General features: G+C 62.9%; 7 protein-coding genes across 7 annotated transcripts; 3 read left to right on the top strand and 4 right to left on the bottom strand.

Moving 5' to 3' along the window:
- Window positions 1-19,151: 19,151 nt before the first annotated feature.
- KIF18B (kinesin family member 18B) lies at window positions 19,152-26,418 on the bottom strand. Its single transcript, XM_054176630.1, is given in 9 exon segments — window positions 19,152-19,159; window positions 21,657-21,748; window positions 21,896-22,062; window positions 22,184-22,381; window positions 22,539-22,649; window positions 22,955-23,059; window positions 23,486-23,646; window positions 26,110-26,343; window positions 26,346-26,418. Coding segments are annotated over 9 exon segments (1,149 nt in total).
- Window positions 26,419-27,918: 1,500 nt separating this feature from the next.
- Window positions 27,919-35,868, bottom strand: C1QL1 (complement C1q like 1). The gene is made up of 2 exons (XM_054176999.1): window positions 35,079-35,868; window positions 27,919-28,727 (listed from the first exon to the last, which is right to left on the bottom strand). Exons 1-2 carry the CDS (start codon window positions 35,646-35,648, stop codon window positions 28,548-28,550), a joined length of 750 nt encoding a protein of 249 aa, XP_054032974.1. The 5' UTR covers window positions 35,649-35,868; the 3' UTR covers window positions 27,919-28,547.
- Window positions 35,869-45,962: 10,094 nt separating this feature from the next.
- DCAKD (dephospho-CoA kinase domain containing) lies at window positions 45,963-54,651 on the bottom strand. The gene is made up of 4 exons (XM_054176889.1): window positions 54,540-54,651; window positions 51,456-51,659; window positions 49,370-49,457; window positions 45,963-46,559 (listed from the first exon to the last, which is right to left on the bottom strand). The coding sequence occupies exons 1-4, from the start codon at window positions 54,649-54,651 to the stop codon at window positions 46,274-46,276; spliced, it is 690 nt and encodes a 229-aa protein (XP_054032864.1). The 3' UTR covers window positions 45,963-46,273.
- A 4,751-nt stretch (window positions 54,652-59,402) lies between these two features.
- On the top strand, window positions 59,403-90,365 carry NMT1 (N-myristoyltransferase 1). Its single transcript, XM_054176997.1, has 12 exons — window positions 59,403-59,625; window positions 70,718-70,829; window positions 72,104-72,248; window positions 75,202-75,320; window positions 76,098-76,189; window positions 76,814-76,930; window positions 78,021-78,191; window positions 81,550-81,658; window positions 83,404-83,574; window positions 84,226-84,393; window positions 87,537-87,674; window positions 90,065-90,365. The coding sequence occupies exons 1-12, from the start codon at window positions 59,498-59,500 to the stop codon at window positions 90,083-90,085; spliced, it is 1,491 nt and encodes a 496-aa protein (XP_054032972.1). The 5' UTR covers window positions 59,403-59,497; the 3' UTR covers window positions 90,086-90,365.
- A 1,313-nt stretch (window positions 90,366-91,678) lies between these two features.
- PLCD3 (phospholipase C delta 3) lies at window positions 91,679-110,091 on the bottom strand. Its single transcript, XM_054176972.1, is given in 18 exon segments — window positions 91,679-92,518; window positions 92,603-92,752; window positions 93,953-94,088; window positions 95,214-95,362; window positions 95,448-95,564; window positions 96,326-96,485; window positions 97,540-97,575; window positions 98,897-99,049; window positions 99,125-99,277; window positions 99,363-99,507; window positions 101,554-101,755; window positions 102,465-102,690; window positions 103,182-103,311; window positions 103,871-104,099; window positions 105,460-105,621; window positions 109,660-109,770; window positions 109,847-110,027; window positions 110,029-110,091. Coding segments are annotated over 18 exon segments (2,592 nt in total). The 3' UTR covers window positions 91,679-92,429.
- Window positions 110,092-118,051: 7,960 nt separating this feature from the next.
- On the top strand, window positions 118,052-126,379 carry ACBD4 (acyl-CoA binding domain containing 4). The gene is made up of 10 exons (XM_054176628.1): window positions 118,052-118,153; window positions 118,276-118,396; window positions 118,484-118,568; window positions 118,640-118,760; window positions 121,431-121,544; window positions 122,614-122,723; window positions 123,394-123,538; window positions 124,560-124,931; window positions 125,347-125,510; window positions 125,843-126,379. The coding sequence occupies exons 1-10, from the start codon at window positions 118,078-118,080 to the stop codon at window positions 125,960-125,962; spliced, it is 1,428 nt and encodes a 475-aa protein (XP_054032603.1). The 5' UTR covers window positions 118,052-118,077; the 3' UTR covers window positions 125,963-126,379.
- A 1,902-nt stretch (window positions 126,380-128,281) lies between these two features.
- On the top strand, window positions 128,282-129,423 carry HEXIM1 (HEXIM P-TEFb complex subunit 1). The gene has a single exon (XM_054176866.1). It carries the CDS (start codon window positions 128,495-128,497, stop codon window positions 129,407-129,409), a length of 915 nt encoding a protein of 304 aa, XP_054032841.1. The 5' UTR covers window positions 128,282-128,494; the 3' UTR covers window positions 129,410-129,423.
- The last annotated feature ends 3,986 nt before the right edge of the window (window positions 129,424-133,409 follow it).

Here is a 133,409-nt window from a genome sequence, read left to right as displayed (position 1 = left end):
TGAGCTCTCCTGAGACATCAGCTGCTCACAGCCCCTGCCATGCCCTGGTCTACCAGAGCTGCTGCCAGGGCCTGACCAGCCCTGGGAAGAACCTGCTGGGTGCCAGGACAAGAGAAACTCTCCCTGCCCTGTGTCCACAGATGGCAACTGCCCCCTCCCCGCCCCCAGCCCCCAGGCTTGCATCAGACACTAAGACAGAGAGAGCACAAACCTGCACCCTCAGCAGCACAGCCCTGCTGGCTCCTCTGGGCTGGGCTGGCCCTGCTGACCTCTGCAGCCCTGCCTGGGGATGAGGCCTGCTCCTGCCTTGCAGCAGCCTCCTGAGGGGCCAGGGGCTCCAGTTGCTCACAGGCCAGGTCAGGAGTGAGGAGGCTGCCAGCCTTGTGCAGGGACTACTGGGAGCCCTGCCAGGGCAGGACCTGGGGGAGCTGAGGCAGGAGGAAAGACTTTCTGGAGGCCATTTGAGTACAAAGGAGAAGACAAGACAAAAATTTGAGTTATATTTTTTCCTCTCCACAGGATTGGAGCAAGGGAGGAGCCCTGAGACCAGCAGTCATTAACGGAGCAGGGAACAGCCCCGGGCAGGGGAGAGCTTCCTGCAGCCAGCCCAGGGCCAGGGTCCCTGCCAGGCTGTGCAGAGAAGGCAGAGCTCATTCCCCTCCCTGCTTCACCATCCTTCAGCCCAAGTTGTTTTCTCCTCCCAGCCTCTCTAATTTAGCAGGGGCAGGAGCAGTGCCCAAGCCCTCCCCTGCTCTCGGGGTCCCCTTCCCCCTGAACAAGCCCAGCAGCCCTGTGCCCCCAGCTCTCACCAGGAGCTGTTTCCTCTTCCTTTTTCATCTCATTTCCCTGCCCCCATCTTTCAGCAGCCTCTCTGAAGTGTCACCCCCGGAGCAGGAGTCTCATTCCCTGCCCCCATGAGCAGCCCTCGCTGCTCCCTGCCCCTCACTGGCGTCTCCTGGAGCTGTTGGGTGCCGATGCCGACAGGAGCCCTGCCTGCCAGGTGGGCACAGGGACAGCGGCAGCCTCCAGCCGCTGGCCGAGGGCGCCGGAGAGCCAGGAGGAGCCTCCCGCGGTGCCAGCGCCCGGCCCGGAGCAGGGCGAGACAGGAGCACAGCTGCTGCCCGCTCGGAGCTGCCTGGCAGCAGGGAGGGATCCTGCAGCTGCTCCTCTGAAGCCTCTGCCGTGAGGCCAGGCTGGGAGCTGGGCTTGAGCAGCCTGGGGAAGCTCTTTAGAAGGCTTCTGGAGTCAACCCCCAGCTCTGCTGAGCCCACCCAGAGCAGGGGCAGAGGGGGCAGGAGCTCCTGCAGGGACCAGAGCAGGCTGCCAGGGCTCAGCAGAGCAGTTGTAGCCCTCGAGGAGAGTGTCGACCAGCTGAGGGGCGGTGTGCTGGAACCCCTCCTCCTGGGTGGGCTGCTCAGCACAAACCCGGTCCAAGAGGAACTTCTGAGGTTTCCCTGGGTTCCTGCTGCGGCCAGCAGGCAGCGCCCCGCCGGAGGCACCGGCAGAGCCCTCAGGGTCGAACAGGAGGGTGTGATGGTCGACCACCCTCAGCACCGGGTGCCGCCTGGCTCCTCGCCGGGGGCCGGGGGTCGCACTCGCACCGACGGCCACGGTGCCCTCCTGGCGGGGAGGGACCAGCGCCATGGGGAACCAGGCTGAGGGCACAGCACTGGGCTGAGGCACAAAGCTTGCTGGAGGCACAGCACAAGTTCCAGAGTGTGCTGGAACACCTCCTGCATGCCCTGACCCAGCTGAAGAAGGCCTTGGGGTCTTTGCCCTGCTGCTTGGCCCTGTGAGTGGGCAGCACACTGCTGGAGGGACCACCAGACTCCTCCACGTGGAAGATGAGGAGGTTCTGGTTGGCAGCTTTCAGCACTGGGTGCTGTGTGCCCAGCTGATGCTCGCCGGGGGCAGGAGGCTGCACTCACACCGTGACAGCCACGGTGCCCTCCTGAGGGGGGGGACCAGCACCATGGGGACAGGGGAGCTGGGCTGAGGGCACTGTGCTGGCTGCAGACACAGCACTGGTTCCAGGATGGTGCTGGTCGGAGGCACAGCAGTGGGTGGAGGCACTGCAGTGGATGGAGGCACAGCACTGGATGGAGGCACTGCACTGGATGGAGGCACAGCAGTGGTTGGAGGCACAGCACTGGATGGAGGCACTGCACTGGATGGAGGCACAGCAGTGTTTGGAGGCACTGCATTGGATAAGGCACAGCACTGGATGGAGGCACAGCAGTGGTTGGAGGCACAGCAGCGGATAGAGGCACAGCACTGGATGGAGGCACAGCAGTGGTTGGAGGCACAGCAGCGGATAGAGGCACAGCACTGGATGGAGGCACAGCAGTGGTTGGAGGCACAGCAGTGGTTGGAGGCACAGCAGTGGATGGAGGCACTGCACTGAATAAGGCACAGCACTGGATGGAGGCACAGCAGTGGTTGGAGGCACAGCAGCGGATAGAGGCACAGCACTGGATGGAGGCACAGCAGTGGTTGGAGGCACAGCAGTGGTTGGAGGCACAGCAGTGGATGGAGGCACTGCACTGAATAAGGCACAGCACTGGATGGAGGCACAGCAGTGGTTGGAGGCACAGCAGCGGATAGAGGCACAGCACTGGATGGAGGCACAGCAGTGGTTGGAGGCACAGCAGTGGTTGGAGGCACAGCAGCGGATAGAGGCACAGCACTGGATGGAGGCACAGCACTGGTTCCAGGATGGTGCTGGTTGGAGGCACAGCAGTGGATGGAGGCACAGCACTGCTTTAGGGACAGCACTGGCTGATGAACACCTGAGGACACAACTCTGGGCTAGAAAGTCCTGAGCCCTCTGAGAGGAGAAAAAGGTCAGCCAGGGAGGGGAAGCAATGGAGGAGGCCGCCCCCCGCCCCCCGCTCTGGAGCCAGCTGGGGGATTGGACCTGATGATCTTCTGAGGCTCCTTGCAAGCCCTCACATTCTGTGACTCTCTGAACCCTTTGCTTTCAGCTCTGGGTTGAAGATGTTTTTACTTCTGAAGGAAAAAATCAATTCCAGTGAGTGCTGCTTCCCTGCAGGAGTTTCTCTGGGCTTTGGTTGTTTTTTTCAGCCCAGCCCAGAACTGTGAGCCAATGTTTGTGCCTGCCAGAGCTGTGGTGCTTGCCCTGCACAGAGGATGGCATCTCTGCAGTCTGTAGGTGGCCACCTGCTTGGTGCTCAGCACAGAGCAGGACTTGCCCAGGGGGCTCAGCCCCACTCCTTTTCCCAAGGATGAGGGTTGGGGGTTTCAGCTTTCCCAAGAGGAATCCTGCTGGCCAGGGAGGCTGCCCCGAGGCTCCCAGTGCTGCTCAGCACCTTGAGCCCTGCCAGAGATGTTGCCCAGGGCTCAGGGCTGGTCCAGTCCTGTTCAACATCTTCCTCAGCGAGCTGCACCCTCAGGCAGTTTGCTGATGACACCCAGCTGGAGGAGTGGCTGAGCCCTGCCAGGCTGTGCTGGCACTCAGGGAGCCCTGGAGAGCTGGGCAGAGGCAACCTCAGGAAGTTCAGCAAGGGCAAGGGCAGGGTCCTGCCGCTGGGGAGGAGCAACCCCTGAGGGGGCTGCTGAGCTGCTGGAGAGCAGCTCCATGGAGAAGGGGCTGGGAGTGCTGGGGGACAAGCTCCCCCTGAGCCAGCAGTGTGCTCTTGTGGCCAGAACAAATGCAGTGTGGTCAGCAGGTCAAGGGAGGTTCTCCTCTCCCTCTGCTCTGCCCTGGTGAGGCCACATCTTGGAGTCCTGGGTCCAGTTCTGGGCTCCCCAGTTCAAGAGGCACAGGGAACTGCTGGAGAGTGTCCAGGGGAGGCTCTGAAGCTGCTGAGGGGCCTGGAGCAGCTCTGTGAGGAGCAAAGGCTGAGAGGGCTGGGGCTGAGAGGCTGGAGAAGAGCAGCCCCAGAGGGGAGCTGAGCAATGCTCAGCAAGAGCTAAAGGAGCTGTGGGGGGCAAGAGGCTGGAGCCAGACTCTGCTCAGTGGTGCCCAGGTACAGGCCAAGGAGCAATGGACACAAACTGGAGCCCAGGAGGCTCCTGGACTTTGAGGCTGCTGGAGGCCTGGAGCAGGCTGCCCAGAGAGGTTGTGGAGTCTCCTTCTCTGCATAGCTTCCAACCCCCCCATGGCATTGTGCTGCTGGGCAAGCTGCTGTGGGTGCCCTGCTGGAACAGGGGGTTGGGCTGGATGGTCTCCAGAGGTCCCTCCCAACCCCTCCCTGGCATTCAGGGATTCTGTGGTGATGGGTGACAGAGCCTTGACAGGCTGCAGAGCTGAGCCAATGTCAGGCTTAAGGAAGTCCTACAAAGCTAAGTTCAACCCCTGATACCAGTCCAGGCTGGGGATGAAGGGCTGGAGAGCAGCCCTGTGGAAAAGGGCTTAGGGGGATCTGGGGGGGGGGGGTGTGAAAAGCTGGACAGGAGCCTGCACTGTGCACTGCCAGCCCAGCCCCAGCCCTCTCCTGGGCTGATCCCCAGCAGTGAGGGCAGCAGGGGCAGGGAGGGGATTCTGCCCTCTGCTGTGCTCTGCTCAGACCTCCCCTGCAGTGCTGGGGCAGCTCTGGAGCCCTCAGCACTAGGGGGACCTGGAACTGTTAGGGCAGGGCCAGAGAAGGGCTTTGCCTTAGGGCATGGCACTGAGCTCCTGTCCCCTGCTGACTGAGCTGGCTTTGGGCTCCCAAGGGACCTCAGCACCTTGGCTAACCCCCAACAACCCAGGGCCTGGCAGCAGGGCACATCCTGGGCACGTGGTGGGCACATCACAGGCACATCAGCAGAAGCAGGGCACTGCTGCTCTCTGCATTGCTCCTCTGGTGCCCCTTAGTGCATTGGCCCAGTGCAACGTGGGCTGCAAAGCTCCAGCCAGAGGCTGCCCATGAGGGATTGCCCCCCCCGGCCACCACCATCCCAGATGCCAGCTGTGGGCAGCACCCAGGTTAACAGCTCCTGCCCCGGGCCTGCCCCCTCGGGAGCAGGTGACCGCAGGGCCTGCTCAGCACCTGAGCCAGGGGGCGAGCAGGGCAGAGGGGAGAAGGGATGGCAGCCGGGCGGCGTCCAAGAGCCAGCCCAGAGGGCTCCCGGGGCACGAGCAGGGCTGCCGGTGGTGCTCCGGGGTCAGCAGCGAAACCAGAGCAGGGGCTGGGGGTGAGCCAGGTACGGGCGTGCACACACACACACATACACACACACACACACACACACACACACACACACACACAGAGGTGCACACACACACAGAGGTGCACACACACACACACACACACACACACACAGGTGCACACACACACACACACAGAGGTGCACACACACACACACACACACAGAGGTGCACACACACACACACACACACACACACACACACACACACACACACACACACACACACAGAGGTGCACACACACACAGAGGTGCACACACACACACACACACACACACACACAGGTGCACACACACACACACACAGAGGTGCACACACACACACACACACACAGAGGTGCACACACACACACACACACACAGAGGTGCACACACACACACAGAGGTGTACACACACACACAGAGGTGTACACACACGTGCACACACACATGTGCACACACACACACACACAGGTGCACACACACACACACACAGACACACAGGTGCACACACACACATGTGCACACACACACACAGGTGCACACACACACACACACAGACACACAGGTGCACACACACACAGGTGCACACACACACATGCACACACACACACAGAGGTGCACACACACAGGTGCACACACACACATGCACACACACACACAGAGGTACACACACACATGTGCACACACACACAGGTGCACACACACATGTGTGCACACACACACACATGTGTGCACACACACACACAGAGGTGCACACACATACACACAGATGCACACACACACGTGCACACACACACAGAGGTGCACACACATACACACAGATGCACACACACAGGTGCACACACACACAGAGGTGCACACACATACACACAGATGCACACACACACGTGCACACACACACAGAGGTGCACACACATACACACAGATGCACACACACAGGTGCACACACACACAGAGGTGCACACACACACAGGTGCACACACACACGTGCACACACACACACAGGTGCACACACACACGTGCACACACACACAGAGGTGCACACACACACACACACACGTGCACACACACACACACAGGTGCACACACAGACGTGCACACACACACAGAGGTGCACACACACACACACAGGTGCACACACACGTGTGCACACATACACACACACACAGACAGAGGTGCACACACACATGTGCACACACACATGTGCACACACACGTGCACACACGTGCACACACACACATGTGCACACACACACAGAGGTGCACACACACAGATGCACACACACATACAGAGGTGCACACAGGTGCACACACACACACAGAGGTGCACACACACATGCACACACACGTGCACACACACACACACAGGTGCACACAGGTACACACACACACAGAGGTGCACACACACACACACAGGTGCACACACACGTGTGCACACATACACACACACACAGACAGAGGTGCACACACACATGTGCACACACACATGTGCACACACACGTGCACACACGTGCACACACACACATGTGCACACACACACAGAGGTGCACACACACAGATGCACACACACATACAGAGGTGCACACAGGTGCACACACACACACAGAGGTGCACACACACATGCACACACACGTGCACACACACACATGTGCACACACACACAGAGGTGCACACACACATGTGCACACACACATGTGCACACACACATATGCGCACACACACAGGTTCACACACGTGCACACACACGTGCACACACACACATGTACACACAGACAGAGGTGCACACACACGTGCGCACACACGTGCACACACACATGTACACACACAGGTGCACACACACATGTGCACACACACATGTGCACACACACATATGCGCACACACACAGGTTCACACACGTGCACACACACGTGCACACACACACATGTACACACAGACAGAGGTGCACACACACGTGCGCACACACGTGCACACACACATGTACACACACAGAGGTGCACACACACGTGCACACACACGTGCACACACACACATAGGTGCACACACACAGATGCACACACACATGTGCACACACACACAGAGGTGCACACACACACAGAGGTGCACACACACATGTGCACACACACACAGAGGTGCACACACACACAGAGGTGCACACACACACAGAGGTGCACACACACGTGCACACACACACAGAGTTGCACACACAAGTGCACACACACATGTACACACACATGTGCACACACACACAGAGGTGCACACACACATGTGCACACACACACAGAGGTGCACACACACACAGGTGCACACACACGTGCACACACACACAGAGTTGCACACACAAGTGCACACACACATGTACACACACATGTGCACACACACACAGAGGTGCACACACACGTGCACACACACGTGCACACACACACAGAGGTGCACACACACATGTGCACACACACAGAGAGGTGCACACACACGTGCACACACAAGTGCACACACACACACGTGCACACACACAGAGGTTCACACACACGTGCACACACACATGTACACACATGTGCACACATACACAGAGGTGCACACACACGTGCACACACACACGTGCACACACACGTGCACACACACGTGCACACACACATGTGCGCACACACAGAGGTGCACACACACAGATGCACACACACAGGCGCACCCACATGTGCAGAATCACACACCTGCACACTCACACGTGCATATGCACACACATGTGCACACTCACGTGCACATAGTCACATGTATGCACACACGTGTGCACACTCACACTCACATGTGTACGCACACATTCACACTCACGTCCACTCACACCTCTGCACACTCACACATGTGCACACTCACAGTCTCACGTGTGCACACACACATGTGCACGCTCTCACACGCATTCACTTTCAAATGTGCACGCTCTCACTCTCACACGTGTGCACATTCCCCTCCTCCCCACGGCCTGCTCCCCACACCAAGCCCTGGCACAAGCAGTTCAGCACCAGCCTCTGAGCCCTGTGTGCCTGGCAGCCTGGGCACTGTGTGGGCAGGCTGGCAGTGCAGTGTGGGGCAGCTTGGGCAGGCTGGCAGTGTGAACAGGCTGGCAGTGTGAGCAGACTGGCAGTGCAGGCAGCATGGGGCAGCTCAGGCAGGCTGGCAGTGTGGGCAGGCTGGCAGTGCAGGCAGCGTGGGGCAGCTCAGGAAGGCTGGCAGTGTGAACAGGCTGGCAGTGTGGGCAGGCTGGCAGTGCAGGCAGTGTGGGGCAGCTCGGGCAGGCTGGCAGTGTGAACAGGCTGGCAGTGTGGGCAGGCTGGCAGTGTGGGCAGTGTGGGGCAGCTCGGGCAGGCTGGCAGTGTGAACAGGCTGGCAGTGTGGGCAGGCTGGCAGTGCAGGCAGCGTGGGGCAGCTCAGGCAGGCTGGCAGTGTGAGCAGACTGGCAGTGCAGGCAGCATGGGGCAGCTCAGACAGGCTGGCAGTGTGAGCAGGCTGGCAGTGCAGGCAGTGTGGGGCAGCTCAGACAGGCTGGCAGTGTGGGCAGGCTGGCAGTGCAGGCAGCATGGGGAAGCTCAGACAGGCTGGCAGTGTGAGCAGGCTGGCAGTGCAGGCAGCATGGGGAAGCTCAGACAGGCTGGCAGTGTGAGCAGACTGGCAGTGCAGGCAGCATGGGGCAGCTCAGGCAGGCTGGCAGTGTGGGCAGGCTGGCAGTGTGGGCAGTGTGGGGCAGCTTGGGCAGGCTGGCAGTGTGAACAGGCTGGCAGTGTGAGCAGACTGGCAGTGCAGGCAGCATGGGGCAGCTCAGGCAGGCTGGCAGTGTGAGCAGGCTGGCAGTGTGGGCAGTGTGGGGCAGCTCGGGCAGGCTGGCAGTGTGAACAGGCTGGCAGTGTGAACAGGCTGGCAGTGTGAGCAGACTGGCAGTGCAGGCAGCATGGGGCAGCTCAGACAGGCTGGCAGTGTGGGCAGGCTGGCAGTGCAGGCAGCGTGGGGCAGCTCGGGCAGGCTGGCAGTGTGAACAGGCTGGCAGTGTGGGCAGGCTGGCAGTGCAGGCAGCGTGGGGCAGCTCGGGCAGGCTGGCAGTGTGGGCAGGCTGGCAGTGCAGGCAGTATGGGGCAGCTCAGGCAGGCTGGCAGTGTGGGCAGACTGGCAGTGCAGGCAGCGTGGGGAAGCTCAGACAGGCTGGCAGTGTGGGCAGGCTGGCAGTGCAGGCAGTGTGGGGCAGCTCAGGCAGGCTGGCAGTGTGAGCAGGCTGGCAGTGCAGGCAGTGTGGGGCAGCTCGGGCAGGCTGGCAGTGTGGGCAGGCTGGCAGTGCAGGCAGTGTGGGGCAGCTCGGGCAGGCTGGCAGTGTGGGCAGGCTGGCAGTGCAGGCAGTGTGGGGCAGCTCGGGCAGGCTGGCAGTGTGGGCAGGCTGGCAGTGCAGGCAGTGTGGGCAGACTGCTCATTAAGACAAGCTGCTCATTAAGTAGCTGAAGCCTCCCAAGCCCTTCGCACCCCCAGGTCTGTACAAGCGCTGCAGGTCACCGCCGCAGGTCCCCGCCGCAGGTCCCCGCCGCAGGTCCCCGCTGCAGGTCACCGCCGCAGGTCCCCGCCGCAGGTCACCGCCGCAGGTCCCCGCCGCAGGTCCCCGCCGCAGGTCACTGCCGCAGGTCCCCGCCGCAGGTCCCCGCCGCAGGTCACCGCTGCAGGTCCCCGCTGCAGGTCCCCGCCGCAGGTCCCCGCCGCAGGTCACCGCCGCAGGTCACTGCCGCAGGTCACCGCTGCAGGTCCCCGCCGCAGGTCCCCGCCGCAGGTCACTGCCGCAGGTCACCGCTGCAGGTCCCCGCCGCAGGTCCCCGCCGCAGGTCCCCGCCGCAGGTCCCCGCCGCAGGTCACCGCCGCAGGTCACCGCTGCAGGTCCCCGCCGCAGGTCACCGCTGCAGGTCCCCGCCGCAGGTCCCCGCCGCAGGTCACTGCCGCAGGTCACCGCTGCAGGTCCCCGCCGCAGGTCCCCGCCGCAGGTCACCGCCGCAGGTCACCGCCGCAGGTCCCCGCCGCAGGTCCCCGCTGCAGGTCCCCGCCGCAGGTCCCCGCCGCAGGTCCCCGCCGCAGGTCCCCGCCGCAGCTGAGGACTCTGTGTCCTCTCTTCATAAGCACCGGAGGGGTCTGATCCTGAGGGGTGCGGGCACGGCCCCGCCCCCACAGGCACTGAGTTTCGGCGGTATTTCCCCCTCCCCCCACCTCGTTTGCCCTGCGGAGCCCTCCCCGGGCAGGGGCTGGGTGCCAGGTGCTTTCCCTGGGCACCTGGAAGGGGCTCAGCCGTGGGCGGCTTTGTGCCAGGCACCACTGCTGGCAAACGCAGAGGATGGACCCAGGGCAGAGATGGGCACTGAGACAGTGCCAACCCTTACCCTGTGAACCACAAACGGGGGCATGGCCAGAGCCTAAGCATAAAGCAGGCAGGGATGTCTGGGGGACATGAGGACATAAGGGACACAAGGTGAGTGCCACAAGAAGCAGCTGGGAGACAGGGCTGGGGCAGATCCTAGGAGCTGGCAGGGAGAGGGCAGCCCGGGGCTGGGAAGGGCTCCTGGCACAGGAATATGCAGCCAGGCCCTGCTCAACCACAGCCACCAGTGCTGTGCCACAGCCTCCACCACCGGGCATGACCAGCAGCCAGGCTGAGCTGGCTGGGATAAGAGAAAGTGCCCATGGGCCATGGGCACAACCTCCAGTGACCCAGGCTGGCACTGAGGTTGCTGGATTCCCCTTTCATGCCCAGCCAGCTCTGTGCCCTTGGGGCTGTCCTAGGATGGTGGCAGCAGTGCCCACAGAGGCACCTGGCCTGGGGCACCAAGGTACCCCACTTGGCATCCCCAACCTGCCACCCCAGGGACGCTGGCTGTGCCAGCCCTTGGGGACAGGGCACCTCCAGCCCCACAGACTTGCTGAAGGCCCCCAGGGGGCACAGCCCTCACAGGGGAGGGGACAGTGGGGGGGCTTCGGGCTGCCCCCTGAGCTCCCCAGCAGCTCCCCAGGGATTTCTCTCTGCCCAGCTCCTCCCCAGCCAGGATCCAAGCACAGAAAGGGGCACTGGTGGGGGCTGCAGGCAGAGCTGGGCTCTGCCCCTCCTCAGCCCCCTCTGGAGGAGGCAAACCAAGGGGGAGGGGGCTGGAAGTGTTGATGAGAAGCTGGCAGTTTGTGAGTGAAGGATGCTTATGGTCAGGATTGTGCCCCAAACATTTCTGAACATACTCCTCTGGGTGTTAACCCTCCTTTGTTCCCCCTCCTTTGTTCCCCCTCCTTTCTGGGGGCAGCAGGGGGGATCCTGGCGCCACTGAGTCCAGGTAACAGCCTGCCTGGGCGCGGTGTCACCCCTGCGGTACGCCAGGCCCAGGCTGTTTGTTTCCCTGGGTGTAGCATGTACTTACGCCGTGTTCGGTAGGTGTTAGTCCATTGGTTAATCCTGCGTTAGCAACAGATGCTCATTGGAACAGTATTCCCTGGGGCAAATGGTAAATGGGGGTCGTTTGGTAAATGAGCCCCCCCACACCGTGTTGGAGCTGTGAGTGTGTGCGTGCCAGTGCTGCCGTGGTTCACCTTGCCCGGGACTCAAGCCAGTGCCCCAAGAGACCTCACGCTCCTTTGCCACCGTCACCCAGCTGCGTGCGGTGCCGTGGACAGTACCCCGTGGGATCAAGCACTGCGCGATCCCTTGCTGCAGGAGGAACGCCAGCAGCCCGTGTGAGCCAGCGTCGCTGCCCTGCCACAGCCCCCTCTCGAGTGGGAGCCCTTTGTGTCCTGGGAGGAGCAGCACCCACGCGGTGCAGCCATGCGGCCGGCGCCGCTTCCTGTCTCCGTCTCACGGCACATCCGTGCCACGTTTCTGGACTATAAACATTATCAAGGGGAGACCTCACGAAGTTCTCAGCTTGTAAGTCAAGCCTTTCTTTAGAGAGGTTCCAGTTAGGGTAGCGTTTGGATCGCTCCGGGTGGAGGGTTGCCGGTCACTGACCAACCCCTCCCCCGCCGCTTCCTGAGTCCGTTTCGATTCAAAGTTCTGTGAATTGTTTGATTCAATCGCCCATACACAAACATTCTGTAAAGACAGCTTCACTAACCGAATATCGACACCTGTGAAGGGTGGCTGTAAATACCCCGTGACAGAGTTTGCACATATATATATGAAATACATTTAACATGCATTTTCATTGATATCTCTGCCGCTCATTTCTGAGGGCATATTCACAACAGTGAGCAGAGATCTGCTGCTGCCAGGCAGGGAAGTAGGGCAGGAGCTGAGCCTGGGGCCATGGCACAGCAGCATGCCCAGAGCTGTGTCCAGCCTGCCCCTCCTGCTCCGGCCATGCTTGGGCACCTGTGAGGGTGGCTCTGAGGAGCTGGTGCAGGCAGGCAGCTGTGTCAGTGCCCAGCTGTGCCCTGCCCTGGCAGGAAAAGGGAGGCACAGGGGTGAGAGGGGACAGGAGTGGCCCCAGGGTAGGGATGCTCAGAACTCTCTGCCCCAGCACTGGAGTACCACAGGCGGCTGGGGCAAAGGGGCACAAGGAGCCAGGGGGCACAGATGGGGCTAGAGGCAGGGGCAAAGGGCAGATTTGCAGGAGCTGGGGGGCAGGCAGCCTCCAGCAGCCCTCAGCAGCACTGTGTCACAGCAGGCAGCAAGCCAGAGCCCCTCAGGCAGAGCAGAGGGGGCAGGAGGCAGCCCCAGGGGCCCTGCGATGATGGCAGAGGAGGGGAAGCCAGAGTGGAGCCCAGCCCAGGCAGAAGGGCCTGAGGCAGCCCCTCCCAGAGGGAGCCCCAGGCCCAGGGTCCCCCAAGGGGAGGCAAGAAGCAGGCAGAGCAGCTCTGAAGAGGCAAAGAATCAAAGCTTTACTGAACAACACGACCTGGGTGGGGGGGGAACCGCGACGCAGGGAGGGAGGGGACAGGGATGGGAAGGCAAAGTGGAGGGGAGGATCCCCAAACCCACAGGCAAGGCCATCCCTTGGCCTACCAAGTTTTGGGATGGAGCCAAAGGAAACTTTGGCCTTTGTCCCCCAGCTGTGGGGGCTGGGGGCAGCCGGGCTCCTAACTGCAGCTGAGCAGTGGAGAGGCTGTGGCACAGCAGCAGAGCAGCTCAGCTGCGTCCTGGCAGCCACTTGGGCTGCAGCCAGCAGCCAAACTCTGCAAGCTCCTTGCCATAGGGGACCCCAAGATGCCAGCCCAGGCTCCAGCCCTCCTGCCACAGCCTCACCTGGGCAGCTGCAACAGGCTGGAGCTGAGGGCAGGCAGCAGCACTGGCACCTGGCTCTGTGCCCTGCGGGCAGCACCCTCATAGGCACGGAGCTTGGCCTGCAGCTCTGCCAGCTGGGAGCAAGGGGCAGCCCTGGCTCAGAGCATGCCATGAGCCCCAGCAGCTCAGCAGGCTGGGTGCCAGGCAAAGCAGAGGTGCAGACAGAGCCCAGCCCTGCCCCCAGCAGCTCAGCTGCGCTCTCAGCGGCTCACACATCACAACATACCGACAGAGGTGGGAGTCCAGCCCGGCAGGGGCCGGAGGGGCTGGCCACAGGCTGTGTGCAGCTTCAGCAGCTGCTCTCTGGGAAGGGCTCTGGGGCAGCCCAGCTGCAGCAGGGAGGCAGCAGCAGCCCGCAGCAGCCTGCCCCAGGCTCCTTCCCAGCCAGCCCCAGCAGCTGCCGGCCGTGGGGCGAGGTCCTCACCGAGACCTGGATCTCTAAGCCCTGCTGGCATACTTGAGGGTGTTGAGGGTGTCCTGGCAGCAGAGCGGCGAGGGGCTGAGGGCAGCCAGCATCAGGGTGCCGCCGATGGAGCCCTTCAGCAGCCGCGTCAGCTTGCTGTCCCGGTACGGGATGCGGCTCTGCTTGCCCTGCCCGGCACACCGAGGCTCTGCTCAGCTGCTGGCCCTCGGCTCCCAGCCCTGGCCAGGCCCAGCCCAGGGCAGCTCTGCCGTGGGGACGGCGCTCAGGGCCCCTCGGCGGCAGCCTTACCTTGGCCCCAGCCAGCGCCTGGATGACGCTGAGCAGGGCCAGCAGCGAGCGGTTGATGCTGGCTCCCTCCCGCAGCCGCTCGCCCCTGCTCTTGGCCACCGCGGCTCGCTCCGAGCCGGCCAGGTCGACCAAGCTCATCTTGGCCACCCGCACAGCCCCACCGAGGGCCCCGGCGCGGTCCTGCTGCTTCACGTAGACCTGGCAGGGCACAGCCAGGGCAGGCTGCAGCTCCGCAGGGCGCTTGGGCTCGGCGCTCGCAGCCTGGCAGCCCTGGGCCGCCGGCCCTGGCACAGCATCGCCGCCTGCCCCCTTCCGGGCAGCGCTGCCAAGGGCTGCCCCGAGCACCAGCCCTCACCTGCAGGACAGCGTGGGAGCGGGAGGAGGAGGCGTTGGCAGCGGTGGGATGCTGCGTGCGGCTCCTGCTGCCCCTCAGCAGCGTCTGCAGGAGCTGCTCTGCCGAGCTGGGCTGGCAGGGAGCAGGCAGAGGGCAGGGGCTCCACGCTCATCTGCAGGTTGTCTCTGCTCTCTGCTCCCGCAGCCCTCAGATGACATCTCCAGGTCAGCACTGGCCCTCTCCCCAGCTTGGTGCCACCAACAAGTTCAAGGCTTTCTCTTTGTGCAGAGCTGCTGTGTCCCCACTACTGCCACAACTGCTCAGGGCTTCTGGAGTCAACCCCCAGCTCTGCTGAGCCCACCCAGAGCAGGGGCAGAGGGGGCAGGAGCTCCTGCAGGGACCAGAGCAGGCTGCCAGGGCTCAGCAGAGCAGTTGTAGCCCTCGAGGAGAGTGTCGACCAGCTGAGGGGCGGTGTGCTGGAACCCCTCCTCCTGGGTGGCCTGCTCAGCACAAACCCGGTCCAAGAGGAACTTCTGAGGTTTCCCTGGGTTCCTGCTGCGGCCAGCAGGCAGCGCCCCGCCGGAGGCACCGGCAGAGCCCTCGGGGTCGAACAGGAGGGTGTGATGGTCGACCACCCTCAGCACCGGGTGCCGCCTGGCTCCTCGCCGGGGGCCGGGGGTCGCACTCGCACCGTGACGGCCACGGTGCCCTCCTGGCGGGGAGGGACCAGCGCCATGGCGGCGGCGACACAGGGCGAAGGGCACTGCCCTTAGGCTCCGCACAGCACCGCTCCGAGGAAAGCACTGGCTGAAGACACCGAGGAACACAGCTCGGGGCTCCAAAGTCCTGAGGGTGCCCTCTGAGAAGGGAAAAACAGGGTCAGGCAGGGAGGGGAAGCGGCGGAGGGGGAGCCTGAGGCTGGAGAAAGCCTTTACCTCTCGAGCCCGGAGCCTGCTCCCAAGCGCCGCCGGTGCCCCCGGAGCTGCCGTTACAAACCCCGCAGCCCTGCGCGTTCTCACCGTCTGCAAGGACCCAGCAGGACCTTCGGGTCCCCACAACCACCCCAAGGCTCCCACCCCCACCGCGGGTCCCCAGAGCCCCTCCACAACCCGATGTCTGATCCACAACTCACCTCCATCCCCCGGCCCCGTAACGCTGCCCGGGACCCTAACCCAGCATTGCCCAGGACGCTTCCACCGTCGCCTCCCGCACGCTGCCGCTGCCCCCGGTCCCCGCAGCCGCCCCCATCCCCGTCCCTTTGGGCTCCGGAGCGGCGCTCACCGCGGCGCGCTCAAACAGTCCCGCCGACCGCGCCCTCAATCAAGCGTCGAGCGAAGCCTCCCATTGGCTGTTGTGCAGCGCGAGGCCCGCCCGCTCCCTCCCGCCCGCTGCCGTCCACGAGCCGCGGCCGTTGCCGCTCGCTCCCAGCCACGAGCCGCGACCGTTGCCTCCCCCCCCAGGCTCGAGCCGCGGCCGTTGCCTCCCCCCCCGCCCCGAGCCGCGGCCGTTGCCTCCCCCCCCAGGCTCGAGCCGCGGCCGTTGCCTCCCCCCCCAGGCTCGAGCCGCGGCCGTTCCGCGCAGGGCCCCACGGCAGCCGCAGGCCGCCGGGGCCTGGCCGCCATCCGTGCGCTGACGAACCAGCACCAGGCTCCCATCAGGGCCTGGAAGGGGTCCCCTGCCCCAGCCCTGTGCCCAGGGCTGCCCACACATCGCCAAGGGCTCTGCTCTCTGACCCGGGGCTGGCAGCACTTTGGTGATCCAGAGGCGCTGGGGAGCAGAGGGCTGGCGCTGGTGGCACCGAGGCTCTGGATTGCCTTTCGTGCCCAGCCAGCTCTGTGCCCTTGGGGCTGCCCTGGGCAGGTGGCAGCAGTGCCCACAGAGGCACCTGGCCTGGGGCATCAAGGTACCCCACTTGGCATCCCCAAGCTGCCACCCCGGGGACAGCCCCAGGGACACTGGCTGTGCCAGCCCTTGGGGACAGGGCACCTCCAGCCCCACAGACTTGCTGAAGGCCCCCAGGGGGCACAGCCCTCACAGGGGAGGGGACAGTGGGGGGGCTTCGGGCTGCCCCCTGAGCTCCCCAGCGGCTCCCCAGGGATTTCTCTCTGCCCAGCTCCTCCCCAGCCAGGATCCAAGCACAGAAAGGGGCACTGGTGGGGGCTGCAGGCAGAGCTGGGCTCTGCCCCTCCTCAGCCCCCTCTGGAGGAGGCAAACCAAGGGGGAGGGGGCTGGAAGTGTTGATGAGAAGCTGGCAGCTTGTGAGCAGACAGAGATCTGCTGCTGCCAGGCAGGGAAGTAGGGCAGGAGCTGAGCCTGGGGCCATGGGACAGCAGCATGCCCAGAGCGGTGTCCAGCCTGCCCCTCCTGCTCCGGCCATGCTTGGGCACCTGTGAGGGTGGCTCTGAGGAGCTGGTGCAGGCAGGCAGCTGTGTCAGTGCCCAGCTGTGCCCTGCCCTGGCAGGAAAAGGGAGGCACAGGGGTGAGAGGGGACAGGGGTGGCAGAGGAGGGGAAGCCAGACTGGAGCCCTGTGAGGGTGGCTCTGAGGAGCTGGTGCAGGCAGGCAGCTGTGTCAGTGCCCAGCTGTGCCCTGGCCTGGCAGGAAAAGGGAGGCACAGGGGTGAGAGGGGACAGGGGTGGCAGAGGAGGGGAAGCCAGACTGGACCCCAGCCCAGGAGGAAGGGCCTGACGCAGGCCCACACAGAGGGAGGCCCAGTGCCAGGGTCCCCCAAGGGGAGGCAAGAAGCAGGCAGAGCAGCTCTGCAGAGCCCAAGAACCAAACCTTTACTGAAGAACACGACCTGGGTGGGGAACTGCGACGCAGAGGGTGGGGATCGATAGGGACAGGAACTGAGCCACAAACAGAAAGGGGAAGGAGGAGGAGCTGTGCCGTGAACTTGGAGGGGGGAAGGAACACAATGGACACAAAGCAGGGGATGAAGAAGGGCTTGAGAGGCTGCAGCAAGGAAGGGGCAGAGCTCCCAAACCAAGGGAGAAGGTTGGAGCAGGGCTGGGAGCTTGGGGTGGGGTCCTGGCTGGTGAAGCCTTTGCAGTCAGAGCTTCACTGGATGGGGGCTGGAAGCAGGGAGGCTGCTGCCAAGGGCTGGCAGCACCTAGGGGCTCCTCTGGCTGCACTGCTGCTCAGCGGCCTGAAAGATGCTCTGGGGCTGCAAAGAGAGAAGGGCAGGAGGCAGCTCTGGGGCACGAGCAGCAAAGGCAGATCCCCTCCTGAGGCACATCCAGGCACTGGCAGCTCCCTGCTCTCTTGCCCTTCCCCCAGCTGGGGCTGCAGCCACCCCACCCAGCACCAACCATCCCCATGCCAGGGGCTGGCACAGCAGCAGGACTCACTCCTGGCAGAGTGGTTCCCAGGGCAGCCTCACCTGGGGTGCAGAGGCCTTGGCAGCTCTGTGCCTGCTGTGCAGCTGGGGGATGTGGCTCCGGTGCCCACCCCCGGGGGGGCAAAGGGCTCTGAGAAAGGCAAAGAGGCCATTGGCACCCAGCCAGGCTCAGGGCAGAGGCCTCACTGCAGCCCAGAGGCCGCAGGCAAGGTGCAGCTGCAGCCATGGGGCTGGGCCCACAGTGGGGAGCACAGGCAGCTGCTGGCAGCTCTCTCACCTCTCAGCTGCCTTCTGCTTCAGGGCAGAGGCTCTGGAGCCCACAGAGAGCCTGGGCACAGAGGGTGCCTGTGTGGCACATGCCAGCTTGCAGGTCCTGCAGACAGGGCAGAGATGGTTAGTGCCAGGGTGGATCCTGACTGCCCACTGTCATGGGGCTGGGAGGCACCTGGACCAGGGCAGCACTCACTTGGGCACTGAGAGGGCATCCTGCTGGTTCACAAGGCCCTGGCTGTGCTGCCAGTTGGGGGGCTCCAGGCCCCTGCAGCCCAAGGGCCCAGGGCTGCTGGCTGAGGCTGGCAGCCTGCACTCCTGGTAGGTGCCACTGATGTCAGGGCCTGGGGGCCAGGGCAGGGCACAGCTGTTCAGAGCTGCCAGCAGCGCCAGGGGCAGGCGGCTCCGGGAGAGCCTCCCCGGGCACAGCCTGGAGCTGCAGGGCCAGGCTGGCAGGGACACAGGGGGTGCTGGGGCTGCAGCTGGGGGGCAGGGGCTGGAGGGGCTCTGTGCCGCCCTGGCAGCCTCTGCTGGCTTCCCAGTTCTCCGCTGGCGTTTCAGCCGCGGGGAGAGGCTGCAGGCAGATGCCAGCTGGGGAGGAGTTGGCATCTCAGGGGACCTCCTCCTCCTCTGGATGGGGCTGAGGGCCAGCAGCGTGGCACTGCTGAGTGCAGCCAGGTGCTGGCAGCCTGGGAGGGGAGAGCTCATCACAGGGGCACCAGGCACAGCCACAGAGCTCTTGGCTAAAAGAGCAGAGAAGAGACCAAGTCAGCTCCCTGGCTGCAGCTCCCAGGCACCCCCAAGCCCCAGGGCATCCCCCTCTGCCCCCCACCACCCCCCACTCCTGCAGCAGACCCCAGGACAGAGGAGAGAGCACAAACCTGCACCCTCACCAGCACAACCCTGCTGGCTCCTCTGGGCTGGGCTAGCCCTGCTGGCCTCTGCAGCCCTCCCTGGGGATGAGGCCTGCTCCTGGCTTGCAGCAGCCTCCTGAGGGGCCAGGGGCTGCAGTTCCTCAGAGGCCACAGCAGCAGCAAGGAAGCTGCCAGCCTGGGCCAGGGGCTGCAGCTTTGGGGAGGAGCTCCTGGCAGCAGCTACAGCCCTGGGACACAGAGAGACAGAGGCAAGAACCAGTGAGGTGCTGAACCTCAGCCACTGGCACCAAACACAGGCTCAGCACCACCAGCAGCACCTCGGAGCTGCCTCCTCAGCTGGGGCACAGCCTGGGGGGGGAGCTCTGGGCCAGGCAAGCTTTGAGGCTGAGGGATCCCCAGGCTGGGACTGCAGAACCTGAGCTGGGAGGTCACCTGTTGGCTGCAGGGCACCAAACAGCAGCCACAGAGCTGTGCTGGGCCTCAGGCACACAGCACAGGCAGCCTCCCTCAGGAGACCTTCCACAAGAGCTTCCTTCTGCCAGGACATTGGGGCAGAGACAGCAGCAGATGCTGCCAGGGCAGCCCTGCCAGGGCAGCACCTCGGGGAGCAGAGGCAGCAGCAAAGACCTGGTGGAGGCAGCTTCAGGCCTGACAAGAGGCACTTAAGGCTCTCAGTTGCTGTGCCTGGAAACCTTCCCTGCTGCCATTTCCAGGAGAGATGATCCCATGGGATTGGATCTCTAGGAACCAAATCCCACTTGAGAGGGCAGGCACTCCTCTGCAAGCCAAGCCCTGGCCCCACATTGGTAGAGGTCATCCCTGGGGCAGCTACGTGCCAGAGGAGGGTGCACAACCTGTGCCAGGGCAAGTGGCACACAGGGTTGCCCCTTCTGCTTGGCTTTTTCTCTTCAGCAACCCATGCCCAGGAGAGCTCAGCCCACTGCTGCCCATCCCCCAGCCCTGTGCCTCCTGCCCACCGTCCCTCCCCACAGAGCTGCAGCCATCCACACAGGAGTCCCCCAGCCATGGAGGGGTCCCCAAACCCACAGGGAGGGCCCCAGGGCAGCACTCACTTGGGCACTGAGAGGGCATCCTGCTGGTTCACAAGGCCCTGGCTGTGCTGCCAGTCGGGGGGCTCCAGGCCCCTGCAGCCCAAGGGCCCAGGGCTGCTGGCTGAGGCTGGCAGCCTGCACTCCTGGTAGGTGCCACTGAGGTCAGGGCCTGGGGGCCAGGGCAGGGCACAGCTGTTCAGAGCTGCCAGAGGCGCCAGGGGCAGGCGGCTCTGGGAGAGCCTCCCCGGGCACAGCCTGGAGCTGCAGGGCCAGGCTGGCAGGGACACAGGGGGTGCTGGGGCTGCAGCTGGGGGGCAGGGGCTGGAGGGGCTCTGTGCCACCCTGGCAGCCTCTGCTGGCTTCCCAGTTCTCCGCTGGCGTTTCAGCCGCGGGGAGAGGCTGCAGGCAGATGCCAGCTGGGGAGGAGTTGGCATCTCAGGGGACCTCCTCCTCCTCTGGATGGGGCTGAGGGCCAGCAGCGTGGCACTGCTGAGTGCAGCCAGGTGCTGGCAGCCAGGCAGGGGAGAGCTCATCACAGGGGCACCAGGCACAGCCACAGAGCTCTTGGCTAAAAGAGCAGAGAAGAGACCAAGTCAGCTCCCTGGCTGCAGCTCCTAGGCTGACACTTCCAGGAGAGCTAATCCCATGGGACTGGATCCCTTGGAGCCAAATCCCACTTGAGAGGGCAGGCACTCCTCTGTAAGCCAAGACCTGGGCCCTCTTCCCCCTCCAGCACCCTCAGGGGGGCTGCACACCACAGGAAGGTTGAAACTCTCTGCACTCTGAGCACCCAGGAGGAAGTGGCACAGGGAGGTGGCACAAGGACACTCAGCCCTCTGGCTGGCAGTCAAGCCCTGCAGGAGGAGGGCTGCTTCCTTTGCTTCCTGCTGCACATCTGCCTGCTGGCTGGCTGGGGGAGACCTTTCCTCTGCAGCCTGCAGCAAGCCCCGAAAGCAGCATTGGGCCATAGCTGAGCGAAGTCTGGGCCCCAAGCTGCCCATTCCCTGCGAGGCTCAGAGCTTTCTCTGGCACTCCACAGCCCAGCACCTGCTGAGCCAAGACCTCCCAGAGCAGCTCAGCTCCTGCCCTCTCCCAGCTTGCCCAGTGCAGCCCAGCAAGGTACCTGAGCTCCCTGCTGGGTCCCACTCCCCAGGCCAAGCCCTCCTCTCACCTCCTCCAAGAGCAGCTGCAAGGGAACAGGACAGCCAGCTGCCAGATCCTGCTGCTCTCCAGCCCTCTCCCCACCAGTGAGATCCTGGCACACCTTGGGCACAGCCTCCTCCACCCTACAGGAGTCACAGCAGCAGCCCCTGAGCCAGGGAAGACCCTCTGGGGAAGCCATCCCTTGGCCTACCAAGTTTTGGGATGAAGCCAAACTCTGCAAGCTCCTTGCCATGGGGGACCCCAAGATGCCAGCCTAGGCTCCAGCCCTCCTGCCACAGCCTCACCTGGGCAGCTGCAACAGGCTGGAGCTGAGGGCAGGCAGCAGCACTGGCACCTGGCTCTGTGCCCTGCGGGCAGCACCCTCATAGGCACGGAGCTTGGCCTGCAGCTCTGCCAGCTGGGAGCAAGGGGCAGCCCTGGCTCAGAGCATGCCATGAGCCCCAGCAGCTCAGCAGGCTGGGTGCCAGGCAAAGCAGAGGTGCAGACAGAGCCCAGCCCTGCCCCCAGCAGCTCAGCTGCACTCTCAGCGGCTCACACATCACAACATACTGACAGAGGTGGGAGTCCAGCCCGGCAGGGGCCGGAGGGGCTGGGCACAGGCTGTGTGCAGCTTCAGCAGCTGCTCTCTGGGAAGGGCTCTGGGGCAGCCCAGCTGCAGCAGGGAGGCAGCAGCAGCCCACAGCAGCCTGCCCCAGGCTCCTTCCCAGCCAGCCCCAGCAGCTGCCGGCCGTGGGGCGAGGTCCTCACCGAGACCTGGATCTCTAAGCCCTGCTGGCATACTTGAGGGTGTTGAGGGTGTCCTGGCAGCAGAGCGGCGAGGGGCTGAGGGCAGCCAGCATCAGGGTGCCGCCGATGGAGCCCTTCAGCAGCCGCGTCAGCTTGCTGTCCCGGTACGGGATGCGGCTCTGCCTGCCCTGCCCGGCACACCGAGGCTCTGCTCAGCTGCTGGCCCTCGGCTCCCAGCCCTGGCCAGGCCCAGCCCAGGGCAGCTCTGCCGTGGGGACGGCGCTCAGGGCCCCTCAGCAGCAGCCTTACCTTGGCCCCAGCCAGCGCCTGGATGACGCTGAGCAGGGCCAGCAGCGAGCGGTTGATGCTGGCTCCCTCCCGCAGCCGCTCGCCCCTGCTCTTGGCCACCGCGGCTCGCTCCGAGCCGGCCAGGTCGACCAAGCTCATCTTGGCCACCCGCACAGCCCCGCCGAGGGCCCCGGCGCGGTCCTGCTGCTTCACGTAGACCTGGCAGGGCACAGCCAGGGCAGGCTGCAGCTCCGCAGGGCGCTCGGGCTCGGCGCTCGCAGCCTGGCAGCCCTGGGCCGCCGGCCCTGGCACAGCATCGCCGCCTGCCCCCTTCCGGGCAGCGCTGCCAAGGGCTGCCCCAAGCACCAGCCCTCACCTGCAGGACAGCGTGGGAGCGGGAGGAGGAGGCGTTGGCACCGGTGGGATGCAGCGTGCGGTTCCTGCTGCCCCTCAGCAGCGTCTGCAGGAGCTGCTCTGCCGAGCTGGGCTGGCAGGGAGCAGGCAGAGGGCAGGGAGCAGGCAGAGGGCAGGGAGCAGGCAGAGGGCAGGGAGCAGCGCGGCCCCAGCGCGGGCACCGAGCGGCCACAGGCACACAGGCTGAGGCCTCCTGCGGCTCTGCAGGGCTCCTCTGGCCTCGGGCTCACCTTTGCTGCCAGCCAGCTGGCACCCCCAGCTACCCACACCACACACCCCCAGGTCCCCACAGTCCCCTACCCCAGGTCCCCAGTGCTCGCTGGCACCCCTGGGGCAGGCACAGTGCTGCCCACACCTTGTGCCTGCTTCCACCCCCACCTGGTGGATGGAGAGACCCTGAACCACAGCTCTTCTCTCAGGATCCTCCCGGATGGGCAGAGGGCCCTTGGGCTCCAGCAGGTCACAGATCTGCTCGTTGTAGACCTGCAGCAGGCAACTCCAGCTCAGGCTGAGGGTTGGGTCCCCAGAGTGCAGCAGGCAGAGGAGCTCTGGACCCCAGGGCCATGCTCAGCCTGCTGCCCACCCAACAGCACCTCTGGCACCTGGAGCCAGCAGGAGCAGCTGAAGGTGCCCTAAAGGGAGAGGACAGCTCAGGAGGCTTCAGCAGCAAGGCACTGAGCCACTGCTCCTCCAAAGCCCTTGGAGCCAGGAAGCCCTCATTGCTCTGTGGCCCTCAGCTCCAGAGGGTGCAGACCAGCAGCACCAGCTCAGCCAACCGGGTGGGGTAGCCTGCTTCCAGTCTGGGGCTGCCCTGGCCACTGGGCACAGCTGGCAGCACAGGGGTACCCCTGGCACTACAAGCCCAGACCTTGGAGATGGTGGCCTGGCAGCAGGAGGGGCACAGCCTGCCTCCAGGTAGGAGACCAGGACCTCGTAGCTCTTCTGCTCCTTCCTAGCCTCAAGCCTCCTGTACACCTGCTCCATGGTGAGGTAGATGATGCCAGGGCTCTTCTTCGAGCCCAGCACGGTGTAGGTTTTCCCTGCTCCTGTTGCTCCATAGGCAAACACTGGGAGGAGAAAGGGAGGAGCCCTGAGAGCAGCCTTAATGAACAGCAGCACTGAGGGGGATGCTCCCAGCTTGACCTGGGCTGGAAAGACCCCTGGGGACACAGCCCCAAACCCAACTCCTGCTATGGGGCACTGCTGCCTCCCACTTACATCCTGTCCAGCAGGACCCCCAGGGCCTTCTGCACCAGGCTGCTCCCCAGCCTGCACAGGGCTCCCAACTGATGCCACCTGAGGCTGGGTGCCTCCTGGTACTGCCACATAAGTTACACCTCAGGTGGTCAAGTGTCCAAGCCAGCAAGGTGGGCACAGGAATCAGAGTATTTCATACCCATGAATCCCCAGCCCAGGAGGAAGGGCCTGACCCAGGCCCACACAGAGGGAGCCCCAGCACCAGGGTCCCCCAAGGGGAGGCAAGAAGCAGGCAGAGCAGCTCTGCAGAGCCCAAGAACCAAACCTTTACTGAAGAACACGACCTGGGGAGGGAACTGCGACGCAGAGGGTGGGGATCGATAGGGACAGGAACTGAGCCACAAACAGAAAGGGGAAGGAGGAGGAACTGTGCTGTGAACTTGGAGGGGGGAAGGAACACAATGGACACAAAGCAGGGGATGAAGAAGGGCTTGAGAGGCTGCAGCAAGGAAGGGGCAGAGCTCCCAAACCAAGGGAGAAGGTTGGAGCAGGGCTGGGAGCTTGGGGTGGGGTCCTGGCTGGTGAAGCCTTCGCAGTCAGAGCGTCACTGGATGGGGGCTGGAAGCAGGGAGGCTGCTGCCAAGGGCTGGCAGCACCTAGGGGCTCCTCTTGCTGCACTGCTGCTCAGAGGGCCTGAAAGATGCTCTGGGGCTGCAAAGAGAGAAGGGCAGGAGGCAGCTCTGGGGCACGAGCAGCAAAGGCAGATCCCCTCCTGAGGCACATCCAGGCACTGGCAGCTCCCTGCTCTCTTGCCCTTCCCCCAGCTGGGGCTGCAGCCACCCCACCCAGCACCAACCATCCCCATGCCAGGGGCTGGCACAGCAGCAGGACTCACTCCTGGCAGAGTGGTTCCCAGGGCAGCCTCACCTGGGGTGCAGAGGCCTTGGCAGCTCTGTGCCTGCTGTGCAGCTGGGGGATGTGGCTCCGGTGCCCACCCCCGGGGGGGCAAAGGGCTCTGAGAAAGGCAAAGAGGCCATTGGCACCCAGCCAGGCTCAGGGCAGAGGCCTCACTGCAGCCCAGAGGCCGCAGGCAAGGTGCAGCTGCAGCCATGGGGCTGGGCCCACAGTGGGGAGCACAGGCAGCTGCTGGCAGCTCTCTCACCTCTCAGCTGCCTTCTGCTTCAGGGCAGAGGCTCTGGAGCCCACAGAGAGCCTGGGCACAGAGGGTGCCTGTGTGGCACATGCCAGCTTGCAGGTCCTGCAGACAGGGCAGAGATGGTTAGTGCCAGGCTGCATCCTGACTGCCCACTGTCATGGGGCTGGGAGGCACCTGGACCAGGGCAGCACTCACTTGGGCACTGAGAGGGCATCCTGCTGGTTCACAAGGCCCTGGCTGTGCTGCCAGTTGGGGGGCTCCAGGCCCCTGCAGCCCAAGGGCCCAGGGCTGCTGGCTGAGGCTGGCAGCCTGCACTGATGCCACCTGTGGCAGTTCAGGCTGGGTGCCTCCTGGTACTGCCACATAAGTTACACCTCAGGTGGTCAAGTGTCCAAGCAGCAAGGTGGGCACAGGAATCAGAGTATTTCATACCCATGAATCCTGCACCCTATGAATCCCTCTGCAAAGTCCTTCTCTTCCTCTTTCTTCCCTCTCTGCTCCCGTGGCAGATGCTCCCTATCAGGTAATGCTGGGGGAGTGTCTCAAGGCCACTTAGGTTTAATGCCAGGAGGAAAGACTTGGGGGGAGCAGTCTCAGACCTGAGCAGCTTGAGACCAGCCTAGCGGGGGGGGGGGGGAAGAAAGAGCCCTGGGAGGTTTGGGTATACTCTCAGGTGTGGAGAAGGGAATTGTTGGGGGCCTTTGGGTGTGCTGTAAAGGACTCTGTAGGCTTTGAGATTCTTTGCCACTATGCTTTGTAGTCTCTGTAAAACACCAGTTGGATTTTCCACTTAAACTTCCCATCACTCTCCAACCCATTTGTGTGAGAGTCATTCTTCTGTCCCTCTTGGAGCAACAGAGCAGCTGTCTGGCCTTAAACCAGCACAGCACCCCACATGCAGGACTCCACGCTCATCTGGAGGTTCTCTGCTCTCTTCTTCTGGCTCTGCTCCCACAGCTCTCAGATGACATCTCCAGGTCAGCACTGGCCCTCTCCCCAGCTTGGTGCCGCCAACAAGTTCAAGGCTTTCTCTTTGTGCAGAGCTGCTGTGTCCCCACTACTGCCACAACTGCTCAGGGCTTCTGGAGTCAACCCCCAGCTCTGCTGAGCCCACCCAGAGCAGGGGCAGAGGGGGCAGGAGCTCCTGCAGGGACCAGAGCAGGCTGCCAGGGCTCAGCAGAGCAGTTGTAGCCCTCGAGGAGAGTGTCGACCAGCTGAGGGGCGGTGTGCTGGAACCCCTCCTCCTGGGTGGCCTGCTCAGCACAAACCCGGTCCAAGAGGAACTTCTGAGGTTTCCCTGGGTTCCTGCTGCGGCCAGCAGGCAGCGCCCCGCCGGAGGCACCGGCAGAGCCCTCGGGGTCGAACAGGAGGGTGTGATGGTCGACCACCCTCAGCACCGGGTGCCGCCTGGCTCCTCGCCGGGGGCCGGGGGTCGCACTCGCACCGTGACGGCCACGGTGCCCTCCTGGCGGGGAGGGACCAGCGCCATGGCGGCGGCGACACAGGGCGAAGGGCACTGCCCTTGGGCTCCGCACAGCACCGCTCCGAGGAAAGCACTGGCTGAAGACACCGAGGAACACAGCTCGGGGCTCCAAAGTCCTGAGGGTGCCCTCTGAGAAGGGAAAAACAGGGTCAGGCAGGGAGGGGAAGCGGCGGAGGGGGAGCCTGAGGCTGGAGAAAGCCTTTACCTCTCGAGCCCGGAGCCTGCTCCCAAGCGCCGCCGGTGCCCCCGGAGCTGCCGTTACAAACCCCGCAGCCCTGCGCGTTCTCACCGTCTGCAAGGACCCAGCAGGACCTTCGGGTCCCCACAACCACCCCAACGCTCCCACCCCCACTGCGGGTCCCCAGAGCCCCTCCACAACCCGACCCCTGATCCACAACTCACCTCCATCCCCCAGCCCCGTAACGCTCCCCGGGACCCTAACCCAGCATTGCCCAGGGCGCTTCCACCGTCTCCTCTCGCACGCAGCCCCCGGTCCCCGCAGCCGCCCCCAGCCCCGTCCCTTTGGGCACCGGAGCGCCGCTCACCGCTGCTTCCACCGCGGAAGGCTCAAACAGTCCCGCCGACCACGCCCTCTGCGCTCATTGGTCAATCGTCAAGCAGAGCCTCCCATTGGCTGTTGTGCAACGTGAGCCCCGCCCCCTCCCGCCCCCGCAGCCGGCCGCTCTCCCCGCGAGCCGCGGCCGCTCCGCGCAAAGCATCATGGGAGCCGTAGGCCGCCGGGACCTGGCCGCCATCTTTGCCCTCATCCCTAGCCCTGCCCTGGGGACTGTGGGCACCTGAGGCGGGCAGAACCGGCGGGCCCAGCGCTGTCCGGCGCAGAGAGACCAGCCAAGAGCCTGAGCCACTCGGAACCCCGCCACGATGCCAGCGGAGGTCGTGGCTACAGTCACACCCCGCCTGAATGGCAGCTTCTCCCAGCTCGGTGCTGACAGCTCCGGCCCTTAGGAGCCCCCGCGGCCAGGCCACCGCCTCGTGTCCCTCATCAGCGCTGAGGAGCCGGCACCAGGCACCCATCAGGGCCTGGAGGGGTCACCTGCCCCGGCCCTGTCCCCAGGGCTGCCCACGTGTCCCCAGTGCCTCCTGTTCTCTGACCCCACTGCAGCCGCTGCGGCCGCGGCGGGCGGCCCTGGGCGCTCCCTGTCACCTCTAATTGGGCCACGTCCTGCCCGTGCCGTGAGGAGCCTGAGTGCTGGAGGGTCCCCACGCACTGCCTGGCCATGTCCTCTCCTGCAGCGTGAGGGCACAGCCTGCCGTGGTGCCGCCCGGCTCTGGGGACAGGGACGTGGCACTCAGCATCGCCAGTGGAGGTGGCAGAGGGGACACCGGCACTGGAGGACAGCGGAGCCCTCCCCAGCACCCACCAGCGGGGCTGATGTAGAAAGGCAAGTGGGGTCGGTTCAGGTGGCGGTGGCGGCAGGAGAACGCAGTCCCTCGGGTCGGGGACATTGGCTCTGCCCCACGTGGGGACACAGACAGCAGACGGGGACAGGTCACAGCTCTGCTTTACCATGGAGTCGCCCTCGGGGCGGGCGGCAAGGGGTCCCACCCTCCACCCCAGCACAAGCCCCCCCGGCATGGGACTGGGCAGCGGGTGGGGAGGGCACCCATGAGACACCTGCACGTCCTGTACATATCTACACAGCCCCAGCACCGCCCCGGGCGTGGGGGGCAGCGGGGAGCAGGCACCGTGGCGCCAAGCAGGGCAGGCAGCGAGGGGATGGGGGTCAGTGAGGCAGCGCAGGGGGCGCACCCCAACTCTTCCCAGCCCCCAGCCCCCTGCAGCCCTCTAGCCCTGAATTAGCAGCTATGGGGTGAACTAATGGGGAAGGGGAGGTTTGGGGCACTGCAGGGGATGCTGTGGGGCTGTGCCACGGCAGAGGGATGCCATGGGGCTGGGCAAGGGAGGCAACAGAGCTGGAGGGCAGTGGCAGGATGCTGTGGGGCTGGACGGCAGCAGAGGGATTCCTTGGGGCTGGGCAGTCACTGGGGGCTGCTGTGGGGGGGATGCCACGGGGGCTGAGTGACCACTGCAGGACTCTGTGGAAGGACACCGTGGGGCTGGGCAGCAGCAGGGGGACGCCGTGGGGCCGTGGGGCGGTGGCGTGGGGCCGGGCTCAGTCCGAGTAGATGATGAAGCCAGAGAAGGTGCTGTACTTGTTGTTGTTGCCGCCGTGGGCTTTGCCCCCGTCCAGCTTGATGAAGACCTCGTCGCCCGCGTCCAGGTGCAGGATGACGCTGTTGCTGGCGTAGTCGTAGTTCTGGTCGGCGTCCTGCGCGATGGCGCTGGCCCGCACCTGCGCGGGGGACACCCCAGTTACCCCCACAGGGGACACCCGAGTTACCCCCACAGGGGACACCCGAGTTACCCAGCCTGACACAGGGGACACCCGAGTTACCCCCACAGGGGACACCCGAGCTACCCCCCATAGGGGACACCCCACAGGGGACACCCGAGCTACCCAGCCTGACACAGGGGACACCCGAGCTACCCCCACAGGGGACACTCGAGCTATCCAGCCTGACACAGGGGCCACCCGAGCTACCCCCCATAGGGGACACCCCACAGGGGACACCCGAGCTATCCAGCCTGACACAGGGGACACCTGAGTTACCCCCACAGGGGACACCTGAGTTACCCAGCATGACACAGGGGACACCTGAGTTACCCAACCTGACACAGGGGACACCTGAGTTACCCCCACAGGGGACACCTGACCTGCCTGACACAGGGGACACCCATGTTACCCCCCACAGGGGACACCCGAGTTACCTTGCCCAGGGGACACCTGAGCTACCCCCACAGGGGACACCTGAGCTACCCAGCCTGACACAGGGGACACCCATGTTACCCCCCACAGGGGACACCTGAGTTACCCCACAGGGGACACCTGAGTTACCTGGCATGACACAGGGGACACCCGAGTTACCCCCACAAGGGACACCCAAGTTACCCCCCACAGGGGACACCCAAGTTACCCAGCCCCTGGGGCTCAGACAGCCTCAGCCCTTGCATCCTGTGGCACACCGCAGGTCCCTGCTCACCCACAGCCAGGGCACTGCCTGCCACGGATGATCCCCACCCAGGGGTGATCAGGGTCTGGTGGAGCTCTGAGCATCACCCACCCCGAGCCAGCAGGCTTAGATGTGGCACCACGCTGCCAGGTTTGCATCTGGGGCTGCAGGTTCAGCTGTGGAGCCAGGGCTCAGGCATGGGACCAGAGCTGTGGGTTCGGGTGGGGAGCTGTGGGATGGGCATGGAGCCACAGCTCAGGCATGTGGTGGCTCTCCCATGGGACCCTGGCTCCCAGTTCAGATGCAGGATCGTGGTCCAAACATGGAACTGTGCCTCTGGATCCAGACATGGAACCATGGCTCAGACAGGGAATGATGGCTCTGGATCCAGACATGGAACCATGGCTCAGACAGGGAATGATGGCTCTGGATCCAGATGTGGGACCATGGCTCAGACAGGGAATGATGGCTCTGGATCCAGACATGGAACCATGGCTCAGACAGGGAATGATGGCTCTGGATCCAGATGTGGGACCATGGCTCAGACAGGGAATGATGGCTCTGGATCCAGATGTGGGACCATGGCTCAGACAGGGAATGATGGCTCTGGATCCAGATGTGGGACCATGGCTCAGACAGGGAATGATGGCTCTGGATCCAGATGTGGGACCATGGCTCAGACAGGGAATGATGGCTCTGGATCCAGATGTGGGACCATGGCTCAGACAGGGAATGATGGCTCTGGATCCAGACATGGGATCATGGCTCAGACAGGGAATGATGGCTCTGGATCCAGACATGGGATCATGGCTCAGACAGGGAATGATGGCTCTGGATCCAGATGTGGGACCATGGCTCAGACAGGGAATGATGGCTCTGGATCCAGATGTGGGACCATGGCTCAGACAGGGAATGATGGCTCTGGATCCAGATGTGGGACCATGGCTCAGACACAGGACTCCATCTCTGGGCTTGGATGTGGGACCCAGCTCAGACACAGGACCTCATCTTTGGATTTGGGTGTGGGATCACAGATCAGTCGTGGGACCCTGATTCCAGGTTTGGATGCAGGAGCACAGCTCAGACTTGGGTCTCTGGATTCGGATGCAGGATCAGGGCTTGGACACATGCCCTTATCTCCCAGCCCAGCCCAGCTCAGCCCACCCAGCGCTCCCCTGCACATCTTCCGTGAGCTTCCCAAGGAGCACGAGTGTGAGGCGCGGGCTGAGCTGGCTGCGCTCACATCCCCCCGGAACAAGCCCTGCTGCAGGGTGGGATCCTCCCCCCGAGGAGCAGTCACTGGGTGCCGGGAGGTGCCGCGGCCGCCTGGAGCTCCGTGGCTGGAGCCTGCTGCAGGAGGCTTTGAGTAATGAAAGCTACGGCGGCGCCTTGCAGGGAGATCGCACGGCACCGGGTGACAGTGACAAGCCGGCAGGTAAAATCCCCAGCGAAATGCCAAAGGATTGTGCCGGGGAGAAGATGCTCCTAATTACAGCTGACGAGAATGGGCTCTTAATTGGCTCACGGTGGGCGGGGGAGGCACCGCCGAGCGGCTGCGAGGTCCCAGAGCCGGTGAGGGAAGGAGGCATCTCCCGGTGGATTCCTGTCCTTTCCTGCAGGACGGGGGCCCCAGGGGTCCTCTCCTCCTCCGGAATGCAGCTGTGTCTTCCCAAGCCCACAGGCAGCCTGCAGTGGTGTGATCAGGCCCTGTTAACTCTGGAACCTGCTGATGGCCCGGCAGCTGGTCCCGGAGGGCTTGCTGGCACCCACGCAGCCGCATCCCTCGTGCCAGCACCAATGCTGTCACTCTGCTAGAAGTCACTCTGTGTCTCCCCTGCCACCACAGGGGTCCTCATCCCCAGCGAATCTCAGTCACTAGCAGCACCCTGGTCTCCGGGGGACGCTGCCTCGCCTGGGGTCGCGCCGACAAGGAGGAGGTGAGGAAGAAGCAGAGGGGAAGCAGGACCAGGAGAAGCTGTTTGGGACCAGGCTCCGCCGCCGCGGTGCTCCCCCCGCCGCGGCCAGAGCCGCCCGGTGCCATCCGTCTTCCCTCGTTAAGGAGCCTCCTCATCACCGCCGCCAGCCCCGCGCACTAACCAGGCAAGATAAATGGCAGCGCCGGGGCTGAGCCGCTCCTGGCACTGCGGAGGCAGAGGGGCAGGGTGGCTGCTACCAAGTCCGGCCCTCCCCCACACACTCCTGCTCCTCCCTCCCAGATGGCCTCATCCCTCTCGATCTGCTCCATGCCTCAGTTTCCCCATGCTACAGCCAGGCACAGCCTCCAGAGGTGGGGACAGGGCCCCCAGTCCCCCACAGCTGCATCTGCTGTAGCCACTGTCACTGACACCCCGTGAGTGACACTGCTAGGGGGGTGTCGTCAACCCTGGCACGGCCAGCTGCAACCAAGGGTGCCCTGAGCTGTTGGGGGGCGGCAGGGACAGCAGGATGCCTCTGTGTTCATGGTGAGCTGCTCAGGGGACACTCTGTGCCCCATGTGCCACAGCCACCACAGGCCAGGACCCTCAAGGCTCCCTGTGGGTGGCTCCCAAGGACACCCATGTGCAGTGGCAGGTGCCCCCCAGGATCCTCAGGCATGGCAGCAAGTGCCCTCAGATCCCCAGAGATGCCAGCGGGTGCCCCCCAGGACTCCTGGGCCTGGCAGTGGGTGCTCCCCCCAGGTCACTTGAGCATGGTGGCAGGTGTCCCCTCAGGACCCCCGGGCATGGGGGTGGATACTCCCCCAGGACCCTGAGGGCAGTGGTGAGTTCCCCTTGCAGGGCCTGATGGTGGGTGCCCACCTCAGCATGCTTGGGTGCAGTGCCCCCCAGGACCCTCCAGACACGATGGTGGGTGCCCTCCCAGCACCCTTGGAGGCAGCAGGCAGTGTTCCCCCTGACTCCCAGGCATGGCAGTGGGTGCCCCCCAAAACCCCTCTGTCTCCCCACAGGCAGAGGATCCTTTGGGGACCATCCCCAGGCCCCCACCCACAGAGACTCCCAGCAGTGGGGGACCCCAAAACCATCCAGCTCCAACTTCCACTCTCCCCAAGTCATGTCCCCCCCTCCAAGGGTCCACCCAGCATCGCCTGGTCTGTGGCTAATACAAATAATTAATGCTAATTAAGCAGCAGGAGCAGCTCCCCTGGCCCTCATTAACACCAGCCCTGGCACAGGGGTGATGGGCAGTGCCCAGAGAAAGGTGGGGCGGGGGGGGGGGGGGAGGGGCAGGCAGGGCCCCTCAAGTTATAATTCCCTGGGAGGATGCCAGGATTGAGCCCAACCTCCTCCCAGCACCCCCAGCCTTGCTAGGGATGGGTTGGTTTTGGTTACAAACCCCTAATTAACCCCAGGTTTTAATTATTTGGGGCGTTTTGGGGGTTCATTATTTGCAGTGTCCAGCTCCCCCCCCCCCGCCCCAGCCCCCTCCCCCCGGCTTCCGAGCTGCTTCAATACCTCGGCAGTAATTAACCAGCTGGTTAATGAAGCTGCCTGGAGCACCCACCCCAGCATGGAGCTTCTGGGGAGGGGGCTCAGAGGTCAGGGTGGGGAGGGTTTGGGGGGGGGGGAGAGGTGAGAGGGTCCCCCCAAATCTTTTGGAGTAGGAAAAAGGGGAGAGGTGGTTTGGGCAGGGGTGGTGCTCAGTCCGGAGTTACGGTGATGCTGTTTAGGGGAAAGGAGGTGGTGGTCGAGTGTCACTGTGAAGCCCCTTCCCTCCTCCTCTTCCCCTCCCTCCCCTCACCCCCACCCCCAAAAAAAAAAAGGAAAAAGAAAAATCATGGAGCTGGAGACATTAAAACCCCAACAAAAGGCAAATTAAACTGTCTGGGGAGAGGACAATCGCCGGGGGGCTCCTGCCCGCGCTGCGCTCCCGGCTCGCAGGGCTCGGAGCCGAGGGGTGAGGCGCGGGGGCCGTGCCGGGGCTCCCGCTCCCCCTCCCACCCCCCGGCTGTTTTGGGGGCTGATAACTCCGGGGCTTATTCGGTGGCGAACGTCCTCGGGACGGGGCTGCACCGCGGGGCTTGCTGCCGTGAGGGGGTGGAGGGAAGCGGGAGCGCGATGAACGCCGGCTGCGCTGGCAGCCCGGGGGATGCAGAGAGAGAGAGGGGACAGCTCCGGGGGTCGCGGGCACGGCCGGTGACTCCAGTCGGGGCCCGGGGTGTGGGAGCGGGGCAGTGCTTTGAGCATCACCCAAAACCTGCGGGGATGGAGAAGCTGCGCCTCGGGATGGGAGGATTTGGGGATGGATGGGGCTGGGGGCGCTGCCGGAGCAGGGTGAGGGGACAGGGATGGAGTCAGCCTCTGGAGGACCTCTCCCGCTGTGTTCCCACATAGCCTGGCTGAGGCTGGGGACATCTCTCCCGACACAGCCGCAGCAGAACCAGCTCCAGGCAGGGGGTGCAGCCCCCCAAAAGCGGGGCAGGCACTGCCCCCCAGCAAGGCCACCACAGACGCTGCTCTCTGTGGAGGAGCTCTGTCCCCTCCGGGGAGTTCCAGTGGGGACAATGGCATGGCCAGGGAGGGCACGACACCCTGGGCGCACAGTGGGGGCACCCCAAGGCACCCCAAAGGTACAATGGGGCATGTCTCCAGGGCCAAGGAAAGGACTGAAGGGACCCCGGGGGACATCAGGGCAGCACGGCTGTGGTGCAGACCGTGTCCCCAGCGCTGGGAGGGAGAGCAGCACACGGGGGAGCATCTGCGGGGCTGGCAGAAGGATGAGACACCCCCAGGATGCAGCTCTGGAGATGGAAGCAGAACAGGGCACCTCACCAGGGCACCCAGAGCCCACCACTGCCCCCGGGAGCAGAGCGGGGCACCCCAGGAGTGCAGCCGTCATCCCTACTGGGAGAAGGATGGAGGTCCATCTCCAGGGCTGGGAGAAGGATGAGGCATGCTGAAGATGCTCCTCCAGAGCTGGGGGAAGGACAGGGCACCCCGGGGATGTATCTCTGTGGCCGGATGAAGGATGTAGCACCCTGGGGGTGGACCCACGGCTCATCACTGCCACCCTGAGAGGCACAGAACATCCTGGGGCTACACACCTGGAGCCGGGAAAGGGACAGGACCCCTCGGAGGTGCACCCGGAGCCCAGCAGCAGCGCTGGGTGAAGGGTGGAGCACCTCGGGGGTGCATTTCTAGGGCCAGGAGAAAGGCAAGAAACCCCAGGGATGCAGCCAGAGCCCAGCAGCAGCACCGGGAGAAGGAAGGAGAACCTTAAGGATGTATCTCCAGGGCCAGGAAAAGGACAGAGCACCCCACGGGTGCATGTCCATGGTGAGGAGAAGGATGTGGCACCCCAGGGATGCACCCGGAGCCCATCATCACCACTGGGAAAGGACGCAGCACCCTGAAGCTGCATCTCTGGAGCTGGGAAAAGGACAGGGCAGCCCAAGGGAAGCACCCGGAGCCCAGCAGCAGCACCGGGAGAAGGATGTGGCACCCTGAGGGTTCATCCCTAGGGCCAGAAGAAGGATGGAACACCCTGGGGGATGGCTCCTTGGGATCGGAGAAAGGATGGAGCCCCCAGAGGAAGCCCCCAGAGCCCTTCTCCAGCGCGGGGAGGGGGGAGGGGGAGGGGCGTGACATCTCTGATCCCCGCGGCGGGGCTGGTGGCGGGAGATGGGCAGCCCTTACCTGGCCGTTCTTGCAGAGGTCGGCCCACATGCTGGTGCCGTCGCCGCCGCGCATGAGGACGTGGTAGGTGAAGAAGTAGGTGCCGGGGATGGCGCAGGTGAACTTGCCGGAGGCAGCGTCGTAGCTGTTGCCCAGGTTGGTCACCACGTCGTCGAACTTGAGGACCTCGTAGCCCTCGTGGGGGTTCTTGAGGCCGGCGTAGAAGGCGACGCGCGGCACCGTGCTGTAGGTGGCTGCGCTCACTGCGCCCGTAGCCCCCGGTCCCGGTAATCCTGGAGGTCCCGGTCGTCCCGCTTCACCCCGTGCTCCCGCCGGACCTGGAGGTCCCGGTTCTCCAGGTGGTCCCGGTGGCCCCGGTTTCCCCGGTCGCCCCGGTTTGCCTTGGGGACCTTGCACCAGAGTGGAGGGCGGTGGGAGGGGGCCGCGTTCGGCCGGCTGTTGAGGGGGGGCGGCGGCGGCGGGGCCGTAGGGCTCGCAGACCATCCGGCAGGTTCCCAGCATCTCGTACCGGCCGTCGGTACCGGCGGAGCTCACCAGCACCGGGATGAGCACCACCAGCACCAGCACCATCACCACCCCCGCCGCGGCCGCCAGCAAAGTTTTGCGGCCCAGGCTGAGCCGGCGCCCGGCCGGGGGCCGCTGTCGCCCGGGGGTGGGAATGGTGCCGGTGGGGGGGTGCAGGGCGGCGGCGGGGTGGGGGCCCGGGGCTGGCGGCGGCTCCGCTCCGTTGCGCTCCGCTGGCTCCGGTCGCCCCGCGCCCGCCCAGGCCACGCCCACTCGCGCGGGCAACGCCCCGACCACGCCCAGTCCCCGCCCGGTCCCACCTCCCAGCCCCGCCCCCGAGCGGGACACGCCCCGCTCCCAGAGCCCCGCCCCCTCCTCTAGCCTGTGGCCCCGCAGCCGCCGCAGCCGGGACCCCCGCTCCCTCCCTGGGACCCCTCTGCCACAGGATCCCCCAGCCCCCGCCGCTGGGCACCTCCCGGTGTCTCCGTGTCCCGCCCCGTGGTGACCCCGAGCCACGCCCTGCCCTCACGGGGCCCGGAGCACCCCGCGGCTGTGTTCCTCCGGTCCCGAGCTCTGTCACCGCCAGGCCCGGGGGCTGCGGACGCCCCAGGACTCGTCCCCCGTTTCCTCGCGGGGACAAACCCGCGGGGCACGGTCCCCAGGGCTCTCCTCTGTGTCCTGCCTCAGTTTCCCCTCCCACAGAGACCACACTTCGGGACAGCGCGGGTGACACCACCTGAGCCAAGCACCCAGCACCCACCAGCTGTCACGCACGGGTTAACTGTGGGACACGATGCCACCATGGGTGTCAAAGGCCACGGTGACAGTGGGGCACCCATGGGTGCCACCGCAAGGACGGGCAGGCCACGCTGAGGGGTGAGGGCCACGAAAGGGCTGTCCCTGGGGGGCTCATGGCACGGGGACACGCTGCTGCGCCCGCTCCGTCGCCTGCCATCTCCATCAGCCTCTGCGGGGACAGCAGGACGCGATGGCAAGTGACAGCCGCCGCCAGCGCCGGGGGTGAGCGAAGGACGTGGGGCCGGGGGGGTGACGTGCAGCGGGGACGGGGACGGTCTGGGGGGGAACCACAGAGGCACAGAGCACCCGGGGGCTGCTCCTACCGCTGCCCGCCACGGCGGTTCGGTGGCCCTGGGTGACAACGCCAAGGTAGCATCAACCCCAGTGGCACCTGTGGGCTCCGTGGGGTCGTTGTGACCCCCCCTCAAAAAAACCAACGCCCTGGGGGTGAGTCTCCTGCCCGTGCGGTGTTCCCAAACCCCAGCGGACACACGGGGGGCAGACCCCAGCCCCACAACCCAAGACAGGAGGGGACCGAGGGGACACTGGCAGCCCATCGATCGTCCCCGCATCCTCCCCCTGCCCCCCCCCGGCTCCCGCAGAGGCTTTAATTTAATCAGCGGGCAAAAATCAATTAGCGGCTTGAAGGAGGCGATTAGTGTTGGGGGCTTAACGAGGCTGGGGGGGGAGCAGAGTGTTTTGGGGTGGGGATGCTGCCAGCTCCGTGTCACCCCCCCTAGCTGTCACTGTCATGTCACCAGCTCCTCCCCTGGTTCTTTTCTCTGTCGTTGTGTGTCCCCCCCCCCCATCCCCCCCTTCGTTATCTTTCTGTTTTAACGAGCGCCTAAAAATACGCCGAGGGCAGGGGCTGCGTGAGTCACCCACCGGCGCTGCCGCGGCGGCCCGGGTGGGCAGGGGGCTCTTCGTGGGGAGGAGGTGGCCGTGCTGGGGACACGTGGGGGGACAGGCACGGCCTGGTTGCATCAGACCGCCGGTCCTGGCTGCTCTGTCCTCATGGTGGGGCCGCAGTCCCAGCTCAGCTCATTGCCACAGGCCCTTGTGCCCCCGTGGCATGGCCACCCCCCCACTGCTCCTGGTCACCTTGTCCACATGGCATGGCATGGCCACCCCCCCACTGCTCCTGGTCACCTTGTCCACATGGGATGGCCACCCCCCCACTGCTCCTGGTCACCTTGTCCATATGGGATGGCCACCACCCCACTGCTCCTGGTCACCTTGTCCACATGGGATGGCCACCACCCCACTGCTCCTGGTCACCTTGTCCACATGGGATGGCATGGCCACCCCCCCCACTGCTCCTGGTCACCTTGTCCATGTGGCATGGCCACCACCCCACTGCTCCTGGTCACCTTGTCCACATGGCGTGGCATGGCCACCCCCCCCACTGCTCCTGGTCACCTTGTCCATATGGGATGGCCACCCCCCCACTGCTCCTGGTCACCTTGTCCACATGGGATGGCCACCACCCCAGGTCACCCCACTGCTCCTGGTCACCTTGTCCATGTGGCATGGCCACCCCCCCACTGCTCCTGGTCACCTTGTCCCCATGGCATGGCCACCACCCCAGGTCACCTCACTGCTCCTGGTCACCTTGTCCCCATGGCATGGCCACCACTCCAAAACACCTCAGCCCCACCAAGCCATCATGTCCCAGGCCCAGGCCACCTCACTACCACAGCCCACTGTGTCCCCACGGCAAAGCCACCACACCAGATCCCCTCAGCACCTTGCACCACCGTGTCCCCATGGCAAGGCCACCACCCTCGGTCACCTCACCACTCTGTGGCACCCTGTCCCCACTGCATGGCTACCACATCCCCAGGTCACATCCCTACAGCCCAGCTGCAGAGCTGAGACAGCTTCAATGCCACCCCGGGGCAGCAGCACCCTACGGATGGGTACAACCCCCCAGGTGGCCCTGGCGGGACACCCCGAGGTGCTCGCTGGCATGAGGACGGGGTGCAGTGGTTTGGGACCGGGGTTAGGGGACAGACCCCGAACTGCTGGGCAAGGCCCTGAAGGGCCGCGCTGGGCGGCGCGGGAAGGGGAAAAGGGACAAAGCCGGGAGGTGACAGCGGCGATGGCGGCGGCGGCTGCAGTGGCTGCGGCGCCGGCTGCGGCTCCGCTCGACGGTTCCTCTGCAAAGGTTAAGCAAACAGCAGCTCCCGCAGAATCGATGCGCGGCCGAGCCCACGGCTGTTTGCTTTGGCAGCGTCACGCGGGCAGGTGGGTGGGTGACATCCAGGGGACACCACGGGGTTGGCCTGGGGGGGGGATAGGGGGGTGGCCATGTCCCCCCCTCGTCTGTCACTGTCTGCTCGCTGAGGGAGCTCTCCTTGAGGAGGATTTGGGGACGGGCGAGGGGCTTCTGTGGGGGCTGGCGCTGTGCCGTGCCTCAGTTTCCCTGCAGCCGCTGCCGGTGGGGGTCACACCTGGCCGGGGGACACTCACACTGCGCCAGTGTCACACGGTGACTGCGGGGCCACGGCGCTGGTGGCTCAGCACTAATTAGGACTCCGAGCTGGGAAAAGCTAATGAGCCTGGTGTGAGCCCTTGCTGATTAGCCAGGGGAAGGAGCTGGTGTCTGCAAGCTGTCCCTGATGGCTTTGGGTGCTGCCCCCCAGCTTCACCCTGTGCCCCCTGTATGGGCCTGGGATGGGGACTCCTGGGCCCCCCTGCCAAGGTGGGCAGGACACCCTGGAGAGGTTGCAGCCTGGGCTGCACAGGCTGGGGCAGAGCACGAGAGATGTTCACATCTCCTGAGCTCCCACCTGGGGCTTCCTCTGCTGGTTCCCACTGCCGTGGTGGGACTCATCCATCCACCCATCCATCCATCCATCCATCCCTCCCTCCCTCCCTCCCTCCCTCCCTCCCTCCCTCCCTCCCTCCCTCCCTCTCTCCCTCCCCCTCTCTCTCCTCATGTCCTTATATCCACACATGTCCATATATCTATTCGTCCTCAGATCCATCCACACACATCCACCCTGTGTCCCAGTGTCCATGCTGGGAGTCTCTGCCTCTCTTCATGGCTCTCCATCTCTTCATTCATCTACACATCCATCCATGTACCCACAAGCTCCATCCAGCCCTCCCTCCATCCCTCTGTCCCTCCCATGCCCCCATGCATCCATTAATCCAGACAGCCAGCTCCAGAAGCAGAGCAGGAAGGTCAGGCTGGGTGCTCCTGTCCAGACCATCCCCTGGACTCCAGGGAGGACATGAGCCACCTCAGTCATGCAGCCTCCAGACCTGTGTCACCTCAGCAAAGCCACCACCACTGCCCTGCTGGGAGCAGAGAGGATCAGGAGGTGGAATTAAGGAGCAGTTTCCCAGGCTGCAGATGCCAGGGAGATGTGGCACCAGGCAAGGATCAATGATGGGAGCAAGGGAAGCCCCAAGGTGGAGATGATCCTGGCAGGAGCCAGCATTCACCTCCTGGTGCCAGGCTGGGGAGAAAATAGGCTCCAAATCTCCAGAGCCGGAGGTGCCTCTGGCCAGGGGTGGGCTGGGAGGCATCTGGTGCCCTGCTTGCTGTGATGAATGTGTCAGGGCTCAGCAGGACAGGCAGCAGGTGACCAGTGCAGGCACAGACACATGGAGGTGTCCCCACTCAACACCTGGCTCAGCAGGTGAGGGACATATGGGGACAGGGCTGCAGGATGGAGGCGAGGGCAAGACAGGTGCCAGTGCCTGGCTGGATGTGGGCAGATGGTGCTCCTCATCGGGGGTTGGCTGTGGCTGGTGGCCAGGAGGGGAGCTGGCTGGCTGGCCACATGGGTTGGTGGCACAGCTGGCTGGAGAGCTGGCCAGTTGGCTGCTTGGTTCAGCGCGGCTGGGCTGGCTGGTAGGTAGAACACTGCCAGCTGCTGGGCTGGCTGCTTGGCTTGAAGGCCAACTGGCTGGCTGGCTGGCTAGCTACCCGGGTGGCTGGCTGGCTGGCTAGCTACCCAGGTGGCTGGCTGGCTGGCTAGCTACCCGGGTGGCTGGCTGGCTAGCTAGCTAGCTGGGTGGGTGGCTACCTGGTTGTTTGGCTGGGTGGCTGGCTGGCTGGTTGTTTGGCTGGCTGGCTACCTGGCTGGCTGGGTGGGTGGCTAGCTAGGTGGCTAGCTAGGTATTGATTGTCTGGGTGGCTAGCTAGCTGGTTGCTTGGCACACTGGGTGGCTAGCCACCAGTGGTCTAGATGCTTGGCCAACTAGCTGCTTGGCTGGTTGGTTGGTAGATGGCTTGGTGGTGGTTGGCTGGCTGGCTGCTTGGTCACCTAGCTGGCTGGTCACCTAGCTGGCTGGTCACCTAGCTGGCTGGTCAGGCGGCCACTTGACCACCAGGCTGGTTGACCCCAGGCTGCTTGGCTAGCTGGCTGCCCGGCTGGCCACTTGTCCCAGGGTCTCGCTGGGCACAGGACGTGCCCGATGGCAGGCCCCGTGCCTGGTCCGGCGCGGGCAGCCCAGCTGCGGGCGGGAGGGGCGGGAGGTGGCGGTGGCACATCCTGTCCCTGTCACACTGTCTCATTAGGGACGCGGCGGGACCTGCCACCCTCCCGCCGCGCGGCAATTAGGGCTGCCAGCGCCGGCCTCATTAGCGCCCGGCTGCAGGCGCCCTGCGCGCTGGCGGCAGATGGCAGCTCGCGTGGGGGCAGCACCCGGCCCGGGGGACAGCTTTGGAGAGGTGTCCCCACGGGGGACCCCGGCGGCGGGGACCCGCTGTGCTGTCCCCAGCCTGCCCCACGGGGCGTGAGGCAGCTCAGGGAGGGGTGCAGAGTGACACGGGGGTGGCAGCCCACCGTGGGTGGCACCGAGGAGGACGCTGTGCGGCGGCAGTGTGTGACACCCCGCGCCGCGCAGTGATGGTGAGGCTGGGTGACACCCCCCGGGCCTTGCGGTGACAGCGACGCTGGGTGATACACTGCGGGCCGGCAGTGATGGTGACGCTGCGTGACACCCGTGGGCCACGCAGTGACACAGCGCTGTGTGACATCCCGTGCAGCCCGCGCTGACGGTGACTCTGTGTGACAACCCACGGGAGCTGCAGTGACACTGCGTGGCACCCCGCGGCCTCGCAGTGACAGCGACACCCTGCGCACTGCGTGGGGACAGTGACACCGTGTGACACTCCCGGGAGCAGCAGTGCTGCCCTGCCGTACAGCAGGGCTGTGCCGCGGCTCTGCGTGACACGAGTGGGCCTGTGCAGCCACGGTGCCACCGGCTGACACCCCAAGGGCCAGGCAGTGACAGCGACACTGTGCCACGCTCCAGAGCCCGCACGGGAACAGCGACACTTGTGACACCGGCAGCCGTGCAGTGGCACTGCTGCCCTGCGGTGGCACCACACTCAGGCTCCCTCCCTCGGGGGTCTTGGGGCACTGCCAGGCCACGTTTGGGGACAGTCCCCGCGGGGATGGGGGGAAATCACCCTGACCCTACAGCCCCACGGGGGGTACTGGCCAGCTCCAGGCCACCTGCCCAGTGGGTGCCCCATGATGGGTGCTGGGGAGGGGATACGGTGGGGAACAGGGTGGGGGCTTCAAGGACGGGGGCGCCAGGGATGGAGGTGCACTGTGGAAGGGGTGTTGAAGGCAGGGGGCGCTTCAGGAATGGGGTGCCCTGGGGAGGCGGTGCTCCAAGGAAAGGGTGCTCCGGGAGTGGGGTGCTCTGGGGAAGCTTTGCCCTGGTACAGGGTGCTGCAGGAACGGGGTGAGCTGAGGAAGGGGTGCTGCAGGGAGGGGGTGCACTGGGAACGGGATCCTGTGGGGAGGGGATGCAGCAGGAAAGGGGTGTTCTGGGGAGGGGGCGCACTGGAGAACAGGGGTGCTTCAGGGAAGAGGGTAATGTGATAGAGGGGTGCTCTGGGGAGGGGGTGCAGCGGGGAGGGGGTACTCCAGGGAAGGGGGTGCGGCAGGGAAGGAGCGCTCTGAGGAAGGGGGTGCAGCGAGGAAGGGGGTGCGTGGAAGAAAAGACTACTGGGGGGGTGGGGGTGCAGCAGGGAGGGGCTGCCCTGGGGAGGGGGTGCTTTGGGGAGGGGCTGCCCTGGGGAGGGGCTGCTCTGGGGAGGGGGTGCTTTGGGGAGGGGGTGCAGCGGGGAAGGGCTACCCTGGGGAGGGGCTGCTCTGGGGAGGGGGTGCTTTGGGGGGGGGTGCAGCGGGGAAGGGCTGCCCTGGGGAGGGGCTGCTCTGGGGGGGGTGCAGCGGGGAAGGGCTACCCTGGGGAGGGGCTGCTCTGGGGGGGGGGTGCTCTGGGGAGGGGGTGCTTTGGGGAGGGGGTGCAGCGGGGAAGGGCTGCCCTGGGGAGGGGGTGCAGCGGGGAGGGGCTGCCCTGGGGAGGGGCTGCCCTGGGGAGGGGGTGCAGCGGGGAGGGGGTGCAGCGGGGAAGGGCTGCCCTGGGGAGGGGCTGCTCTGGGGGGGGGGGTGCAGCGGGGAAGGGCTGCCCTGGGGAGGGGGTGCCCTCTGGAGGGGGTGCTTTGGGGAGGGAGGTCTGTCCCGAAGCCCCGCAGCCGCAGCGCCATCGATCCCGCCGCCAATCCGCAGCCGTTAAATATTTGGGCTGCGCGGGGCCGCGCTCGCTGCTCAAACAGCCTTCGCCTGCTCCAGACGCTGCCGATCGATGGCAAGGAGCTGCGGCGGCCCGCGGGGGACGCGGCAGGGCTGCCAGACGTGGCACAGTCACCTTGGGCCGTGCTGGCACCCACGGGCCGTGGCGGCCCCGGGGCAGGCAGCTCAGGGGTGTCCCAAGCGCAGGGGTCTCGGCTGGGGTGGGCACAGGTTGTCCTTCAGGGCCCCTCCACGGCCACTGATTGAGCTGTCGGTGCCCCCCAGCAGCCCACGGAGCAGAGCCACCTGCCACATCCAGCACCGCGGGGGACAGCTGCGGGCTGAGCCACATGGCCACTGCCGTGGGCAGGGGGGGTCCTGCCAGCTTGTCCCCACGGGGGTGGCCAGGGGTGGGACACGGTGCTGGGGCTGGGTACCATGTGGCACCCACGAGGGACACGAGCACCCACGGGAAGCACATCAGCGCCACGCAGGAGGGACCCGGTGGCCAAGCACCAGGCTCGGGACTCCTTCCCCAGCGGATGCCAATGCCCAGGGAACGCAGCCCGTGGCAGGGGACTCGACCCTCAGCTCAGCGTGGGGCACTGAGCACCCCCCAATCGGGCACCCCAAATCCACAGCGGGGAGTCCTGCACCTCGCTGCCCCCCCGTCCCTCGGCAGCCCCCTGCGCGCTCCCTGGTCCCTGCTAAAGTCGTTAGCGCTGGCGAACGTCAGCAGGGCAGGAGCCGAGAGCCAAATGCGATTAGGGCTCCGTCTCGCTCGCTCCTTCCTCCCCTGCGGCCTCCTCGCAGCTCCGTTTATCGCGTTGGCGGCGGGAGGGATCGAGACAATCAGAGCTTATCTCGGGCTGCCACCGTCCTGTGCCAGCCCTGATTGATGGCGGCTGCGAGGGACTCCGGGCACCGCGGCGATTAAGCATGAAATGCAGGGGAGGGGGCGGGAGGAGGCTGGAGGCAGCGGGGGCGGGGGGGGTATCGCCTCTCTATGGCTTCCCCCAGCACGGCCTGAAACCTTGGGGTACCCAGGGTGGGTGTCCCAGCTTGGGGATGCTCTCCCAGGGACCCCGGCGTAAGGAATGGGAACCCCGGGACAAAAGGCTGGGCACAGAGGAGAGCAGAGGGGGTGGGAAGAGTACTCGACCCCAAAAGGGGCACAAGTTGGCTGGGCAGGGCTGTGACACCCTGGCAAAGGTGGCTGTGCCCTCAGGTTGGTGCTGCCTTGGTCTGCTGCATCTCAGTCTGCTGGGCCAGTACGGCCAGGCAGGAGAGGAGGAAGGTCAGTTTGAGCCCAAGAACCCAGGAGGACTCAGGAGCCACCGTGCACGGGGTGGGCAATAGCTGCCTCTCTCAAAGTGCCAGGACAGGGCAGATGGCAGCAGGACAGGGGGGGATGGCAGCAGGACACGAGGGGGGTGGCAGCAGGACAGGGGGGGATGGCAACAGGACAGGGGGGGATGGCAGCAGGACAGGGGGATGGCAGCAGGACAGGGGGGGGATGGCAGCAGGACAGGGGGATGGCAGCAGGACACGAAGGGGATGGCAACAGGACACGAAGGGGATGGCAACAGGACAGGGGGGGATGGCAACAGGACACGGGGGGGTGGCAGCAGGACACGAAGGGGATGGCAGCAGGACAGGGGGGGGATGGCAGCAGGACACGGGGGGGATGGCACACGGGGGGGATGGCAGCAGGACAGGGGGATGGCAGCAGGACAGAACTCTCCTGCAGTTAAGCATTGACCACAGCAAACCAGGATGTGTGACCACAGCAAACCAGGCTCACACCCCAGGAAGCCAGAGCCACGCTGTGGGGTGCCCAGAGCCAAGGCCATGCCAGAGCTCCCCCTCCTAAGAAGCTGAGGGCGGGGGCCGATGCTGCGGGGAGCTCCCCGGGAGCCGGCCCGGCATGGGCAGCGGCAGGAGCACGCTCGGCAGCGCTGCCTGCGCGCCGTGAACTTTACCGAGCGCGGCCGTGCGGCGGCATGGCAAGGAGCCGGAGCGGGGCAGGGAGCAGCAGCGCCGGCAGGCTGGGGGCCGCGGGGAGCCGCCCGCTGCTCCCTGCTTTATTAAAACAAACGAGAACAGCCTGCGCCCGCCTCGCCCCGCCGGAACGCGCAGAGCTAACAGCGGTAAATGAGCCTCAACAAGGCAGGTCTCAGCCTGCTCCAGGGATGTGTCAGACCACCAGTGATGATAGCAGAGATTAAGAGGGCAGGAGGGAGGGTGAGCAGCCAGCTGAACACCTAAACCCTGGCAAATGAAGTGCTGCCTTCCCCCCCCCTCCACTCCCAGCATATTCCTCACTAAATCAGAAGGGGAAAATCCACACTGGAATTCAGATTGTCTGGAGCTGGGAGAGGATCGACCTGAGGCCAGATGCCAGTAGAAAGAGGACCTGAGAGGCCACCCACTCCCCAGTGAAGAGATTGTCCTGGAAGACATAAAAGTGCCCAAATTCACCCAAGTCACTCCATAGAGACCCTTCAGGCCAATGGTCTCCTGGGGTGCATTAAACAGAGTAAGAGCAGCAGGTCAAGGAAGGTTCTCCTCCCCCTCTAGTCTGCCTTAGTGAGGACAACTGGGTCCACTCCTGGCCTCCCCAGAGCAAGAGAGACAGACAGTGGAGAGTCCAGCAGAGGCTCCAAAGATGCTGAGGGGCCTGGAACATCTCTGTGAGGAGGAAAGGCTGAGAGCCTGGAGAAGAGCAGCCCCAGAGGAGAGCTTCTCAGTGCTCAACAAGAGCTAAAGGCTGGGGGGCAAGAGGCTGGGGGCAGACTCTTCTCAGTGGTGCTCAGCAACAGGACAAAGGGCAATGGGCACAAACTGGAGCCCAGGAGGTTCCATGGGGAGACACTTTTGGACTTTGAGGGTCCTGGAGGCCAGGAGCAGGCTGCCCAGAGAGGTTGTGGAGTCTCCTTGTCTGGAGAGCTTCCAACCCCCCCTGGGCATTGTGCCCCTGGGCAAGCTGCTGGGGGTGCCCTGCTGGAGCAGGGGGTTGGACTGGATGATCTCTGGAGGACTTCCACTCTGCTGGGAGATTTTGGGTTTCTGTGTTCCCTCCACCAGCTTCAGCCACCCAAGGGGAGCTGTTCTATGCCACATGCACAGCTGGTGGGGAAAGAAACCGAGCAGGAAGAAAGGAGAGGGGAGATGGTGCTGGATTGGAAACCCCACCCCCGGCTACATTCACCTTGGGAAGCCTGCAAGGAGCAGCCTCACCCTGCTGTCTGCATGCAGCCGGCAAAGCTCATTACGGGAGGTGGCCTTTCAGTGCCCTTTTCAAACCTGGAAATCCAGGCCTCTTCCACGCCAAGAAGAAAAGGTGAGCTAGGAGCCGAGGCGCCGGAGCAGCAGGTAGCCCAGCGCGGCGAGGCCGGCCGCCAGCGCGCCCGCGGCCAGGCGTGCCCAGAGGAAGTGCAGCGACCCCTGCAGGCGGGCGTGCAGCCGCAGCACCTGCCGCCGGGTGGCCTCCCGCTCCCCGGAGTTGTCGATGACCCAGGAGGCCAACCTGCGCTTCTCCTCCAGCGGCAGCTGCGCGGCCAGCCGAGCCTCGGCCTCCGCCCGCGCCAGCCCGCTCCTGCGCATCAGCCGTGCCAGCTGCGTCGGGGGGTCGCTGCCAGGGCAGGGAAGGGAAAGAAGGGCTTGGTGATCACACAGTCAACCAGGCTGGAAGAGACCCCCAAGATCCTCAAGGCCACCCAATCACCCAACCCTCACTAATCAACCAGACCATGGCACTGAGTGCCTCCTGCAGGCCCTTCTTAAAACACCTCCAGGGGCATCGACCCCACCCCCTCCCTGGGCAGCACATCCCAGTGGCCAATCACTCTTGCTGGGAAGAATTTCTTCCTAACACCCAGCCTAAACCTCCCCTGGCACAGCTTGAGACTGTGTCCTCTTGTTCTGGTGCTGCTTGCCTGGGAGAAGAGCCCAACCCCCACCTGGCTACAGCCTCCCTGCAGGGAGCTGCAGAGAGCAAGAAGGTCTCCCCTGAGCCTCCTCTTCTGCAGGCTAAGCAACCCCAGCTCCCTCAGCCTCTCCTCCCAGGGCTGTGCTCCAGACCCCTCCCCAGCTTTCTTGCCCTTCTCTGGACACCTTCCAGCAGCTCAACCTCTTTCCTGACCTGAGGAGCCCAGAACTGAGCACAGGACTCCAGGCTGAGCACAGGGGGAGCATGACCTCCCTGCTCCTGCTGGCCACACTCTGCCTGCTGCAGGCCAGGATGCCCTTGGCCTTCTTGGTCCCCTGGGCACACTGCTAGCTCCTGTTCAGCTGCTGTCCACCACTACCCCCAGGTCCCTCTCTGCCTGGCTGCTCTCAGCCCCTCTGCCCCCAGCCTGTAGCACTGCCTGGGGTTGCTGTGGCCAAAGTGCAGCCCCTGGCACTTGGCTGTGTTCAATCTCCTGCCCTTGGCCTCTGCCCCTCTGCCCAGCCTGGCAAGGTCCCTCTGCAGAGCTCTGCTGCCCTCTAACAGATCAACTCCTGCCCCCAGCTTGGTGTCATCTGCAAATTTACTGCTGATGGACTCAATGCCCTCATCCAGATCATCAATGAAGATATTGAACAGGCTGGGGCCCAGCACTGCTCCCTGGGGCACCCCACTGGTGCCTGGCTGCCAGCTGGCTGTGGCACCATTCACCACCACTCTCTGGGCCTGGCCCTCCAGCCAGTTTTTGAAGGCCTTTTCCAACCTGAACCATTCTGTGATTCTGGTTTTGACAGTGTGGGAGTCTTAGGCTGGGCCTAGAAAATTTTCCCCAGGGTTTGAACAGAAAGTGATGGAATGTAAATAAAATGACCCTTGGATGTAAAAAGGGAAAATAATGATAAGGTCTAAATCATCCCCTTGGACAGAGCACTCACATAAAGTGTCTACAAACTAACTTCCTCTCTTTTCACTCCCCTTGCTCTGCAGGTATTGGCTTCTGGCTTCTGCTGCCTTTGCTGACCTGGGCTGCATTGCATTGCTGTGGCTAAGCACTAACAGCAATTCCCTGCTGCCCTCTTTCTTCTCTTGTCCCCTGTACAGGGGAGAGGGAAGGCTGTTGGTAACTCCCTGGTTTTGTCCAGGGCAGTTCTTGTGTTGCTTATAAATTGTCAATGTTGTAGACCTTGTGCATATTCAGAGAACCACAGAGCTGGAAGGGAGCTCCAGGCTCAGCCAGCCCCAACCCCCTGCCATGGGCAGGGACACCTCACACCACAGCAGGTTGCTCACAGCCACCTCCAGCCTGGCTGCAAACACCTCCAGGCAGGAGGCTTCCACCACCTCCCTGGGCAGCCTGTGCCAGGCTCTCACCACCCTCCTGGGCAACAACTTCTTCCTCACAGCCAATCTCAATCTCCCCACTTCTAGTTCTGCTCCACACCCCCCCCCCCCCAGTCCTATCCCTCCCTGACACCCTCCAAAGTCCCTCCCCAGCTTTCCTGGAGCCCCCTGCAGATCCTGGAAGGCCACAATGAGGTCTCCTTGGAGCCTTCTCCTCTCCAGCCTGCACAACCCCAACTCCCTCAGGCTGTCCTCACAGCAGAGCAGCTCCAGCCCTCTGTTCCTCCTTGTGGCCCTTCTCTGGACACCTTCCAGCCCCTCCAGATCCTTCCTGCAGCAGGGGCTCCAGAACTGGATGCAGCACTCCAGCACTCACTGCATTTCCATATTTCTAGACTGTAGTTTTTGCTTGTAAATAAAAGCTTCACTTGCTTCCCAACTGAGCTGGTCAGGCAGTTTTATGCTGGGGGGAATTTCCTTGGCATGGGGGAAAGGCTGTGGTGCAGCAGGGGGATGTGCCCTGCTTCGTTTTGGACCTAGTGCAGGCATCCTGTGCCCGTGGTGCTGCCCAGGCTGACCCTGCTGCGTGCTTCTGGCACTGCCACAGCCTGTGACACCTGGGCAGTGCCCCAAACCCTGCCTCGTGGCTGCAGGAGGCCCCAGCCCACTGATTTCCCCTGTATCCAAGATCACAGAATCACCCTGGTTGGAAGAGACCTCCAAAGCTCACCCAGTCCAACCCCCCCTGCAGTCAGCAGGGACAACCCCAACCAGATCAGCTTGCTCAGAGCCCTGTTGAGCCTCACCTTGAATATCTCCAGGGATGGGGCCTCAACCACCTCTCTGGGCAACCTGTTCCAGTGCTCATCCACCCTCCCTGCACAGCACTTTTCCCTGCTCTAGTTGGAGGTGTCCCTGCTCACTGCAGGGGGGTGGACAGGATGACTTTTGAGGGTCCCTTGGGAGCTGATGCAATCTGTTTGGGGGGGGGGGGGCTCATTAAGAAGCTCCTTTGCACAAGGACAAATGGAAGTGTCACTCCTCACACCCACACAGCAGAGGCAGCAGAGAAATCCTCACCAGAGTGGGAGGGCTGTGACAGTCCCCTCTGCCCCTCAGAGAGGTGGCAGCCTCCTGGCTGCTGTGGCACTCACCAGTAGACCAGGACAGTGTACTTCATGAACTTGGTCAGCCTGTTGGTCTCGAAGAGCAGAGGGATGTCGAGGATGACGTAGCGGTAGCCTGCACAAATGACAACATCCCCCCCCCCAGCCCCCCCAAACTATAAGGAAAGAGCATTTCTGGGGGGTTCCCAAATCCCTCATGGTGCACACCCAGCATGCCCAGACCTGCTCTGGCAAAGCAAGCAGCAGAGCCCTGCAGCCCCACAGCTCCAGCCAAGAGGAGAGCAGAGCCTCCCTGCCCTCCTCCCTCACGGAGGAAATGTTCCAAGTTTCCAGAGGATAAAAAAAAAACCCCACACCAACCAACCAACCAACCAACAAAAAAACAAACCAAAAGGCAGCAGCAAACCCTAACCTGGATGATCTCAGAGCAAAGGTGAAGCTGCAGAAATATAATGAGGAGCTGAAATGAGCAGCTGCAGCAAAAGCTCCTGTGCCTGGCTGGCGAGAGCGGCAGCAGAGCCCACTGCAGAGCCCACTCTCCTCTCCTGCCCAAGGCTTCTCCAGGCTGGGGTCACCTGAGCTGATGCCTCCCCAGCTCAGTTTTCTCCCCTTCAGGGAAAGCTTTGGCTAAACCCCACCCCTGGAAGCTTTTAAAGCCAAGCTGGATGGGGCTCTGGGCAACCTGCTCTGGTGGGAGGTGTCCCTGCCCATGGCAGGGGGGTTGGAACTGGATGATCCTTGAGGTCCCTTCCAACCCTGATGATTCTAACCAGCTCCATTTTCCCAGGGAGAACCTTGCAGCCCTCTCCCAGCTGGGACACTGAAAGGTGGGGGTGCCTCCAGGCACAGTCCCAGGGTCTGTAACCTCACCACAGCTGGCCAAGTTTGCTTCAAAACCACCATCGCCACGTGGAGAGCTGGGAAGCATTGTCCTCCCAGACCCTGCAGCCCAGCCCAGGCTCTCCACATGCCTCTGACCTTCACAAGCACCCCCAGCCCCCAGGGATGTGAGGGACTTGGGGGTACACCCTGCTGAGCCTGGGGAACGGGCCAGGGCAGGGAAAAGCTCTGAGCCAGGATCTCGCTCCCCGCTGCGTCCCCCAGCCACGGGGACACCTCCAGTTCCCCTTTCTCACTTAACCTCCCCCCAGCCCAGCTGGCCATGGAGGAAAAAACACCCCAAACAAACCACAGAAAAAGCCTCAACAAAGACATCAGCATCCAAGCAGGCAGCACTTCCCCAGCATCTCTGCCCAGAGGACTAGTGGCTGCCCTCGGGTTGGATCGATCAGAGCTTCCCTCCACAGCGCTGCGGAGCGCCCGGAGCCAGCGATCGCGAATCATTAGAAGCTGCCTAATGAGGCCAGCGCAGCCTGCTGCAGCCAGCGCTGCTCTCGCCCAGGGGCAGGACAGCAGCAGCTCCCCAGCTCGCAGCCCCCAGTTCAAGTCTCCAACTCCTGCCTGTTCAAGGCTCCAGGCTTTCCTGCCTGTTGCTTCCTCTGTGCTTTCTCCTCCTCCTGGCCCCTGCGGTGCCCCAGCACAAGGCCCATTCAGCTGTCACAGGGCTCAGCCTGACTCTATGAAGACGTCCTTCTGTCTACACGGAGACCTCCAAACCAGCTGGTGATCTTATCTGGCGTTTGATGAGGCAGACTTTGACAGCTGTATTTGTTGGATTTGTCAGGGGGGGCAAGCAGGGCTTTGGCAACCACAGCTGTCAGCCCATTCCTCACCTTATCGAGGCTTCAAAGGGCTCCTCAGCTTGCCTTGAAGCCCGAGGAGGCTGGGGGCAGGGAAGAAGCTTTGGCCGTTTCAGGAAGCTATGACATTATCCAGCAAGTAATCTCAGAAGAGGCCTCACAATGCTTTTCTGAGGCCCTACAGATGTACTTTAAACCATAGAAGAAGAAGGTGCTGAAGGGCAGCAGTGAAAAGCAGGAATGAATCCTCCAAAGGCTGCTGCAAAAGGCCACCGGTGGCAGAGCACAAAGGCTGTCGCTCAGCGCCGGCTCCCTTGCTGCTTCCTGCCCCTCTCCCTGCTTTAAAACCAAAGGCAGAGGGGGACAGCTCCTGCCTGAGCAGGGCCCTGCTGTGCTGGGATGAGGCCTCTCACCTAAGACAAAGTACTTCAAGATCTGCTTCAGCATCTCCTTCTGGATCTCGGGGTGGGTGATGGAGTTCAGCAGCTGCCGTTTCTGCGGCTGGGAGAAGATGATGCTCCCCAGAGCCTCGCGGTTTATCTCCCCGTTCCCCAGGAGGATCTCGGTGCCAAAGGAGCTCACAATCTGCTGGTAGGCCTTGCAGTGGGGCTGCACCACTGGTAACACCAAACAGCCAGAGGTTAGAGCTGCTTGTGCAGCGCAGTCGTGGGCTGCAAGGGCGATCGGCCTCAGGCGAGGTTTGCTCTCGAAGCGGCTGAGCTGCTCCTGGTGGGCTGCAGATCTGCCCCAGCCCAGCCTGAGCCCAGCCCAGCCTGAGCCCAGCCCAGTGCACACCTGCCAGTGCTGCTGCTGCCACAAACCCCAGCCCAAGGTCCCTTTGAAGGCTGACCCCAAAGAGATCGAAGCATCCTGCAGGCATTAATTCAGCACCACAACCCTGGTCCCCCTGCTGCTGCTGCTCGGGGTTAGGGGTCAGCAGGGAAGGACACACTGAGGGCTCCCAGCCAAGGCACCAGCAGGAACAGGGCTGATTCCCAGTGCCTGCAGGGTGACAGCAGCCCTGAGGAGGAAGGGCTGAGAGCCCTGGGGCTGTTTGGCCTGGAGAAGAGAAGCCCCAGAGGGGAGCTGAGCAATGCTCAGCAAGAGCTAAAGGCTGGGGGGCAAGAGGCTGGGGCCAGACTCTGCTCAGGGGTGCCCAGGGACAGGACACTGGAACCCAGGAGGTTCCATCTGAACAGGAGGAGAAACTTCTTTGGTGTGAGGCTGCTGGAGGCCTGGAGCAGGCTGCCCAGAGAGGTTGTGGAGTCTCCTGGTGTGGAGTCTCCTGGTGGAGCTTCCAACCCCCCCTGGCCATTGTGCTGCTGGGCAAGCTGCTGTGGGGGCCCTGCTGGAGCAGGGGGGGTTGGACTGGGTGATGTCCAGAGGTCCCTTCCAACCCCTCCATGCTGGGGGTCTCGAATTCTGTGAGGAGTCAAGCAGGGAGAGCCTAAAGGGACTGGGACCAGCACTGGGTTTATTTTAGCTGGAAACCTCAGCACAAGGTGGATGCAGCCTCCAGAACTCAGGCTGCTCTGAGGCAGCTCTGGCTGCTTCCAAGGTCTTTTGTGGTTGTTTTTTTTCACTGCCTTCCACCTCAGCCACCAAATTCATCAGGAGAATGAACACAGAAGCCTTCCCAGAGATCAGTTCCCCATCCATACTTTCAGGGGCTCTGATGTTACATGAGCACAGAATTTTAAAGCCACTGGAAAAAAAAAAAGACTAGACAACCCCCCCCAAAGCCATCACCAACAAAAAGGGAGCAGTAATAAAGCCATAATTAAGAGCAAGCTGAGGCTAACCACAGAGGCTGGCAGACTGCAGGTAATTTTCTCTCCCAAATCCAGGAATATTGCCACAGGTTGTAACCTCAGGCCAAGGCTAATAAAAGTCTTTCAGACCAATTTCTTTCTCCTGTGGAATTTCACAGGGAGGCAGTTGCAGGAGGGGTGAAATCCACCCAGTAAATAAACAGGGATGAGAGAGGAATTGGAGGAAGGTGAAGTGATTGGTGGGGAGCCCACAGCCAGCAGCTGTTGTGCTTCCCTGTCGTCTCCCAGGGCTTTTAGCATCTCCAGCAAATTTTCCACACCTCCAGGGGAATTACAGTGCAATAAAATGCTGAGAGCATCCCAGCTTTGGGTGGCTGCAGGCTCTAAGTCCTTCCCCAAAGAGAAGAGCACAGGCACTGCCTGCCCCTCTGCAGCCCCCAACCCTCCCGCGGGCAGCCGCTGCAGCCGGAGCTGCTCTCCTCCTCCTCATCCCTGGGGCAGCAGAGGCACTAACATCCTGCCCCACACCATGCAGGTCACCAAGGAGAGCAGGGGCTGCTCCAGTCCTGCTGATGGCTTTCTGGGGCTTTTCTGCAGCCTGGAGAGCAGAGAGGGAGGAGCAGAGGCGGGGGTGGGGTGTGTGTGCAGTGACACAGACCCAGCCCTGATCTGAGATCTTCAGAGCCTCTTCTCACAGACTCACAGCATGGGTTGGGTTGGAAGGGACCTCAGAGATCATCCAGTTCCAACCCCCTGCCATGGGCAGGGACACCTCCCACCAGCCCAGGTTGCTCAAGGCCTCATCCAGCCTGGCCTTCAACACCTCCAGGGAGGGGGCAGGCACAACCTCCCTGGGCAGCCTGCTCCAGAGCCTCCCCACCCTCAGTGGAAAGAATTTCTCCTAATCTCCAGCCTCAATCTGCCCTCTTCCATTCCCTCACACCCTCTTATTTGAGTGTGGTCAGGCACATGCTGTGGGCTGAGCTCTCAGTTACCAAGCCAGCAACATCCAGCACAGAGGGAAATTCTCTTCCTAGTGTGTCAGGATCCCACCTCACCTACCCAGGGAATGGGAAGGTGTCCTGGGGCTCAGCAGGACATCAGCTCAGCTGAGGGAACCTGCTGCACACAGAACCACATCTGTGTGGTGGGGAAGAACTTTAGACAAGGGCTGGCAGTGCCAGGATGAGGAACAATGGCTTTGAGCTGGGAGAGGAGAGACTGAGAGTGGAGAGGAGGAAGAAATTGTTGAGAGTGAGGCTGGGGAGACTCTGGCACAGGCTGCCCAGGGAGGCTGTGGATGATCCCTCCCTGGAGGTATTCAAGGCCAGGCTGGATGAGGCCTTGAGCAAGCTGGGCTGGTGGGAGGTGTCCCTGCCTGTCCCTGGATGAGCTTTGAAGTCCCTTCTAACCCAACCCCTTCTGTGATCCTGTGCTACATTTGCCTGGAGGTGGCTTCCAGAGACGCACCCCGGGAGAGGACATCCCAGGGCAGGTTCCCCTCCCGACGTTCAGCAGGATGGGCTCTCAGTTTTGGTTTTCATTAATCAATCCTAGTTGCGGTCCCTCCCGAGACAGCAGCTCCACGGAGCCGCCCGGGCTGGGGAGAGGGAGGGAGAAGCTCCTCGGACGTGGCCAGAGCACCCTCTGCCGTCCGCGCTGCCCGCAGCCGTCGCAGTTGTCAGGGGAAACCGGGGGCAGGCAGCCCAGCGCCGCCGAACTCACCCTCTCTGGCGACGGCATCGGCATCGATCACGGCACAGCCCAGCTCCCGCAGCACGGCCACCACCGTGCTCTTCCCCGACGCGATGCCACCCGTGAGCCCCACCAGGAACATCTGGAATGGAAAGGGAAAAAAACAACAGCGCCGGAGAAGGCAGCAGGACAGGGCTGGTTTGCTCGCACTGCACATCAGACACTCCTCCCACACAGGCAGCTTCGTCCCCAGCTCCTTTTCAGACAGTCTCCGGCTGTCACCAAGACATCAGCATGAGTTTGGAACCCCCTTTTCAGGTGGGTAGCCCTGGGTGGCAGGCTGGGGAACAGCACTGGGTTAAACAAGCTTCCCTGGAGCCTGCAACTCCAGCCAGCTCCAAGCCCCTCCAGCTGGTTTGTCTGCAGCTCTCCTCGGCACCTCCACGCATCCAGCCACAGCCTCACCTACAGCACCCCCCCTGAAGCAGGGGAAATGTCTAGCAGGGTGCTGGAGGGGACACAGGAACAAAGGGCAAGAATTAGGATCACAGCTCAGCCTGGACTGAGAAGGAGAGAATCCCAGAATCCCAGACTGGTTTGGGTGGGAAGGGACCTGTGAGGCTCATCCAGTCCAAGCCCTGCAGCCAGAAGGGACAGCCCCAAGCAGCCCCAACCAACCTCCCCTGCACTGCTGCCAGCCATGGGGCAGCTCCCAGCTCTCTGGGCAGCCTGGGCCAGGCTCTCCCCACCCTCAGTGCCAAACCTTTCTCCTTCTCTCCACTCTCAAGCTCCCTCTTGCCCTTTCCAACCATCCCCCCTTGTCCTGTCCCATCAGGCCCTGCTCAAAGCTCTGTCCCCAGCTCTCTGCTGGGCCCTTGAAGCACTGCAAGGCCACCAGAAGGTCTCCCTGGAGCCTTCTCTCCTGCAGGCTGCCCAAGGCCAACTCTCTCAGCCTGGCTCCCAGCAGAGGGCTTCCAGCCCTGCCAGCACTGCTGTGGCCTCCTCTGGCCCTGCTCCCCCAGCTCCCTGGCTGTGCTGAGGGCTCCAGAGCTGCCCCAGCCCTGCAGGGGAGGTCTGAGCAGAGCAGAGCAGAGGGCAGAATCCCCTCCCTGCCCCTGCTGCCCTCACTGCTGGGGCTCAGCCCAGGGCAGGGCTGGGGCTGGGCTGGCAGCACTCAGTGCTGCCTACTGTTCAGCTTTTCACCCCCAAGTCCTTCTCCACAGATCTGCTCTCAAGGGTCCTGCTCAGTCTCTACAGCCAGAGTGCAAGGGAGAAGCTTCCTCTGACATAGAGGGGATGCAAAGTGCACAGGGCAGGCAAGCAGTCACCTCCCCACACTCACTGGAAGCCAGCACAGCCATCAGCTGCCCAATGGACACAACAAATCCCAGATGGGAGCACTGAAGTTGTGTCATGGCACTAAAGGCAGAGTCTGGCACTGAGGCTGGGAGGGCACCACAAAGTCCCACAGCTGACCCAGAGCACCCCACCTGTTCCCACAGCTCCTGCACCCAGATCTCTTCCCACTCAGTCCAAACCCTGCAACCCTTCAAATCCCACCTGAGCCCTTTCAGAACCAAATGGTCCAGCAGCTCTGGTCAGGAGTGGAGCCCCCTGAGAGCAGGGTGATATCTGCACCCCCAAAAAGGCAGCAGCTGAGAGCACAGAATCATGGACTGGTGGTGGTTGGAAGGGACCTCTGGAGATCATCCAGTCCAACATCCCTGCTAAATAAAGCAGGGCACCCACAGCAGCTTTCTCAGGGTCACAGTGGTCAGGGGGGTTTGGAATCTCTCCAGAGGAGACTCCACAACCTCTCTGGGCAGCCTGCTCCAGGCCTCCAGCAGCCTCATAGCAAAGCAGTTTCTCCTCACATTGAGCTGGAACTTCCTGGGTTCCAGTCTGTGCTCATTGCCCTTGGCCCCTTCTTCACACTCACCCTTAACAGACCCCAGTGCACCCTCTCCAGCTCCCATGAACCAACCTCAGTCTCAGGCAAGAGCAGAGTTTTGTGTTGCCAGCTCCTGCAAATCCCCCAGGACAGAGGCCTGGACTTTGCTGTCACCTCGTGCTGGGTGGCACCACCCTCACGGGCACAGAGTCTGAACCTCCCACACCCCATTGTGGCTGTTAGCTCTTGCAAGTGAGAAGCAACAGTCTGCATCATTTTGGCCAGAAGCCAGGCTGCTGGTAGGCAGCCCTCTGTTTCCTTTTGCCTGGAGGAAATGAGACATAGCTCACACTGCCTCCCACTGTGAGCCACAAACCCAAGCATCTCAGTAACCTTTGCTCTGCCTAACCTGGTTCTGGTGTCACACCTCCCTGCAGGCACCAAACCTGGCACACACAGCACCCTGCTGCCTGCACCATCCCCCCCCCCCCCCCCCCATTGCTGTACACTCACAGGGCTGGCAGAAGCTGCAGGGCAGCTGGGGGTGTTGAGGCTGGAGAAGAGGAGGCTGAGGGAGACCTCATTGCTCTCTGCAGCTACCTGAAGGGGGTTGGAGTAAGGAGGGGGCAGCCTCTGCTCCTTGGTGGCAAGAGACAGGAGCAGAGGCAATGGTTCCAAGCTGCACCAGGGGAGGTTCAGGCTGGAGCTCAGGAAATATTTCTTCACTGGAAGGGCTCTCAAGCATTGGAATGTTCTGCCCAGGGCAGTGCTGGAGTCACCATGGTTTAGTTAGGAGGTGTTGGGTGACAGGTTGGACTCGATCTCTGAGGTCTTTTCCAACCTTATCGAGGCTATGAAAGCCCAGCACTGCTAGAAAGAAAAGACAGCTTTCCTCATCATGTGGCCCCGTGAAGAGGACCCAAACCCACAGCCTGGGGCAGGGGAAGGAGGTTGGCTAAGTCTAATGGCAGCTGGAGGCAGCTCAGCAGAGGGGAGGAAGCCGGAGCAGCAGCCAGCAGCACCTGGCAGCAGCGGCCGCAGAGCGACTTCGCTTCGTGGCTGCCGAGAGCCGCCCGCAGCAGCAGCACCACGTGCTGGCCTCCCTTCCCAGAGCCAGGCAGACAGATGGGGTTAAACTCCAGCAACAAGGAGGGGGAATTCACAGGCAACCAGAAAGGGCATTCAGAGTAAACATCAGTGCTTTGCAGGAGGCTGACTTAAATACCAAGCTGTGTTGCCAAGCCAGCGCCCGGTCCCCGTGGGGAGCCTCTCCCAGGGTTGTGGTGGGCTCGGTGCAACAGAGGAGCTGTTTGTTTACTGCAGCAGGTTAAAACCCTGCCCTTCTTGGCAGGCTTTTATCCACCCCCTGCAACAGCCTGCGAGGGCTAACGCTGCACCAGTAGGATCAGGCCTTTGGTGCGTTGCCGTGGAGAGGTGGAGGCTCCACTCTCCTGCTTTAATTTAAAAACACATTAAAACATCTCCTGCCCGTGCAGAGTAAATACAGGCTTTAAGCTGCAGTTAAAACCACTGCTCTGGCCTCCAGCCTCAGCTGGGACTTGGTCCCAAAATGCCCTCAGCTATTTCTGTCCCTCCGTCACATACCTCTGCAAGCAGGCGGCCGCTGCAAGCGTCCCTGCAGGGGTAAAGAGCACTTGGAAAGGGTTGTTCTAGAAACCAGGGCCAAAGGGGAAGGGGGGGGGGAGCTGAGCACAGTTGTGCTGTCACAGGGCCTGCACAGATAGAAGATCCATGGCATGAAGTATAAATATTTAACGAGCCTGGGTTTGAACTGCACACAAGGGTAGAGGCCAGCCCGGTCCTGCAGGTGTTAGAGGAAGGAGCCAGAAGCAGTTCCCCCCACCCCCAGTTCCTTGGGGGAGTTGCCCTGTGCCAACTAAATCAGAAGCCAAAATGCAAGCCACAGAGGCTAGTCAAGAGTGGAAAACTCAGTGAGTTATTCCTGTGGTGAGGAATGAGGCCCTGGGAAAGGTAACCTCGAACTCAACAGCTTCTGAAGACTGAGGTGGCCCAAACTCCCCCCAGGTCCCAGCTCCCCTGGTTTTAGACCCCAGCACAGTCGTCCACCTTAAGCCATCCACTCAGTGGGGCTGAGGACTGACCCAAAATGTATCCTCCAGTGCCATACTACACCCAGCCCTCTTCCTGCTTCCCTCTTTGGCTCTGACTGGGGTCTGGTGCCCTGACAGACCTGGCATTTGGCTTGAGAAGACTGCAATTAAGAGGAAAAAAACTATTAAATGCATCATTAATTTTGTGGGGGGGGGGGGGGGGGGGGGGGGAATTCAGCAGCACCATGACCCCCTCTCTAGGCCTTCCAGCCAGTCCCGGGTCCCATCCCGTGTGCTGAGACTTTGCCAGGCGGGGCCGACTGCCAAGCGCTGCTTTCCCAGTGCTCCCCAGCCCTGCCCTTGGCCGCTCCCGCAGCTCTCCCAGCCCCGGGGCCTGTGGCAGGGCTTGGGGGAATCAGACCGAGCAGGTCAGGCTGCGCCACGGGTCCGGCGGGAGAGCAGAGTGGGGTCACCGGGGTCCCGGGACACCCCGGGGGTCATCGAGGCCCGCAGCGGGCTGGGCCCAGGCGCTGCCCGCGGGGTGCGAGGGCCGAGGCAGGTCCCTGCAGGGTCCCCCGCGCCGCCCTCACCCACTCACCCTCTGCCCGCCTTCACCCCGCGGCAGCGTCCCGCGCGTCTATTGGCTGGTAGGAAGAGGGGGTCCCTAAATCAGCCAATCGGCGCCGCCCTCAGTGGGCTCGGCCCAGCCTCCTCGGGCGAGTAGCAGGCTGGGGCGCGGACAGCGCGGCCTCCGCGGGGGACGGGCGGCGGAGGGGCTGGGTCGTGGCTCCTAGCCGCGGCGGGTAGCTTCTGCCCGGCTGCCCCGGTGTGAGAGAGCCCTCCCCCTCCCGGAGCCCTGCCCCGGGCGCTGCAAAGGCTGATGGGAATTGTAGTGCCGGCCCCGGAACAGCCCGGTCCCCGCATGCTCGCGCAGACTACCGGTCCCGGCATACCCCGCGGCCCACCGCCCAATCGCGGCGCGCTTTGTTGTGGGGGTGCGGCAACAGCCGAGGCCCCGTTTCAAGATGGCGGACGACAGTGAGACAGCAGTGAGGCGGCCGCCGGTGAGGCCTCCGCGGCCGTCGGCGGAAGAGAACGACCACGAGCACTGCAGCGACTGCGAGAACGAGGCGGAGCGCGGTTCCAACCGGGGGTGAGCAGCGGCCGGAACCGCCCGTCGCGGTGGCGGCCGGGCCCATTGAGGAGGGCAGCGGCCGGGAAGTGAGTGGCGCCCCGCCCCAGGGGCGCCCTGATTGGCCGCTGGACAGCGTCCCGCGCCGCAATTGGGCCAGCGGCCCGTCGGTCTCGCGGAGGGGCTGGGCCCCCTGGCTCCCATTCACGCCTGTTCTGGGAGCGTGTCCCGAAGCTAAGCAGGGTCGGGCCGGCCGTGGTGCGGATGGGTGACGGCGTAGCGGTGTTTTCGGGGTAGCCAGAACGGGGCCGCGAGTGCCTTTTGGGGGGCAGAAATTAGCCCACTTTGCCGTACTTCATACCCTTGCGTTAGGGCGTGTCTCCTCACATTCCCCTTGTGCTCCATCTCAAGCCTCATCCTCTTCCCAGGATCTCCCACACCGTGGTTCCACCCAGGGTGGGGGCACGGGTTGGGGGCGTTATCCTGCTGCCCGGAGCCTGAGGCCTCCCGCGGCTGTCACTGTGCCCTGGGAGAAGCCCGAGTGCCTGCACGCCCATCCCGTTGTTATCCTAAACACAGCCCAGGGTTCCGCAGGGCTCAGCCAACGTTGTCTTGTGGTATGAGGAGCACGTCTGGAGGTGTGAAACGGTGAAGGAGCAGTGGTTAGGCTGGGAGTGAGCACACGCGGCCAGGCAGGTCCTTATCTGGGTAGGAAGGATCTCAAATCCCTAATGTGGCACCTGAGCTGCTGCCTTGCTGTGCCCGTGGCTGGCAGGAGAAGCTTTATCCTCGCTCCTGCTGGCTTTGCACGCAGCAGGGCACGTCAGTGCGTGGCTGGTGCCACATCACAGCTTTCTAGAGGTTTCCAGAGGCTTCGTGAAGACTCAGCTCCTCTTCCTGCTGGCCCCATTCCTCAGCAGCTGCTTTGCCAGCCTGGTGCTGGGGAGACCGTTGGCTTGAGGAGCTCTTCTCCCTCCATAGGCTGATGACCTGTCCACTGACTGAAGTGAACAGAAGGTCACCCAAGAAATATCACAGAGGCTTTTTTCATGACAGCACAGATGCCTCTTTAGCTTTTATTTGCCTCCCAGGCCTGGCACTGTCTCTCACTCTAATAGGTTTAGCTGTGCTTGGGGAGATTTTTCTTTTCTTTCCCTCTGACATGATTAGGTTTGTGGAAACCAGAGCCAAGCAGAGAGGAGACACAGTGCTCAATCACCCTTGCTTCCCAGCCTGGCCTGCCCTTTGCCAGGAAAAGCTGTGTTCTTGTGCCTAGAGTGGGCACCACGTCCCCTGTGAGCCCAGGGAGGTAAAACGCAGCTCCCTGCCACGGTGAGGGCAAGCACTGAAGTGCAGCAAGCTCACTGGGCAGCCTGGGACATGTCCAGTGACAAATGTACTTGGAGAGTTTGGATTGCTTGAAAATAACATCAATGGGAGGCTACCAGGAGGATGGAGACTCCCTTTGTACAAGGAGTCCCATGGAGAAGACAAGAGGTGATGAGGACAAGTTACTGCTGGGGACATTCCCACAGTCAGGGCACAGTCAGACACTGGAATCCTCTCCAAAGGGAAGCAGTGGAGTGCCCTGCCTTGGGCAGTTTCAAGACTCCACTTGACAGGGTGCTGGGCCAGCTCATTTCAAGTACAGCACCACCCAGAAGGGTTGGACCAGATGATCCTTGGGGTCACTTCCAGCCTGGGGTTCTGGGGTGCTGCTGAAGAGTGGCTGATGGGCAGGGTGATAACAAGCACAAGCCAGGGAGGCTGTGGAGCTTCCTGGCAAATCTCCTCTTCCTCTTGAAGCCTAGTGCAGGAACCTCCTCAGAGAGAAAGGATCAAGCAGTAGGGAAGGTGATGGATTTCATTCTTGGTGCACATCAACCCAGCTGATTTCATACCCTTGTGTTACACCAGGATGTGGGAATGTCTCTGCTCTTGGGGCTGTTACTGCTCCCCCCCAGCTCAACACTGTCCCTGGAAACTGGGCAGAAGTGGCCCTGAGCTGCTGGGGTTTGCAGGGTGATGCTCTGAGTCTTGCCTCTGCCCAGTTCATGTTGGGAGTCAGTGGATCTTGGCTCTGAGGGTTAAAACATGAAACCATTCCTTAGCAGGAGCAATACTTCCTTTCCTTTTAAGGACAGGAAAGAGGAATTGGGTTTCCTCCACCTCAGTCCTGTATCAGCACTGGGAAGTGGCTGCACTGCTCTCAGCTGGGGCTGGCCAAGCTGATTGCCCAAGGGAAAAAGATCCCACTGTGGGATTTGCTGTGATTCCCTTGATGTGGGGAGGGCTCCTGTCCTGTCTCTGGTGTCTGCAGAAGGTTTGTTCCTGTTGTGGATAAAGGGCACTGGAGAGGCTGGGACCTGAGCATGAGCTCTGCCCCTGGAGCTGCTGCAGGCCTGAGGGGCTCCCAGGCAGTCAGTGGTGACACCAAGGATTTGAGTGGCCCAGCCCCATGAACCATGTCTGTCATGGACAAATCCACCTGGAGAAAGGTTTTGGGTGGGAATGGTCCTTTAGGATGTTGCTGGGTGGGAGATGAAGAAGCAAAGGGGCAGCTGCCTAGTTGGGCACTTCCTGCCTGTGCTTGCACCCTGAGAGGATGGTCCTGGCCCAGCCACCCTGCTGTGACCTGCAGGGTGTGACAGTATCACAGAATCAAAGAATGGATTGGGTTGGAAGGGACCTCAAAGCTCAACCAGTTCCAGCCCCCTGCCATGGGCAGGGACACCTCCCCCCAGCCCAGCTTGCTCAAGGCCTCATCAACACCCCCAGGGAGGAGGCAGCCACAGCCTCCCTGGGCAACCTGTGCCAGGGTCTCCCCAGGTGAGAGGTGTCAGGTGGGGCACAGCAATGGCATCTCTGCAGCAGGACTCCTGAGCTGCTGCCTCCCTCCTCCCTCTGGCCCCTAAGGAGATTACAGCCTAAGCACCCTGCCTAAGATTAGCCCCAGGTTGGGCAGAAGGATTTGCCAGCACCTAAATCCGGAGCAGGGATCTCCTCTTTCTCACCTGACACCTCACAGGCTGGGAAGCAAGGCCATGTGGGGAAGGAATCCCAAGCCCCACGAGCCTTTGCCCCAGGCTGTGTCTCCAGCTGGGTTTTGAGGAGGATCCAGCAGTGTGGTCCTGTGTGCTGCCTTAGGTCTGGCATGGGCAGAGAGCCTGAGAGCAGCATTTCAGTTGGTGTAAGGAAGGATCCTTTGTGATCACTGCAGTGCAAGCACTCTGCCCCTGCCATTAAAATCCCCTCACAGTGCCAACCCAGAGCTTCCCACTGGGCTTTGAGAGCTGAGGGAGCTGCAGGCAGCTGGCCACAGCTGGAGTTGTCCTCCCTTGTGCTTTCCTCCCCCTCCATCTTTCCTGAATCAGAGAACTGTCAGAGCTGGAAGGGAGCTCAAGGCTCAGCCAGTTCCAGCCCCCCCTGCCATGGGCAGGGACACCTCACACTGCAGCAGGTTGCTCACAGCCACCTCCAGCCTGGCCTTCAAAACCTCCAGGGATGAGGCTTCCACCACCTCCCTGGCTAATAGTAGAGCTCTGGGATGTGGGAATGCAGGGGGAGCCTCACAGATCCAGGTGATCAATAAGGGGATGTGGAGCACCAGTTTGTTACTGGAAGCATCTGATGTTTGCCAGCCTCAGAGGGGCTGTGCTGGTAGAGGGCTGTCAGTCTGGAGCAAGCCCAGGGAGGTTAGAAGAGAATAGTTTGTGGTCTGCAGGGCTTCCCTTGCTGAGATCCTCTCCCTGGCCTGTAGTGTGTGTGGGATCCTCGGGGGTAAGAGAGAGCAATTTACACAGAGGGGGAGGGGTTGGAAGGGACCTCCAGAGGTCATGGAGTCCAACCCCCTGCCAGAGCAGGGTCACCAAGGGCAGGTCACACAGGAACACATCCAGGTGGGAATAGGATAGAGTAGAATAGAATAGAATACAATGGAATAGAATTAACCAGGTTGGAAAAGACCTTTGAGATCATCCAGTCCAACCTCTCCCCCAGCACCATCTGATCAACTCAACCATGGCACCAAGGGCCTCATCCAGGCTCTTCCTAAACACCTCCAGTGATGGGGACTCCACCACCTCCCTGGGCAGCACATCCCAGTGGCCAATCTCTCTTGCTGGGAAGAATTTCTTCCTAACATCCAGCCTGAACCTCCCCTGGCACAGCTTGAGACTGTGTCCTCTTGTTCTGCTGCTGCTTGCCTGGCAGAAGAGCCCAACCCCCACCTGGCTACAGCCTCCCTGCAGGGAGCTGCAGACAGCAAGAAGGTCTCCCCTGAGCCTCCTCTTCTGCAGGCTAAGCAACCCCAGCTCCCTCAGCCTCTCCTCCCAGGGCTGTGCTCCAGACCCCTCCCCAGCTTTCTTGCCCTTCTCTGGACACCTTTCCAGCATCTTTCCTACACTGAGGGGCCCAGAACTGCCTACAGGTTGTTTCCAGGGATGTGATTTAGGTGCTTCCAGGGTTGTTGTTTAGGTGCTTCCAAAAGTCTTACTGTGGACCTTGCTCAGGTTCTGGGCATTGCTTTCTGTGCAGTGGTTACTGTCAGCTCAGGAGGAGCAGGGAAGGGAGGGGCAGGAGTAGGTGCTGGCCATGATGGCAGTGATGCCTTCCCCAGGAGAAGGGGAAAGCTGTCCTGATCCTACAGGCCATGGGAAGATGTTTCACACAGCACAGCCAATGCAGCCTTCTCCACCTGCTTTCTCTCTCAGAGCTGGGAGGGAGGTGAGGGAGGCAAAAAGGGAGCACCAAAGGTGTGGGTGCAGCCAGGAAGGCTGTGGGACAGGAGCTGGCCTGGCAGTAAAGCCTTCCTGAGAGCTGAAGCCAGCTTCAGGGGTGCCATCAGCTGTGGTAGGTGACTTTGGGATGGTGGTGGCTTGTGCCAGGGCAGCAGGGAGGTATTGCTGTGAGTGTGGGGAGTGTCTGAGGGGCTGCAGCTGCGCCGGAGCATGGAGAGGAAGAGATTTGCTTTCCTGAACAGCCTTCAGAAGGGAAAATGCCTCAAATCCTACCTTACAGTACCTTTAAACCAGAAGGAGCTCTCACTTCCCTAGGCACAGAGGGCTGGGCTTTCCCAGCACTTCCTTCCTGCTGTGCCTCCTCTGCTGGGTTGGTTTGCACCTCCTGGCTGGATCAGGACCCTTCCCAGCTCCCCAGCACCTGGGAAGGCAGAGCCTCACCCCCCCCCCCCCGCCACCCTGATGTCTTCCAGGTCGTGACAGCTTTTTGCTCATCAATCAGGGAGGCTTTTTCCCAGCACTTATCCCTGGGAGGCTGCTGTGGGGGGCAGTGAATTGGTTGGGCTGAACTCATTAGCAGCTGGCTGGGAGCTGGCAGCTCTGATTTATGGAGCACGGCGACGCCGGCTGCACGCGCCGGGGCTGGCAGGGCTCTGTGTGCTGCAGCTGACACTTGCAGCATCCCAACGAGGAGGGGACCTGGGCAAACATCTCTCTCTCTCTCTCCTTTTGGAAGGGCTGGCTCCCAGCACCTGCCCTTGGATGTGCTCACAACCCCCACCCCCCCGGTGCTGTCAGCTTGTGGTGTGAAATTGGGCCAGGAGTCAGGATTGTGCTGCTGGATCCATGAGCTGAGGCCACTGGGATGAGGATCAGCAAGGCCAAGGGCTGGGTCCTGCACTTGGGTCACAACAGCCCCAGGAAGGCTCCAGGCTGGGAGGGCAGAGTGGCTGCAAACTGACCTGGGGGTGCTGGGTGCCAGCAGCTGGAGCTGAGGCAGCAGTGCCCAGGGGGCCAAGGAGGCCTCCAGCAGCCTGGGCTGGAGCAGCAATGCTGTGGGCAGCAGGAGCAGGGCAGGGATTGTGCCCCTGGGCTGGGCACTGGGGAGGCCACACCTGGAATCCTGGGGTCAGGTTTGGGCCTCTCACTGCAAGAAGGACATTGAGAGGCTGGAGCAGGGCCAGGGAAGGGCAACAGAGCTGGGGAAGGGTCTGGAGAGCAGGGCTGGGGAGGAGCAGCTGAGGGAGCTGGGGGGGTTCAGCCTGGAGAAGAGGAGGCTGAGGGAGACCTCATTGCTCTCTGCAGCTCCCTGAGAGGAGGCTGCAGTGAGGTGGAGGTTGGGCAACAGGTGGGGGAATAAGCAACAGGAGGAAACAGCCTCAGATTGCCCCAGAGGAGGTTCAGGTAGGCCATGAGGAACAATTTCTTCCCCTGGAGGGTTGCCAAGGCCTGGCCCAGGCTGCCCAGGGCAGTGGAGGAGTCCCCATGCCTGGAGGGGTTTCAGAGCCCTGTGGTGCTGAGGGCCAGGGGTCGGTGGTGCCCTGGCAGTGCTGGGCTCAGGGTTGGACTCCCTCAGCTCGAAGGTGTTTTCCAGCCAAGCTGATTGTGTGATTCTGTAGCAGCTCCACAAGGGTCTGGCTCATTTCAGGACCTCTGTGTCGCCATCCTGGCCGGCTGGGGATCTGCCAGGTCTTGCCTGTGCTGCTCTGTGAGGAGCTAACCCCCCCTGCATTTGTCACCCCCATCGATCCCCTGTCAGCTCGGCTTCGCTCTGATTACTTTGCTGTCACTCCCCGGGGCAGGCACAGCCCTGTGGCACGGCGGGAGGGGAGGCAGGGAGGCGCTGGGAAGGGAGGTGGCAGGCAGGGAGGGGAGGTGGCAGGCTGGGAGGGGAGGTGGCAGGCTGGGAGGGGAGGTGGCAGGGCGGGAAAGGAGGTGGCAGGGCGGGAGAGGAGATGAGAGGGGAGATGGCAGGGTGGGAGAGGAGGTGGCAGGGCAGGAAGGGAGGTGAGAGGGGAGGTGGCAGGGCAGGAAAGGAGGTGGCAGGGCGGGAGGGGAGATGAGAGGGGAGATGGCAGGGTGGGAGAGGAGGTGGCAGGGCAGGAAGGGAGGTGAGAGGGGAGGTGGCAGGGCGGGAGGGGAGGTGAGAGGGGAGGTGGCAGGGCAGGAAGGGAGGTGGCAGGGCGGGAGGGGAGATGAGAGGGGAGGTGGCAGGCTGGGAGGGCAGGTGTCAGGGGAGGTGGCAGGGCAGGAGATGGCAGGCTGAGAGGGGAGATGGGAGGGCAGGAGGGAAGGTGAGAGGGGAGATGGCAGGCTGGGAGGGGAGGTGAGAGGGGAGATGGCAGGCTGGGAGGGGAGGTGGCAGGGCAGGAGGGAAGGTGGGAGGGCAGGTGGCAGGGGAGGTGGCAGGCTGAGAGGGGAGATGGCAGGGGAGGTGGCAGGCTGGGAGGGGAGGTGGCAGGGCGGGAGGGAAGGTGGCAGGGGAGGTGGCAGGCTGAGAGGGGAGGTGGGAGGGGAGGTGGCAGGCTGAGAGGGGAGGTGGCAGGGCAGGAGGGAAGGTGGGAGGGGAGGTGGCAGGCTGAGAGGGGAGGTAGGAGGTCCCTCCAGGGATGCTGGTCCCCACGGAGCTGCGGCTCCAGGGCTGCTCCTCTCCCTGCCCTGCTGCAGCTGCTCTCTGTGTTTCTGGAGGAGGGGGAAGGCTCTCATCAGCCTCTCCCCAGCCTGCCCTGGGAGGCTGCTTGGTCCCCGTGCTGGTGAGCAAATGTTTGCTCTGTCCTGGGGCTTCCCAGGGGCTGTGCCGAGAGACAGCAACCTTTGTTCCCCGGCACACGCTGGCTGCTGCTGCTGCTGCTCAGGTTTTGTCTGGAGCAAAACCTTCCCCAGATCGTCTGCTCCACGTCCTGCAAAGCAGCTGTCTCTGCTCCACAAGGGCAGGCTGGGATCAGGGGGCCAAGGGTGGCTGTGGGAGGTTTAACAAAGCCAAGGGCTGGGTCCTGCAGCTGGCCCACAGCCACCCCAGGAATGCTCCAGGCCGGGGGCAGAGTGGAAGCTGCCCAGCAGAAAAAGACCTGGGAGGGGTTTTTAATAGCAGCTAATGATGAGCTCAGGGAGTGCCCAGGGGGCCAAGAAGGCCTCCAGCAGCCTGGGCTGGAGCAGCAATGCTGTGGGCAGCAGGAGCAGGGCAGGGATTGTGCCCCTGGGCTGGGCACTGGGGAGGCCACACCTGGAATCCTGGGGTCAGGTTTGGCTCTCTCACTGCAAGAAGGACATTGAGAGGCTGGAGCAGGGCCAGGGAAGGGCAACAGAGCTGGGGAAGGGTCTGGGGAGCAGGGCTGGGGAGGAGCAGCTGAAGGTAGTGTGGAGAAGAGGAGGCTGAGGGAGACCTCATTGCCCTCTACAGCTCCCTGAGAGGAGGCTGCAGCCAGGTGGGGCTTGGGCTCTGCTCCCCAGGCTCAGGGGATGGAAGGAGAAGAAATGGCTGAAACTGTGCCAGGGGAGGCTGAGGTTGGAGAGGAGGAAACATTTCTGTGCTGCAGGAGTGGCCAAGGACTGGCAGGGGCTGCCCAGGGAGGTGGTGGAGTCCCCAGCCCTGGAGGTGTTGCAGAACCCTGTGGCCGTGGCCCTTGGGGCCAGGGTTTGGTGACCACGGTGGGGCTGGGCTGCAGGTTGGGCTGGATGAGCTTGGAGGCCTTTTGCAGCCCAAACAGTTGTGTGGTTCTCAGGTGGCAGCTGCCCCTCCCATCGGGTTTCTTGCTGTCCACAGCCAGCCCTTCACCCTCCCCAGCCTCTTCCCTCCCTCAGAGCCACACTTCCCTGGTTTCAAAGCCCCCCTGCTGCTCGGTGCAGGGCTTTTCTTGCTCCTTCTTCACCTCCCAGCTCTCTCTTTCTCCTGGCCTTGCTTTAATAAATGCTTGGATGGTGCTCCAAGATACTTTCCAGCCTGTTTCTTCTTTCCCTCCCTCCTCCAGCCTCTTTCCTGCTGTCTTGTGTTTGGTAAAGGCATCATTAAGCTGGTCCAGGACCAAGTGGTGCTCGGTGGGGAGGTTTCCAGGCTGGTTGGTGCCTTCAGCTCACTGCCAGCCTCCAGGCAGGTCAGAGCTGTGCACTTGGCCCTGCTCTGCAGCCCTCACTCGTTGTGGGGGTGCAAGGAAGGAGCTGCTGCTCTCTTGTGGAGGAAATAATACACTGCCAGGGGTCACCAAGTGGTGATGTGGAGCTAGAAGAGGTCCCTGGGGTCAGGAGGGCAGGGACAGATCTCCCAGCATCTTAGCTGGCAGGCCTGCTGGTTTCCAGGCAGACCAGAGTGTGGCTGATGATCACAGAATGGTCCAGGCCAGAAGGGAGCTCCAAAGCTGATCCAGTCCAACCCCCCTGCAGGCAGCAGGGACATCCTCAACCACACCAGGCTGCCCAGAGCCCTGTCCAGCCCCACCTTGAATGTCTCCAGGGCTGGGACCTCAGCCCCCTCCCTGGGCAACCTGCTGCAGTGTTCCAGCAGCCTCCTGGGGCAGAACTTGTTCCTCACATCCCATCTCAGGCTGCTCTGCTCTCCTTTCAAACCATTGCCCCTGGTCCTGTCCCTGCAGGCCTTTGGGGACAGTCCCTCTGCAGCCTTCCTGTAGCTCTCTCCAGGTACTGGAAGGCTGCTCTGAGGTCTGCCCTGGAGCCTTCTCCTCTCCAGGCTGAACACCCCCAGCTCCTGGTCTCCCTCCACCAGTGGTGGGCTGGCAGCTGTAGGTGCTGTGGGTGTTGCCACTTGATGCAAAGAGCAGCTCCCACCTGGGGTCCTCCATGGCTCTGTCCTCTCCCCCCTGAGCCAGGCAGCAGTTGGTGTCCTCAGGAAGAGCAGCAGAGGGGAGGTGCTGTGGCTTTACTGCAGAGCAGATGTGACAGCACTGACAGGAGCAGGACTGAGCTGAATGACCCTGGGGGGCTCACAGGCTGTGCCCCCAGCTTCCTCTGCAGGAGACCCCTGGGGTGTGTTGGCTGCTGGCAAAGCCATGAGGCTCCAGCATTCCTTCATCCCTCTGCTCCACCTCTGGGGTTGAATTTCCACCTGAGCTGTGACCTCCACGGGGGCCATAACCTTGTTTTGGGGAGCATGGGCAGGGAGGCTGCTGCCTTGGGGTGCCCCTGCTCTGCTCTGGTGGTGTCACCCAGCCTGCAGTGAGGTGTCACACGTGTGCCATGCTGGGAGCTGGCACCCCTCCTCTGTTCTGGTGGGGTCTTGCTGCCTGCTTTGCCTCTGTGCAGGGTTTGGCACCTGTGGCTGCTCTGGGGTGGTCATCCCCTGGATGCCCTGGGAGGAAGAGCAGGGCCCTAGCACAGCCACTCCTCACTCTGCTCAGGGCTGGGGAGCATGCCCCACACTGCAGGGGGCCATGGCCTTGCTGCCACATCACCTCCACGTCCCCAACCCCCCCTGTGGAGCCTCAGCAATGCCCAGCTGCAGTTCTTCACAGAATGGGTTGGGTTGGAAGGGAGGTTTGCTGCTCGCTCTCAATTCTCCAGCTCCAGCATAACAATGGGATGGCTCTCCAAGGGAGCAGCCACACACCTCTCTAGATGGTCACTTCTGCAGGTGAGGTGACAGCTGGTGCAGTGTCTTGGGCCACCAGCCCCTCTGTGTTGTGCCTGGATCTGCTGCAGTGCCTTATCTCCAAGGCTGGACCAGTGGCTGCTGCTCCACATCCATCCTTGGGCTTGGAGGGGGAGGAAAAAGCAGCCTGCCAGTGCCTGAAGGGGACCTCCAAGGAAGCCTGGGAGGGACTTTGGACAAGGGCTGGGAGTGGCAGGATGAGGGACAGTGGCTTTGAGCTGGGAGAGGAGAGACTGAGAGTGGAGAGGAGGAAGGAATTGTTGAGAGTGAGGCTGGGGAGACTCTGGCACAGGCTGCCCAGGGAGGCTGTGGCTGCCTCCTGCCTGGAGGTGCTCAGGGCCAGGCTGGATGAGGCCTTGAGCAAGCTGGGCTGGGGGGAGGTATCCCTGCCCATGGCAGGGGGTTGGAGCTGGATGATCTTGAAGGTCCCTTCCAACCCAAGCCATTCTGTGAAGAGCTGCAGCTGGGCATTGCTGAGGTTCCCCAGGGTGGGTCTGGGGGTGTGGAGGTGATGTGGCAGCAAGGACATGGCCCCCTGCAGCGTGGGGCATGCTCCCCAGCCCTGAGCAAAGCTGTGGGCTGGGAGGTGCTGGCACTGGTCCCCTTTTGGGCCTGGGAGGGGACAGAGGGCTGCACCCTGCTGTGCACTTTGTATTCCCCCTCCTGGGGGCTCGGGGCAGGGAGCTTGTCTTTCCTTTGGAGAGCTTTGAAAGCCTCTTGAGTGTCCTGCAGGAGCAAACCCCAGGGCTCCAAGGATGTTTCTTTTGTCCTCTAGTGGCTTGAGTCCAGCAAACGACAGTGGAGCCAAAAAGAAGAAAAAGAAACCCAAAAGGAAGAAAGAGAAAGGAGGAGATCAGGCTGACCAGGGCCAGGACCAGGCAGTGAAGGTGAGCCCCAACCCTTCCTGGAGTCACAGCCCCATCCTGACCATCCTGACCAGTGTAGCTTAGGGCAAGGACAGAGCCTCCCAGCCCTGGCTCTTGGCTGCTCACTAAGCTGCAGGTTTGGAGCTGTGTCCCAGCCTGGCTCTGTGTGGCTGCTGCTGCTGCAGCAGATGTTTGCAGGGCCAGCATGGCCCTTGGCTGCACAGCCAGGCCAGTGCCTGTGCTGTGGTGAAAGGCTCAGGCTGGTGCCTCTGAGCTGTTCATCCCAGACACCAGCTGCCTCCTCCCAGGCAGGGAACTGCCAGCTGCCAGCCTCCTCCAGCTGGCAGCCAGCACCAGCAGGTCCTCCTCCTGCTGTTGTTGATGTTTTGCTTGATTAGCATAAGAAGAGCAGAAGGGTCAGAGCAGGGTCTGGCTCACCCCTCTTGGCTTTGCCCCAGTCCCTCCTTGGTGAAGGAGCCTGAGACACACAAAGTCTGTAGCTCCCAGCACTGGCAGTCACCCCTCTTGTCCCCTCTGCTCTGTGGTGTGGCACACACAGAGCTCTGCACACCAGCAGGGGCTGCTTAGTGGCTGATGCCCAATTTCCTTCCAAAGATTGCTGGGTTTAACTTCTGACTGGGCAGAGCATCAAACTGGGGCTGTCAGTGCTTCAAACCAGCTTCCCCAGGAGTCAGGGAGGAGCTGGGGCTCTGAAGTCAGTGCAGAGCAGTGTCACCCTGCCATGGTCCCCTTGGGGAGGAGGAGGAGGAAAGTGGCCTCTACTCTGCCCCACCCTTTCCACCTTGTCCTGGTCTGCAGGGCCCAGGGGCTCCTGGAAGCTGCAGATGGCAGACACAGATTCAGCTTAGATAGAGGAGGCTGAAGCAGTGAGAGGGAAAAGCTACCACAGGAAGGCCAAACACTGGCTGTGGGTTGACCCAGGGTCTCTGCAGAGCTGTGGGCAAAAGCAAGGTAGGGAGGTTGCTCCTGGGGCTCTCAGAACCCTCCTAACCACAGCTCAAAGCATTGCTGAGCAGTTCACCCTTCCCCTTCAACCCAGGAGTGCCTAGAAGCCAGGTGTGGGGGTGTGGCAGGTGCCTGGTGAAAGGCTTCATCTGTCTTGCTCAGGGTTATGAGGGGATCAAGACTGGGAAAGGGTCTCCTGCCCACTCTCCCCATCCTGGCAGGGCCTTGAGGCAGGGTCAGCTCCAGGTTCCTCTGACAAGGAGCTGAAATCCAGGCCTGGTGGCTCTGCTTACTCATTTTGTCTTTCCACCCTCCTTCTCTGCCCTCAGGTGAACTCTTTACCTGCTGAGAGGATCCAGGAGATTCAGAAAGCCATTGAGCTCTTCTCTGTGGGCCAAGGCCCTGCCAAAACCATGGAAGAAGCCAGCAAGAGGAGCTACCAGTTCTGGGACACACAGCCAGTGCCCAAGCTAGGTATGTACAGCCCTGCAGCATCCTGTGCTCCTTGGGAGGAGCTTTGTGGTGCTCAGGCTGCTCAAAGAATCCCACAGGAGCTGGTGTCTGCCCAGCCAGCCCTCACTTGCTGTCCTGCCTGGCACCAGTGATGCCTGCCCACCTCCAGCAGCATGGCCAGCCTGCTGCCAGGGGGCTCTGCAGGTGGCTGGCAGGGGTTGAGAAGGACAAGGAGCTGTAGCAGACATTCAACTTGGTGCCCTCTGCATTTGGGTGTCCCTTAACCACTGTCTTGAGCTTTTCAGTTGGGTCCCCCCAGCCCTGCACAGGTTTCATGCAGAGTGCTGCCAGCCTTCTTGCCAGGTCCTAGGGGGCCAGGAGCTAACCTGCTTCCCTCTTTCTGGGGGTGGAAGCTTCCCAGCAAGGGTTCCTGGGTGGGGAAGGTAACTCAGGATGAGATGGGGCCAGCCAGGCATGGAAGCCACTGCAGGAAGCAGATCCAAGTCCTGAGCTGCCACAGTGTTGGTTTGCAGGGCTCACCTCAGCCTCTGGTGCAGGAGGGGGGATGCAAACTCCATGAGCACCTGCACCCCTCAGGCTGCTGCTAGGGAATCCAATCCAGGCTGGATCCATGGCTGAGGCCACTGGGATGAGGATCAACAAGGCCAAGGGCTGGGTCCTGCACTTGGGTCACAACAACCCCAGGAAGGCTCCAGGCTGGGAGGGCAGAGTGGCTGCAAACTGACCTGGGGGTGCTGGGTGCCAGCAGCTGGAGATGAGGCAGCAGTGCCCAGGGGGCCAAAAGGCCTCCAGCAGCCTGGGCTGGGGCAGCAATGCTGTGGGCAGCAGGAGCAGGGCAGGGATTGTGCCCCTGGGCTGGGCACTGGGGAGGCCACAGCTTGAATCCTGGGTTCAGGTTTGGGCCTCTCACTGCAAGAAGGACATTGAGAGGCTGGAGCAGGGCCAGGGAAGGGCAACAGAGCTGGGGAAGGGTCTGGAGAGCAGGGCTGGGAAGGAGCAGCTGAGGGAGCTGGGGGTGGTTAGTGTGGAGAAGAGGAAGTTGAGGGGAGACCTCATTGCTCTCTACAGCTCCCTGTAAGGAGGCTGCAGTGAGGTGGGGGTTGGGCTCTTGTCCTAAGGAATGAGCAACAGGATGAAAGGAAATGGCCTCACATTACCCCAGGGAGGTTCAGGTTGGCCATGAGGAACAATTTCTTCCCCTGGAGGGTTGTCAAGGCCTGGCCCAGGCTGCCCAGGGCAGTGGTGGAGTCCCCATCCCTGGAGGGGTTTCAGGAGATGTGGTGCTGGGGGCTGTGGTTTAGTGGTGCCCTGGCAGTGCTGGGGGAGGCTTGGACTGGATGATCTTCAAGGGTTTTCCAACCAAAGCAATTCCATTCCAGCCCTCTCTTCCTGCCACCAAACCACTGTGCTCTGGTGCTGCCATCTCCCATGGTCCTCACTCAGGAGCAGGCTGTGGCGGCAGGCGGTGCCGTGGCTGTGGCGGCAGGCGGTGCCGTGGCTGTGGCAGGGAGGCTGTGCCGTGGCTGTGGCAGGGAGGCGGTGCCGTGGCTGTGGCAGGGAGGCGGTGCCGTGGCCGTGGCAGGGAGGCGGTGCCGTGGCTGGGAGGCAGTGCCGTGGCTGTGGCAGCAGGCGGTGCCGTGGCTGTGGCAGGGAGGCGGTGCCGTGGCTGTGGCAGCAGGTGGCTGTGGCATCAGGCAGTGCCATGGCTCTGGCTGGGAGGCGGTGCCGTGGCTGTGGCAGGGAGGCGGTGCCGTGGCTGTGGCAGCAGGTGGCTGTGGCATCAGGCAGTGCCATGGCTCTGGCTGGGAGGCGGTGCCGTGGCTGTGGCAGCAGGCGGTGCCGTGGCTGTGGCAGCAGGCAGTGCCGTGGCTGTGGCGGCAGGCGGTGCCATGGCTGTGGCTGGGAGGCGGTGCCGTGGCTGTGGCAGCAGGCGGTGCCGTGGCTGTGGCATCAGGCAGTGCCATGGCTCTGGCTGGGAGGCGGTGCCGTGGCTGTGGCAGGGAGGCGGTGCCGTGGCTGTGGCAGCAGGCGGTGCCGTGGCTGTGGCAGGGAGGCGGTGCCGTGGCTGTGGCAGCAGGCGGTGCCGTGGCTGTGGCAGCAGGCGGTGCTGTGGCTGTGGCAGCAGGCAGTGCCGTGGCTGTGGCAGCAGGCTGTGCCATGGCTGTGGCAGCAGGCGGTGCCGTGGCTGTGAGGCTCTTCAGGGCTGGGTAACAAAAGTGCTGTGGGATGCTGGGGCCTGGAGGTTCAGAGCAGCTCAGCACCTGCTCCAAAGAGAGAGGGCAGCCAGGGGTGAGAGCTGCTGGAAGCCACCCTGGGTGGGTTTGATGGGGGCAGTTCTTGCTCTGGGCTTTTCCTTTGCCTCCTCATTGCCTGGAAGCCTCTTCAGTGCCTTTGTTAAAGGGAATTCCTAATCAGCCTGGCTTGCTTCCCCTGGCAGCACCCAACTGATGCCACTGTGTTGGCATCCCCCAGAAAGCTGATGCTCCAACCAAGGCCTCTTGGCTGCATCGAGGGCTTCAGGAGTCGGTGTTGCTTCAACAAAAGTTGTCTTGTTCCCTGCAGCTCCTTCTGGAGCACAGTGGGAGGGAGCCCTGGTGCTTGCCAGATGGCAGGAGCCAGAACTGGCAGGGAGAGAGGCACCATCCAATGAGCAGCTCATGGGAAAGGGCTGGACAGGGCTGACACTGGGGCTGGGGAAGGATAAGGCATCACCTGTGGGAATGGGGATGTAGCCCAAGCTCTGTTGCCCAGTCAGCTCCCCCATTGCCCTGGAAGGAGTTTTGATGCCACAACAAGCAGGTGGCACATCCAAAACTGGGTGGGTGCTGTGGTGAACCCTGGCTGCCCACCCCAGGCAGCTGAGCTGGGGGACGTGAGGCACATGGGTCACCAAATGGAGGTCTCCTGGGCCTCAAACATGGCTCTCTTCATGGCTTCCTGCTCTCTCTTGCAGGAGAGGTGGTGAACACCCACGGTCCTGTGGAGCCAGACAAGGACAACATCCGTCAGGAGCCATACACCTTGCCCCAGGGCTTCACCTGGGATGCCCTGGACCTTGGGGACAGAGGCGTGGTGAGTGCGGGCAGCCCGGGGGGCGCCGCTGCGGGGCGGCAGTTCCGTGCTTGGGCTGCCAAGGCTGCTCTGGGGGGTGGGAACTTGTCCCTCACCACAGCAGCTGGGTGAGCATGGCATCTCCTTGGAGCTGGGTGGCTCTGACTTGGAACACAGTGCCCAGAGAGGTGCAGCTGCCCCATCCCCGTTCCAGGTCAGGGTGTTTGGGGCTCTGAGCAGCCTGCTCCAGCTGGGGACAGCCCTGCTGGCTGCAGGGGGCTGGACTAGAAGATCTCTGGAGGTCCAACCTAAACCAGTCTGTGGCTCTATGACTTCCCCCACTCTGCAGTTACCTCTCACCCATCCCACACTGGCCTCAGCTGGCCCAGTTTCTTCATGGGGGTGAGCAGAGGCTTCTCCATGTGCTCCTTAAATGTAAGGGTGTCTGGAGCCATGGAATCGCAGAACTGTCAGGGCTGGAAGGGACCTCCAGGGTCATCCAGTTCCAGCCCCCCTGCCACAGGCAGGGACACCACACCAGAGCAGGTTGCTCAGAGCCCCATTATTCCTTTAGGAAAACTCCTGGCTTCAGCCATCCTCACATTTAAAGTGCACACAGCCCTCCAGGCTGTGACCTCCACTCCCTGCGAGGTGCCCTGAGGGCAGCAGCTTGGATCTGTGTCCTGGCCGGAGCCTGCAGCAGGGCCACACGCAGAGCCGAGGGTCCTGCCTGGGGGGCACCTGGGCTGTGTGCTGGCCAGGTGAGTGCCTTGACCTGTGTGTTCTGTGCTGCTGCAGCTGAAGGAGCTGTACACCCTCCTGAATGAGAACTATGTGGAGGATGATGACAACATGTTCCGCTTCGACTACTCCCCCGAGTTCCTGCTGTGGTGAGTGGCAGCTCCGCCGCCGCAGGCTGCCGAGCCTGATCCCCCCCTGACAGCACCACAGCTGCTCTCCCTCCTTTCCAAAACCTCTCCTTCCCCATCTGCCACCCTCTGTGCTGTCCCAGGTACCCTGTGGGGGGAGGCTCCTCTCGCCCAGCCCTGGCTTCTTGGAGATATGGAAGCCTCAAATTGGGTTTTTTCCCTTCTTCTGTGGTTCCCTCGAGCGTTAAATTCCCAAGCAGCTGAGGAGCTTCCCAGTGCCTGGAGCTGCAGGGTGAAGGTGGCTGCCAAGTAAGGCTGCCAGCACTAACACTTGGAGATGTGTTGCAGCAGAGCTGCTGCTTCCTCAGGGCGTTTTTGGATGGAGGAATGTGGATTTCCTCCCGTGCCACAAGTGAGAACTTGCCTCGGCCGTGGGGTGGCCACGGAATTGCCTTAGATCCTGGCAGAGCTGCTGTGTCACCTCTCTGGCACCCTCTCTCTCTCTCTCTCCTGCCTGCAAACCCAGGGCTGTGTCAGGCAGTTGGAGCAGGACACAGAGTGTCCCAGGGCAGGGTGGGGAGGCAGGAGCAGGTACCCTGAGGACCTCTGATGGGGTGTGCCTCAGGAAGCCTTTCTGTTCCCCAGGGCACTGCGTCCTCCGGGCTGGCTGCCCCAGTGGCACTGTGGAGTCAGGGTTGTGTCCAGCAAGAAGCTGGTTGGATTTATCAGCGCCATCCCAGCCACCATCCACATCTATGACACGTGAGTGCTGCTCACCCTGCCCCCAGCTGGGGCTTCCTGGGAGTGCTCAGGGAGTCTGCCTGCACTGTCCTCCCTGACCCAGCCCAGCCACTGTGGAGATGCTGTGCTGCTTGGAGGAGTGTCTGAGGTGTGCAGTGAAGCTCTGTGCAAGGGCAAAGAATCACAGAACTGTCAGGGTTGGAAGGGAGCTCAAGGCTCAGCCAGTCCCAACCCCCTGCCATGGGCAGGGACACCTCACACCACAGCAGGTTGCTCACAGCCACCTCCAGCCTGGCTGCAAACACCTCCAGGCAGGAGGCTTCCACCACCTCCCTGGGCAGCCTGTGCCAGGCTCTCACCACCCTCATGGGGAACAACTTCCTCATAGCATCCAATCTGAATCCACCCATTTCTAGTTATGCTGCATTCCCCCAAGTCCTATCACCCCCTGACACCCTAAAAAGTCCCTCCCCAGCTTTCCTGTAGCCCTCTTAAGCTACTGGAAGGCCACAATTAGGTCTCCTCAGAGCCTCCTCCTCTCCAGACTGAACAGCCCCAAGTCTCAGTCTTGTAGTCAACAGCTGTGAAGGCTGCTTCCTGAATGAGGGAGATCAGCTTAGAGCTCTGCCTCCCAGGAGTCCTCCAGAGCTAGATGGAGACCCATTTTTCCCTGGGAATATCTTGGATAACAGCTTAAAGGAGACTTCTCCAAACCCATCCCTTGCTCCTCAGCCTTTCCTGAGGCTTTGACTACTCTGTCTCTTGACTGGGCTGAAAGTAGCTTGCCCAGGGTACAGGACCAACCCTCTCAGGTCACAGAATCAATGGGATGGAAGGGACCCTCAAAGGTCTTCTTGTCCAGCCCTCCTGCACTCAGCAGGGACACCTCCAACCAGGTCATGTTGCTCAGGGCCCCACCAAGGCTGATCTTGAATGTCTCCAGGGACGGAGCCTCCACCACCTCCCTGGGCAGCCCGCTCCGGTTTGTCTCCCCCCTCGTTATGAAGAACTTCCTCCTGATGTCCAACCTAAATCTCCCCTGCTGTGGTTTCAACCTGCCCTCAGGGTCAGGGCAGCTGTGTCTCATGCTCTCCATTGTTTCTTTCCCAAGAGAGAAGAAGATGGTGGAGATCAACTTCCTGTGTGTGCACAAAAAGCTGCGCTCCAAGCGGGTGGCTCCGGTGCTGATCCGCGAGATCACGCGGAGGGTGCACCTGGAGGGGATCTTCCAGGCTGTTTACACGGCAGGAGTGGTGCTGCCAAAGCCTGTGGGGACTTGCAGGTGAGTGTCTGTGCTTCTCCAAAGAGGTTGGTGGTCTGCAGGCCTTCCCTTGCTGAGTTCCTCTCCCTGGCCTGTAGTGCGTGTGGGATCCTCTGGGATAAGAGAGAGCGATTTACACAACCAGAGCGGGAGGGGTTGGAAGGGACCTCCAGAGGTCCAACCCCCTGCCAGAGCAGGGTCACCAAGGGCAGGTCACACAGGAACACATCCAGGTGGGGATAGGATAGAATAGAATAGAATAGAATAGAATAGAATAGAATAGAATAGAATAGACCAGGTTGGAAAAGACCTTCGAGATCATCCAGTCCAACCTCTTACCCAGCACCATCTGATCAACTCAACCATGGCTCCAAGGGCCTCAGCCAGGCTCTTCCTAAACACCTCCAGGGATGGGGACTCCACCACCTCCCTGGGCAGCACATCCCAGTGGCCAATCTCTCTTGCTGGGAAGAACTTCTTCCTAACACCCAGCCTAAACCTCCCCTGGCACAGCTTGAGACTGTGTCCTCTTGCTCTGGTGCTGCCTGCCTGGCAGAAGAGCCCAACCCCCACCTGGCTCCAACCTCCCTGCAGGGAGTTGCAGAGAGCAAGAAGGTCTCCCCTGAGCCTCCTCTTCTCCAGGCTAAGCAACCCCAGCTCCCTCAGCCTCTCCTCCCAGGGCTGTGCTCTAGACCCCTCCCCAGCTTTGTTGCCCTTCTCTGGACACCTTCAAGTCTCTCAATGTCCTTAAACTGAGGAGCCCAGAACTGGACACAGGACTCAAGCTGTGGCCTCAGCAGTGCTGAGCACAGGGCACAAGGACTTCCTGGCTCCTGCTGGCCACACTCTTCCTGCTGCAGGCCAGGATACCCTTGGCCTTCTTGGCCCCCTGGGCACACTGCTGGCTCCTGTTCAGCCTACTCTCAACCAGCACCCCCAGATGTACCTTGAGATGGAGACTCCACCACCTGTCTGGGCAGCCTGCTCCAGTGCTCTCCAAGTAAAGAAGTTTCTCCTCATGCTTCAATGGAACTTCCAGTGTTCAAGTTCATGCCAGCCCAGTTTCATCCTCCCCACCCAATCCTTCCAGGATTAAGCTTTGCCTAAGCTGCTCATGTATCACAAGACAGGAGACTTGCTGCAGCATGAATGCTTCAGGCTGCCCTTGTCGCTCCCTGCAGGAGCTGCTGGCCTCCTGCAGCCAGCCTGATGTTCTCACCTGCCCTCTCATGGCAGCTACGAGCACCTCCTGCCCATCCTGCTGCTCAGTGTCTTGGTTTAAAGAGCTGACAGAAATAATTCTTACTCCCAAAGGAAGGAACATTGGAGAGAGATACAGGAACTGTGCTCCAAAATAGACAGGAGAATACACAGCACACAAACCCTTAACACCTAATGCTGCACTGCTGCTCTGCCCTGGTGAGACCACACCTGGAATACTGCATCCAGCTCTGGGCTCCCCAGCTCAGGAGGGACAGGGATCTGCTGGAGAGAGCCCAAGGGAGGGCTACAAGGATGCTGAAGGGACTGCAGCACTGCCTGGGGAGGAGAGGTTGAGAGACCTGGGGGTGATTGTGCATAATTTTATCCCAAATCCCTCCTTTTTCCCACATTCCAACCTTCCCCCTGGGAAGGAAGAATAAACTGCAGCAGTGCAGGTGGGGAGGGGATCTGCTGGAGAGCAGCCCTGGGGAGAAGGAGCTGGGAGTGCTGGTGGATAACAGCTTCTCCATGGGGCAGCAATGTGCCCTGGTGGCCAAGAAGGCCAATGGGGTCCTGGGCTGCATTCAGAGGAGTGTGGCCAGCAGAGCCAGGGAGGTTTTCCTCCACCTCCACTCTGCCCTGGTGAGACCACACCTGGAGTATTGCATCCAGCTCTGGGCTGCCCAGCTCAGGAGGGACAGGGATCTGCTGGAGAGTCCAAGGGAGGCTGCAAGGATGCTGAAGGGACTGCAGCACTGCCTGGGGAGGAGAGGCTGAGAGCTCTGGGGGGGTTAGTCTGAAGAGGAGAAGACTGAGAGGGAAGTTGATCAATGTCTGAGGGCTGGGGGTCAGGAGGGAGGGACAGGGCCAGGCTCTGCTCACTGTGACCTGGAATAGGCCCAGGGGCAATGGATGGAAACTCCAGCACAGGAGGTTCCACCTCAGTATGAGGAAGAACTTCTGCACTGTGAGGGTCCCAGAGCCCTGGAGCAGGCTGCCCAGAGGGGTTGTGGAGTCTTCTTCTCTGGAGCCTTCCCAGCCCTGTCTGGATGTGTTCCTGTGGGACCTGAGCTGTATTCTATGGCCCTGCTCTGGCAGGGGGTTGGACTCTCAGATCTCCAGACCCTGTAATACATACACAGGATACATGAAAATCCCCCAAACCTTCCCTCATACCAAACCACAGACCCCAGGCAGTGCTCATTTCCTACCCCTCCAATGTCTCCCTGGCCTAAGCAGGCTGTAATTGTGCAGGAGAAAGTTAGTCAGGTCTCTGAAGGCCATGAACAGGCCTGGACTCCCTCTTGGTTTAGCAGAGGAGAGACTCTCTGGAGGGCAAACAGGAGGGAGAGAAGAGAAGGAGTTGGCCTTGCTGCCAGCTTATAAAGAGACAGCAGAGCTGTGGGATTGAGTAACAAACTCATCCCCTGGACCACGAGCCAGCAATGTGCTCTGGTGGCCAAGAAGGCCAATGCCATCCTGGGGTGGATTAGAAGGGCTGTGGTTAGTAGGTCAAGAGAGGTTTTCCTCCCCCTCTGCTCTGCCCTGGTGAGGCTGCAGCTGGAATATTGTGTCCAGTTCTGGACCTCTCAAGTCAAGAAGGACCTCAGGGAATTGCTTGAGAGAGTCCATCCCAGAGCCACAAAGATGATGAAGGCAGTGGAACATCTTGCTTGGGAGGAGAGCCTGAGGGGAGCTGGGCTGGGGCTCTTTAGCCTGGAGAGGAGGAGCCTGAGGGTGACCTCATTGCTGTTGCTAAAGCTGTGCAGGGTGATGCCCAGAGGCTGGAGCCAGGCTCTGCTGGGGGATGCCCAATGCCAGCCCAAGGGGCAGTGGTGGAAGCTGAGGCAGAGGAAGTGCCATGGAAACAGGAGGGAAAGTTTTTTTCCCTGTGAGGGTGACAGAGCCCTGGAGCAGGCTGCCCAGGGGGGTTGTGGAGTCTCCCTCTCTGGCCCCACCTGGCTGTGTTCCTGTGTGCCCTGCCCTGGGTGACCCTGCTCTGGCAGGGGGGTTGGACTGGATGAGCTTCCGAGGTCCCTTCCAGCCCCTGGCATGCTGTGATTCTGCGACTGTGGTCCTCCTGCTGGACTCAGCTCTCTGGTGTTTTGTTTAGAAAGGCCCCTGGCTCAGAGCATGGCACTCAGGAGCAAGTCTCTCACCCTGGGTGTCTCTGCAGGTACTGGCACCGGTCCCTGAACCCTCGGAAGCTGATCGAGGTGAAGTTCTCGCACCTGAGCAGGAACATGACTATGCAACGCACCATGAAGCTCTACCGCTTGCCCGAGGTGGGTGCCAGCCAGCTGCCGAGCCAGAGCTCACCAGCTGCTCCTCCCTGAGCAGGGGGTGAGGGCTGGGAACGTGGGGACACAAACCTGGAGTCCTCTGCCTGGAGTCCTGGGGCTTGCTCGGTGTGCTGAAGGGCCCCGTGGAGCCACCGCGCTTCAGCTGTCTCGCTCTGCTTAGTTTGCCCTGGGGACCTGCGTTTGGAGGGCAAAGCCTTGCAGCTAGAGGACCCTGTGAGCTTTTGTTCCGTGGTGAGTCATACCCTGTCCTCCTGGTAAAAGGAGAAGGCAGATGTGACAGCCTTCATCTGCCCAAACACAGCCTGGGAGTGACCTTGGCTTGGGTTAGTCTCTCGTTCTTCAGTCAGACTGATTGGTTCTGTCACTGCTGTTGTCCTGCTGGGGAAGTTCCCCAGCTGGATGCAGGAGAGCAAACAAACAAAGCATTCAAATTGCCACCACCTTCCCCGACCTTCTTGGCTCCCTTCTGTCGGTCAGAGCTGCTTGTTTGGGCTGGAGAGCTCTGCTTTGGTGCTGGGCAGCACAGGCACCAGCTGCTCTCTCTACCTGCCTGTGGCTGCGCAGGAGCTCAGAGCCAGGAGCAGTTTGTGCTGCTTGATCCTGGGGCTTGATCCTGAGCCATCCCCACCCTGGATTAGAAACTCAATCCCAGATAACATCAGGCAGTTCCCTGGGGTGCCTGGGGCACATCTCCCAGCCTGCCACTGCTGTGAGGGGGAGGAGAGACCTGGAGGCAAGCAGAGACCTTCTGCTGTGAGTGGGGAGGAGGCCACTTCCAGCAGGACTCGGCCTGGCTCATGGGGCTTTGGGACCCTCTGTGCTCTCTGCCATCGGTGTCACAGCCAATTGCATCCCTCCTGCTGGGCAGGCAGGGCTGGGGGGCAGAGTGCTGGCTTGTGGTGCTAGAAATGGGCTGATCTAAGCAGGGAACATCTCTGTGCTGCTTGTCAGAGAGCCCTTGGGTGGTGGGTTTACACCAGACAGAATGTGGAGTTGTGCCCTCCAAGGGAAATAACCACAGGTGCTCAGGGTTTGGAAGTTCAATGAAGACAGTGTTCACAAAAGCAGATTAAATACAGAAGTACACTGAATCCAAAAGGTGGTAAACATACAGCAGCACAGCTAGGCAACAGCTCAGCTCTCCCCCTGTACACAAAAGGAGCCACAAACCCTTCCCCAGCCAAAGCCCAGAGGGCTGTGTACCAGCTGAGCTCTCTCCCTCTCTTCCCAGCCACTGTTCTTGCCACCAGCCCAAACGATGGCTGGCTGGGGAGAGGTGAAAACAAAGCACAGAAGGGAGGCAAAGAGGGGGGAAACAGGAGAAGGGAGAGGACAAGCTGTGCTCCCCAACTAGACAGAACCAATGAAATGGAAGAAATTTCATCACTTGTATTCTGTTCAGCCCCTTTGAGAGAATCACAGAACTGTCAGGGTTGGAAGGGAGCTCAAGGCTCAGCCAGTCCCAACCCCTCTGCCATGGGCAGGGACACCTCACACCACAGCAGGTTGCTCACAGCCACATCAAAACCTCCAGGGATGAGGCTTCCACCACCTCCCTGGGCAGCCTGTGTCTCAGCACCCTCCTGGGGAGCTCATCCATCCCCCTGCACCTCAGTTCCATGGGAAAACTCCTGGACAGTTAGGGCGCTGCTCCCTGCACCTGTAACACCCTGGGTGCTCAAAGCCCCCCTGCAAGCCACACAAACCCTCTGTCCCCCTTTCTGCAGACTCCCAAGACCCCTGGCCTGCGGCCCATGGAGCACAGAGATGTCTCTGCTGTGCACAAGCTCTTGACTGAGTACCTGAAGCATTTCCACCTGACGCCTGTCATGAGCCGCGAGGAGGTGGAGCACTGGTTCCTACCTCAGGAGAACATCATCGACACCTTCGTGGTAGAGGTGAGGGGCAGGGGCAAGAGCAGCTGCTGCTGCTGCTGCCTTCACTGGCACAGTGTGTGGTGAGCAGGGAGCTGACTGCCCTGAGCAGTGAGATGGCCTTCCAGGGTGGGAGTTTGTAGAATCACAGAACTGTCAGGGCTGGAAGGGACCTCAAGGCTCAGCCAGCTCCAAGCCCTGCCATGGGCAGGGACACCTCACACCACAGCAGGTTGCTCACAGCCACCTCCAGCCTGGCTGCAAACACCTCCAGGGGTGAAGCTTCCACCACCTCCCTGGGCAGCCTGTGCCAGGCTCTCACCACCCTCATGGGCAACAACTTCTTCCTCACAGCCAATCTCAATCTCCCCACTTCCAGTTCTGCTCCATCCCCCCCAGTCCTATCCCTCCCTGACACCCTCAAAAGTCCCTCCCCAGCTTTCCCCTTCAGATACTGCAAGGCCACAATGAGGTCTCCTCAGAGCCTTCTCCTCTCCAGACTGAACAGCCCCAGCTCTCTGTCTCCATAGGAGAGCTGCTGGAGGCTGGTTCTCCATCCTGGGCTCCCCTCAGCCCCCTGGCACAGAGCCTGTGCCTCGCTCAGCTGCTCCAAGGCCCTGGGCAGGGCTTTCTCCTGCCTGTGTTGTGCTGAGCTTTGTCACTTCTGGCTTGCAGAGCGCCCCAGGGGAGGTCACAGACTTCCTGAGCTTCTACACACTGCCCTCCACCATCATGAACCACCCGACCCACAAGAGCCTGAAAGCTGCTTACTCCTTCTACAACGTCCACACCAAGACTCCTCTCATCGACCTCATGAGCGATGCCCTCATCCTCGCCAAGTCGGTGAGCCACGGCGGCCGGGCGGCGCCCCCGGGCAGCGGGCAGCTCCCTGGGCAGCGGGCAGCTCCCTGGGCAGCGGGCAGCTCCCCTGGGCAGCTCCCCTGGGCACCTCCCTGGGCAGCGGGCAGCTCCCCTGGGCAGCTCCCCTGGGCAGCAGCAGGCTCCCATGGGCAGCGGGCAGCTCCCCTGGGCAGCAGCAGGCTCCCATGGGCAGCGGGCAGCTCCCTGGGCAGCGGGCAGCTCCCCTGGGCAGCAGCAGGCTCCCATGGGCAGCGGGCAGCTCCCTGGGCAGCGGGCAGCTCCCTGGGCAGCGGCAGGCTCCCCTGGGCAGCGGGCACCTCCCTGGGCAGCGGCAGGCTCCCCTGGGCAGCTCCCCTGGGCAGCTCCCCTGGGCAGCGGGCGGCTCCCCTGGGCAGCGGGCACCTCCCTGGGCAGCGGCAGGCTCCCCTGGGCAGCTCCCCTGGGCAGCGGGCAGCTCCCCGGGCAGCGGGCAGCTCCCCTGGGCAGCTCCCCTGGGCAGCGGGCAGCTCCCCTGGGCAGCGGGCGGCTCCCCTGGGCAGCGGCAGGCTCCCCTGGGCAGCTCCCCTGGGCACCTCCCTGGGCAGCGGGCGGCTCCCTGGGCAGCGGGCAGCTCCCCTGGGCGGCTCCCCTGGGCACCTCCCTGGGCAGCGGGCACCTCCCTGGGCAGCGGGCAGCTCCCCTGGGCAGCTCCCCTGGGCACCTCCCTGGGCAGCGGGCAGCTCCCCTGGGCAGCGGCAGGCTCCCCTGGGCGGCTCCCCTGGGCAGCTCCCCTGGGCAGTGGGCACCTCCCTGGGCAGCGGCAGGCTCCCCTGGGCAGCTCCCCTGGGCACCTCCCTGGGCAGCGGGCACCTCCCTGGGCAGCGGGCACCTCCCTGGGCAGCGGCAGGCTCCCCTGGGCAGCTCCCCTGGGCACCTCCCTGGGCAGCGGGCACCTCCCTGGGCAGCGGGCAGCTCCCCTGGGCAGCGGCAGGCTCCCCTGGGCAGCTCCCCTGGGCACCAGCAGGCTCCCCTGGGCAGCGGGCACCTCCCCTGGGCGGCTCCCCTGGGCACCAGCAGGCTCCCCTGGGCAGCTCCCCTGGGCAGCTCCCCTGGGCAGCTCCCCTGGGCACCAGCAGGCTCCCCTGGGCAGCGGGCACCTCCCCTGGGCGGCTCCCCTGGGCACCAGCAGGCTCCCCTGGGCAGCTCCATTGGGCAGCGCCCTGGGCACCAGGCAGCTCAACAGGCATCTCCCTGGGCACCAGGCAGCTTCCTTGGGTACCAGGAGCCTCACTGGATATCTCCCTGGGCACCAGGCAGCTCCACTGGGCACCAGGCAGCTCCACTGGGCATGCTCCCTGAGCATAAGGCAGCTCCTCGGACACCAGGAAGCTTTATTGGGCATCTCCCTGGGCACCAGGCAGCGCCCTGGGCACCAGGAAGGTCAATAGGCAGCTCCTCAGGCACCAGGAAGCTTTATTGGGCTGCTCTCTGGGCACCAGGAAGCTCAACAGGCATCTCCCTGGGCACCAGGCAGCTTCCCTGTGCACCAGGAAGCTTTATTGGGCATCTCCCTGGGCACCAGGAGCCTCACTGGGTATCTCCCTGGGCACCAGGCAGCTTCCCTGGGCACCAGGAAGCTTTATTGGGCATCTCCCTGGGCACCAGGAGCCTCACTGGGTATCTCCCTGGGCACCAGGCAGCTTCCCTGTGCACCAGGAAGCTTTATTGGGTATCTCCCTGGGCACCAGGAGCCTCACTGGGTATCTCCCTGGGCACCAGGCAGCTTCCCTGTGCACCAGGCAGCTTTATTGGGCTGCTCCCTGGGCACCAGCAAGGTCCGCTGGGCATCTTCCTGGGTACCAACAAGCCCACCAGGCAGCTTCCCTGGGCACCAGGAAGCTTTATTTGGCATCTCCCTGGGCACCAGACAGCTCCCTGGGCACCAGGAAGCTCAACAGGCATCTCCCTGGGCACCAGGAAGCTCCACTGGGCATCTCCCTGGGCACCAGGAAGCTTTATTTGGCATCTCCCTGGGCACCAGCAAGCTCCACTGGGCATCTCCCTGGGCACCAGCAAGCTCCACTGGGCATCTTCCTGGGCACCAGGAAGCTCCACTGGGCATCTCCCTAGGCACCAGGAAGCTTGCCATGGAGCTCAAGGGGCACCAGGCAGCTCAGTGCTCACCTGGCCACCCTTGGGTTTGTGGAGAGTGCCAGCCATGGGGCAGGGCCTGTGCCCAGGGATGTACAACCCCCAGTCCTGGCTGCTCTGCTGCCCAGGAGAGGGATCCAGGGGTAGCCTGAAGCTTCCAGCTGGAGGTGAGCTGAGCTCAGTGTCTGCCACAGCAGTGTTGTGACCTGTCCCCAGTGCCTGGAGTGAGGGTGGGAGCAGCACAGGGCCACAGGATTGTTTTGGTTGGAAAAGCCCTTTCAGACCATCCAGCCCCAGCCTCACCCAGCACTGCCAGGGCACCACCAAGCCCTGGCCCTCAGCACCACAGCTCCAGGGCTCTGAAACCCCTCCAGCCATGGGGAGTCCACCACTGCCCTGGGCAGCCTGGGCCAGGCCTTGGCAACCCTCCAGGGGAAGAAATTGTTCCTCATGGCCAACCTGAACCTCCCTGGGGCAACTTTGAGGCCTTTCCTCTTGTCCTATCCCTTCTTCCCTGGGAGCAGAGCCCAACCCCCACCTGGCTGCAGCCTCCTCTCAGGGAGCTATAGAGAGCGATGAGGTCGCCTTCAGCTTCCTCCTCTCCAGACTCAACCCCCCCAGCTCCCTCAGCTGCTCCTCCCCAGCCCTGCTCTCCAGACCCTTCCCCACCTTCCTTGCCCTTCTCTGGAAACACTCTGGCACCTCAAAATCCTTCTGAGTGTGAGAGCCCCAATCTGAACCCAGCCTTCAAGGCATGGCCTCCCCAAGGCCAAGCCCAGGGGGGACAATCCCTGCCCTGTCCTCCCTGGGCAGTCCTGGGTGTTCAGTCACCGCCAGGCTCTTCCCTGGTGGCCTCAGTCCCTTCTTGTAGGGCTGCAGAGCTGTGCAGGAGAGGAGAGGTGATGGAGCTTGGTGGGTGGGAGGAAGGGGAAGCCCTCCAGCAGAGGAGCAGGAGGGGCTGATGGCTTTCCTGTCTCCATGTCTTGGCTGTGCAGAAAGGCTTCGACGTCTTCAACGCCCTGGACCTCATGGAAAACAAAACCTTCCTGGAGAAGCTGAAGTTTGGGATTGGGGATGGGAACCTGCAGTATTACCTTTACAATTGGAAGTGTCCCAGCATGGCACCAGACAAGGTCAGTGCTGTGGGGTCCCCAGGCTGCAGGGCAAAAGGGGGCTTGTCCCCAAGGAGCTGAGGTTGCTGGCACACACAGCTCTGTGTTCCCAGCTGCTGTCACTGCAGTGCCACAGGCAGCAATGGCTCTGCTGTGCCTGCACAGAGGGGGTCCCTGGGGAGGAGCAGCCACCACTGGGCCACCCAGGCTGGGCTTAACTCTTGGGCTACTGCAGGTCCAGAGTCCCTGACCTCACACATCTCTGCACAGATGACCTCTTCCCTCTGTGGCAGGAGGCCAGGTACAGAGAGGAGGAAGGCAGAGGAGTGCAGGGTGACAGATGTGACACTGGAGGTTGCAACAGTCACAGACTCACAGCTTGCACTGGGTTGGAAGGCACCCTCCAAGGTCACCTTGCCCAACCCTCCTGCAGTCAGCAGGGACACCTCCAGCTGGAGCAGGCTGCCCAGGGCCACGACAAGTCTGATCTTGAATGTCTCCAGGGATGGAGGCTCCACCACCTCCCTGGGCAGCCTGTGCAGTGTCTCACCGCCCTCACTGTGCAGAACTTCCTCCTCCTGTCCAACCTAACCCTGCCCTGCTCCACTTTCAAGCCATTGCCTCTGGTCCTATCCCCACAGCCCCTTCTGAACAGTCCCTCCCCAGCCTTCTGTAGTTCCCCTGCAGATACTGAAATGCAGCTCTGAGGTCTCCCTGGAGCCTTCTCCAGGCTGAGCAGCCCCAACTCTCTCAGCCTGTCCCCCTAGGAGAGGTTCTCCAGCCCTCTGATCATCTTGGTGGCCTCCTCTGAACCCACTCCAACAGCTCCAGGTCCTCCTTGTGTCTGGGTTCCCACAGCTGCACACAGCACTGCAGCTGAGGCCTCCCCAGAGCAGAGCAGCAGCAGTGGCTGTGCCCTGGGAGCACTCACAGGACCCAGGTGCCCCACTCAGCCTGCATGTCTGTCTGTCCTGGTGGAGTGAGACAAACAGCCACCCTCCAGGGAACCTGAGAGCTGCTGGGTCAGTGCTGAGCAGGACCCTGTGACCATGGGAGCTGTGCCAGGGTGGTCCCTGGCAGCACTGAGCTACAGGACCCCAGCGGTGTCACCTTGTCCCCACGGCCAGCAGCTCTCTCCCTGCAGCCAGCAGCTTGCTCCCCACACAGCTGCTCTCAGCTCTGGCACCTCCTCTGCCTGCCCTGGGCCCTTGTTCAGCAGCCCCCAGGTTCATCTCCAGCCTGAAGATGTGGTTCAGCATCTACCCAGTCCTCAGCCACCCTGGGGAGCAGGAGGCTGCAGAACCAGAAGGCTCCCTGCAGCCTGCCTGTGCTACAGAGCTAATTAATCAATGCAATTTATTAACAGCTAATGAATGCCTAAATGGCAGTCACAGGGCTTTGGATCCCCTGGCAGAGGGTGTGAAGCCAGCTCTGTCTCTCTGGGTGCAAGCCAGTGTGCCTCAGACCAGCCTCACTCTGCCTTTCAGACAGCTCCCAGGGCTTGCTGGGGGGGGCCAGCAATCCCTTTCCTCCCTGGGAGACCTCAGGGGTGGCAGAGTGCTGCTGGGAGCTGCTGCCCCGTGGTGGGGCTGCCTGTGGCTCCTGCAGCTCACAGCCTGGGACCTGTCACCAGCAGTGTCTCATCACACAGCAGCTGGAGAGCACTTGGCAGTGGGGCCTGTCCTGGTAGCAGCTTCTCCCCAGGCCTGTTGTCACCGGCTTAAACCCACCCTTGGCTTGTGAATCAGAGCTGCCTGGCCCTGTCACACCCCAAACATTGGTCACCTCTCCAGATGAGAGCTGGGCTGGGTCCATGCAGCCACACACCCAGGCCCCTCCTGGCTCCCACCTAGAACTGAATCACAGAATTGTTTGGGTTGGGAATGGCCTCCAAGGTCAGCAAGGCCAACTGCCACCACAGCCCCCCCATGGCCACCAAACCAGGGCCCAGAGTGCCATGGGCACACCTTTCTGGAGCACCTCCAGGGATGAGGGCTCCACCACCTCCCTGGGCAGCCTCTTCCAATCCTTGACCACTTGTGCAGCAAAGTAATCTTTCCTCCTCTCCAATCCAACCCTCCCCTGGCACAATCCCAGGCTATTTCCTCTCCTTCTATCACCTGACCCTAGGGAGCAGAGCCCAACCCCCACCTGGCTGCAGCCTCCTCTCAGGGAGCTGCAGAGAGCAATGAGGTCTCCCTCAGCTTCTTCTTCTCCAGGCTGAACACCCCCAGCTCCCTCAGCTGCTCCTCCCCAGCCCTGCTCTCCAGACCCTTCCCCAGCTCTGTTGCCCTTTTCCCAAGGCCAGGCTGGAAGCTCCCACAGCTGGGGCTGAGCCCTGCCAGCCAGCTCCTGGGCAGGGGACGCTGGCACTGGGGCCTCTCTTGACCTGCTGTCTCCTTGCCCCCCAGGTGGGACTGGTGCTGCAGTAAGCAAGCCCTTGCCAGGAGAGCCGTGCCCGGCGGAGGCGCTGCCATCGTCCTTCTTCCCGCGGGATCCGGAGCCGTGCCGGGGGAGGTGGCACCGGAGCAGCCTGGGGCTCCCCGGCCGCTGCCGGCCCGGGGCCGCCTCCTTTGTTTTGGTTTAATTGCATCCTCCTAAAGCCGTGATCAAGGGAATGTAACTGCTGAAACTAGCTGATGATTGGCTTATACTGGAGTTAACGGGTGAATAATAAAAGTATATATTATATATATTTTAAATCTTTCCTGTTCCCAACTGACCTCAGTCGCTCGCGGCCGCCCCGGGGCCGCCGCCGGATCCTGACTCTCCGAGGCAGCTGCCGCCTGTGCCCCGCGGGGTGCTGGAGCGCCGGGGGGCAGCTGAGCCCTCCCGCCTGCCCGGGGGCTCCGCTGGGCTCCCGCCCCCGCCGCGCTCGGCTCCCGCTGCTCCGTCCCGGCGCTGCCCGCGGGCTCGGCAGCGCGGCCGAGCTGCTTGCCAAGGGCTACTGGTGCGAGCGATGCTTTGTCCCTTCTCCTCCCCAGCCTTGGAGCCTCCAGCCCTCGCTGCTCACCGGGGCTGAACCGAGGAGCAGCAATGCCTGAAGACCTAGGGGGGAGGACTCGGCTCCTCCTTGCCGCCTCCAAAGCTCCTCCGGCGCATCCTGCTCTGCTCGGACTCCTCAGGGTCACTCCTCTGCACGCCCCCGGGGCTGTGGGTGTCAGGGGGATGAAGCCATCAGCGCCGCTGCGCCTCGGGGCTCTGCTCGGCTGCTTTTCCCTGGAAGCACGGAAGCCTGGATGCGCTCTGAGTGACTGCCCTGTGACACCGCCCCAGGGCTCCAGCCTCCACCCACCCTGTGCCTCTTCCGCCGGGCCTGTGCTCACCTTCTGCTGTGGGAAGCTCCGAGGCAAAGGAAATGTTTTCTCCCGTGGAAAACCTTTACCCCAGCAAGAGATCTCGGGGAACAAGCCCCTGGGCAGCCTGCCACCTCCTGCCAGGACATGAACCGTGCCCACCAAAGCTCCAAGCTGCTCCTGAGCTCTCAGCCAAAGGTTTCCAAAGCTGCACGCCAAGGCCAAGCTGCCATCTATGCACTCCTGCACCTCCTGTCCCTCTGTGTCCCCCGTGCTGCCCTGTGCTGCAGCCTGGGCCCTGAGGGGCTTTGCCCAGCCCAGCCTGGACCCACAGAGCTTCGGCAGGGCACCAGGAGCTTGTCACAGCCCCACGGGCAGCGCCGCCGCATTCCCTCTGCTCACCTCTGCAAGGACCTCCGTGTCCCCTCCTGTGCCCACAGTGTCCTGGGCGGGGAGGGGCTGGGTGTGGGCGGGATGTGTCCAGCAGGATCCTCCTCCTGTCCTCATGGCGGTTTTGAGGCTTCTCCAGCAGGCACCCAGGGGTGTTCAGCAGCTCCCTGGGGCGGTGCTGCGTTTGGGGGTGGGCTCAGCCTTCTCCCCACTGCCGCCCAAGGGGCCCCAGGAGGTGACAGCGACACCGGGACAGGCTCTGTTACAATAAAACCTTTATTCGACTGGCTTGGCATCGGGCTGTGACTTTGTGACTGCGGCCACCGCTGGAGCAGGGGTGGGGACGTGGCCTCCAGCCAAGGAGGGGCTCAGCCCTGTGGGTGGTGGCAGTGTCCTCTCAGGGTCTGCATGGTGGCAGGGTCCCCTCGAGGACCTTGACCATAGGAAGTTACAGCTAAGAACGAGGAGGAACTTCTTGGAGGCTGCTGGAGGCCTGGAGCAGGCTGCCAGGGAGGTGGTGGAGTCTCCTCTGGGGAGATTCCAAAGCTGCCTGGATGTGTTCCTGGGTGACCTCTGGTGACCCTGCCTAGGCAGGGGGGTTGGACTCAGTCATCTCCAGGGGTCCCTTCCAGCCCCTACCATTCTGTGATCAGCACCTTGGGGTGATGGCACTGTCCTGGCAGCCCAGGGTGGGGCTGGGACTCAGGGTGGCTGGGGTTGGTGACATCTGGCAGGTTGCTGTCACCATGTCACCCCCCTCCAGGGTTGCTCTGGGCTGTTAATGGCCCAGCCACTCTGTCCTGGCTGTCACAGCATCTCTGTCCCCTTGGGGTCACAGCCAGGGAGAGGGCTAGCAGGGCACAGGGGCCAGCAGTGGAGTGGCACTATGGGGGGGTGGCACTGTGGGACATGGAAGGGGTCTCCTACCTCCTTGGGTGCCCCAACCAGCCTTGCTGTCACCGTGGCCAGGTGAGAGGCGTCCCCAGGCTGTCCCTGCACAGGGAGTGGAGTGCCCAGGAGGGTGCCCAGCCCGTGGAGGAGCAGGCTGCTGTCCCCAGCATGGGCACATGGTGCCCTTCTCAGGGGGTCCTCAGAGGCTCTTGCAGCGAATGTGCACGAAGAGGGTGGCAGGGGCCAGGGAGGCCCCGGCCTTGGAGAGCAGGTGGATGTGACGATAGCCTGGGGACAGAGAAGGCTGCTGAGAGGGCTGGCAGCAGACTCTGCCCATCCCCCGGGGGGCCGCAGGGGGGCAAAGCCACCCACCTTGCCTGAGGCTGGGCAGGGGCAGGGTGAACTGCCCCACGAAGTCGTTGCAGGAGGTGCTGTCGTAGTCCTCCACCACGAAGCGCAGCAGGGCCAGCTCGGGCACCCCCAGCTGGAAGCTCAGAGTCTCCTCCCAGCGCGGGTTGAAGCCTGCAGCACCGAGGAGGGGGGGTGGGCACTGCCACCGGGGCCACCGGGGCCACCCTCTGCCCTGGCCACGGGGACCTGCTCCACTGCCACCCTGCTCACCCCTGCCCTGGCTCAGCTGCCATCCTGCACTGGGGTGTGGGGGGACTGGGGCAGGCTGGGGGAATGGGGATGGTCCTGGGGCCAGGGATGATACTGGGGCCAGACTGGGCTGTACTGGGGCTGTGGTGGGGTACACTGGAGGAATGGGGGTCCTACTGGTGCTGAGTGGGGCTGTGCTGGGGAGTGGGGCTCCTACTGGTGCTGAGTGGGGCTGTGCTGGGGAGTGGGGCTCCTACTGGTGCTGAGTGGGGCTGTGCTGGGGAATAGGAGTCATACTGGGACCATGGTGGGGTATACTGGAGGAGTGGGGGGGGTCATACTGGGACCATTACAGGCTATGCTGGAGGGATGGGGGACATACTGGGACCACATTGTGGGGGAAAGGAGGTCACCCAGGGACTGTGATGGGGTGCACCCAGGGACTGTGATGGGGTGCACCCCGGGACTGTGATGGGGTGCACCCAGGGACTGTGATGGGGTACACCCAGGGACTGTGATGGGGTGCACCCAGGGACTGTGATGGGGTGCACTCAGGGACTGTGATGGGGTGCACCCAGGGACTGTGATGGGGTGCACCCAGGGAATGGGGCTCATGCTGTGCTGCACAGGGCTGTACTGCAGAATGGGGCCACAGTGGGGCCGTGGTGGGGCATGCTGAGGGCATGAGGCTCGCACTGGGGAGGTTACAGGCTGCACTGGAGCAAGGGGAGTCCTACTGGGGCCAGGCAGGGCTCTGCTGGGGGGGAATGGAGGCCATGCTGGGGCTGAGCTGTGATGGGCTGTACTGGGGGAACTGGGATGAGACTGGGGATGGGCTGGGGCATGCTGTGGGGGAAGGAGGAGATAGGGTGCTCTGGGGTGTCCCCAGGGATCAGAGTGGCCTGGGGGTACCCCTGGAGATCAGGTGCCCCTGAGGACCAAGTGCCCTGGGGTGTCCTGGGGATGTCCTGGGGGTCAGGGTGTCCTGGGGTGTCCTCAGGGATTGGGTGTCCCTGAGGACCAGGTGCCCTGGGGTGTCCCTGGGATGCCCTGGGGGTCAGGGTGTCCTGGGGTGTCCTCGGGGAGCGGTGGCCAGGCCAGGGTGGCCCAGCAGGTGCTCACCATTGTTGAGCTTGTGGTGTGTCTGCTGCCTGGCACAGTCTGCCGGGGCGCCGTGGATCTCCACCCGCACGAAGGGGTCCACGATGGAGCTGCCCTTCTCCCGGTGCAGCTTGGGCAGCTGCTGCGCTGAGATCACCTGGGGGCAGGGCGTGCTGGGGCACCACGGGGGGCAGGCCGCAGCAGGAGGGACATGGGAGGCACATGGCTGGATGTGGGACAGGGTTGGTGTCCCCAGGAGAAGGGATGTGGGTGGCACAGAGCTGGATGTGGGACAGGATTGGTGTCCCCAGGAGAAGGGATGTGGGTGGCACAGAGCTGGATGTGGGACAGGGTTGGTGTCCTCAGGAGAAGGGATGTAGGTGGCACATGGCACATGTGAGGACAGGGTTGGTGTCCCCAGGAGGAGGGACATGGGAGGCACATGGCTGGATGTGGGACAGGGTTGGTGTCCCCAGGAGAAGGGTGTAGGTGGCACATGGCACATGTGAGGACAGGGTTGGTGTCCCCAGGAGGAGGGACATGGGAGGCACATGGCTGGATGTGGGACAGGGTTGGTGTCCTCAGGAGAAGGGATGTAGGTGGCACATGGCACATGTGAGGACAGAGTTGGTGTCCCCAGGAGAAGGGATATGGGTGGCATGTGGCTGGATGTGGGACAGGGTAGGTGTCCCCAGGAGAAGGGTGTAGGTGGCACATGGCACATGTGAGGACAGGGTTGGTGTCCCCAGGAGAAGGGATATGGGTGGCACATGGCACATGTGAGGACAGAGTTGGTGTCCCCAGGAGAAGGGATATGGGTGGCATGTGGCTGGATGTGGGACAGGGTTGATCTCAGCAGGAATGGTGATGGGCTGGAGAGGAGGGAGGTGTTTGTCACCACCCATGAGAAGGGACCTGGGGGGCATATGGCTGAGCACAGGGTCAAGGTTGATGTCCCCAGGAGAAGGGACGTGGGTGGCACTTGGCCTGGGCTGGGGTCAGTGTCACCCAGGAGAAGGTATGCAAGTGGCACCTGGCTGGCCATGGGGTGGTACCTGGCTGGATGTGAGGCTGGAACAGGGATGGCACCTGGCTGGCCACGGGGTCGGTACCACCCAGCAGGGACGTGGGTGGCAGGTGGCTGGCTGTGGGGTTGATGTCACCAGGGAGAAAGGGCTGCAGGTGGCACTTGGCCAAGCATGGGAACGCGACGAGTGCCAGCCAGCGGGGAGGTGGGTGGCACCCAGCCAGCTCTGGGGCCGGGGCAGCGGGGAGCCCTCACCCTGACGTGCAGCAGCAGGCTGTGGGAGCCCTGTGCAGGGAAGCTGCGCAGGCAGGGCGGCTTCAGCACGTAGCCGCAGTGCCCGTTGCCCAGGAAGCGCCCGGCGTTCAGGTCCATCTCGTAGCCTGGCGTCTGGAAGTTGAGGGCCACTGTGGGGACAGGGTCAGGGGGTCAGGGGCACTGAAAGCCCCAGGGTGGGTGCCAGGTGCGCCCCAGGGGCCGTTGGGTGCTCACCCAGCTGGCATCCAGCGTTCCACATCTCCTGGGGGTTGTAGTTGGAGGAGTTCATCTTCAGCCCCAGGGGGTAGACGCGGCTGAGCTGCTGGGCGTTGTACCGGACCAGGGCTGGGCCTGGGGGGTGCCACAGCTCAGTGGGGGCATGGCACCCATGGGTGCTGCTGAGGGGCCCTGCCTATGCCCCTGTTCCTGGGGACATGGATGGAGCCTGCCCAGCTGAGAGAGTCCAGAGCCAGAAATGAGACCCAGGCCCTGAAACTGTACCCCTGGGTTCAGACCCCAGCTCTGGAGCTTGGCCTTGGACCCCAGACCCTGACCCTAGACCTCACACCCTGGAAGCTGACCCAGATCTTATTTCCCAGCCCTGGAATCCAGACACTTCCCCTGGGTCCTGACCCCACACCTTGACTTTAGACCCTGAACCCTGACCCTGGCCCCCAGACTCTGAACTGAAACCTCAAATCCCAGACCTCAGACCCTGGACTCCAGCTGGACCTTGACCCTGGATCCTGACCCTGGAGCCCAGAACTTGCCTCTGGATCTCCAACTCTGACCTCAGACCTTGACCTCAAATCCTGACCTGGGCCCCAGATCTCAGTCCCTGGACCTTGACCCAGATCTTCATCCCGGACTCCGGACGTGCCCCTGGATGCAGAGGCCACATCCCAAGCTCTGACCCCAGACCTGTGACCTGGGGACCTGTGACCCTCATTCTGGTCACCAGGCCCCAGTCCTACCAGACCAAAGCAGCCCAGCCAGGGCCACCCTGCTCCCAACCTCCACCCATGGAGCCAGCCTGGTGGCAGAGCTCTCAGCCCCATCCTGTGCACGCAGGAGCATGGAGCTGCCGTCCCCAGCCCTGCCCCATGGCTCACCTGCCTCCCTGATGAGCTTCCGTGCCTTCCTCTCGCTGAAGGAGGATATCTCACAGGGCCGGGGGTGGCGCAGGGCACGTGCCAGGCCGGGGAAGGGCACAGCCTGGCAGTACACCACCGTGGCTGACAGCTCTGGGGCCACCTGTGATGCGTCCTTGGCCTGCAGGAACCACTGTGGTGCCAGGGCCACTCCGGTTCTGGTGGCCTGCCTGAGGGCCTGTAGCCTCCCCCTCCCCCACTAATGCTGAGTCCTGAGACCTCCCAAAGTGATGGAGAGCCCCAAAGTGATGGAGACCCCCAAAGTGATGGAGAGCCAAGGTGGCAGACACCAAAGCAAAGGATAAGCCAAGGCCCAGAGTGATGGCCCCTGAGGTGATGCAGAAGCAAAGCACATTGAGACCCTGAAGCTATGGAGAAGCCAAGGTGATGGACAACTCAAGATGCTAGAGAGCTCAAGGTGATGGAGACCCTGAAGTGATGGAGAACTGAGCCAATGGAGAACACTCCCCCAGGCAATGGAGATCCCAAGGGGTTGGGGGTGATGGAGACCCCAGAAATGGAGCAGCCAGCCCAGGGGGGGAAGAGGAAGGTTCAAGCTGAGGAGTCCCCAAGTTCTGTCCCCTCTGCTAGGCAGTGGCAACCCCTCACTGCCCCAGCCCCTGAGCCCACACAGCTCCACCATGCTGCCCACCCAGCTCCACTGTGCCACCCAACCCAGCTCCACTGTGCCACCCACCCAGCTCCACCATGCTGCCCACCCAGCTCCACTCTGCCACCCAACCCATCTCCACTGTGCCACCCACCCAGCTCCACCATCCCACCCAGCTCCACCATCCCACCCACCCAGCTCCACCATGCTGCCCACCCAGCTCCACCATCCCACCCACCCAGCTCCACTGTGCCACCCACCCAGCTCCACCATCCCTTCCAACCCAGCTCCACCGTGCCACCCACCCAGCTCCACCATGCTGCCCACCCATCTCCACTGTGCCACCCAACCCATCTCCACCGTGCCACCCACCCAGCTCCACCATCCCACCCATCTCCACTGTGCCACCCAACCCATCTCCACCGTGCCACCCACCCAGCTCCACCATCCCACCCATCTCCACCGTGCCACCCAACCCAGCTCCACCGTGCCACCCACCCAGCTCCACCATCCCACCCACCCATCTCCACCGTGCCACCCAACCCAGCTCCACCGTGCCACCCACCTGCAGAGGTCTGATCTCCTGCAGCGACTGGAAGGACTGGAAGAGAGCAGGCTTGGGTCACACACAGAATCACACAGAATCAACCAGGCTGGAAGAGACCTCCAAGATCATCAAGTCCAACCAATCACCCAACCCTAACTCATCAACTGCACCATGGCACTTAGTCCAGGGGTGGTGACCACCAGGGGCACTGCTGGCACACTGTGGGCCCCCAGCACCATCAGGACACCATGGGCTCCATCCCCACCAGGACACCATGGGCTCCATCCCCACAGGACACCATGGGCTCCATCCCCACCAGGACACCATGGGCTCCCATCCTCACAGGACACCATGGGCTCCATCCCCACAGGACACCATGGGCTCCCATCCCCACCAGGACACCATGGGATCCATCCCCACCAGGACACCATGGCCTCCATCCCCACCAGGACACCATGGGCTCCATCCCCACCAGGACACCATGGGCTCCCATCCCCATCAGGACACCATGGGCTCCATCCCCACCAGGACACCATGGTCTCTATCCCCACCAGGACACCATGGGCTCCATCCCCACCAGGACACCATGGGCTCCCATCCCCACCAGGACACCATGGTCTCTATCCCCACCAGGACACCATGGGCTCCATCCCCACCAGGACACCATGGGCTCCCATCCCCACAGGACACCATGGTCTCTATCCCCACCAGGACACCATGGGCTCCATCCCCACCAGGACACCATGGGCTCCCTCCCCACCAGGACACCATGGGCTCTATCCCACCAGGACACCATGGGCTCCATCCCCACAGGACACCATGGGCTCCATCCCCACAGGACACCATGGGCTCCCATCCCCACCAGGACACCATGGGCTCCCATCCCCACCAGGACACCATGGCCTCCATCCCCACCAGGACACCATGGGCTCCATCCCCACCAGGACACCATGGGCTCCCATCCCCACCAGGACACCATGGTCTCTATCCCCACAGGACACCATGGGCTCCATCCCCACCAGGACACCATGGGCTCCATCCCCACAGGACACCATGGTCTCTATCCCCACAGGACACCATGGCCTCCATCCCCACCAGGACACCATGGGCTCCATCCCCACCAGGACACCATGGGCTCCATCCCCACAGGACACCATGGTCTCTATCCCCACCGGACACCATGGGCTCCATCCCCACCAGGACACCATGGGCTCCATCCCCACAGGACACCATGGGCTCCATCCCCACCAGGACACCATGGGCTCCATCCCCACCAGGACACCATGGCCTCCATCCCCACCAGGACACTATGGCTCTCCAGCACCACTGGGGTTCTGTGGTCCCTTGACACCATAGCCCTGGCAGAGCTCCTTACCCGCCGTCTGCTTCTCTCCTGAAGCTTCTCCTCCTCTTCTTCTTCCTCCTCCTCTTCCTCCTCCTCAGGATCCGGAAGGCAGGTGACACCCTGGGGCTCACGCCATGGCTCTGGCAGCTTCTTGCCCTTCACCAGGACCTTCCCCTTCAGCTGCTGCAGGAGGCAGGGCCGAGGTCAGGGCTCGCAGGGCACAAGGGGGCACGGTGGGGGGTGGGCAGGAGGCCTTACCTCCGGGGACGGGAGGCTGTGGCGGTCCTGCCCCTCCAGCGGCTGTGTCAGCAGCATGTCCCCCAGGATGGCTCTCATGTGGTGAGCCATGGTGGCCTGCTGCTCCAGCCCACAGTGGTTCTCCAGGGACAGGATGACAGGGTAGGGAGATTGCTGGGGACAGGGACAGGCAGTGCTCAGCACTCAGCACCAGCACCCAGCACCAGCAGCGCTCCCCGGGCCGAGGCACCAGGCTCACCTTGAAGGCGTAGTCGCGGATGGTCTCCAGGACGTCCCTGAAGAGGATCTTGGAGGTGAGGGTGTGGCCGTGGTACACGATGGGCTCCCCGGCAGCGCCCTCCCAGCAGTCCAGCTCCACGCAGCGGCACCCGGCCGTCAGCGCCCTGCCGAGCACTGCGCCGCTCAGTGCTGCACTGCACCGCTCAGTACTGCACTGCCACTGCACTGCTCAGTGCTACACTGCACCGCTCAGTGCTGCACTGCACTGCACAGCGCTGCACTGCACTGCTCAGTACTGCACTGCCACTGCACTGCTCAGTGCTACACTGCACTGCTCAGTGCTGCACTGCACCGCTCAGTGCTGCACTGCGCCGCTCAGTGCTGTACTGCACCGCTCAGTGCTGCACTGCATTGCTCAGTGCTGCACTGCACTGCTCAGTGCTGCACTGCACCGCTCAGTGCTGCACTGCACCGCTCAGTGCTGCACTGCGCCGCTCAGTGCTGCACTGCACTGCTCAGTGCTGCACTGCCACTGCACCGCTCAGTGCTGCACTGCACCGCTCAGTGCTGCACTGCATTGCTCAGTGCTGCACTGCACTGCACAGTGCTGCACTGCCACTGCACTGCTCAGTGCTGCACTGCACCACTCAGTGCTGTACTGCACCGCTCAGTGCTGCACTGCACTGCACTGCACAGCGCTGCACTGCACTGCTCAGTACTGCACTGCCACTGCACCGCTCAGTGCTGCACTGCACCGCTCAGTGCTGTACTGCATTGCTCAGTGCTGCACTGCCACTGCATTGCTCAGTGCTGCACTGTACCGCTCAGTGCTGCACTGCACTGCTCAGTACTGCACTGCCACTGCACTGCTCAGTGCTGCACTGCACTGCTCAGTGCTGCACTGCCACTGCACCGCTCAGTGCTGCACTGCACCGCTCAGTGCTGTACTGCATTGCTCAGTGCTGCACTGTACCGCTCAGTGCTGCACTGCACTGCTCAGTACTGCACTGCCACTGCACTGCTCAGTGCTGCACTGCACCGCTCAGTGCTGCACTGCCACTGCACTGCTCAGTGCTGTACTGCACCGCTCAGTGCTGCACTGCACTGCTCAGTACTGCACTGCACCGCTCAGTGCTGCACTGCCACTGCACTGCTCAGTGCTGTACTGCACCGCTCAGTGCTGCGCTGCACCGCTCAGTGCTGCGCTGCACCGCTCAGTGCTGCACTGCACCGCTCAGTGCTGCACTGCACTGCTCAGTGCTGCACTGAGCCGCTCAGTGCTGCACTGCCACTGTGCTGCTGAGTCCCTGCACCGCTCAGTGCTGCACTGCACTGTTCAGTACTGCACTGCACTGCTCAGTGCTGCACTGCCACTGCTCAGTGCTGCACTGCTGCTGCTCAGTGCTGCACTGCACTGCTCAGTGCTGCACTGCCACTGCACTGCTCAGTACTGCACTGCACCGCTCAGTGCTGCACTGCCACTGCGTCGCTCAGTGCTGCACTGCACCGCTCAGTGCTGCACTGCCACTGCACTGCTCAGTGCTGCGCTGCACTGCTCAATACTGCACTGCCACCACTCAGTGCTGCGCTGCACTGCTCAGTACTGCACTGCACCGCTCAGTGCTGCACTGCACTGCTCAGTACTGCACTGCCACTGTGCTGCTGAGTCCCTGCACTGCCACTGCACTGTGCAGTGATGCACTGCCACCACTCAGTGCTGCACTGCCACTGAACTGCTGAGTCCCTGCACTACCACTTCACCACTCAGTGCTGCACTGCTCAGTGCTGCACTGCACCGCTCAGTGCTGCACTGCCACTGTGCTGCTGAGTCCCTGCACTGCTCAGTGCTGCACTGCACCATTCAGTGCTGCACTGCCACTGTGCTGCTGAGTCCCTGCACCGCTCAGTGCTGCACTGCCACCACTCAGTGCCTGCCTGTCACTGCACTGTCACCAGCACCTCTGAGTCCCTGCACTGTCACCACTCTGGCACTGCACTGCTGTGTCCCTGCACTGACACTGCACAGCCACCACTGAGTCCCTGCACTGCCACCACTGAGTCCCTGCACTGCCACCACTGAGTCCCTGCACTGCCACTGCACTGCCGCTGCTGAGTGCCTGCCCTGCCACCACACCACCAGCGCTGAGGCCCTGCACCTCCCCAAACCACAGCACCCTCAGGGCATGCAGCACCTGCCCAGGGGCACCCACCTGACGTAGGCTTCGGTGCTGCTGGTGCCACCAATCTGGTTGCGGGTCAGGTAGGTGTTGTGGGAGGAGGAGATGAAGTAGTGGCACAGGGGCTGGCTCATGTCCTGGTGCACCTTGCTGTGCTCCTGGTTGAAGATGTCACCAGCAGCCGAGAGCAGATACATCATGAAGCCATCCAGCATCATCAGGTCCTGCTGCCTGGCTGCAGGGCACAACGCTGGGGTGTCAATGGCACATTGCTGGCAAGGTGGCAACCCAGCAGCTGTCCCCAGCTGGATGTTCCCTGTCTCCCTGCAGCGCCATGTTCAGCCCAGACCTGGCACTGTAGCATCCAAGGGACATACAAGCTCCCTTGAGTGTCCCACCTCCGTCATGGTGCTGCTCATCCTGCTAGTGCCACATTCACCTGGCATACTGGCACTCATGACATGTTGAGGTTCCCTGTGCCCACCCTCCTGTCCTCAGAGTGCTATGTTCACGGTCCCCTTGCTGTCCCATCTCCTCATGGATGTCACATCTACCCTAGGGGTTATGTGTGGAGTTCCTCCATCCTCCCTACGATGTTGCCTATCCTCCTGGCACTACATCCACCCCAGACCAGCCATGGTGGTACTCTGCATGATAGGGCTGGCACTGCATCACCCATGGAGCTCCACCTGCTGCCCATCCCCACCTTCACGTGCTCTGTCCCCACAACGCCACATCCCCCAGGACCCATCGAGGCCACCGCTGACACTTGCTGCCACCTTGGGGAGGGGACAGGAGGACACACAACCGAGTCTTGGAGGACCTCCTATACCACCTTGGAGGGTGAAAGCACCAAGCAAAGTGCCATCCCCACCCCCTCCACCCCCTGCCTTGGCTCCAGCAGCTCCCATCCCCCGCTGCCTGCAGCCTGTGCCCAGCCCTACCCTTCTCGTTGAGCTCGTAGGTGCGGATGATGGCCCGCGCCTGGCGCAGGCTGGCGTCCTCGCCCTGGTCCCGCAGGAAGTCCTGCAGCTCCTCGGCCGACAGGACCAGGTCCTCTCCCGAGTAGCGCCCAAAGAGCTCCTCCAGCTCCGGCCGCCGCAGCAGCCGCCGGCAGAACTCCTCCAGCTCCCTGCCCTCCAGCCGCTCGTTGCCAGAGTGGTCGCACTCCTGCCGGGACCAGCGCCTCAGGCACCGGCCCCGGCCCCTGGGGAGGGGGTGCGGCCACCACCTGCCTGCCCCTTGCGGTGGCAGCTGGTGATGAGCTGGGGGGGCCTCAGATACTGGCGTGAGGGCTTGGACATGGGTTGTGCTTGCTGGGGTTAGGGGCATGTCCCCTCTGTCCCCCTACCCAGGGCCCTCTGACCCTCCGGTCTGGGATGGAGTGGAGCAGAGCTTCAGTGCCTCAAGTTTCCCCAGGTGGAAAGGGACCTCGGGAGCTGCCCCTGGGGATGGCATCCCATGGGGGGAAAATGTCCCAGCTTGGGGACCCACAGAGTAGTGGGGGAGCCCAGCTCACCCCATACCACCATGATGGCACCCAACCACTGGTGATGGTGGGTGGCTTTGGGTGATATGAGCTGGACAGCTCTGTGCTCTTGGGAAGGCAGGGAAGGAGCCAGCAGCAGGGGACAGTGAGTGATGGAGCATGGGATGGGTACCTTGAAGAGCTTGTAGGCATAGACATCATCCATGTCGATGTTGATCATCCTCAGCATGCTCTTCACCTCCCGGAAGGACATCTTGTTGTCCTTGTTCCTGTCTGCTCGCTGCAGGACCCCATGGATCCAGCTAGGCCAGGCTAAGGAAACCAGCTGGCACCACAGGGTCACAGGATCAACCAGGCTGGAACAGACCTCCAAGATCATCAAGTCCAAGATCATCCAACCCTATCTAATCAGCCAGACCATGGCACCGAGTGCCTCCCCCAGGCTCTTGGTAAACACCTCCAGGGATGCTGATCCCAACCCCACCCTGGGCAGCACATCCCAAAGGGCAATCTAATCTCTGTCTGGGAAGAACTTCTTGCTAAGATCAAGCCTAAACTTCCCCCTGGCACAGCTTGAGACTGTGTCCTCTTGTTCTGCTGCTGCTTGCCTGGGAGAAGAGACCAACCCCCACCTGGCTACAACCTTCTTTCATGTAGTTGCAGAGAGCAAGAAGGTCTCCCCTGAGCAGCCTCCTCTGCAGGCTAAGCAACCCCAGCTCCCTCAGCCTCTCCTCACAGGGCTGTGCTCCAGACCCCTCCCCAGCCTTGTCCTCCTGACCTCTCCCCATCCTCATCCTCCAGACCCCTCCACTGCTGTCCCCACCTTGTCCCCAAGCTCCCTTAGCCCTGACCAAAGGATATTGGTCGAGCTTCTCGGGTTGGCTCATGGCTTGCAGCCTCCCCATCAGCTTGGTGAGGCCCTGCACCCAGTGGCGAGCATCCTCCTCCCCCCGGGCAGCCAGGTCCAGGTTTTTGCGCTTGCCCTTGAGGACGATGGTGAAGCAGTGGCGCTCGGGGAAGCCGGCGCCGAACTTGCGCAGCCCTTCCGACTGGTGTCCCTCACGCACCCCCTCGACGTGCAGCACCGAGACTGCAGGCACAGGGGGACGTCGGTGGGGGGAGAGTCAGCCCAGGGAGGCAGGTGGTCCCTCGGCATTGCCCCCTCCCCCCCACCCGCCCAACTCGTGAGCGCCGTGGAAGATGTTCTGGCTGTGAGGGGCACCCCCGGGGACTGGGGCTTGGCTCTTGTTTGTGCCCAGCCTGGGCTTAACTCGCTAATCCCGGGCGAGCCAGGAGCTGGCACTGCTGCAGGACAGCTCCATCCCCCACCTCGGTCCCTGGCCCCATCCCCGCAGCTCCCTGCGCAGCTCCCTGGGGCCAGGGGCAGAGGTGGGGGATGGAGCTGGCCTGCAGTGCTGCCGTCTCTGGGCACCCATCCCAGGTGAGAGGATGGAAAGCAACTGGTGATGCTGGGGAGCAGGGACAGACTGTGCCTGGGATGGAGATAGGACCTCCTGTGGGTCCCTGGGGGGATGGAGAAGGCTGAGGCCTGGGGTGCACTGGGATGTAATGGGGGGCACTGGGAAGCACTGGAAGGCACTGTGGGGCACTGGGTGCAGTGGGTTGGGTCCTGGATGGGGGGCTGCATTCTGGGCTGCGGTCTCTGGTCAGGGTATGGCTCCCAGGCTGGAGATGTAGGTCCTGGCTTGGGGTCTGGCTGCTGGGTGGGATCTGAGTCTTCCTGGATTGGGGTCTGGGTTGCAGACAGGGGTCTGGGTTCTGGGTGGGGGTCTGGGACCACAATGAGGTCCAGCTCTTAGGTGGGGGTTAAGGCTGGGGGGTCTGGGTCCTGGAGTGAGGCTCTGGGACCCAGGGTGGTTGTCTGAGTTGCCTGCAAGGGTCCAGGAGTCTTGGGCTGGGGATTGGATCTTTAGTTGAGGTCCAGGCCCCATGTGGGTGTGTGGGTCCTGGGTGAGGGTCCGCAGCCCAGGTTGGGGGCTGCACTCTGGGTGGGGGTCCAGGTTCTGGATGACAGACTGGGTCCTGGGGTGGTGTCTGGGTCCTGGGCTGGTGTCTGGGTCCCAGGTGGGGGTCTGGATGAGCATCTGGGTCCTGGGGTGGGTCCTGGGTCCTAGGGAAGGGTCTAAGTCCCAGAGTGGGGTCTGGATCCCAAGCAGGGATCTTAGATGAAAGTCTGGGTCTGGGGTTGGCATCCAGGTTCGGGGTTGGAGTCTGGGTCCTGAGTGGGGGTCTGTGCATGGATCTAGGTCCTGGGTTTTGGTCTGGGTCCCAGGTGAGGAGTGGAGGTCCTGGGTGGGGTTCTGGGTGCCAGCTCACGCCCAGGTGCCCATGGGTGGGTTGGGGGCACTGCCCAGGTCCCAGTCCCTCCCCGCAGCTCAAGGCCCCGCGTCCCCAGGCCCCTGGGGGGCAGTGCCCACGCTGCCACTCACAGCTCTGCGGGGAGCCGGCCCCCCTGAAGCGTCCCTCGAAGCAGACGGTGGCACCGTCCTCCTGCAGCCGGAACAGACGCTCCCTGGGCACCCCCCGCGCCTTGATCTTCCGCAGCAGGGACCCCCGCAGCATGCGCTGCACATCCTCATCCTCCGTCAGACCTGCAGGCACCGGCCCGTGGGCACCCTGCCCAGCTCCCACGGGCACCAGCAGCTGCTGGCGGGCACTGGAGGCCCTCGGGGGGTAGTGGAAGTACTGGGGGGGAGTGTGGGTGGGTGGGGAGCTGGTGTACATCTGTGAGCGTGCATCCCCCCATACCCCATGGGATGGGATGGGGTGGGGTGGGGTGGGGTGGGATGGGATGGGATGGGATGGGATGGATGGGATGGGATGGGGTGGGGTGAGAAAGACATGATGGGACAGACAGGGCAGCATGGGACAGCACAGCACAGATGGGACAGGACAGACATAATGGGATGGGATGGGATGGGATGGGATGGGATGGGATGGGATGGGATGGGGTGGGGTGGGGTGGGATGGGGTGGGGTGGGGTGGGGTGGGATGGGATGGGACAGATAGGACAGGACAGGATGAAACAAACGGGATGGGATGGGATGGGATGGGATGGGATGGGATGGGATGGGATGGGATGGGATGGGATGGGGTGGGGTGGGATGGGATGGGACAGACAGGACAGGACAGGATGAAACAAACGGGATGGGATGGGATGGGATGGGATGGGATGGGATGGGATGGGATGGGATGGGATGGGATGGGATGGGATGGGACAGACAGGACAGGAGGAAACAAATGGGACGGGATGGCATGGCATGGGACAGAGCAGAGAGGACAGGACAGGCTGGAGCAAACAGGATATCGTGGGGTGGGACAGGGCAGGCAGCAGAGCACAGACAGGAGCAGCCACTGCCATTGGGCACGGGTGAGACACGGTGTGGGCAGCCGGTGGGCACAGGGCACGGCAGCACAGTGGCCGAGCTGCACTCATCCAGCCGAGCCGAGCTCTAAACCCCAGCAGAGCCACCCCGGGTCCCGCGTGGGGAGCACAGGACAGAGCTGGCCTCGGGTGGCCTCGGGGGACCCGCGGGCCCCCGCCCGGGCTGACGCCAGGGCCGGACTCTTCCGTCCGTTCTCCCACTGCAGCTATTTCCTCCCAGTTTGTGCTGGGGCCAGCCCCAGTGCCCAGTTCCGGCTCCAGGCTGAGACAGGGATCCCGGGCTGGGAAGGGCAGGTTCAGGGCCGAGCAGGGACATCCCGAGCTGGACACAGGCTCGGGGGGGACACAGCCACCAGCTGCCACCTCCTGCGTGGTGACATCCTGCCCACAGCGCAGAGCTGAGGGCACTTTGGGAGGGCAGGCACCGACACACGGACACATGGACTCATGGACACAGCACATATGGATGGGTGGGTGGACGAATCCAGGCAGATGGGCACAGGGATGCTTGGACACATGGCACATGGGGGTCACAGGTGTATGGATGCATGGACACAGGGATGCAGGGATATCGAGGCACATGGGTATACAGATGCAGGGGTGCATGGATGCAGGGATGCAAGGACACAGACAGGTGGATGCACAAACACATGGATGCATGGACACATGGACACATGGATGTACTGACATATGGATGGAGGGCTGTGTAGATACATGGATATATGGATGCAGGGATGGATGGATACAGGGATGCAGGGATGCACTGATGCATGGACACAGACACACGGACATGTGGATGCACTGACATGGATGGAGGGATGTGTGGATACATGGATGCAGGAATGCACTGATGCATGGACACACAGACACAAGGACATATGGATGTGATGATGCACAGGCACAGGGAAGCAGGGATGTATGGATGCATGGACACACGGGTACAGGGACAGGTGGATGTGCAGACACATGGACACATGGATGCATGGATAGGCAGAGGCAGGGATGTATGGATACATGTTACATGGATGCAGGGATGGATGGATGCAGGGGTGTGTGGATACATGGCATATGGATGCAGGGTTGGATGGATGCACAGATGCACTGATGCAAGGACACACAGACATATGGATGAACAAGCACAGGGATGGATGGACACACGGACACAGGGGTGCATGGGCACAGGGAGGCACTCATGCAGGGGCACATGGATGCATGTGGAAGCAGGGATGTGTGGATTCATAGACACATGGACACCAGGACAGATGGATGCAGGGATGCATGGATGCACTGACACATGACACAGGGGTGTACAGATACAGGGAGGCAGGGATGGCAGGACACACGGACACAGACACACAGACACATGGATGTACAGATACAGGGAGGCAGGGATGGCAGGACACATGGACACATGGACACACAGACACATGGATGTACAGATACAGGGAGGCAGGGATGACAGGACACATGGACACACAGACACACAGACACACAGACACATGGACACACAGACACATGGATGTACAGATACAGGGAGGCAGGGATGCCAGGACTCACAGACACACAGACACACAGACACATGGACACACAGACACATGGATGTACAGATACAGGGAGGCAGGGATGGCAGGACACATGGACACACAGACACATGGATGTACAGATACAGGGAGGCAGGGATGGCAGGACACATGGACACACAGACACATGGACACACAGACACACAGACACATGGATGTACAGATACAGGAAGGCAGGGATGGCAGGACACACAGACACATGGACACATGGATGTACAGATACAGGGAGGCAGGGATGGCAGGACACATGGACACACAGACACATGGACACACAGACACACAGACACATAGATGTACAGATACAGGGAGGCAGGGATGGCAGGACACATGGACACACAGACACATGGACACACAGACACATGGATGTACAGATACAGGGAGGCAGGGATGGCAGGACACACAGACACACAGACACATGGATGTACAGATACAGGGAGGCAGGGATGACAGGACACATGGACACAGACACACAGACACATGGATGTACAGATACAGGGAGGCAGGGATGGCAGGACACATGGACACATGGACACACAGACACATGGATGTACAGATACAGGGAGGCAGGGATGGCAGGACACACAGACACACAGAGGCACAAGCAGATGGGGGCAGGGACCCAGGGGTGCAGGGACACAGGGACCCAGGGGTGCAGGGACACAGGGACCCAGGGACACAGCGCTCATGGCTGCACTGAGCCGTGTGGCTCCGGGCCAAGGGCCACACGCCCAAAGCCATGCATGGGTCAGCAAACCCTCCCTTGGTGGCAGAAGGCCAGCGCTGGCCCTGCCTCAGCACCCAGGCAGGATGCGAGCCGGCTGTGCCACGGGCACACCCTGCCCCTCCTGGTGCTCACTGCGCTGCCCGGGCCGCACAGGCAGCCCCGGGGGTCAGCAGGGCTCTGTGCCAGCAGGGCTCTGTGCCAGCAGTGCTGCTGCGGCAACCTGTGTGGGGAAACTGAGGCAGGGAGGCAGGAGACAGCCCCAGGGAGCTGGAGCTGAGCCCTGGGGACAAGAAGCAGCAGGAGGTCTCCTGCCACTTGTTGCGTGGCTGAATCACAACCCCACAGCCCCTCAGCTTCTGGGACGATACAGATCCGTTCTGGGGCTCCCCTGGGGACCTCTCCAGCCAAGGGGACCCTTCCCTGCTGCTGGGGACATCAGCCACCAGGGGAACATTTCCTGGCTCTGGGGACCCGTCACTGCCACGGGGCATCCCATCCACTTCGCAGTCACTCCTTGGCACGGGGACCCCTCCCCAGCCCTGCCGTGGGGGACTGCCTCCACCTCTGACACAGGAAGCCTCCTGGCCTCCGTGTCCTCACCCGGCTGTGGGGACAATTTCCTGCCCGGGGAATTGAGGCTTGAGGACGCTGCCTACCACGGGGACCTCATCCACCCGCGGGACCTTGCCCTGCCGTGGGATCCCTCCTGGCCATGAGGACTATTTCCTGCGCGGGGACTCTGAATATCTTGGGGACCCCTCCCAGCCACAGGGACCCCTCATTGCCGTGGGGGTCCCCTCCCTGTCATGGGGGTCCCCATCCATCTGGAAGCCCTCCCAGCCCCGAAGATTCCCCCTGCGCCCCCGCTGGTGCAGCTTCCCCCGCAGCGTCTGCCCTGTGCCCCACTGCCTGTCCCGGAGGGACCGGTCCCGGGACTCACCCATTTTCTTCAAGGCTCTGCCGGGCCGGCGGGAGCCACCGGAGCCATCCAGCGGGGACCGGAGCTGCTCGGCGGCGGGACGAGCCTTCCTGCCGCAGATCATGGTGCGGGGCCGGGGTCCCGGTACGCCCGGTACCCCCGGTACCTCCCTTACCCCTGGTGTCTCCGGTACTCCGGGTGCTCCCGGTGCGCCGGTACCTCCGGTGCTTCTGTTGCTCGCTGTGCCCCGGTGCTCCTGGATCTGGTGGTGCTCCCGGTGCCCCCGGTTCCGGCGGTGCTCCCGGTGCCCCCGGTTCCGGCGGTGCTCCCGGTGCCCCCGGCCGGTGCAGCGAAGTTGGGCGGTGGCGAAGGACGGGGCTGGAGCTGGGCTAGGACTGGGCGGCCCCGCCGGGACCGGGGCCGGGCGCGGGGAGGTACCGGGAGGAGCCACATTTCGGCCCCGCGGTGTTAACCGTTTGTGCCGGCCCGCACTGGACGGTGGCTGCCGGGGTGGGTCTGTACCGAGCTCCGGTCTGTACCGGCATGAGCCTCTGCCAGGGTCCGGTCTGCCCAGGGACGGGTCCGTACCGCGCATGGGTTTGCAGAGGGGACGGCCCGGAGTCCCGGTGTGCCGCCGGGGAGGTGCTCTGCACCGGGGAAAGGCCCCGGGAGTGACAGCAGTCACTTGGGTGTAACCCAAGGGCGGTTCCCGGGGGTCCTCATCTTCCCCCAGGGGTCCTCCTGCACCGGGAACCGGCCCAGGGAACACCTCGGGCTCTGCCCCGGGGGCACGGCTGCCTGCTGCTGGGGGCACCCCGGTACCACCGGTAGGGACTCAGAGGATCCCCCCCACCTGATGGGCAGGGTGACAGTGGGCAGAGAGTTGGAACAGCAGCAGGACCTGGAGGCTGGCAGCAGCGTGGGCAGGGCAGGGAGGAAGGTGATGGTCCCAGTGAGCTGCCAGTGCCAGAGCTCCACATGCCAGTGCAGACCTCTGTGTGTGTGTCTGTGTCTGTGTGTCTCTGTCTCTCTCTGGGTGTTCAGCCACACAAGTGTTTGGGTTGCAAAAGGCCTCCAAGATCACTGAGCCCAACCAGCAGCCCAACCCCACCATGGCCATTAAACCACAGCCCCAAGGGCCATGGCCACAGGGTTCTGGAACACCTCCAGGGCTGGGGGCTCCACCACCTCCCTGGGCAGCCTCTGCCAGGCCCTGACCATTCCTGCAGCAAAGACATTTTTCCTCATCTCCAACCTGAGCCTCCCCTGGCACAGTTTCAGGTCAGTTCCTCTCCTTCTATCCCCTGAGACTGGGGAGCAGAGCCCAACCCCCACCTGGCTGCAGCCTCCTCTCAGGGAGCAGTAAAGGGCAAGGAGGTCTCCCTCAGCTTCCTCTTCTCCAGGCTAACCACCCCCAGCTCCCTCAGCTGCTCCTCCCCAGCCCTGCTCTCCAGACCCTTCCCCAGCTCTGCTGCCCTTCTCTGGCCCTGCTCCAGCCTCTCAATGTCCTTCTTGCAGTGAGAGGCCCAAAACTGAAGGCAGGATTCAAGTTGTGGCCTCCCCAGTGCCCAGCCCAGGGGCACAATCCCTGCCCTGCTCCTGCTGCCCCAGCCCAGGCTGCTGGAGGCCTCCTTGGCCCCCTGGGCACTGCTGCCTGAGCTCCAGCTGCTGGCACCCAGCACCCCCAGGGCCTTTTCTGCTGGGCAGTTTGCAGCCACTCTGCCCCCAGCCTGGAGCCTTCCTGGGGCTGTTGTGGCCCAAGTGCAGGACCCAGCCCCTGGCCCTGTTGAGCCTCTGTGTGTGTGCAGCCACATCTCTGCACAAGCTCCCAGCCATGTGCAGCTGTGCACACCTCTGTGTATGTGTGCAGCTCCACACACAGCTGTCCAGCTGTGCCTGCTCACGTGCCCAGGGGACCTTGTGCACAACTGTACCCCAAATCCCTCCTTTTTCACACATTCCAACCTTGCCCTTGGGCAGGAAGAACAAACTGCAGCAGCACAGGTTGGGAGGGGATCTGCTGGAGAGCAGCCCTGGGGAGAAGGAGCTGGGAGTGCTGGTGGATAACAGCTTCTCCATGGGTCAGCAATGTGCCCTGGGGGCCAAGAAGGCCACTGGGGTCCTGGGCTGCACTCAGAGGAGTGTGGCCAGCAGAGCCAGGGAGGTTTTCCTCCCCCTCTACTCTGCCCTGCTGAGACCTCACCTGGAGTATTGCATCCAGCTCTGGGCTGCCCAGCTCAGGAGGGACAGGGATCTGCTGGAGAGAGGCCAGGGGAGGCTGCAAGGATGCTGAAGGGACTGCAGCACTGCCTGGGGAGGAGAGGCTGAGAGCCCTGGGGGTGTTCAGTCTGGAGAGGAGAAGGCTGAGAGGGATCTGATCAATGGCTATCAATAGCTGAGGGCTGGGGGTCAGGAGGGAGGGCCAGGGCCAGGCTCTGCTCACTGTGCCCTGGGACAGGCCAAGGGGCAATGGATGGAAGCTCCAGCACAGGAGGTTCCAGCTCAGCATGAGGAGGAACTTCTGCACTGTGAGGCTCCCAGAGGCCTGGAGCAGGCTGCCCAGAGAGGTTGTGGAGTCTCCTGCTCTGGAGCCTTCCCAGCCCTGCCTGGATGTGTTCCTGTGGGACCTGTGCTGGGTTCTGTGCTCCTGCTCTGGCAGAGGGTTGGACTTGATGATCTCTGGAGGTCCTTTCCAACCTTCAACATTCTGTGAGCCTCTGATCCCACAGCCTCCACTCCCTGGTGGGATTGGGAATCAATAGAGGAATCCCCACCCTGCCCCTGCTCTGGGGTCCCAGCTGATGGAGGGGTGGCAGAGCCAGGCTGTGATGCCCAGCCTGCAGCGTGGCCACAGCTGTGCCACAGGAGCTATTGTCCCACCATGCAGCATGGCCACAGGCCATGGTGGCCACAGAGACAGGGAGGCCACCCCAGGGCTGGCCATGGGACCAGGAGATGCAGCAGGGGGAGAGGAAACCACCACTGCAGGCAGTGACTTCCCCCGGGGCTGGGGCACTGCCCTGGCACTGCCAACGGCTGCCACACCCAACCTGAAGCAATGATTGGGCTCCTGGGTGATACCAGAGTGTCCTGGGGCAACATCTGGATGCCTGCAGCAGCATGTGGGCACCCGAGGGCAAGACTGGGGCACCCCAGGGCAAGATTGGGGCACCCAGGGGCAACTTCTGGGCACCTTGAGTGATGCTGGAGCAACCTGGAATAACATCTGGATGCCTAGGGCAACATGTAGGGCAATGTGGGGGCACATCTGGTGACATCTGAGCACCCTGGGTGATACCAGAGTGTCCTGGGGCAACATCTGGCTGCCTGCAGCAGCATGTGGGCACCCGAGGGCAAGATTGGGGCACCCAGGGCCAACTTCTGGGCACTTTGGGTGATACTGGAGTAACCTCTGGTAGCATCTGGATGGCTGGGACAATATACAGGCATCCTAGGGCAAGATTGGGGCACCCTGGGGCAACTACTGGGCACCTTGGGTGGTACTGGAGCAACCTGGAGTAATATCTGAATGCCTAGGGCAACATCTGGGCACTCTGGGTCAAGTGTGGGCACCCTTGGTGGCATCTGAGCATCCTGGATGGTACCTGAGTATCCTGGGGCAACTTCTGTGCACTTAGGGCAGCATCTGGGCACCCTGGGGCAGCTAGTGGGCACCCTGTGTGATACTTGAGTGTCTTAGGGCAACATCTGGGCACCCCTCATGATATCTGAGTATGCTAAGGGATACTTGACTATCCTGGGGCAGTGCCTGGGCATCTAGGGCAACGTCTGGGCAACCTAGAGCAGCTTCTGGGCATCCTGAGTCATATCTGAGTATCCTGGAGCAGCCCCTGAGGCAACATCTGGGCATACTGTGTGATCTCTTGTGATTCTGGAGCAACATCTGCACAGGCAGGGCAGTGTCAGGGCTCCTGTGGCAATGCCCTGAGCATCTTGGCTGATACCTGAGTGCCCTGGGAGCACATCTGGACACCCAAGTCAACATCTGGTCTTTGGTTACTGTGGAGCAAGATCTGTATGTGCAGGGAGCCCATGGCAACAGCTGGGCACCCTGGGGTGACAGCTGGGCATCTTGGATGATATCTGAGTCCCATGGAGCAACAGCTTGGCACCTGAAGCAACACAGAGACATACAGAGCAACACCTGGAGCCCTAGGGTATCATCTGGGCATTCTGGATGGTAGTGGAGTGTCCTGGAGCAACATCTGGGCAGCCTGAGTGGTCTGTGGTAATCCTGGAGCAACATCTGGGCATCCTAACTGACACCTGGGCAGCCTGAGTGGTCTGTGGTAATCCTGGAGCAACATCTGGGCATCCTAACTGACACCTGGGCAGCCTGAGTGGTCTGTGGTAATCCTGGAGCAACATCTGGGCATCCTAACTGACACCTGGGCACCCTGAGTGGTCTGTGGTTATCCTGGAGCAACATCTGGGCATCCTAACTGACACCTGGGCAGCCTGAGTGGTCTGTGGTTATCCTGGAGCAACATCTGGGCATCCTAACTGACACCTGGGCAGCCTGAGTGGTCTGTGGTAATCCTGGAGCAACATCTGGGCATCCTAACTGACACCTGGGCAGCCTGAGTGGTCTGTGGTTATCCTGGAGCAACATCTGGGCATCCTAACTGACACCTGGGCAGCCTGAGTGGTCTGTGGTTATCCTGGAGCAACATCTGGGCATCCTAACTGACACCTGGGCACCCTGGGGCAATACTTAGGTGCTGCAGTTCAAGACTTGTGTGACCCATGCAACATCTGGACAGCTCAGGTGACATCTGGGCAGCCCCTTGGCTGTTTGGCAGGGATTACAACCCTCCATGAATCCTCTGGGGGGTGTGGGGACACAAGGACTCTTCCCCAGGGCCATCCCAGCCCGGGGTGATGCCAGCTCCTGTGTGGTGTAAGGTGGCATAGGGTGAACCTCTTCATGCCAAACCTGTGCCCCTGCCCTGAAAACCCTCAGGGAACAGAGCCACAGCACCCCCAAAAATGCTCTTGCAGCCCCCAGCTGGGCTCTGCTCCAAGGCCTCCTGGTCCTGCAGGAGCTGCATGGCTGGGGACAGAGTCATAGATTGCATCAGGCTGGAAGGGACACTCAAAGGGCATCTTGTCCAGGGACACCTCCAAGTAGAGCAGGCTGCCCAGGGTGCCTCGAGTCTCATCTTGAATGTCTCCAGGGCTGGAGCCTCCACCACCTCCCTGGGCAGCCTGTCCCAGGGTCTCCCCAGCCTCCCTGTGCAGAACTTCCTCCTGATGTCCAGCCTAAACCTCCCCTGCTCCAGTTTCAAGCCATTGCCTCTCCTCCTATCCCCACAGGTCCATCTGAGCAGTCCCTCCCCAGCCTGCCTGCAGCTGCCCTGCAGATCCTGAACTGCAGCTCTGAGGGCTCCCTGCAGCCTTCCCTTCTCCAGGCTGAGCAGCCCCAGCTCCCTCAGCCTGTCCCCACAGCAGAGGTTCTGCAGCCCTCTGATCATCCTTGTGGCCTCCTCTGGAGGCCAAGTCCCTCTTGCCTTGAGGGCTCCAGAGCTGGACCCAGCCCTGCAGGTGAGGTCTCCCCAGAGCAGAGCAGAGGGGCAGGATCCTCTCTCTCCATCTCTGGCCGCTCTGCTTCGGGTGCAGCCCAGGCTGCCCTTGGCCTCCTGTGCTGCCAGTGCCCACTGCCGGCTGCTGTCATTCCCCCGGGGATGCATCGGCCCCAGCGGGATCCCCCCCGCAGCCCCTCCCGGCCCCTCTCTGCGAAATCCCACAGCGAAAAGGGGAGGCTGCAGCTGCCCCCCTCCCCCCCGGCCTGCCTGCCCGGGGCTCGGAAGGGCTGCCGGGGAGAGCCGGAGCTGCGCATTCCCGGCCGCTGATGGCAGAGCACGTGTGCCGTGAATCACGGCTCGGGGCCGGGAACGCGATCGGGGCTGGCGGCCAGCCGGGAACGGCCCAGCCCCAGCGCCTGAGTCACAGCCCCGGCTGCAGCCTCCCGGGGCTTGGCTGCGACCGCTGCCCGAGCTGAAACGCAGAGGGAAGTTGTTCCCCCAGGGAATGTGGGATGAGGAGAAGAGGGCTGGGGGGGAGGACGTGCCTCCCAGCTTGGCCACGGGATCTGGAGGTGGGAGGGAAGTTGTTCCCCCAGGGAATGTGGGATGAGGAGAAGAGGGCTGGCGGGGGGAGGACGTGCCTCCCAGCTTGGCCACGGGATCTGGAGGTGGGATTAAAGGAAATCCTCCCAAGTGTGGGAGAAGCAGAGTGGGGCTGGGGGGTGACAGTGTGGCACAGGCTGGTGAGAGCTGCTGTGGTGTCCTTCCCAGCAGCCAGCACCGGGAAAGGGAAGGATCCAGGGGGATCCTGGGAGAGGGCTGGATTCAGGCCACCCCCAGCAGGCCCTATAAGAGCATAGAATCATAGAATCAATCAATAAGGCTGGAAAAGACCTCAGAGATCAGCAAGTCCAAGCTGTCACCCAACACCTGACAACTAAACCATGGCTCCAAGTGCCACATCCAAGCCCCTCTGGAACACCTCCAGGGATGGGGACTCCACCACCTCCCTGGGCAGCACATCCCAATAGCCAATCTCTCTTGCTGGGAAGAATTTCTTCCTAACACCCAGCCTAAACTTCCCCTGGCACAGCTTGAGACTGTGTCCTCTTGTTCTGCTGCTGCTTGCCTGGCAGAAGAGCCCAACCCCCACCTGGCTACAGCCTCCCTGCAGGGAGTTGCAGAGAGCAAGAAGGTCTCCCCTGAGCCTCCTCTTCTGCAGGCTAAGCAACCCCAGCTCCCTCAGCCTCTCCTCCCAGGGCTGTGCCCCAGACCCCTCCCCAGCTTTCTTGCCCTTCTCTGGACACCTTCCAGCAGCTCAACCTCTTTCCTGACCTGAGGAGCCCAGAACTGGACACAGGACTCCAGGTGTGGCCTCAGCAGTGCTGAGCACAGGGCACAAGGACTTCCCTGCTCCTGCTGGCCACACTCTTCCTGCTGCAAGCCAGGATGCCCTTGGCCTTCTTGGCTCCCTGGGCACACTGCTGGCTCCTGTTCAGCTGCTGTCCACCACTCCCCCCAGGTCCCTTTCTGCCTGGCTGCTCTCAGCCACTCTGTCCCCAGCCTGTAGTTGTTGTGGCCTGGGGTTGTTGTGGCCAAAGTGCAGCACTTGACTTGTTGGATACCATCCTGTTGGCCTCTGCCCATCTCTCCAGCCTGGCAAGGTCCCTCTGCAGAGCTCTCCTGCCCTCTAACAGATCAACTCCTGCTCCCAACTTGGTGTCATCTGCAGATTCACTGATGACTGACTCAATCCCCTCATCCAGATCATCAATAAAGATATTGAACAGGGCACCTTACCTCCCCATGTCACCCCACATCACCCTGCCTTCAAGGAAAGGTGAAGAAGCTTCTCCTTGGGGAGCCCAAACTCTGCCTGTCCCTCACCTGCACAGTCAACGAACCTCCATAATAATTAGCATAATGAACTGCTGGGTTTGAGCAGCCTGGCCCCTGCCCATGCAACAGGGCTGTGCTCCTGCACAGTGCCCCGCTGGCACTGTCCCAGTGCAACGTCCCAGTGTCCCAGTGCAGCATCCCAGCACACCAGTGCAGTTTCCCAGTGCAGTGTCCCATTCCCCAGTGTCACAGTGTCCCAGGGCACTGTTCCAGGGCACTGTTCCAGTGCAGTGCCTGAGTGCAATATCCCAGTTCCCCAGGCCGGGGCCTCAGTGCACTGTTGCGGTGCAATGTCTCACTGTGCTGTCCCCATGAGCTGTCCCAGTGCAGTGTCCCTGTGCAGTGTCCCCGTGTGCTGTCCCTCTGTATCACCCTGTGCCTCGCTGCAATGTCCCACAGCACTGGGGCGCTGCCGGGTGTACAGTCCCTGTTCCAGTGCACTCTCCTGGTACAGGCTCCCTGTCCTGGTTAGGGGTCCCGGTACACTGTCACTGCCCCGGTGGTCAGAGTCTCTGCCCCAGTGTACTGCCCCACTTCACTCTTGCTGTGTTCCGGTGCACTGGCATCGTCCCACTGCACTGTCACTGTCCTGGTTCACTGTCCTAGTGCACGGACCCGGTGCACGGTCACAATCCCCGGTGCACTGTCCCTGCGCACGGTCACTGCCCCGGTGTCACCGCCCGCCCCGTGCCGGTCCCCACTCTCTGCAGTACCTCCTGCAGCCCACAAGAGGTCGCCGCCGGGTGCGGGGAACCTGGCCCCTCCAGGCTGCGTCGCTTCTGCCCTTCATCCAGCAGGGGGCACTCGGTCCGCGTTCCATCATCGGCTACGGTGCGTGAGGAGAGAAGGGGCGGGGAAAGGGCGGGGCTGCCCCTTCCGGCGAGCTGATTGGGCAGGATGAGAGGGGGTCGGTGGAAGGAGGGCGCTGATTGGCCTCAGCGCTCTCCCCCCACGGAGCGGAACACGCACCGGGGCCGGTGTCGGTGCCGGGGCCATGGACGCGGAGGAGCCGAGCTGCGGGGCTCAATTCCGCGCCGCTGTTCAGGTTATCCAAGGGCTGCCCCGGAGCGGTGAGTGGGGGCCAGGAACGGGGCCAGGAGCGAGGCCGGGGACCGGGCCAGGAACGGGGCCGGCGAGCTGCCGCGGCCCCGGCGAGCTGCCGCGGCCCCGCTGAGGCTTTGTCCCGTCGCAGGTTCGTACCGACCCTCCTACGAGGAGATGCTGCGCTTCTACAGCTACTACAAGCAGGCGACGGCGGGGTGCTGCGAGGGCCCGAGGCCCGGCTTCTGGGACCCCATCGGGCGGTACAAGTGGTAAGGCGCCTTGCGGGGGTGTGGGGATGGCCTCTCCGGGGCCGGTTCGTCCCCGCGCTCCCCCCTCACGGCTGCCGCCGCCCGCAGGGATGCCTGGCACAGCCTGGGGAAGATGTCCAAGGAGGAGGCGATGGCGGCTTACGTGGCCGAGATGAAGAAGGTGGCTCAAAAGGTAGCGGGGAGGAGGAGCGCGGGTGGGCTGGGCGCTCGGTGCTGCGTGTTGCGAGCTGCATCCCTCCCCAGATCATTGACACGGTGCCCATGGACGAGACCACCGAGGAGATGTTTGGGTACTTTGAGCCGCTCTACGAGGTGATCCACGACATGCCCCGGCCCCCCGAGTCCTTCTTCAAGAGGAAAGGGGGTGAGTGGGAGCCGCTGTGCCCCGCTTGTGCCCGGCGCATCCCTCACTCCGTGCCGCACTCCTCTGGGCTCATCGCTCCTGCTGGTCGCTGCTTGCTTCTGCGCTGGTGCAGCCAACGTCTCCGGGCTCTGCTCTTCCCCAGGGCACCTCCTGCTGCTGCCTGCTGAGCAGGGCACAGGCTGGGCACCACATCCCCTCTGCCTGCCTGCCATGGAGCAGCTGCAGCTGGCGGGGGTGGTTTGGACACCACCAGACGAGAGTCTCCCCAAGTGCTGCAGGCATTGCTTCACTCTGGGCTCTTTCTCTTGCTGCAAAACTTTGAGGCAAGAGCTTGAGATGTGGCTTCCAAACAGCTCTTGGCTCGAGTCCCTCTGCTGGGAGCAGGGGATCAGCTCCCACAGAGAGCTGCAGCAGGGAGGCTGTGCTTCCTCTTGGCGCTGGCCCACCTCTGGGCAGGGCAGGCTTCTACAGGGAGCTTGGGTCATCTGATGTAAACACGGGAACAGGCTGGCCAGTTTGTGCAGCAGAGTGGCTGTGGAGAAAGTAGGATTGAGAAACGGGATTACTGGGATCACCTGGTGTTAGAGAAGCCTCTTCCCCAGCTCTTTCCATGCCTGCGGCTGCAGCCTCCTGCTGGGAGGTGGCTGGGGACCTGTCCCACCCCGGGGCAGGGTAGTGCTTGGTGAGACACATCCCAGGGAGCCAAGGGCTGGGCCTGGTGGTGCAGAAGGGTGTCAGACACTACAGAGCAAACCTGCTGGCTGCACATCTGCAGGGCTGGCTGTGCCACATCTCCAGTGGATGAGCTCAGCAGTGGGTGAGCTCTGGGCTGTGTAAGCTGCCAGTGCTTTGCTCCTGTCAGGGGAGCTCTGACAAATGGCCTTGCTCCCTGCCTGTCCCCAGGCATCTGTCCCACAGCTGGCAGCTACTTTCACCCCCTGCTTCCAACAAGGACAGCAAAACCACATTGCCTGTGAGGCCTGGCTGCTCCTTCCTGTGGTGCCCAGTCGCTTTTGTTCTCCACTTTGATGCTGAATCCCTTGAAAAGGCAAACAAGCTGAACGTGCTGGCTCTGGAACATCAGAGCTGGGTCTGAATTCCTGGTAGCTACCTGCTTGGGAGCATCACCCTGAGCTGGTGTCACTTACAGATGGCTCTGGCACTGGCACAGCTGGCAGGGAGCAAGCTCGAGGTGCCTAAAGCAGTGGTTCCATCCAATTGTAGAAGGCAGTGGGTTGGAAGGGACCTGCAAAGGTCATCTTGTCCAAACCCCCTGCAGTCAGCAGGGTCATCTCCAACTAGATCAGGTTGCTCAGGGCTCCATCAAGTTTGAATGTCTCCAGGGATGGGGCCTCCAGCACTTCTCTGGGCTACCTGTGCTACTGTTCCACCACCCTCATTGTGCAGAACTTCCTCCTGATGTCCAACCCAAAGCTCCCCTGCTCTGGTTCCAAGCCATTGCCCCTTGGCCTATCACTGCAAGCCCTTCTGAACAGCTCCTCCCTAGCTTTCTCCAAGCTCCCTTTCAGTGGTTTAAGCCATTGTGTGTCTGGAGCTGTTGAGTCATTTGTGGTTAAGGTTCTCTAACCCAGCTCCAGGTTCTGTGTAGCTGCAGCTTTCCTCACCGGCGATCCAGGGGAGGAAGAGGAAGCTGCAGGGGAGGAGAGTGGCAGGCTGGGAGCCTTCTGGGGCCAGAGGTGCTGCAGGAGGGAGTCCAAGCACCTTTGGATTTGATTATTTCCAAGGTCAACACACTGCAAGGTGTCACTTGGTAGCCAAGTTGTGAATGACTCAGTTCCAGCAGCTCTCCAGTCAGCAGAGCTTGCACCAGCAGCTTAGCCATGTAGGCCAAGAGTCAGAGGCAACTGCAAGCCAACAATTCAGCCCTTTACAAACAGGCCCAGTGCTGCTCTGCCAGCCCTGCAGGCACAGGGCTCTGCTGTTGGAGCCAGGCTTGTCCTGGCACAGGGATGGAGCCATGATGGTCCCTGAGCAGCCCTGCACTATCAAGAGAGCTGCACTTGTTCCCCACATTGAAGGGCTTCAGGCACCTGGGCTGGGCTAGGGGGGGTGCCACAGCCATGGGTGTGCTGTGCTGGGCAAGGCAGGGATGTGCTGGCAAGGCACAGGCAGGGCAGGTTGCCACGTTCCTGCCTAGCCAGGAGCAGGGGGCAAAGTCCCCGGGGGCCACTGGAAACGTAGCTGGGTTTAACCCCATGGGCTCCACAGGGCAGTGGGCAAGGGTTGGAGCCCTGCCTGGGGCGCTGGTGCCTGCTGGAAGCCCTGGCAGGTGGTGCCAGGATGCATTACCCACACAAGGCTGTCCCCAGGCAGTGCTTCTTGCACTGGGCTCTGCTTGTGCCCTGCCAGGGGATGCTGGCTGTCACCTGTCACTCCTTGGTGTTTACCCAGCTGCTGGCCCTCAGCCTGCTGCCACAGGGGGCTTGGGACAGGGCCTCTCTTGCCACCCCTGGGTGAGTGAGAGGGCAGGGTGGATGCTGCCAACCGACTCCCAGCCGTTGGCAAACAGAGCTGACCTCTCTCTGCCTTGTGTCTGGAGGCTGCTGGCCAGCCTGGCAGGACAGTGGCCCTGTGTCTGCATGTCCCCAGGCTGTGCTGAGCCCACCCTACAAGAGTCACCTTTAATTCTCTGCCCTTCCCTCCATGCAGGCAGTCAGAAGCAGACAGCTGAGCCCAGCCAGGACGACGCAGGGAGCAGCCCAGCTCCGGAGCCCCCCGGAGATGCCCTGCCCAAGGAGCAGCAGAATGGGCACCATGGGCCAGGTTGGTCTCCCTGGTGTGGCCAGCACCCAGCAGAGACCCTGCAGAGGAGGCACTGGCAGTGGGACTGGGCCTCCATCTGCCTACAGAGCTTCAGGCACCTCTGGTCCAGCCCTGCTGGTGCTGCAGGCCTTGCCTGAGTCACAGCCAGCTGGAGCTTATCCTGGGTAGAGCTCTCGGTGCCATGCTGGATGCCAGGGTAGCCCTGAGGGTTTGATTCAGTGTTGCTCTTCCCTGTGCAAAGGGGCACAGTGAGAAGGCAAAGGAGTTTCCCTGTGGACTGGGAAGACATCTTCCTGGGAGGTCTGTGCTCCTGGAGTTGTTCTCCCTTAGCTCAAGCCACATCCACACCTTCCATTGCCCTGGGAGCCATGGTACCAAGCCCCACTCCACCCTGTCTGTGCCATGGCAAACACCTTGGTCCTGGTTTTTCTTGGTCAGCCTCTCACTCCCTTGCCCACCCAGCACCATGTGCCTCCTTGGAGGGCACATGTGGCTCCCCTGTGCCCTGTGTGGGGTGCTCTGGGGGGATGTCCCCCCCCACCAAGTTGTCCCCTGAGGAGCATACATGGTCCTGGAGCCAGCACCTGTGGCCAGGCTGTGTCCATCCTCATGTCACCCAGGCTGGCAGTGTGCAGGGACCCAGGGAGTGTCCCTGCCTGTGTCCAGGGCATGCTGGCACTGTGGTGGCAGTTGGCATGGTGTGAACAGTGCCTGCTCTCTGCCAGAGCTGAGCCCTGTTGTAGAGGCTCCTTGCTCTGCCAAGCTCTTGGCACATGGGCAGAGAAGTCCACCCTCAAGTGTCACCACACTGGCATGTGCCTGCCCATGAACAGAGCACTGCCACAGGGTGGGCAGGAGAAGGGGCACTTCAGTCCTTAGCTTAATGGGCATGATCCAGGTGGTGGCATCAGAGCCAGCTCCTTCCCTGGCTGTGCCTCAGCTTCCTTCTCCTGCCTGTCCTGGTGCACACAGGTGCTGCCTGCTTGCCAGCCTGTTGCCTTGTGGCTGCACAGGGCTGCCCTGCAGAGAGGGGCAGGCTGCAGCTGAGCCCTGTGCTTCCCTTCAGCAGGTGGGCTGGGGCTGGCACTGCCCACCGAGGCACGCCAGGCGGGCATGGGGACCAGCGACTCGGAGGGGGATGTGTACTGTGACACCCTGGAGCAGATGGAGCCTGAGCAGGTAACAGAGGGCTGGGGAATGCTGGGCCCCTGCTGCCAGCCCTGCTGTGCCCACCCTGCATGGGCAGAGCTCTCTGTTGTCAGCTCCCCACTGTGGCACTGCCACGCCTGCCAGACTCCCAATGCCTATGGGAGCTTTGTGTCCCCCGTGGAAGCTGGTCACCGTCATTGAGGGGAGGCTGAGGACCTCTCAGTGTGTCTCAGCACCACCCATGGTGCCCCTTTTTCCACCAGGACACTGGTGGGCTGCTGGGGCTGGTGTGGGCACCTGGTTTGCACCCCTGCCACTCACACTGCTCTCTGCTTTGGGACAGCTCAGCAGGCACTGGCAGCACTCTGCACTCGAGGTGCCACACGAGGCTCAGCAGAGGCTGTGGGCAGGAGGGAGGATGCTGCTGGCTGCCTGGCTTCTCCCTGGAGCTCTTCTGCCAGCTCAAGCCTGGGCACCTTGCTCCCCTGGGGGAGTTCTGCTCTGTCACCTCCCAACCCGGGCATCGCCTGCTGCTGCCAGGGGGAGTTTGGCTTCATTCGGCCCCACACTCCACCACCAAAGCTGCCGCTGTGGGGCAAGGGGGAGAGGCCCTTTCGCTGTCCTGGTGTCCCCTGCAGTGCCCCTGCAGCCCGCGGGGAGGGGAGTGAGGATCTCAGGAGCGTTCTCTCCGCCCGCACAGGCTGGGCAGCCCCTGGCTGCGACCCCAAACGGCAGCATCCAGCCTGGGCCTGAGCCCCCGAGGCCCCGCGGCGCTGGGCAGGGTGAAGGCAGAAGACAGGAGGGGAGGAGCAGCGCTGGGCTGGCAGCCCCTGGCTCCCAGAGAGGTGGGTGCAGGGTTTGGCTCCTGTCTGCCTTCCTGCCGCGCTTCCCCACCTCCGGGCAGCAGGGCTGCGCAGCAGCCTCCCGGGGGAGCAGGGTTGGGCTCCCACGCCCCGGGGTGGGTCGGGCAGTAGCTGCAGGGAGTCCTGAGCGGTGTCCTCAGCATCTCTTGGTCCCCAAGCAGTTTGGTGACCGCTCTAGGGCGTGTCCCCCACGTTGTCTGCCCCCGGAGTGCTGCTGCACCGCCTACATTTGGGGGTGCTTGTGAGGGGAGCAGATCCCCAGCGCCCTGCGCCCAGCCTGTGGTCCCTGCTGCCGACATCCTCACCCCAGTGGTGCTGGGGGGCGCTGGGTGGTGCTGAGTCATGGCTCCTGGGGCCTCTGGACTCCTGTGTGCGTTTGGGGACAGCCAGGCCCTTGCAACTGTGCCACGGCAGCGAGAGGACAAAGAGCCTCCTGCCACCCTCTGGGGCTGCCCCGGGTGACTTCCTACTGCGGGGTGGCACTGCCATCCTCGCCCGCAGGGCAGAGGGAAGGGTGCCACCATTTCACGTGGGCACAGCTCACTCGTCTCCCCTTTATCTTTCCCCCCATTAATGTTTCTGCCAACCCTCCTGGGCTGCTTGACCTTGGGAGTTAACTTGTAACGAGGTCGGTGAGGTGGGGCCGGGCTGCCCCCGGGGCTGGCGGCGGGGCCGTGCCCGGCTGCCACCGGCAGCGCCGCTGCCGTGGGTGTTTGCCAAGCGGGTTTGGGGCCTTTGCCGAGCCCGGGGGCCTGGCACAGCATCCTGCCTGGCATTTGGCACCAGGTGCAGCGAGGTGATCTGCGCACCCATCACATCAGTGGGCTGGAGGTCACCCACAGCCCCCCGCCCGGGGCCGCGGGCTGGACGTGGGCAGCCGGGCAGCCCGAGGGGCAGAGCAGGCACCTGGCAGACGCCGCTGCTGGCTGTCGGGTGAAGGTGCACAGCGGGGGCCGTGCCCGTCCCACCGCCTCTGAGCGGTGCCCGGCTTTGTGCCCCACAGATCTGCGGCCTGCTGGGGCAGAGCAGGGCCCTGGGAGCAGCCCTGAGCTCAGCCAGGGGCTGCTGGTGGAGCTGGACACCCACGTAGCCGGCACCATCCGAGCCTTGCAGGACGACATGCGGCAGGTGCTGGAGCGCCTGAGCCAGCTGGAGGTGCTCGCTGCTGCACAGGTAGGCGCCGTGCCATGCTGTGCCATGCCGTGCCATGCTGTCCTGTGCCATGCAGGGACTGGCAGGGCCACGATGCCTGACTCACTGTGGGCCAGGCCAGCAGGGCTTGGCTCCAGTTCCAGCCAGCAGTCAGCCCCGGGTGGGCCAGGTGTGGAGAGACCTCCAGATGCCCACACAGCCCAGTGGGGCAGGGGCTGGTGCTGCTCTGAACCCCTCTGAGAAGCAGGCAGGGAGCTGGGGTGTGGGCAGGGAATTAAGGTGCAGGCAAGATGGGGGGTGGGCAGGGAATTGAGGTGCAGGCAGGGAGCTGGGGTGCAGGCAAGGAGCTGGGGTGTGGGCAGGGAATTGTGCAGGCAGGGAGCTGGGGTGTGGGCAGGGAATTGAGGTGCAGGCAGGGAGCTGGGGTGCAGGCAGGGAGCTGGGGTGTGGGCAGGGAATTGAGGTGCAGGCAGGGAGCTGGGGTGTGGGCAGGGAGCTGGGGTGCAGGCAGGGAGCTGGGGTGTGGGCAGGGAGCTGGGGTGCAGGCAGGGAATTGAGGTGCAGGCAGGGAGCTGAGGTGCAGGCAGGGAACTGGGGTGTGGGCAGGGAGCCGCTGTCCTCATTGCCATTGCTCCCAGGGTCCCAGCCTGGTCTCTCACAGCAGCTCTCACTCCTGCCGTTCTCCCCTCTCGGGGACACAGGGTATGGCAGGGGGGTGCCCACCCCCCTCTGCACCCCAACCCCTCCTGTCTTGCAGGGGGACACCACCGAGGCCGACCCTGGCCAGGCGCTGGCACTGCAGGTGAGTTGGAGGCACTGCATAGTGGCATCGATTGCATCATGGCCCTGCCGTCCTGCACTGCTCGGCAGCTCCTGGAGGCTGGAAGCGTAGTGTGGGGAGCAAGGGTCCCTCGGCAGGAGGCAGGTGGCATCCCTGGGGGCACATCCTGGCACCAGAGGCGGCAGTGTTGATGCAAGCTCCCCACACGATGAGAGATGCCACAAGGACTGCCGGGCTGTGGCTGTGGCCTGCTGCTGCCTTCCTCTCGGTGGGAGGTGTGGGGGCAGTTTGGTCACACCAGTGTCCTCCTTGCCCCCTTCCCCATGCTACCTCTCTCTCTGTGCCCTCACCAGGCAGCGCTCCCGTGGCCCCTGGCCGTCTCCCCCCGCACCCTGCGCATCCTGCTCTTCCTCGCCACCTGGCCCTTCATCACCCAGTGGCTGCTGCGGCGCTGGCAGGGCAGGAAGAGGTGACAGCCCCGCTCCTGCTGCCGCCGCCGCCCCTCCTTCCCCATCCTGCTTGACGCGAGCCGGGGAAGCGCCACCGGGCCGCCGAGGGCATCGCCTCCCCCGGCCACGGGGCTGCCGCGGGCAGGGAGCCCAGCCCCGGGGAGGGGAAGCCACCGCGCACCGCCGATTGCCAGCCTCACTCTCAGGGTCTCACCAGCACTGTCGGCACGGCAAAGGGACCGGCCGCCCGTGGGGATCGGGGCGTGGGATCACCCCCACGCCCCCGACGGGATCCCGGGGGATCCCCTCGCTGCTGCGCACAGACGGAGCTGCCGGCACCGCGCTCCCGGTACCGGGTTGGTGGCAGGGGACGGCCTCCGTCCCTACCCCCAGAGCCCGGTTCCACGGAGAGCTTGATCATCCAAACCTGCCTGAATTAAAGTTGCCTTTCCAGTCCCGGCCCGGCTGGCTGTGTCCCGCCGCGGGGAGGGGACAGCTGTCACCAGCTGTGACACCCTGCCACAGCCTGGGCACCCTGCCCTTGTGCCCGCGGTGAGCAGGGGCATGGGGGCACCTGCCTGGTCCCCGGTGCGTGGGGCACTGTCCCCAGACCCCAAAGTCCGCTCCCACCCTGGCTCCTGTTCCCATCTTTAGGCTCCCCAGCGCCACACGAGGCTGGTGGCAGTGCCACCCCGAACTGGGGGGGGTGGGTACGGGGGTGGGGACAGGCACGGGCGGTTCCTAGCACCCGTCGCAGCCCCGGGCCTCTGATGCTGCCAGCACCTCGTCTTGCCCGGCCTCGGGGGACCCAGCAGTAGTGGCTGTCATCAGGGGGCACTGCTGGGCCCCATCCCCCTGGCCTGGGCAGGTGGTAGCTCCCTGCCCGAGGCGGGGGGCTGCCGGGGACCCCTCCATTCGCCACCAGGGACCAGCAGTGCGGCCGCGGGGGTGCCGGGCGGCCGCACACCTCCAGCCTCGCCGCCGTGTGGCTGCGAAGGGCCCAGCCGGTGCCCGGGGACAGAGCAGGGCCCCGCCCGGTGCTGCTGCCACGGGGGGTGACACAGCGTCCCGCTCCCCTCCCGGGGGCTGTCATCCTCCCTGGCCACGGATCCCCCGGGGCTGGCCACGTCCCGTGTGTCCCCAGGCCGTGTGTGGCAGTGTGAGCCATGGGGGTCTCCTTATGCCCCCACCCCCAGCAGTAGGCTCCTGCGTGCCCCCCCCCCAGCCGTGTTCTCTTCCCCAGACCTGGATCCCCCCCAAAGCCTCTCCCCCGCCCGGGTGTCCCCCCGGGGTGAGCCAATGGCCATCCCCACCCACGGCTCCCCACAGCCCCCCAGGCAGTGTGCCCCCTGTGCGGGTGGCCCTCCCCATGGCCTGCCCTAAGCACAGACCCTCCATAGCCCCCCCGGACCCCTCACTGCCCCCCCCCCCCGCAGCGGGCCCCTGCCCCCCTTCGTGGCTCCCCGATGGCCCAGCCCCGCCCCCAGCCCTGTGTCCCCGGGGACCATTGCGGGGGTGGCAGGATCAGGACCGGGGCCAGCACCAGACCCCGGGGCCGGGCGGCGCTGCCTCGCCCCCCCCGCCCCATTTCTCCCCACCCCCTCGCGGACCCAGCGCCCGGGAGCGCAGCTCCGCACCGCCCAGCAGCAAGGGCCGCGGCGCCTTTAAGGCGGAACTTCTTCCATCAGCGTTTGTTTACATCTTCCTCCGCACGGATGCGGTCACCGCACTCAGCGCAGCCCCGCGATTCCTCCGCCCGCCCTCTTCGCCCCACTCCCGTCCATCCGCGGCCCACGCGGCCTCGCCCCAGCCCGGCCCGTTACAGCCTCCCATGGCCGGGCTGGGCCGAGGCCCGAGAAGTGGCAGCGCGGACCGGAGACTCCGCCGGGCCTGGGGGGGGACTCCTTTCGGGCCGTGCCACACACCAGCCGCGGGGGGGGTGCCCGGGCGCTGCCCTCGGCTCGGCCCTGAAGGTCGCAAGGGGGCGCCCCTCCGCGCGTGGTACCGCCCGGGCCCGCCCCAGCCCCTTCGGATTGGCCGTGCAGCACCAAGAGTGATGTCCAACATTACCAATCGCGGCCGCTCCCCTGCAGGGGCGAGGGGGCGGGGTCAGCCGTATGGGACCGCCCACCGCGCTGGCCGATTGGCGGCGGGGCGGCACCACCCGCGCACGGGGAGCGGTAGCGGCGGCGGCGGGCGCGCGGCGGAGGCGGGGCGCAGCGGGTGACGGCACGGCGGGGCGGAGCGGGCAGCACGCATGCGCGGGGCGGGGCGGGGCGCACGCGGCGATATAAGGCCGGGGAGCGGGCGGGGAGCGGCAGTCGGGAGCAGGCGGCAGTGGCGGCGGGTTGAGGCGCGGGGCGGGGACCGGTGGGAGGGAGGCGGCGGCGCGTGCCATGCGCGCGGGGGGGCGGGCCCGGCGCTGTTAACCCCTCGGCGACCGGTGGCAGTGACCCCAGGGGCCGCGGCCCCGGGCGGCGGGAGAGGGGGCGGGCGGGGGGTTGGCCCCATGCGGCGCGAGTAGCGCCGGTTCCTGAGGGAGCGGAGTTGAGAGCCATGGCCGACGCGGCCCCCGCAGAGCCGGGGCCGGAGCCCGAGCCCCGGGGCGAACCGGAGCCCCAGGGCGAACCGGAGCCGCAGCCGGAGCCCGAGCGGGGCGACGCGCCGGCAGCGGACGGTGAGGCCGGGCAGCTGCCGCCCCCCGGGGCGGAGGAGGCGGTGGCAGCAGAGACGGCGGGCGGCGCCGAGGGGCGGCCGTCGGCGGGCGGAGCGGCGCGTCCCGGCCTGGGCCCGCGGTACCGGTCGTCGGTGGGTCGCACCGAGGAGTTGCCGGTGAAGAAGAAGCACCGCCGCCGGCCGTCGAAGAAGAAGCGGCGCTGGAAGCCGTACTCGAAGCTGACCTGGGAGGAGAAGCAGCAGTTCGACGAGCGGCAGAGCCTCCGCGCGTCCAGGCTGCGCGCAGAGATGTTCGCCAAGGGGCAGCCGGTGGCCCCCTACAACACCACCCAGTTTTTGATGGAGGACCACGACCAGGAGGAGCCCGACCTCAAAACGGGGCTGTACCCGCGGCGGGCCGCCGCCAAGTCGGACGACACCAGCGAGGAGGATTTCCTGGAGGAGGCGGCGGACGAGGACGGGGGCAGCGACGGGATGGGGGGGGACGGCAGCGAGTTTCTGCAGAGGGACTTCTCGGAGACCTACGAGCGGTACCATGTGGAGAGCCTGCAGAACATGAGCAAGCAGGAGCTGGTGAAGGAGTACCTGGAGCTGGAGAAGTGTCTCTCCCGCATGGAAGAGGAGAACAACCGGCTGAGGATGGAGAGCAAAAAACACGGGGGGGAAACGGCGGAGACGGCGCGGGTGCGGCAGCTGGAGCTGGAGGTGGACAGGTTGAGAGCCGAGAACCTGCAGCTGCTGAAGGAGAGGGACCTGTCCGGCCAGGAGAAAGACCCCTGCGAGCTGGGGGAGTGACCCTGAAGGGTTGGGGGGGGTACGGGGTTTGGGGGGGGTGGCTTTTTACAGAGGTGGGGGTGACACTATACAGCTGTACAGAGGCGCCGCGGACCCTTTTTAACGGGAATAAAGCAGCTGGGGAGCGGGGAGGTCCCCGGGGGGTGGGGGGTGGGATGGCGGGTGGCGGGGAGCTGGGGGGGGGGGGGGGAGGGGAGGAGGCTGATGTATCTGTGATGGTTAGGGGGGGGGGGGGGGGGGGGGAAGGCGATTTTATTTTGTCTAAACCAAACAAAAAACGCCCCAGAAAAAGCTGTAAATTGGCCCAAACTGACTATTAAAGAATAAATAAATATAGAGGTCTAATAAATGTAATTCCTCCTAACTGGAATGGGTTTGGTGGTGATTTCTAGAGAGAGATTTCAGGGCTTCCAGGAGGGGAAGAAGTTTTTTTTGGGGTCTTCCCCACGATGGTTTGTGGTGGTGGTTGGTGAAGATGAGTTGGGAGTTTGCCCACTAAACCCTTTGTATTTTTCCTCTATTTAAGCTTTTTTTTTTGGTTGATGATTATTTCCCTCCCTTTAACCCTTTCTTCCCCCCATTTAACTCTGCTTTTCCTCACTGAATCCTTTTTTTGTTCTGTTTTTTACCCTGCTTTTACTTTTTTTTTTTTTCAGTCCTAAATTCTCCTCCCTGACCTGAAAGGAGTTAAAACCACCTGGAGAAAGGGACAGCAGCTCCCGGTGCACCACCTCTCAATGCCTCTCTGAGGGACTAACAAACCCAAGCCCAATCTATTTGTGGGCCTTAAAATGTTGCTCAGGATTAGCTCTGGTTCCCTTCTAGGTTTGGAGGAGCTTGGGCCAGCTTGCTGAGATGTGAACAACAACAAAACCTCCTTAAAACCAAAAATTAGCTACAAGTGAAAAGAGAAGGGGTGGGGGGGGAGAAAAAAAAACCCAACCAACCCCCAAACTTCAAAGTTTTGGAGCAGCCCAGGGAAAAGTTTTGGTAGTCAGCACTTGGCCTGTGAAATGGCTGACGAGGGATGGGGTGGGTGGAAGGCAATGGCTCAGCTGCTGCTCTACCTGAGAGGGGAAGGAGGAGGAGGAGGAGGAAAAGCAGGAGAAGCTCCAGCAGCTGTGGGATTTTGGGGGGGGAGAAAGCAGGCAAAGGGGAAGTCATGAGGGGAGCAGAGCCTGCTCTGGAGGAACTGAAGGGGATCAAGCTGGGAGTGTGGTGATGAAACTTGTGCCAGGGCAGCAGTGGGGTGAACAGCCCCCACCCCCCTCCCCCCGGGCTGCAGGGTGGGGAAGAAAACAGCTTCGGGGTCAAAAGAGGGTGAGCCCGAGAAGAGGAGGGGGACAAAGGTGTCCCCAGCACTGCTGCGCTCGGGGTGGGCAGTGCAGGTGGGCTGGGGTGACACCGGGGGGCTCAGGGCAGCCTGAGGGGCTCGGCCAGGGGGATCAGGCAGGTTTTTAACTGGAGCCTGGCCAAGCCCCTCGGCCGTTGGCAGCCAGGGGGGAGGGCAAGGAGAAACTGTTGGAGGGCCACTTGCTCAGGAGCTCGGTAGCCGCCCGCGCTCCCTTCCCTGTGCCATGACATCATCGGCGAGAGCCAGCGCTCGGTGCGGCTGCGGAGGGAGGCAGCGCCGGGAGCCAGGCCGGCGGCACGGCCACAGGCTGCCAGCCCGGCGGGAGCCGACTGCCTGGGACGGCCCGGCCCGGCCCGTTCGGCCCCGGCCCTGCTCCCCGGAGATGCCCTCTCCTGCTCTGTGTGCCCGCGGGGCAGGACAGCTGCAGGTGTCTGAGGGCAGCGGGGGCTGCACTCCACGGGTACCAGCTCCCAGCACCTGGCTGCTGTGAAAGGCTGAATGCAAGGGAATGTTCGTGGTCAGACAGCACAGCAGCTGTCACACAGAGATGCTGCTCCCACTTTAGTGCCCCCAACAGGGTTTGCTTCCATCCACTTAACCCCAAACCTGTCACATTTAACTCCTAGGAGTACATTATTTCGTTTATCTGTAAATGCTGTAACAAAGAGAACTTAACCCCCCCCCAACCCCCCCAAAAGCAGCTTAACAATCAACTCTCTCTGACTCCACCAACTTCTCCTGCTTTATTCCATGAAAATGAGTCTTCTTATCAACCAGGCTACCTCTGATGCCTGCTTAGGAGGTGCTGAAGAACTGCACACCCCCCCCCCCCCCTTGCAAAGGCTCATCCCAGCTCCTGCATCCACAGAGCAGTGGCATTTCAGGGACCTCTGAGTGGCTCAGTAATGGGACAGGGGGCAGCTTGTTTGTGCTGCTCCTCCCTGGCCCACTTGGGCCTCCTGAGCTCTGCAGCCAGGCTTGGAGCTGGTCTGGAGGAGCCAGGCTTGAGTGCAGCTCAGCTGTTTTGAGAGGAACAAATAAAATCTTGGAGATCAGCAGAGATAAAGGTTGGGCAGTGCTGCTGTGATGTGGGATCTGAGGGCAGCAATTAGGCCCTCCTGACGAGGAGGCAGTGTGCTGCCCTAACTGGCTGAGGGCAAGCACCTCCCTGGAGGACAAGGCACCTCCCCAGCCTTTGAAGCACATCTCTTCCTTGCCTGCCACCATTTTGGGCTCTCCTGGCTTATTCGAGCCAGCTGGCCTTTGTTCCAGCTCCACCAGTGAGTCCAGGAAGGCTGCTGGCACAGCAGCACCCTGGGAGCTCCCTGATGGGCTGCACAGGGCCCACACTGAGGGCAATCTGCCTGCCCAGCACTGCCTATCCAGCTGTGGGGCTGAGCAGTGGGGATCTGCCTGCCCCAACCCCTGTCTGTCCCAGCTGTGGGGCTGAGCAGTGGGGATCTGCCTGTCCCAACCCCTGTCTGTCCCAGGTGTGGGGCTGAGCAGTGGGGATCTGCCTGTCCCAACCCCTGTCTGTCCCAGCTGTGGGGCTGAGCAGTGGGGATCTGTCTGTCCAGCTCCTGCCTATCCCAGTTGTGAGGCCAAGTGGTAGGAAAAGGCTCAGGAGGGCACTGCCAGTGGCAGCTCTGTGGCAATCAGCCCTGGAAACACTGGGCATGGAGAGGCTTTATGGCTGAAGGGCTTTCACAGTTCCTGCCCTTGGGTTTCCCACTTCTGCCCTGGGGAAAGGAAGGAATCACAGCTTGGCAGGGACTTTAAAGACCACCCAGTTCCAACCCCCCTGCCATGGGCAGGGACACCTCCTGCTGCACCAGGCCTCTCCAGGCCCCACCCAACCTGGCTCTGAACACTTCCAAGGCAGGGGAAAAGGGGACAGGAACATCCCAGCTGTGGTTAGGGCCACTCTGGCACGGGGCAAGGCAGAGGAAGGGCAGAGCAGTGCCCTGAGAATGCTGCTGGCTGCAAGCAAATAAAAATAGGAAGCAGCTCAGCCCAGCAGCTGCTCAGGGCACAAGGGCGGCGCAAAGCGAAACCCAAATCCTGCCCTCTGACAACGGCGTGGAGCTTTGCCCTGCCTCACAGCACAGGGAAGGCTGAAGCAGAGAGGTGCCAGGACTGACTGGCACAGCAGCCCCGAGGTCCTGGCTGTTCGATGTGCCAGGCTGTGCAAAGCAGGGGCTCGGAGCTGCCAGTGATGCTCCTGTCCTGCCTGCCACCAAACCTGCACCAACTGCACTTTGCTTTATGTGCTGAGGACAAACCTACCCAGCTGCTGGGGGCATCCTGGCCATCTTCTTGTGTCACAAGAGCAGCACAGCCCGTCCTGCACACCAGGAGGTGCTCCCCGATGAGGCCATGGCCAAAGGGCTGGGGGTAGAGTGGGTGAGTTTGGTCCATCTGCAACAAACCAAACCCCAGTTAGGGTCAGGCTCTTTGTGTTTGCTCCCTTCCTGCTCCCACCCTACAAAACACCCTCTGCCAACCTGGGTGGGCACAAGGAAGCACAACCCTGCTCGGTTTGGCACAACCAGCTTGAAACCAAGAGCTTCAGCTGTCGGGAGCAGGCAAAGGCAGCCAGAGACAAAGCTCCCAGCTCCGAGGGAGCTTAGGAAAGCACAGAGCTGC

This window comes from Dryobates pubescens, chromosome 36 (genome assembly GCF_014839835.1).
Source record: "Dryobates pubescens isolate bDryPub1 chromosome 36, bDryPub1.pri, whole genome shotgun sequence".
In the NCBI taxonomy this organism is placed as follows: domain Eukaryota; kingdom Metazoa; phylum Chordata; class Aves; order Piciformes; family Picidae; genus Dryobates; species Dryobates pubescens.
The sequence above is the reverse complement of the archived record's forward strand: the minus strand, read 5'-3'. Positions and strand labels throughout refer to the sequence as shown.

What these genes read in the sequence shown, in the direction of transcription:
- C1QL1 (XM_054176999.1), bottom strand. Translation starts at nt 35,648, where the DNA reads ATGGTGCTGGTGCTGGTGGTGCTCATCCCGGTGCTGGTGAGCTCCGCC. An exon ending in ACCTCTGCAAGAACGGCCAG is followed by an intron (nt 28,728 to 35,078) that starts GTAAGGGCTGCC and finishes TCCCCCGCGCAG; the next exon opens with GTGCGGGCCAGCGCCATCGC.
- DCAKD (XM_054176889.1), bottom strand. Translation starts at nt 54,651, where the DNA reads ATGTTCCTGGTGGGGCTCACGGGTGGCATCGCGTCGGGGAAGAGCACG. An exon ending in CGATGCCGTCGCCAGAGAGG is followed by an intron (nt 51,660 to 54,539) that starts GTGAGTTCGGCG and finishes TGGTGTTACCAG; the next exon opens with TGGTGCAGCCCCACTGCAAG. An exon ending in TACACTGTCCTGGTCTACTG is followed by an intron (nt 46,560 to 49,369) that starts GTGAGTGCCACA and finishes CTGCCCTGGCAG; the next exon opens with CGACCCCCCGACGCAGCTGG.
- NMT1 (XM_054176997.1), top strand. Translation starts at nt 59,498, where the DNA reads ATGGCGGACGACAGTGAGACAGCAGTGAGGCGGCCGCCGGTGAGGCCT. An exon ending in ACAGCCAGTGCCCAAGCTAG is followed by an intron (nt 72,249 to 75,201) that starts GTATGTACAGCC and finishes TCTCTCTTGCAG; the next exon opens with GAGAGGTGGTGAACACCCAC. An exon ending in TCCCCCGAGTTCCTGCTGTG is followed by an intron (nt 76,190 to 76,813) that starts GTGAGTGGCAGC and finishes TCTGTTCCCCAG; the next exon opens with GGCACTGCGTCCTCCGGGCT.
- ACBD4 (XM_054176628.1), top strand. Translation starts at nt 118,078, where the DNA reads ATGGACGCGGAGGAGCCGAGCTGCGGGGCTCAATTCCGCGCCGCTGTT. An exon ending in CCAAGGGCTGCCCCGGAGCG is followed by an intron (nt 118,154 to 118,275) that starts GTGAGTGGGGGC and finishes GTCCCGTCGCAG; the next exon opens with GTTCGTACCGACCCTCCTAC. An exon ending in CTTCTTCAAGAGGAAAGGGG is followed by an intron (nt 118,761 to 121,430) that starts GTGAGTGGGAGC and finishes CCCTCCATGCAG; the next exon opens with GCAGTCAGAAGCAGACAGCT.
- HEXIM1 (XM_054176866.1), top strand. Translation starts at nt 128,495, where the DNA reads ATGGCCGACGCGGCCCCCGCAGAGCCGGGGCCGGAGCCCGAGCCCCGG.